Consider the following 121,896-nt stretch of genomic DNA (forward strand, 5'->3'; position numbering starts at 1 on the left):
TAATATGGCGAGCGTCCACGTGACGTCATGCACGCCATATTCAGGCCTGACTCCTACCTTCCTCTTCTCTGGTGACGGTAAACCAGAAACGAGTAAGTCAGATAAAGGAGCAGCTTCTGTTCTCGCTGTGGCAGTTATCCCGCATGGAGGCCGCGATGACGTCAATGCAAACTATAGTTGACAGCTCATCGGTAGACTTGCCAGTGCACTGCATTGATTGGGGCTGCGAATTAGATTTCGAAAATGCGGTTGTCTTGTCAAAAAGAGAGATTTGTCATGCTAAGGGTTGCCGGGGCTATTCATACACGGAAGAGGGTAAAGGACGGCGTCACGCGCACTTAGCTAAAACTAGCTGTAAAAACTTACCAATTTGAGGCATATACAGTGACGCTTTGTGATCAGTGAACGAGCCTCCCCGACATCCATTAAGCAACCCTCAAGGACCACTTTAAGGAGATCTCCATTGTAATTCAAGCAAATATGACTTACCTGTGTAATTAGGCACGCGTCGCCAGCTGAGACGCCGGCAATGACCACGACCCACCCACGGTGGCCAGAAGAAAAGCCGCAATTAGGCTTAACGAAAAGAGTGCCATACCGACACCTTTGGGGCAAGGATTTTTTTTTAAGGCGTCGCTTTGCTGCGTGGGAACCCGGTGACAATGACAGCGCTTCAGTGATTCCATCCCTAAAGCTTCGACTTTATATACACGGATGAGGTAACTACACGCCTGTCTAGATTAGTCAGGATGATAAAATTATTTTTTCTCTTCTGCCCATATCATTTCGTGATAACCGTTGCCACTTCCAACATACTTGCACAGCATTCTTACCTCTTCTTAGGGCACTCTGCTGGCGTAAGACAAAACGCCCTGGTGGGGATGATGCTCTTCTGTCTACTGTATTCCTTTTTTATCTATTCAATTGCCTAGAATGGCTTCACTTTGGTTAACAATGGAAGCTTTTGGGCACCAATTATGAAATTATCTTTGCTCTTTTGCTCACTGCCATCCGTGATAAATTTTGCCGCCCAAGCAAGGTCTCCATTCTTTCCCCTTTTTATGACACTCTGCTGAAATAACGCAAAATACTTCTTTCGACTCGACAAATCCTTGTTTCTTTGCGCACGTTACGTAGAGAGGGCAGCGATTACCGTCCAGTGCTATGCTTACTGCCACCCGACGCAAGATGTTACATTACGTTACGCCTAGCAGTGCATTCTTGAAATCAAACCAAGTTATTGGGTTTAATTAAGGCCTCGAAGCAACTCAAGGTCTACGAGAAATGCATTGAAAATGAACCAGGAGTAATTTCCACGACGTGGTAGTTCGTTAACGCCCATCTTAATCACAGTACGCGAGCATCTTTTGCATATCGCCTTCATTAAGCTACCTAGCGACAGCTACCAAGAGCTACCGAGGTCTCTTTGCTGCCCCGGCGCGGCCTAGACCCAGGCCATCAATTGGCAGAATATTCAATAAAGTTGTCTCACTCACTCGCACAAGCTACAAATCCGTGGCAATTTAATTCTTGAACATTTTCGGTGCATAATGCATATGTTTAAACTCTTGATTTCCCTAAATAATTTTTGCAGTCCTACAAAATTTAACTTTTCTGTAGCTCCATTGTATAGCAAGGCGCACATCTATTGGAATAGTGCATTTCTTGTTGCTTCATCATTAGGCTCTCAAAACTCTTCAGATTTTATTATTTTTCATTCAGAAGTGAAATTATTACTTATGTGACCGCCAAAAATTGGTTTCTTGATACACAAAATAAAGTTAACAGGCTATAGTTAATAGGTGCAATTCACATTTGCTAAGAATTGCGTTATGCATGACGCAATATTAATCGCTATTTTTATTCTAAAAATGTTTGCCCGAAAAAGGCTGATACTTTAACTGCGCTGTGAATTCAAGTACATTTCCAAGGTTGACAGCTGGATACCAAAGTAGGTGGACACCACCTACGACCTATTAGGCAGGTTTTACAATTGGCCAGAATAGCACTTACTTTATACACTCGTGGCAAGTTCTGGCGGTACAGTTTTTTTATTTTTTGCGAAAATAGACGAATGCAAATAAGCCCGCGATCTTGCCGAAACCCCATTCAACACCTTGGCGCACTTTGCTCATTTCCTTGTTGAACAGCAACCGATGCCCACTTGAAGACGTTGAGTTATGGGGCTTCAGCAGCAGTCGCAATAGCTGCTGCTGAAGCAATAGCTGTGGCAATAGCTCGGGCCCTGGAAGAGCTTTTCTAGTTGCTGATAGGTCTTACTTTTTCTCAGAATACCTGCAGGATCACAAAGGCGTTTTTGCACTCAGGATATGCTCGAATCACCCAAGCCCGCTGCAAACAAGACAAAAAAGCAATTGTAGACATGGTTTTATCAGTTGCTTCATGTCACTCTACAAGTCATATCTTATTATCTGTGCTGTTTACGGGACACAGTGTAAACCAACCTATAGGGCTTTTCTATTCACCCAAGTTTCTCTGCACATACGCCCTGATACTATGTGGTACACTTGTGCTGCCTGCAACAGGGCCCTCGATTGCATGAGGTGCAAGGCAAGGTGCTGTAAGGTGTCGCCATGGAGCAGTGCACCCTTGAACTTTGCGCTTGTGTGTGCAACCCGGCACACAACAGCCTGTAGTGCTTGCACCTTTTCGTTTGTGCTGCCTGCACATTTTCTGAATTTAACAAAATATCCCACCATCATCATCATCATCATCATCAGCCTATATTTATGCCCACTGCAGGACGAACGACTCTCGCTGCGATCTCCAATTAGCCCTGTCTTGCACTAGCTGATTCCCACTTGCGCCTGCAAATTTCCTAACTTACAATAAGGATTGACGACCTTAACCGAGAAAGTGTAAGAGCGGGTTTGAAGAATAATATATGCAGAAGACAAAAATAATGTTCAATAGCCTTGCAAGGGAACAAGAACTCAGAATCGCCAGTCAGCCTCCGGAATCTGCGAAGGAGTACGCTTATCTAGGTCAATTACTCACAGGGGACCCGGATCATGAGAAGGAAACTTAATGAAGAATAAAATTGGGTTGAGTGCATGCGGCAGACATTTCCAAATCCTGACTGGGAGCTTACCACTGTCGTTAAAAAGAAAAGTGTACAATCGTTGCATTCTACCGGTGCTAGCATATGGGGCAGAAGCTTAGAGGTTAATAAAAAAGCTGGAGAACAAGTTAAGGATCGCACAAAGAGCGATGGAACGAAAAATGTTAGGCCTAACGTTAAGAGACAGGAAGAGAGCGGTGTGGATCATAGAGCAAACGGGGATAGCCGATATTCTAATTGACATTAAGAGAAAAAAATGAAGTTGGACAGGCCATGTAATGCGTAGGATGGATAACCGGTGGACCATTTGAGTTATAGAATGGATACGAAGAGAAGGAAAGCGCAGTCGAGGACGGCAGAAAACTGGGTGGGGTGATGAACAAACCTTACATCTCCACACAACTGTGCCAGTCGGACAGCCTGTAAAGCTTTATTTGTATTGAATTTACAATTACAGATAATCAATATTTAAATAAACAAGTTGATCGTTGAAAGTTTTCAGGAGTCATTGTAGGTTCCAATCAGAAATTCGATGCATGTTCATATTGGTTCAGTCATTAGGAAATAAATTGGTTTTGACATATGAGCCCTAATTAAATCTCGTTCAGTACTCAGCACTTCTCTCATTTTGCCACGCACTCATTCGTATATACTTATTGTGTAACTACATTTGCTTTATCAAACAATTCTCCCCTGCCACAAGTTGCTGCAAATTATGAAAAATTGTCCGTTTCGGTGGCATTTCCTTCTGAACAGTCTAGAGCTACAGTTTAAAATTTCAAACGTACTTGCTTTCAACTGTATGCTATGCATAATTATTCCCAAATTAGGTGTTCCGCGTTGCATCTCAATTTCTGGAACAATTGAGGAGGCTCGCGTCACCCCTTTACCTGTCTATCTGCGATGCGGACCTCTTCGAGTATTCGTGCGACTGCTGTGCTGTCATTGACGCCACCCTTTATCGACACTTCCTGACATACGGCCGGACTACACTTTTTTCAAGAGCCATTAAACGCCATGAATCCGCCATACCATCATACTTTGCCCCTGATGACCTTCCACGTATGCCCCCATGGGTGATGTCCCAAATACGGGTACGTCTATCTATTCCCGGAATTTCTAAAAAATCACGAACACCTACCGTCGGCCTCAGACATTTGACACTTGAATATATGTCGAAAGAATATGGCTCCTCGGTGAAAGTGTATACAGACGGATCGATCTCGTCGTATGCGTCTGGTGTGGCTTTCGTAGTGCCTGCGCATCAAATCATTCGACCATTTCGTCTGCGTAACAAGACGACTACAACATCTACGGAACTAGTGGCAATCAAAGAAGCAGTTCACTATATTTCGCGACAGCCTCCTCAAGTATGGACAGTCTTCAGTGACGCAAAATCTGCTCTTCAACTAGTTATAGTGGTATTGAAAGAAAGCTGTTACACAGTGTTGGCTTTTCAAACTGCGGATCTATACACTTAAGCGCAAGAGAATGGCCATCACATTACACTTCAGTGGATTCCCAGTCACTGTGGTATACACGGCAACAAACTGGCCGATACCGAAGCGAAGAAAACACTCGAAGATTCAGTCACTGCTTGCAATTGCTTTTTCAAGAGCGGACGCCAACTGCCTCCACTCCAGTGTCATCCGAAAATTGACAGAAAAGCGCTGGGACAATCCGGATAATCGACACAGACGACTCCAGAGATTGGACCCTACCATGAAATTTAGGCTATCACCGAAAATTCAACGCAGCTGTGCCAGTCTTCTGCAGAGACTAAGACTGGGGGTAGCCTTTACGCGCAGGTACGTGCACCTCATGCGACGCACCGAGTATCCAGACTGAGAGTTGTGTTATGTGAATGAGACTATAGGTCACGTGCTTTGTGACTACCCTCAGAACATGGAAGAGCGTCAAAAGTTGAGCAATGACCTTATGCGTATCGACAGCCCACCATCGTCGGAGGATGTTATTTTAGGCCCTTGGACAGACGTTCAATCGAGCTTTAAGCCCAACCAAGCGTTACTGAACTTTTTAAAAAATACGGGCCCGGACTGTAGGCTTTGAGTATACCAAGTTGCTTGACATATGTTTAACACCTCCTTTCGTCATGGTCCGCCATCATGCTCCTCTTTCTTTCCCCCTTCCCCTTCCCCCAATGCAGAGTAGATAGAGAGAGCAAGGAGAGGAAAGGCAGAGAGGTCAACCAGAAAAGCGTCCGGTTTGCTAGCCTGCACTAGGGGTAAGGAAAATGGGGAATAGAAAGAGAAAAATGGGGTAAGAATGAGTACTGAGTGCACGTGAGACGATGTACAGGGACACTATAGGCGGTCTCTTAAACCGGTGCACTTCAAATACTGTACTAAAGCACGCATCGCTTTTGTGCCAGTGACGGGTGTAGCCACGGTCCGAGTATCTTTGACTCAGAGAACGGTCTCGAGTCCAGCCGGTTTAAAGTTGTGCTGAGAGAGAGTTTAAAGTTGTGCTCGATGGTTTCCTCGCACATACCGGAGTCGCACATCGGGCTCTCGGCCATTCCCATACGATGTGAGTAAGCGTTCGTGAACGCCACTCCCAGCCACAAGCGGCACAGCAAGGTTGTTTCGCCGCGGGAAAGGCTAAATGGCAGTTGTAGCCGCAACAAGGGGTCCAACTTATACAATCGGTAACTAAAGGCATTCGAACTCCACAAAGCTTGTGACTTTGTGCGTGAAAGCAGACGAAGTTCCCTGGCAGTGTCCGTCCTGGCCAGAGAAATATACCTCAGGCAGACATATCTGCATTTCGTACCATTAAACTTCTATCTCTCTCTCCCATCTTGAAATATCTGTGTTACAGTTGATATTCTCGATCATGTACTTTCTGACCACATGCATTGTTTTGCTAACTTTGGTTCATTGCTGTGTTCACTGGAAATGCACCGTCTTTTATCTATATATTGTTATTATATTTACGGTAATAAACATGAAACTGAACTTGACGGCTGCGTCAATCACGTCCAGTGAAAACTTGCGAATTGAAACTCTTTTCTCTATATCAACCCACCGGCATCATTTTGGCTGCCAAAGTGTGGCCCCTTTAATTGGCAGATTATGTCATTTGGACACATGATCGAATGGTATTTCACAGCATGGGTTCGCTAGTGCCCAGAAACAATACATTTTTTCATTTGTCAACTGGCGACAGATAGCCCTGGCGGTGCCATTGATGAAGCCCCAACATTTATCCAGGGGTGCACCTTTGGAATGCAAAGTTTACGTGCGACAAAAAAGAAATAAATACCTAAATAAAGAAGCGCTGTCAACCAAAAAAAATTTTGATATTTACCCAAGGTAGGGATGTCAAGCCAGGAGTGACTGCGTCCTTCAAAAGGTGCGTGATGTTACTTTCGATGTGTGCAAGAACTATATTTGTAACTGATTATGTAATTGAATAATGACTGCCAAAAAGGTGCTCCAGATCGCACAACCTATTGGGGTTGTGCGATCTGGACGACGATCTGAACGAGAGCCGGCGAAGTGTAACGCACAAATTCTCGACTCTTAGCACAGCCCCTCGTTGAGATGTTGTGATGCCATCTGGCATCATTAAGGCATTATTAAGCCTTGATGTGTCATTTTTTTTTTGAGCCGGAAGTATGACCTGACAAATTCAGTGCCCTTCCACAACTGTGAAGATGCCCAGGCGTTGGCGCGACACCGACGAGATCTCTCCCGCTCCAGCTCTCGGCGGCTCATATACCCACATATCCAACGCGGGTATGAGCCACACGTGAGTTCTTTCTTTCTTTCTTTCTTCTTTCTTTCTTTCTTTCTTTCTTTCTTTCTTTCTTCTTTCTTTCTTTCTTTCTTTCGTTCTCTCTCTCTCTTTATTTCTCTCTGTATTCGCGGGATCGAATCCCGGCCACGGCGGCCGCCTTTCGATGGAACCCCAGGTGGTCAAAATTATTCCTGAGCCCACCAATACGAGGCCTCAAAATCAGATCGTAGTTTTGGCACGCAAATAACCCATAATTTACTTTATTTCTTTCTCCCTTTCTTTGTTTCTTTCTTTCTTTCTTTCTTTCTTTCTTTCTTTCTTTCTTTCTTTCTTTCTTTCTTTCCTTCATTCCTTCCTTTATTCCTTCTTGTCCCTGGCTCATACTCGCATATTTAATGTGGGTATGCACTACACGTACTATTATTATCGTTAATCGTGAACTTGTGAGCACTGTAATCGTGGACACTGGCGAGCATGTGATATTGACACGTACACATGTTTATGTTTCACCGGTGGCCGCTTTCCACCGGCTGTAAGCATAGCAGTGGACGTCAACCGCTGCCTTCTCTACGTAACGCGTGCACGGAAACAAGAATTCGCTGAGTCGACCGAGGTATTTTGCGTTCTTTCGACAGAATGTCATCAGAAGGTGAAAGAATGGAGACCTAGCTTGAGTGGCACTATTTATCACGGATGGCAGTGAGCGAAAGATCAAAGATAAATTCATAATTGTTACTGATCTAGACAGGCGTGGGTTACCTCGCCGAAAGGCAAAAAAAGCTTCCATTGTTAACAAAAGTTACGTCATTCCAGGCAATTGAATAGATAAAAAATGGAACACAATACACGGAAGAGCATCATATCCACCAAGGCGCTTTGCATTACACCAGCAGAGTGTCCTTAGGAGGTGCAAGAATGCTATGCAAGCATGTTGGAAGTGGCAATGGGTATCGCGTAATGCCATGAGCAGAAGAGCACAGATAATTTTATCATCCTGACTAATCTAGACAGGCGTGTGGTACCTCGTCCAGTGTATATAAAGTCGAACCTTTAGGGAAGGAATCACTGAAGCGCTGCCATTGTCACCTGGTACCCAGGTATCAAAGCGCAGCCTTTTAAAAAAAAACTTCCTTGCCCCAAAGGTGTCGGTATGGCACGCTTTTCGTTAGGCCTAATCGCGGCTGTTCTTCTGGCCACCGTGGGTGGGTCGTGGTCATTACCGGCGTCTCAGCTGGCGACGCGCGCTAATTACACCGGGTAAGTCGTACTTGCTTGAATTACACTGAAATCTCCTTACAGCGGTTCTTGAGGGTTGCATGATGGATGTCGGGGAGGCTCGTTCACTGCTGACAAAGCGTCACTGTATATGCCTCAAATTGGTAAGTGCATGGTCTGCTAGCTTTAGCTAAGTGCGCGTGACGCCGTCCTTTACCCTCTTCCGTGTATGAATAGCCCCGGCAACCCTTAGCATCACAAATCTCTCTTTTTGACAAGACAACCGCATTTCCGAAATCTAATTCGCTACCGCAATCAATGCAGTGGCCTGGCAAGTCTACCGATGAGCTGTCAACTATAGTTTGTATTGACGTCATCGCGTCCTCCTTGTTGAAGAACTGTCACATCTAGACCAGAAGCTGCTCCTTAATAATTACTCGTTCCTGGTTTATCGTCGCTAGAGAAGAAGAAGATGGGAATCAGACCTGAATATGGCGTGCATGCCATCACGTGGACGCTCACCACAATATTAACCTCTATTACAAACAGATGTTTTACCTATATATGTACGAGCATTGTGTAATGAAAGTAACAGGAGATACAGCCACGACAAACACTAGCTCTTCTTTACGTCTCCAATCCTCACGTTACATGTTTTGTGTCCACTTGAAGAGCGCCGTTTAAGCAATTGCTGTGTACGCCCTCAGCCTCAACCCCAATATTATTAGGCACGTTTTTCATGCGTGACAGTGTCCAACGTTTCAAAGCCAAGAACGCCATAATAATCGTCGAGATCGTCATCAGCATCATTACGTGTTATTGTGCTCATTGTAGCTCAGGACAGACATCTTCCAAGCGTTCCTCTCCAGTCGGCCTTCTACTGCTGTTATATACCATCTTTTACCGCATCCGCTCTCTTTTTTTTTTATCCACCGGAGAGGTTTATTGACCACTGAGCACAATGTCGTGGTTTCGATCCGTCGACGTGTCGGGAAACAAACCCACTCACGTACAGATGTTTCACTGCCACTGAAAAAGAATCCCCTCTGGACCAAATGAATCCCGGGACTCCTCTCTTTTTTCGTCCCCCACGCAAGCACTACCGACCCCTTGCGGCGTGTCTCTGGGATCATCATAATCATCATCATCAGCCGATGATGATGAGCACCATTTATTATCACTGTTTACAATACAGAAGGCCACTGCCTACCGGCTCCATGTCACGTCCAAATCATTTCTCCTTTTTTTCTCTTAACTTCGGCACGGATATCATAACATCACCCATTTTCTTCCAAGCCATGGAGCTATCTTTGTGTATCTTTTACACGCTTTGCCGAGCGTTTCAACTGTCAACAACGTCAGAGCAACACTGCGAAGGGGTCAGAATGAGACAGATATTTGACCAGCTTTGAGGAAACAGGAAAAACTTCAATGTGTGTAGCGAACTATTCTTGCATTTGACGAGGAAACTGCCCATGACTAACACAAATACTCAAATTCAAACAACTTTTATAGTCTTCCCATACCAGGAAAGCCAATCTCGTGTTTCGTGGCACCCGGCAACATCCGCGCCTTCCTTCCCTTATAAGTAACGACGTTATAAATATGAGTGACCTTTTGTGGAGTTGTCCCAAACGAGGCGCCACGTCCTGTTCGGCTACCCCAAAACCGCCCACCTGACGGCCACCTGTGGATCTGTGGTCCGCAGTTTAGATCGCTGCTATAGACTTCCTTGAAAAGGGGGTGCGAATATTCGAAAGTTTCGAATAGCAAATCGAATACTTAGAATTTAGTAGAAACTATTTGTAAACACCAATATTTTTGCAATCATTCTCGGTTATTAAATGCGAAGCATTTCTTGACGAAGATTTGCCACTTCTACAATATCAATCTATCTAGACGCCTACGTCTTGGTGCTCTCATGGCCGTTTCATTACCTTGCTATGTACCAAAATTGGCATGACAAAAGTATATGACGAACATCATTGATAGGTCATGACATGAATGACATGTAGGTCATGAAACAGCCGCCTACGTATTGGTGCTCTCATGATTGTTTCGTTAACTTGCTAGGCTCCCCGCACACTGCTTCGCATAATATTGATTCCCACAGGGCGTGGGATCTGCAGGTTTTTTTTTTAAGCTATCCATTGAAGGTGATCAAACATACATTTAGAACAAAAGTGCGACAAATTATACCCGGCGACAGTAGTAGACATAGAACGCGAGAAGTTGCACTATAGGCCGCCCAAGAACTCATACATTTTCGGCTAAAGTGCGAATATTCCACAAAGTCCCGAGTATGCGAAGAAAATTGTTTTCGTAACACTTTACTTGTGCTTTTAATAAAGAGCGCCCCATAATTTACATTGTGATGACAAAAGCTTGCAAAAGCTGTGAATGTACTAGGATGTGTACAGCGCTTTATATTATAGAAGAAAAAAACGGCCGTTCATTATCTGTAATGGATTAGATAATGGATTCGATTCGCTTCTCGCAGTATACGTTGTGCATTCAATTCGGTCTCAAAAAATTAAGATTCGCAAACCCCAAGCAAAGCGAGCTATACATGTATATCACTCGTTTTATGCCGCCGTGCAATATTTCGCATTAAAAAAAAAGATGACCAATAGTCTCGTGTCATTTCTTGTCATTTCTCCGTTATCTCAGGTACAGACTGGTGTCAGTGGCTGCCCCTAACGAGAAGAGCCGGAGCATCTTATCGTCCCTGGCAGATTCGTTGCAGGTAAGAAACGTCCCATTGCACGCTACTAGTATCGGCCGAGAGTGGATGCTATTGTCCTCTCAACAACCCACCCCTTCAAATACCCACTGGCCTTACGACAGCTTATCTGGCCAATCAGTATGATAACTCGGCCACCACTACGAGCCGACCGTTTGTTAAGCAATAGTAGGAACCGTCAATGGCAATTGCACTGCAACAGCAGTGAATGCTGGGGGCGGAGGGGGGGGGGGGGGGGGGGGGGGGGGCGACGTTTGACAAGCTTTGAGAATTGAACATATATGCAACGGCTCAAAGAGGGCCACGCTAACTCACCGTCAGTTTATCACTGGTCGACGGAACTGCGTGTTTATTTAACTGTGCATTTGTCTGAGTGCATGTGACAAATACAAAACAACACATACAAACGTCGGGCCTTACCGGGTTCTACGCCAAGGTGACCGACGAAATGAATGATAATTCGCCTGTGACACCGAAGTCATTTCTTTCTCCAGTGGCGGATGTCGCACACGTTATTGGACTTTTCGTTTCTCGAAATTTCAAGTTGGCTCAACCCCAAATTTCAATTGGCCCACCGTTAAATTGGATGTCACGTAACCCCAAATATCAGTTGGCCAGGCCACCTTCAAATTTCAGTTGGCCCACCCCATACTCCAGTTAGCCCACCCCTACCTTGGCTTCCGCGTGAATTTTCTGTGGAGGAGGAGGAAGAGCGAAGGTAGGGATGTTAATTAAAAATATTGCAATTTCTATGAAGCCCTATGTATCTCTATGGAGCCCTGTGTATCCCTATGGGAATTCTCTCTGATCTGTTTATTTTAGGTTTCGATTGTTCCTTATAGCTACCAACCATCCGCATTTACAGTATTATAACGACTAAATGTCTTGAATTCGCATTTTTATGCAGATACAGGGCATTACACTGTTCTCCTGTTGAAGAGATTTTGCTGGGATACTCGCCACAGAATTCATACGCATTAAAAGAGGCCATGTAGACACACAATACTCACCCGTGTACTTGTTTATCTTTCACCGGTGACCGCTTTCCATCGGCTAACAAATGTTAAACGTTATCGCTCTGCGCAAGACGCGTCTGCATGTATCGTAAGCTTCTCGAACGTTACTGATGCTTCTATCCGTTGGCTGTTGTCACCAACGCTTATGTAATCTGATTGTACGAGCGACGCGAATCATGCAGTACTTTCTGGAAGACATGCGGGCACCAGGGATTACTCTGGAACTTTCGATGACACATGTATAAAAGCCAACGCGTTTCGCCGCTGATCAGATTTCGATGATCGCCGAATGTGTTCGCCGCTGTCGTTGTGCATCGAGTGCAACTTGCTTTTGTGGGCACTATCCTCCCTACTACGTGACAATACGATGGACTGGCGCCGGTGTCGGCCTTACGCTTTCATGCACTCGTATAGCAGCTCCGATTGCTATTTTGCAGTAGTACGCGTTCTCTGTAAACACACTTTGCTTGTAGCAAAGTTTGTTTCATGCTTGTAGCAATATTGCAAATTATCGCTCATGTTTTTGATGTACGCCACTGCTACAAACTTTGCTCAGCAAAAAATTGTTTCTGCCGAATCGTGTACTTCATTGCAATACGAGATGGCCGTCAGGGAAACGCGCGGTATATTCATGTTGATACCAGCATTTATCTTCAGAAATAAAAAGCCTAATTAATACTTGTCATCTTGCTTCGGATAAGGATGAAAAACCCTTTATCCTATTAAATGCATTATTGGATGCAAAAAAGGCATCTGTCGCTCTGTAGTACGTATGTACTGTATCTGTAATGTCTGTTGTCTGTAATTTCTGGTACTTATTTGCATAATATTTCATAATATATCATAGATACGTTGTGCTTTCTACATTAGCTTCTTTACCTGCATACATGAGTTGTTTATATCTCAAGTATGATCTCCTGTTTTTCCGTGGATTTCCCTTCCCATTAGTGGCAAATGAGGCAACCACTTCGCCGGCAGATACCATAGTAGTAGCATTTAGGTCAGTTTCTTCTTCCGTCATCTGCTTCTTCTAGTGGCAGTATCCTTTATTGACGGGAAAATATTGAATAATGTACCCGGCCTGATTAAATGTTTAACTAATAAATCACCGGCACTCAAGAGTTTCATTCATTCACGCAATCAGGTTGTTGATGATGTACTCGCAAATTAAGGTTGACGTTGTGCAAGCCGCATTTACGCTGCAATTTATATATTGTGTTTTACTGGCATATTGAAAATGTACTCACAAAGCATTTTTATGAAGTAACTAGCCACAACTGTGGCTGCGGATTCAGGCGCTGTCACAATCATTTTGTATACTTTTCATGCAATAAACACCGTTCTTCTCCTTCTTCCAAACGAATACAAGCAGCAGTAAGCTGGCTTTTATTAACTTCGATTAGGAAAACTCAAGCCATTGCCGAGGCTCCATTCACACGTTCTGTCTTGCGAATCCACGCAGCTCGATGTCTGGCGAGATGCCACCGCTTCAGGTAACCCGGCACTCGTACTGCTGAAACCTCAAGTGGCAGCCGAGTTCACTGATACCGCTTCGAAGAATGGTCTCACCGTGTCTACGAAATCGGAGAACTTGCAACAGTGAGTCAACCGACTTACAGCTTCCACTCTCATGCAGTTTCAATCTTGCATCGCGGCAAGCATGTGCGCTCAATTCATTAGAATGATTTAGCTTTGTGCGATATAAGGAAGCCCCACTTAGCATACGCCACGTCTTCGCCATACCACGGTAGCCAATATAGGCGAAGAAGAGATCGACGTTCAAGCATTCCGTCATCGCGTACTGTGCTAGAGCGCAATGATGCAGTGAAGGCTAAGGCATTTAAAGGGTTCCGCATCGTCAACGTTAATGGTATGGACTGTGGTGGAAAATTAAAACACTTTCCCGGATGGGTGCCGTCTTTCTAGGCCTAACACCCTCAAAACAAACTGATGATCTCAGTAATGACGACGCAGATAAAATATTTCGTCCAATGTGTGCGACGAGACTAAGCGACCGCTGAGCGAAGGGTGAGTAGCAAAGGGGATCGATTCGGGGAAGATGGACGCTGTCAGGCGTACTTAGTTGCCCTGCCTTTGGCAGTTGACAGATGGCTCTTTCTTTTCTATGTGATTGTTTGCATGTATGCAAACATAATGTGTAATATTCACGCTAATGAATCATACGGGTACCAGATTCGTCTTAGTCGTACCATGGAATGGCATGGATTGACATGGATTAATGAAGCACTCAAAACAATATACTGCAACTGCATATACAGCATGCACTCGTTATTTATTATCCGACTTCTCTGTTTTCATCATGTCCTCTTTCAACAGAACGACCTTTTAGCGCGCTAACCTGCTTTTACTTGCTTTCCCATCTCAGACTCCTAGATGATGAACGCAAGGAAGTCTCCTCGACTTCAGATCGCTTCGAGAGGTACCTGACGTACGGCGAGGTAGGTGATTCGTATTTTCTTCAGATTTTGATTCGAAAGCATCAAATGGGCCAATTGAGCGAAAAAGCCGGCTCCTGAAGCAGCGAAGCAGCACCTAAATTCACACTGGCTGCGAGGTCACGTGGTCGTCCATGCCTCTACACCGCATACGAAGTAACGTATAGCGAAAGAACGCGCAAAACGAGCGAATAGGCTTGCATCTGCGGGCCGAGTTCTTCATCAAGCGCTGCCCCCGTGTTGGAATTCAATGCGCTTAATGTACTCGGCCACGTAATACGGTGCGACCGTAGAAACTGTAATAAATAATAACCCGCCCGAATTTAATTACCAAGCTATATGGATGGATGGATCGAAAAAAAAAACGTTATTCCGGTCCTGTACAGGGTGTTGCCACCTACCTGGCGAGTCAACGTACCCCGCAGCAAAACTCGAAAACATTGTTCGCTGCGCCACACTCGAATAACCGCTCAGCGGCGTTCAATTGGACATTAATGCTTTCGCATTCATAACTCACGAGAAGTGCTCAGATGGCCTCGTATTTTCATTTTGTTTTGGTTCTTTGTCAAAAGGCGACAACTATGAGTTTGAAGCATGCAAGAACATGAAATATTGTCACCAGTAAGATGCATGGGAGTAACTGCAGTAGACGCAGTTACAGTATTCCGCATACGACACTATACCTTCGCGGACAAGCCAAAATTTTCTATTAACAAGTCCGGCCACTCTCTTTTCTATGTCCTGACTCCAGTTCAAGGACGCCCTGCAGCAGTACGCCAAGGACTACGACCACGTGACCTACACGTCCATCGGTCGGTCGTACGAAGGAAGGGACATGATCGCTGTTCACGTGAGTAAACAAAATCGCAGTACCTGATGCGACGATTAGACCGACACACCCTCTATAGTCAAGACTTGAAAGCACGCAGTGCGAATCATTTCTGAGACTTTTTTCTATGTTTTTACCACAAGATTTGCGGCAGCATTTCAGTCCTTCCAAAGCTCTTTCTCTAAAGCTATTTGTTAACGAATCTGTCATTCGGAGCTCTACACATTGTGGACACATCAATACTTTTACAAAAATAAGAAAAGAGCTAAATGTACCTGTTTGTTTCGCGGACTCTCGGCTTTGGGCTAAGATTTATGGCATTATCTACACATTGAACGAATACCGGGAGCAATTTCCTACACTAAAAGCTTTTTAAAAAATGTGAGAAAGGTATTAAACGAAGCAAAAAGTAAGCACTGTAACGGTGGCTCCCAAGATCGCAGCGGTGAGATCTCAGAGGCTAAGCGGTAACCAAGTGCTCCGCAAATCCACAAGAGGGAAGGAGATTTGTGAAAGTGTCTTACTGCTCGATAGTGCGACAAGACAGTTAATGAATCGGCTGTTTTTTTGTATCCCAGATCAAGGCCAAAGAGAACCTACCCATAGTGTTCTTAGAGTGTGGAATCCACGCCAGAGAGTGGGCCGCCCACTCCGCCTGCCTCTACATAATCGATCAGGTGAGTGGAGATATACCGTTAAAATTTATTATACGTACATTTTATACACGTAACGAGAACAGAGCACCTTTATAGCGTAGCGGGCCTTAGCGTAACGTGACAACACGCCAGTGGATATAGCATCCACAAGCGCCAACATCATGGATGCTTGGCGTCATCCAACTCCCACAGTCCGTGGGTTACATTTTTTTTTTCTGCTTCATTATGCGTTGTGCACTGCAGCTGGCGACGCAGTACGGGAAGGACGAAGGCGTCCGTCGACTGGTGTCCACCTACGAGTGGCGCATCCACCCGATAGTCAACCCCGATGGCTACGAGTACACGCACACTACGGTGAGTTACCGCAACAGCAGTTTGTCATCTGAATATTTTAACCTAGTATACGGCAAACTGATGGCGTTCACCATTGCAATCTAATTAATCAATTTGTGTGCCCGGCTTTAAAATGAAATGTTAGAAAGCTTGAGGTCGTGCCTTAGGTGTGGACAGATAGCGCTGCAGGACTTGGAGTAAATGTCAAGCACCGTTAGGCTCGTTACAATAAGCGCGCATAACAGAGATTGTATCAATTAACTGGTTCAGTCGCCACCCACAGAAATGTGGTCTTCGAAATGCATGCACAGGCGTCACTGCTATCAGAGTGTGTGTGGCGCTGCTGATCGTCGACCAAGCATTTTCGCCCCTTGGCCTCTCTCATAGAAATATACGCTTTCTCTTTGCAGAAAGGAGGTAAACGCTGTTAAGCTTAAGACGTTTCTGTCTTGTTACTTCGTTAAATCGTGCTGTCATTAAGAGAACCTGCAGTGCATCCTAAACAATAACAAAAAAAAAACGTTGATGGATCGATCATGTTTTTTTTTTTTTTCAGGACCGTCTTTGGAGGAAGACCCGATCTCTCAGTCGCATCAGTGAGTGCATAGGCGCTGACCCGAACCGAAACTTTGACGTCGGCGAGTACTGCTGTGAGTTCCTTTTTGCTATGCTTTGTCATTGACTGCTCACGGCGTGGATCTGTCATGCCCGCAAGAATTTCACAAAATAATGGTGGGAATTCGCTGTCATAAAGTGCCTATGGTTCTCCAAGTTCATCGGAGTATGTTATTTTCCCGGAAACGCATCACATAACTTCTCGAAGGGGCACGGACAGTAGAGATGTAAATCAGTTTGCGAAGGTAGAATATGTGGTTTCAAATATGAAGTTTGATTCCGGTCTCATAAAGGTAGAGTTGATTATCGTTGGTGGCGTAGTGGCTTTGGTGTTGCGCAGCTAAGCCAGAGGGCGCGAGATCGAATCCCGGCTGCGGCGGACTGCATTGGGATGGGAGCGGAGTGCAGAGAAATGACCCTATACCGTGCGTATTGGGTACACGTTAAAGAAAGTTAGGTGGTCGAAATCAATCCCCAGTCTCCCAATATATACCGTGCCTCATAATCATATCGCGGTGTTGGCTCGTGAGCAGCAGCAGTATCTTCGTGTATTTTTTATCTTCGTGTTTCCATGGCTCGTGTGTCCGAGTTCGCGAGTGTTGTGCTTGGAATGTAATAACCGAGAGAGATCTCTTCTGCACCGGTCCAATAGCATATTTGTTCTGTGAACTCTCAGAAAACGTTGTTTAGTTCGTGCGCTTCAGAACTGGCGTGGGTTTTTTTTTTCTCTAATCGTTGCATCTGTAATTTTCATCTTTTTCATCAAAATTGCAGTGCCAGGGGAGTAACCAGTGCCAGCTACAGGCTCCAACATCTCCTTAAATACAGCTAACGACGCAAAAAAAAAACGCAAATTGAAGACTAAACATTGTTTTATTTATTTATTTATTTATTTATTTATTTATTTATTTATTATTTATTTATTATTTATTTATTTATTTATTTATATGTACTTCAGGTAATCCCACTAGCAGTTTCAAGTAGGTAGCGCCTACATCACGCATCTCCTCGACACCACATGAAAGCTCGAAAATAACAGATACGAATCTCGAAGGCTATGCTTTTGCACACTGCAAGCGCCGGAAGCGATTGCGCGAGCCGGAAACTTGTCATGGCCGCCGTGTTTTCAACACCACCTGTGCTTACGTGCAGCCGGACGCTCCAGCACGGACCCCTGCAGCTCTACGTACTGTGGGGACGAACCCTTCTCGGAGTCCGAGTCCCGCGCCATTCGCGATGCCCTCGTGGCGACCCAAGGTCGCACCGAGTTCTACTTCGCGCTGCACAGCTACGGCCTGTTCTGGATGTTCCCCTACGCCCACAAAACCGAGAGAATCCCGGAGCACGACCAATTGGTGAGTGCTTTCTAGGCACACCTCAGAGTGTACGACGGTAAGCACATATGAACGAGACAAAAGGATACCGAGGGCTCAATTTTTATTAGTCATATCATAGGAAGCCAACAACCAAAGACACCAAGGACAGCACAGGGGAAATTACTTGCGCTTATTAATTGAAATGAAAGTGGATTAAAAAGCAACTGGCTGCAGGTGGGGCACGAACCCACTTCTTCGCAGTGCGCGTGCGATGCTCTTACCAAATAAGCTACTGCGTCACCGTTTTCCCATCCACTTTCTTAGGTATATATGTTTATCTGCTAGAACTAAACCTGGGAGGATTTCCACTTTCATTTTCGTTAATTTATCATTGCTTTCATTCAGTTAATAAGTACATGTACATTGTCTGTCTTTCTGTCCTTGGTGTCTTTGTTGGCTTCTTAAGATATGAGACAAAAATCGGGTCACCGGTTTGCTTTAATTATTCACGTTCATTACATAGCGAGGCCTCGAATCTAGCAGCATTGATGCCTTCAGGTAGCGTGTATAGGTTTATTAACCAATTGCATTCCCCCCAAAAGGTCACGTACATGTGACGCCAGCGGCAGAAGGGATGTTCCTCATCCGCAGTGAAGGCCTTGAGTGGTGGCGCTGGCTAACACTTATGCACGATTATGTCGAACACGAATAAAAGTGTGGAATTATTGCAGAAGTCACTCAATCTTCTGCAGAGGCCCACACAGAAATCGTCAGAATGTATGAAAGGGCTCGAGCTTACTGTAGCCTTTCGGGTCCTAACCGCCATGCGACCAAGGGCTGCTCGGCTCCGGCGAAGTTTCAACATGACGTGTTTTCTCCTCTGCGTGCGACACTAGTAAAGTTAAAGTGAGTAAAGTTAAATGCGTTACCCTGTACGGCCCCGCTTATGGCACCAGCCTCAGTTCGGTGTCGTAACATACAGTCATGTTATAAGCCCGTGCTAGTAGATGAGAACATGAAAATGGACGAAGTCGTGTAGAGTGCCTGAAACAGGTTGGCCAACGTTTCGAAATATGCAATATGCTCTTTGCCAAAGGCGGCCTCATCATTCTTAGCGCTGACAGTTATATATGGTTAGTGTCGTGTCTGCACGAGGTGTCGCTGGTGGAGGCAGCTATAGGCAAAGTATACTATACTATATCGCCAGAGTACTCATTCTCGCTAAGTTCGTTGGTTCCGGTTTGGTACTTAATTTTGGAGAGGCTGGTGGACAATATTAATATAGGTCTTTTTTCACCGTGGCAAGCTGACATGCTCTGATGATTGTTATAACCTGTGTATTTGGCCGTAATAGAATATTCAAAAAATATCTAACGCTCGAATTCAACTTTTTGATTTGAGATATATATATATGAGATTTGATTCGGTTCTTATTCGAACTTGCGAAGATTAGACCGTGCCATCACTGCCGAAATTTCGGAAAGTAATCTAACCAGCTGTGTCCTTTTTTGAGTTTATATATCCCATACTGCTTCGTTGCATTAGCTACTACGTTGTTCGCATATTTATTTTTCTGTTTGTTCCAGATGAACATCTCTGTGAGAGCAACTGAGGCCATGAAGAAAATTAGGAGAAACGAATTCAACTTTGGGCCTGTTTCGACGACTCTATGTAAGTAAAAATCCAGAGTGGGAATTAAAACTGCTCTGTATTTTCTGTCTTTTTTTTTTTTTAACCACTTGTGCGCACTTTATAAGGCGCGCCTTCGCCAGGTTTTCAGTTAAAGGGTAAAATTCAAATATGGCGATATGTCAATTTCACTTTAGATGTGCAACTCTCTTACCCTTAATTACTGCCACAAACCACGCATTAAAACATGGACAAGGGACGAGCGCAGGCTATCCAAGGAGGTTCAATGTCTGCTTCGCGTCAGAGCACATACGTACAGCGTACTTTGCAATGCACTTGTGCGGACGGAAGGTGAAATAAAACACTTCACCAATCAGCAGAGCGATACAAGAAAGCGGTCCTTGGGGTTAGGCGAATAAAAGAGAGAGAAGTGATGACGTAGGCGCAAGGAAGTTAACAAGGCTGAGCCAACGACACTTCGCCTGAGTCTCATTTGCTACCCTGACCTAAGGAAGAAAGAAATTGGATGAAAATATGAGTACGGAGAGATAAAGTAGTTCACAGAGCGCGCATACCATACGTACACACATCTATACGTACACACATAGACATACGTCCCAGGATCTTCTTCTTTGTGAAAAAGACTTATCTAATTTCCCTCAAGCTGTCCGAAGGGCAAACCTCACATCTTCGTGTGATGTTTAGTCACACAACAGGTACTATATGTTTCTTTGTGTTACCCTTTCCCATTCCCCGGTGTAGGGTAGCCAACCGGACGTTATTCTGGTTAACCTGCCTACCTTCCGCCTTTCTCTTTCCCCTCCTCCTCCTTCTGTGCCACAGGCATCGGTCATCAAACTGAATGGAGCTCCCTCAGACTCACTCACAAAATGTATATTTCTTCTTTGCTCATAGGGCTTACCCGAATTCAGACTCACCAAAGTTCTAGAGTGGCTCATATGCGCTCTTGAGGATTAGTTAAGAATCAGCGCACACCCGGTGACGAAATGGTTAAATCATAGAAAGTTAACTGAATCAGAGGCCGCCAAATATACAGCGCCATTATATTAAAAGGTCGATGCGCTTTAAAGATTACTATGAGCTGACATTGTGTTCTGGTTTTACGCAGGAATATATCATTTTTATTGCTGTAGAACTGGAGATGTGCTCAATCGCACTACTCTTTCCATGCCAGCATGCATGGTTTATGAAAGCCTGAACGCTGGTACTTGCATGCGGAGCAGGTATAAGCTTTCGTATCTACAAACGTATGCTCCTATAGGAAATGACTAACTTTCAGCCCCAGGGGAGAGGCCAACAAAATCCGTCACGTTGAACTGCATATTTTGGGGCGAGTGCATGCATTGAGCAGCATGCGAATATGCGCATCAGTCTTATTTGGTTAATTTGGCAATGAAATACAATTAGTTAATAATAATAATAACATTTGCTTAACGCAGTTGCTCCCCTTTTTTTTTCAGACGGACATTCCGGGCTGAGCGTTGACTGGGCTTACGAGAAGGGAGGCGTCAAGAAGGCCTTCATACTCGAGCTCGAGCCATCATGGCGCATCCCCAACCCTGAAAAGGGCTTCCTGTTGCCCATCAGAGACTTACTGCCCACCGTCAAGGAGGCGTGGGTGGGCATCACGACCGCCGTGGCCCCCTAAGCCAGCCACGAGGAGTGTTCGTCAGATGATCGTCCACGACGCTGGCAATCCGCGGTGGTCTTTCCAGCCGGCCCGGAATTCGAAATAAAAGCGACATCTGACGAATGACAGACGGCATCATTGATACGCTTCCCGCATCATAACTGACCCCCCCGATTTCGTGCCTTGTGATCTACTCCGTCAGGTGCACATCCTGCACTCAAAACACGCTAGCGTTATTGGACGGCGTTGACGCCGACACCAACACCACACCCTATTCTCTGCGACATGGGGCCCGATCAACATTTATAAAGGCTCGCTTTACAACATTCCCCTCAATGTTGCCTAGAACCAAAGTACAGCGAAACACCATGCACAATTAGAGGACGATTAAACTTCGCCTTTAATAGTGGAACACGGTAGCATTCTAAGATCCCTGGCTGCTTATCAGGCTTTATTCGAGTATATTCAAATTACAACCCGGCGCTATCACGTCTGTAGGTTGTGGTGAAGTCGTACTTTACGATCTTTTTGACGGATTTTACTTTGAGAAAGTCAGTTTTTATTCACGAATGCATTGCGCCATGCGGAGGGCCTGTGTGGTCGGGGTGGTTCGGGATGACGTGGCTGGGAATGATTATTTTCGCCAGGACGCCGATGCTTAACGCCGACACCGACGCCGACACTGACGCCGACGCCGGATTTTCCGCCACACAGGGCCCTTAGCGCTATCGCGTTAAAAGTTGCATGCATTTGCGGTCCGCTGACGGGTGCACACGATTAACAATTTCCTATCTCTAGCAGAGTATAGTCCCAGTTGACACGAAAGCCAACAACGAGTACTTCTATACTTGCGATAGATGGAAGTTCAAGACGATGAGTAAAACGATAACAAGGTGGAAGCAGGAGCCAACGTTTCGACAAGTAGGCTTGTCTTCTTCAAAACTTCTACAAGTGGCCTTAAAGGCTTCTTCGAGGCCACTTGTTTGGCCTAGAAAAAGACAAGCCCACTTGTCGAAACGTTGGCTCCTGCTTACACCCTGTTCTCGTTTTACTCATATAGACAAGGCAAGCGAAAGATTGCCCGCGCGGACACCAGCGCCGAATGCTCCCCTAGCGGACCGATGGGAGTGCCGAAGGTCGTCGCTGTGCCAGCGCACGCCGGTGTTATGTACGGCGCGAGCGCTCGTGCGCGTTTTTTTCGCGATGACGAGCGCGACCTCACCAACCAGGAAAGGTTGCACGCAATACTGCTGTGTTCTTGACTGCCCCAACAGCCTCGAAAACGCGAAAGGTCGAAAGCCGCCCGTGAAGTTCCACAGATTTCCGGGGAGGTGGCACAAGAAGAACAGGCGACAAGCATGGATAACTGCAGTGCGCCGAGTCAAGTGAGTCACAAACTTTCGCATTCGAGTGCAAAGTCAGTTCGATCATGGCCGCTCGATAAACGCACCATAGTGATATGCCTGTATTTAACGCACGGCCGTTTGTATAGTGGTGTCGCGTAGTTGAATCGTACAGTGTCATCCGCCGTGTTAGCTTAGCGGTGAATGCATACGTGTTGCGCCGCTGCGCTCGACGACGCGAGCTCGATTCACGGCCACGGCGGCCGCATTTAGATTGGGGCAAATTGCAAAAGTACCCTTCGTACCGTGTACTTATACTTGTGTGTACGTTAAAGAACCCCCGGGGGTCAAAATTATTCTTAAGACCCCCCTTTACAGCGTGCCTCATAATGATTTCGCGGTCTTGGCACGTATAATGACCTCCGAATTTAATTGATTGTACAGTGCGTTTACGCGCGATCGACAAGGACGAGCTCAAAATAATTATTTATATTTTCCAAACGCTGCAACTTGAGTTACCAGAGCAGGTAACCAAAGGGGTCGCGCGCTACTTGTCTTTTGTGGGGTAGCAATCCGTATTTTAACGCAAGCCGCGGTCGTCGCGTGCGTCCGTAGGTGACAGATCAGAAAGCAGCCGCTCGAGATGTGCGCGTCATGTTTGTTGCTTGGCCATGCTTTATAGGTTCACAATTTCCAAGCATGCTTTAAGACAACTGCCACCATGCACGTCCTTCCTACTTCGCTATTCCTGCCTAGAATCTTCGTTTCGTGCAGTAGCCGGCCATCGGTGCGAGCTTACTTTAGCTGCGGCGGGGGCATTCGCCCGACGAGAAACTATAGATTTGCTTTGATGCAGGCATATATCGCTAATGCTTGCGCTCGTGCTGCTGGTCCCAAGGTAATTCTCGTTCGTGTAGTGGCATGCTTATTGGTGCCTAATACATGTGTTCGTTCTGTGCTGACAGTGCTGATGACACTCCCTGGAAGCCCAAATGAGAGCAGCCGTGCGTGCGCTCCCAGCTACCAACGAAAGCAACGGCAATCGTCACCGTCTCTGCGCATCTGTGTAAGCATGCATGACCGCTTTGTGAGTGCATCATAGAGAAATAAATGTGACTAAATTACTGAACTCGGTGTATACCTCTAACGTGACGTCGTATACGATCTTGTGGGACAGCTGCAACACGCACTTGGCTTTCACTGTCACATCACCGTCGACAATTTGTTCAACGCCATACGTGTGGAAGCAGACGCTCGCCTTTCTTAAGGTTACCGCCACCAAAAAAGCTGTCGGCGTCGGCAACCTTCTTGAAACCGCATTGCATTTGTTGCATCGCTGTTCCGAAAGCAGACGATCTGCCGCCGTCGCAAACGGAGCGCCGTGAGCACGAGCAGCGAAGGAAAGCGCGGACGAAACAATGTACACAAACTGGAGATTGCGCCACGGCGCGACCGCGCTGCTTGACATTTCCACATTGGGGGCGCTGTCGGGAGGCGCAGTAGCGCCGTCTGGCGATCGTTTTCTCGCCTGTGCTGGGGATAGCAATTCATAATTCAAAGTAAGTTTTTTTTTTGCAATTTTCCTGTCGGAAATGGTTATTTTTATAAGCCTTTTATGATGCATCCACTTGTATGCTACACGTAACACTTTGCACGGCGGATGCATACCATATCTTGTACTATAAAGCTTTTTCTGCAATGGTATCGAGACATAAATTTCCGCCCTGCGCCAGCGTTAAATTTGATTGGCTAAAATATTTTTGGAACGCAACCCCAAGAACTAGACAGTCAAAAGAGTGCGCGACGCATGCGAAGGCTCTTTTTCGTTTTGAACAAATAACTTATTTTGTTCCTTGAAAGAACAAAAGAGCGTGGTGAGAAAGAAAACTGCTTATTAGACGCCACATATATTGACATGAGAAACACTCACACACAATAACACACACGCACGCACACACACGCGGTTAAAATATTCTGAATTTGGCGTGTCATAGCTGAGTATATACTTGGTGTTAACGGGGTAAGTTTTTTCATATAAAAAAGACGCATTACATCTTTTTCTCAGTGCGCAGTATTGAAGGAAGCCAGTCGTTATAAAAAAGATCATGAGCTATCTCTAAAATACATCTAAAAAATACTTAAAAGGAAAAAAAATTACTTGTTATTCGTGGGTTTTTATGCGATATTGCATCGTGAGACAAAATAGCTAAAGGGCTAGCATCTGCATGTGCGTTTTGTTGGTAAAAAAGTGAAAAATTATAGTAAACTCAGCCCCGCTGAAAGCTTCCCTTTCCCCCAAAAAAAGGGTAAAAAGACAAGGAGATTGAGCCAACAAGTGTTCGCAAAAGCACCTTGCACTTCCACGAGACACAAAGAGCTCCTTAGCAGTTTTCAGATAGCATATAGGATTTCCTTTCTTGCATTTTTTATGACCTAATACATTGCAAGACGCGGTTTAACGACCAACTCGGAGAAAAAAAACAAGCTGGAAAAGCAAGCTATTCAAGTGCACTATTGTAAGAGGAACTGGTTTCTACCGAAGGCAAGCCGCCATTTTGTTGCGATCGTCTACAACTCTACATTCACCTGGAAGCTTCGTTGAGTGAAAGGTAATTTGTTTATAGTGAATGACGCTGCCGTAATGCCGCCTTTGCATCGCAGAAGCTCTCTGTCCATTGTTTCAAGATACCACTGATTGAAAAGTCAATAGGCATACGAAGACAGAGAGAAACGTTTATTTACTGGATCGCCCTATATGTATAAGTAGAACATATGTTTGCAAAATTGTTACACTTACCGAGTGATGGTTATGTTTGAGGAGAGCGAAAGTGTAGTGCTGCAATTCGCAACGTTCAACGCAAGTGTGTTGGCACCGGTGTTAACAGAATACGTAGTGAAATGTGGTGGACATATTGCTATACAGTGAAGTTTAGTAGCCTTCTTCATAGTAAAACGAAGCTTTCTTCGCGAACCACCGCCCCCCCCCCCCCCCTTCGGAAATTCCTGTACAGTGGTTGTGCTAACGAAAAAGTTTATTTCCACATAAGACGATACGAACATTCTGAGTCACTATGACGGCACAATACCACCAGGATCCAAATATGACCACTGTTTTGCCGCATATGTTTATGGACATACATATACACAGCTTACATTATTCCTCTAATAAACTTTCCGTGCTTCTACGCCCACGACCAGCTCTCTTCGACGTAAAAAAAAAAAACTTTCAATATAAAATCTACCCATATACTCTCGACTCACAGGCATCTCCAAAGCACACCGATCTGGCAATTTGGAATGGCGAATTATATTGAACCGATTCTTTTATATCACTTTATTTTCGTTGATTTAGCCACTGAGTATATGCCTCTAGACGTATTGGCCACTCCGATCCAGAAAGGGCACGGCCCACCACGTACAATTGCTAGATAAACCGACAATATAATGTCGCTGCACAGATGTCTTTAAAAAGTTATGCTGATCTGTTATTAGAACGGGTAATTATATTTCACGTATTATTTGATTTACTTCACTCGTCTCCAGTTTAGCCAATCGGTGCCACTGCAGGGCACGTGATGGACAGAATCCATGAATTCTGCTTGAAACGCGTCGTACATTTCTGTGAATGCGCGGCTATCGTCACCAAATTGTACGCATTGCCGTTAGCTGTAAAGCATTTAACTACCTGCTTTACTTAGGCGTCGCTTCGTGTACATTCCAGGAAGTAGGTCGGGTCTGCACGCGTGAGTTCTTAGTTAAGATTTCTTCATATATATATTGTAGCGAAGAAAACGAACGCCATAGCGGGTCACGCTCTCCAGCCCTTTCTAGTGGGTCGATCCCTCCTGCGCTTTCCTCGAGGAACGCCGCTCGTGCTGAGAGCTCGGACCTTCAAACAACGGACGGCCCAAGCGGCTTGTGTCTTATAAACACCTTTAAAAGTGGTGGAGGTGTATATATATATATATTATTGCACTTTCGTGGGTTACTCAAGCATGATTTCATCTTTGCGCGTCTATTTAGCTTTGACGACGTCTCAGGTTTTTCGTGAGGGGTTGCGAAACTGGGCGAAAACTTTCATTCTCTATCTTTTTTTTTTATCTTCTTTAAAATGACTGTCTGCGAAAAGTTTATGAAATGTTCAAGCAAACCTCTTTCGTACAGCCTGTACGACAGGATTCAGAAAATGGGATTCAGATTTTTTTTTTCAAGTCACTACCCCGCGTTTGGATACGAGCTGCTAATTAGGTGAAATGGCTTACCTCATCTGTCACCATCATTATTCTCCTAAACATTTAACGTTATGTCAAGCCAGTCGTACAAGCTAGAAAACACACAACAGGCCGCTGGTGACACCTTGAAGTTCCGGCACCTGCTTGCGATGACGTCATGTCTTTTGAGGGCGTCTGCTTGGGTCTAATTAATTTTTTTATCGGTAAACATGGACTACAACACGCTCTCAAAGAGCCATACATAAGAAGTCACCGAGTTTCGAGAACCGAGTCACAACAGCCTAAGTATGAAAAATACTTTTAAATTTCGGGATGACGTCATACATACGTACAGCTCTTCCGTTTCGTACCTAAAGTTTATAGAAGTGGAATTTTAACCTTCGTTTTCCCTTCTGATAATCAACTTATTATAGCGAATTTATAGGTGTTCTGAACCGCCCCTGGGGCTTGGTCAAAAAAAAAAAACACCGCATATTCACGAAGTGAATGATGATAAGTGGGCGAAGCACCGGCCGGGAGTTCATTCGGGCAAAACGCCGGAAGCGTTCCGCCTCCGGAACCGGAAACGGAAACGGAAGCCGGAACCGGCGTCCGGTTCCGGCTACCGGCCTCCGGAAGACGCAGCGTGGCGTACATATATATATATATATATATATATATATATATATATATATATATATATATACACTGTACATGTGTACAGTATATACAACGCTTATATAGCCCTTGTGCACCGCAGCGCCCCGAGCTACGGACGAGAGAGAGAGAGAGCGCGTCGTGAACGAGAGAGAAACAGAGCACAGCTGCACCTCTAGCGGGAGCGGCGAGTACTAGCGTGGCTAAGACGGCGCGACGAGGGACAAGGCTCGACCCTAAGGAGCTTCGCCCCTAAAACATTGTCCTCGGACAGCGTACTCTACTGTGAACATTTCAGTCAGGCTATGCAGTTGTGCGCGACTCGTGGAGCTCGCAAGCGGAGCCGCGAAGTCACCTTTCTTTCAAACGCTCTATTTTCGAAGGAAGCCTTCTCCTTCCTTTTTTCTGGACGCTTTATTTCGTCATATAGCGGATTTCCATTAGCGGCTGCTAGTGGCCAATCGCTGCCGTCAGATAGCCTGGTCAGACCACACGCACGCGTGCGGTCGCGCCAGCTCACTCCTGGGCCGGTATTTTGTAGCGATGACTTCTCGGCAATAATGCCTTTTCGCGCTTATCGCGCTTTGTCAGTCTTCAGAGCGACGGTCCGCTCGCGTTATCAACGGGATCAGCCGGCCGTGAGCGGTGGATGATAAGACTAGTATAGAATAAGTCATAAGTCATCGCTACAAAATCGCGGCCCTGGTCACTCCTGGTTGGACGCCTTGGCATACCATATGAGAGCGCTTCAAAAACGTGCAAGTTGGACGTGACTACTATCCGTCGGTCAAGCTGGCAAAGGACAAAGCCGGTCCGCACCGCTTAGTATGGTCAGACTGGGGCATTTGAGCGTGACCACGCACTCAAGCCCTGTCATTCATAAAGCAATTATTTATTTGATTTGTAAACATATACACAGGAAAGAGAAAGCGAGAAGCAAGGCTGACAACTGCCACCAGAAGGGGCACAACGCCTGCCTACTCTTCGGAAAGGACCAGAGAAACATAGAAGGAAAGATAGGAAGGAGGGGAGGAAAGCAAGAGCGAGATAAAGCAAAGCGTCATAAAGCAAAAGTTGCGCACAAGCATACAGTTGCATGTAGCTGCGGTTTCCTACGGAGCATAGATACTGCGGACGCCGCGGGGGGCCGCCACAAGTCCACTGGCTAAGCGCACTGCGGCTCGCGTCGCAGGCGTCATAATCGCAAGCAGTGGCGTCTACGTTAACATTCGAAATCAATTTCGAACTGCGCGCCACGCGGTGACGTTTAGAAGGCGGTGCATTGTGGGCCCGCACCGCTCGGCCTTTTAGCCTTGGCATTGAAGAAGGAGCGGAAACACCGCGAAAGACGTGTTTGATTGCCAATAACTCCGCTTCTACTGAACGCATTGAAATACGTTTTTCGGGAAAGTATTTCTAAAATAGCCTTTTTTTTTCACTTCAAATGCCGTTCTCCACTTCGATAAACAGTGGTTCAGGGTCCCTTTAGCTAAAATGCAGTTTTGAAGGAATACCTTTTTTGCGTGTTCATCTTTCTAGTCCCTTCAAGGGAAGTGCGCGTCACATGTCATTTTATAGTCAAAGCGCAACGACGCACGGCGCATGCGCAGAGGGGCAACTAGGCGTCCGTTAAAGTAGGAATAGGCCTGCTTTTGTGAACTATCAACACGCATCGGAAATATACAGATAGGCAAGAAACTTTAATTCGTCCTAAGGGAAGACCGTGATCTTCAGCCCTGTCGAAGGCCCTTTGGACAGCCCTAAGCTGGACTTGAAAGTCATCGCTCTTGATGGCTTCTTCCCAGTCTTCTTGCCTGTTGAGAGGCGAATGGTGCAACGCAGAACATTGCCAAAGCATATGATTCAAAGCATATATATCGCTGTTTACCTGTCACTTGTTGCCATGTATGTATGGTCTCCTGGGCCCGGTCAAGCTGTACTCTTGCAGCTTTTAGCCCAGGAGTCCAGCCAGAATAATTTCTGGTAAATAAAGAAAATTGAATTGAAAAAAAATTCAAGGTGGACCGCTCCTCGCCGCAGTCCGGGCAGCGGGGATCCACACGCGGAGCGTAGTCATCGGGGAAAAAATTTTATGCACCTGAATGAGTAATTGGATGCTGGGTTTGTCAGCCAACACCTACATCGAAGTGATTTTAGTAACACCTAGCTGTGCGCGCGTGACGGCGCACTTGTTAATTTAGTTAGTAAGCGAATATTTACAGCAGTTTATGCAGCTGATAAAACTACGGATCCTAATTCGTATAACTGCCTAATATTATGCTATAGAAAGCAATGCTTCGCCTTTCAGGTGAAACTGTGACATTTTTTTTTCCCTTCTTCCGTGCTGGCTTCTAATTTTCTTTCCTCCACGTGCTTGTTTTTCTGCGCAGACCACATGGCTGTCGATGTCACGAGAGCCCCACCGACCATTCCGTCGTGCCTCGTGCTACTGTTGCTTCTGCTCGGAACAGCGCTCGCGCGAGGCAAACGCTTTGGGGACCAACATTACAACGAATCGATACTCCCACTCGAACCGGGACCGCAGATACACCGCGAACCGATACTCCCACTCGAACCGGGACCACAGATACACCGTGAACCGATACTCCCCCTCGAACCGGGACCACAGATACACCGTGAACCGATACTCCCCCTCGAACCGGGACCACAGATACACCGTGAACCGATACTCCCCCTCGAACCGGGACCACAGATACACCGTGAACCGATACTCCCCCTCGAACCGGGACCACAGATACACCACCGGCATGGGAAGATTCGAGCTCCTTTTGAATGTCCATGGTGTAAGTGTATTGCCGACCAGATAGTCACGTGAGCGAAGGCTTTACTGACTATTGAAGGGACACTACAGAAAAATATTAAGTCGAGCTTAATTGAATGTTTAGCCTCCTGTAGTGACAAATGCCTCATTTGTAGCGAGAAAGAAGCGTTTCTAATCAAGAGAATTACGAATGAGAAATCGGAGTGGAGCCATCTGTTGTGGACTATGATACCTCTCATGTGACGTCAGCTGTGACCGATTCTCAATGGCCGAAAGCGAGGTCACGTGGTGATTACGACAGCTAGTCCGTTTTGGCGCGGGTGGTTCAAATTGATCAGCAATGCGTCCCATTGCTGATCAATTTGAACCGCCAATGAATTTGGAGGCAATTTTCTATGCAACCGAATGATATATTGACAGAAAGAAAACGGTGGTAGGCTTCATTTAAGTACAGGTCAGCATACTCACTCCGAGTACTTTGACTCTGACTTACTCCGCACTCATTTAAATAATTGGATGACGCTTAAGCTTCGCCTTTAAGAGTGGAACGCGATAGCGTTATCGGGCCCCGTTCGCATCGCATTTTCTTTCAGTGGGCTTCACTGCAACACAGAACTTAGGAAAGAAAGCTTACAAAGACCAAGCTTACACGGATCCCCTTAAAGTCGGTTTCACTGTTAAACAGAAATGCATTGCTGAGAAGACATCTTTCCAGGGACAATATAAGTCGTCTTATATCAAAATGTGAAGGTCCAGCACCTTTTTTTATTATTTTATTAATTGTTGGCTATTGCCATGGCGCGTGCCCAAAGCGCATTAGGCAGGCGAAGTCCCAATTTGACCTGCCGAGGATGCGAGCGCCTATCTGGAAAGCATTTTCGCAAGTAAACTACCCGAACGGCATGGTAGAAATGCTGGGAAAGGGGTTTGTGTTTGAGATTCCTCGTAACAGAATTATGTTTTCTCGTACATTCAAATTACAATCCGACGCCACCATGTCCTGTAGGTTGGGCCTAAGTCGTACTTTACCATTCTCCGACGGATTTCACTGTGAGAAATTCAACTTTTGTTCACCATAACTCTTGCACCACCTGGAGGGCCTGCGTGGTCGGAGTGGTTCGGGATGATTTTCTCCTTCGCTAACACCTTGCGCCACGCGGAAGGCCCTGCGCGGTTGGAGATGAATTTTTCCGCCACGGACGCCGACATCCACGCCGGCGCCGATGCCGGTTTTTCAGCGATACGGGGCCCTTAACGCTGTCGCGTTAATAGGATAACGCGTTGGTGAGTGACAAAGAGTATAAGTGGGCATGAGTATGAACGCGAGGAACTGTCGTCGGCAAGTGTGAGTGAGTGCCTGTCAGTGGGAGTTAAGTCTAGCATGAGCGTGAGTGGGTGCCGTCAAATGAGTGGGCGCCGGTTGTGAGTGGGTGCCATCATGTGAGTGGGTGCCGTCATATGGTGGACTCCGGTAAGTGAGTGGGTGCCGTCAGGTGAGTGGGTTCCATCAAATCAGGGGGCGCCGGTAAGTCAGTGCGTGCCGTCAAATGAGGGGGCACCAGTAAGTCAGTGGGTGCTGTCTAGTGACTCTGGTGAGTATGAGTGGGTCCGAGTGGGAACGCGAGAGGGTATCGACGAGTTTCAGTGCATACGAGTGGGAGCCAGTACGTCAGCCTGCAAAAATATACGGTGAGCGATTATGAGTGGGTATCAACGTATTGTGTCAACATGTGCATTTCGAGGCCAACTGCAACGACATTATGAACCACGTAAAACGCGTAGTTAAGACAATGTACAACTAGATATAGAGCAGGCCTCAGTGCAAAATTTGACGTTTAACATACGGGCGAAATGGTCACGAAAGTCTGGCGAAAATATTCGTTTTTAAACCTGAAACCTAAACAGACACCACCACTAACGCTCGCCATAAGTGACGCATAACCTAGCGCGCGGATTCTCGGCATGACCTCTGAGATTGAAGCGGCGCAAATCTACAATCACAGAGGCCACGCTGCTGCGCAGCGTAGATGTCGCGCGGACCGCATGGTGCCGCGACGAGCTCAGTCGAGTCACTCTAAAATGCCGTGGGCTTATTGGTCCATTCTTGGGCAGCACACACACAAAACGAAACACGAGGAAGAAGCTACGCGGAGAAGCGGGATTACAGGCCTTTCACCCACTCTATAGGGTGAAAGCTCCCGATGGCGCCCCTGTATTGAAATCGGCAACCTCACGGTCGCCGCCATGTTGCTGCGCTGTGCAGGCGCAAATAACGAGATGCGATTCAGACGAGACGCGCAAACAAATGCGATCTCGGGCCTTTCTCCGTACGGTGGCGCCATCTAGTTCAGGTGCATGTAAAGCACCCTTGACGGCCTGTAAGTTTTACACATATGAATTTTGTAAATGGCCATCGGATGTTTCTAAAAAATATAGGGAATGCGCTTTACGCATTGTCCACATGCACGTGCTACGTGTCACGTGCTTTTATTTCAATAGCAATTATATGGACACTCCAAGCGGATTTCTGCCGTCGCCGTCGCCGTGAGGTTTCGTACAAAATCCAAGGGCCATAAAATCGTCGCCGCGCGCCGTATGCTGTATGTGCGAGTGAAAGCGCACGAGGGACGCGCGCTTTCACGGATTGCGAACGCACGGTGGAGAGCAAACGCGACGTCTCCGTCGCGCGAAAGGCCCGTGGGGGGTAGGAGCGAGGAAGGGGGGGGAGGCGCCGTTGCGCTCCGGAACCTACCGAAACAACTGCGCATTCACGACACGGCGGAAGGTGATCTGGTGATTCAATCTCGCGCGCGAAAGGAGGAAAGTGGGAAGGCAGCGCGGGAGTGAGGGGGTGCGGCTTCTACTCTGCCAGCAACTGCGTACTTTGCGCGGCTGCGAGCGGTCGCGCGCACGGCATCTTAAAAGCGATCGGCACACGGCTCCTACCTTTCGCCACTCAGTTTCCATTGAAGCGATAGACCGCACGCACCTTCGCTCGCTACTGCCGCCGCCCTTGCTCACGCCAGCGTTTTGATAGCGGTTGTCTACGGTCATCGAGTGTGATCTATTCATGTTTGCTTGTGCGCGCTCACATCATGCATGTTAATTCAGTTAGTAAGCGAATGTGTTTAAGTTTACACAGCCTATAAAACTACTATCCTTACTCCGTATAGCTATCTACTAATTTGCTATCGCAATTGATGCTTCGCCTTTCGGGCGAAACTGCCTACTTTTTTTCTTCATATTTTTAATGAATTTAGTGTTAGGAAAATAACAGATAGCAACATAACGGCGCCTTTGCGGTTGCCATTTTTTTTTTCGATTGGCTTTTCATCTATTCCTGCGGTGATCTGAAAAATGTCGGACGTGGCGTGATCGGACTTACTTAGCGACACCACCAGGTTCATGCCTAGCCTGCTTAGGTGCTGTTTAAAGGCTGCTAACAAAAAAAGTAGACATTTACCAGCTCGGCGGCTTTGCCATGATTGGTTTAGTGGTAAATATCAGAAAGTTGGCCAAAGTGAAATTTAGTTCCATTTAGCATTTAACTGTTGCTTTCCTTTTTGACCCCATGGTACGCTAAATAAAGAGTTTATAAGTCAATCGTTCTAAAAATAGCTTTTTTGTCAGTCTTTGTGGTAGCGTTTGTGTTTATTCACGTCACCGCACTGCGACAATGTTGAACATCTTGCGCCTCGGAGCTTAGAAGGACTCGTTAACGTTAAAGTGACTGTAATTCTGGCCCGCGTAGACGGCGTTCCAACGCATATAGTATTTGTCACTGTAGAGAAGCTTTTAGACAGCATACTGTGTCAAATGCGCGCGGAACCTGTTCTGGCGTAGCTTAAAGTCAAAGTGTCCGTCTGCCCGCATCGTGACAAAAACTTCGTCCACCGAAAATGATCGCAGAATGCAATGTTCTAGGCAGGAACACCCTTTCCTACACCCGGCCTTTTCTTTTTTGCATGGCAGAGTTGGCAACCTTACTTGAAATTTGTTGTAACCTGTTCAAAACATGGCCAATACACCTACTGGCTAGTCGTTTAGTCAGGTTATTGGCACTAGTTATCTTGCGCATCCAGATCTCTGTGATGAAGCTTACTTCAAGGGCACAACCTGTCACCGATTCTGGACGAAGACAAGTATATCCTTGTGGTTGTCGAAACATTGGCTCTATGATGAGGCATTTATTGTTGGCTCACAGTTTTTCTGTGTGTGTCCTATCTACGTTTTCAATCTCCTCTGTTCAGTTATGTTCTGAAGTTTCTGCACGAGTGAAAAACTGTAACATGACTGTTTTTTTTTCTCTTGTACTTTTTGTGCGTGCAGTCACTAATGCGTTGCGCCACTGCATCAGGACACGGCTGTCTGCGCGGCGGTTTGAACACATCCTGACCGAAGTACGTACGACAGGATCTATATCACTCTTAGTATACATCACCGAATCGGGTGAAATCGAAGTCGAAATTTTTGATGCGCTATCACAGCACTAGAATATGCTCGAAAATATTCACCGGGAGCATGCAGTTCCACGCTAAAATTACTAGGCACGAAATCTTGGAAGAAAAGTCACAACAAATTCTTTGAGAGAAAATTGTTAGGCTCTTACCATCTATACCCTGCTGTATAGCAGTGGTAGGCATCAAATTTAACGCGATAGACATCAGTTAGGAAAGAAATTACTAATCAACATTTCTCAACTATTTACTCTATGGTGGCAAGTTGTTATTGCAGAAATAAAGTATGCGAGCACACAATGCACGACTTTTCACATCTAAACATTGTGATTTGGCGTTATTTACCGAGAAAGAAGCTATTTAAAATCTGCAGCTAAATACACGGCTGTTTCAGTTAACGTTTTCCGCAGTGCGTTAAAATGCATTACAGAAGGCTGCTACTGGAATAGCAATGCACTTCACGGCACACTTTATTATTGTACTTCTTTAAAACAGTGCAAGGCATATAGCCTTTAGCAAAACGGTCGGCTGAAAAGTTCGCGATACAGAATACATTGGCGATTATCCTACGTCTTGTAATCTATGCCGCTGCTATGAAACTTGACCAACAAATAATATCACTTTATTGCGAATCCCACTTCTGAAAGATAAACTGAAACAGTAGAGTCGCAGAAAAACGAGATGCATTGTCAATTTTCAGCGTTCTTATCCAATGAGCAGGCGTCCCTAGTTTCATATTACCATATTTCGGCATCCCTCATTTAATGTTCAAAACTTCAAATTATGGAACGTGAAATGACGCTTCACCCAAATATCGAACGTTCAACAGAAAGCTTAAAAGTGCCCCAAAAATGACCTTCTACATGTATCAGTAAGAACTTAACAACAAAAGTCGCATATAAGAAGGAACATTGAATTCTGATCAACTTGTTCGTTCCGACTGTCCTGCCACGTGACCAGATCGATGATGAACCTTATACCAGGGGTCTCCTTCTATGCTTGACCCGAAGAGCCGTTGAAGCACCAGATGGAATCTACTGCACAGATAGAGAGTCCGTAAGTGTTCGCTTGGTTTATTGAGTTATCTAGATGCCTATAGATATACGGGCATAAATAGTGATAATGGCACCATGTAGCAGCACAGCGGGCGACCGAGCTCGCCAGAGCGAGTTCCAAAGGTGGCAATGATCTGCTCCCACGTGATCATTTTGTGCATCACGATGTCATGGCACACACACCACCCGAAAACGAAACCAAAACAGGTTTGTGTAAAAGCTATCATAATTAATTAGCCAGGGCACTTAGTGGCTTGCAAGTACTCTTCCGATGCTTTAAAAGTTTAAGCCTCCCCCCCCCCCCTTTCCTTAAAGAAAATATTAGGTGACTACGCATTTACGCCGTATAATAATGCAGGAGTCGGCACCAGCGTTCTAGATTGTCACGAAGCTCTCTTATGAAGCACAACACCGATAAAAAAAGAACGGCGTTCTGCATTATGGCAGCAAGTGGCAACACAATTCAAATATGCACTTCATGCAACATGAGAATTCCGCAGTATGCTGTTTTGAGGAGTTTACGATTGGTGGAGGCAAGTGGCTTTCGTTTCGCTTGCATAAACAATCCCGCTTGGTTCTGACCGAAACTCGAAGCAGACGTTGGGATCACGGGCGCGCAAGCCGCTTGCGTCTTCCAGTCTAAAACTCTCTCAAACCAAAGAAAAGTTGAAGCACTATTCAGGAGAAGTGAACTTGCAGTGAGGCAATATAGTTATTCACCCCCTGGATACAAAAAATCCCCGTTTGACAGCTCATACTCACTACTAGTCGCTTGCATTTCGCCAGAATAACGAACTGTGATTGGCGAAGGCGGTCGTGACGTCCACGAAGGTATCACCGAGGCGCCTGATTCGAATACCGCACCGAATGACCTGCGCTCTGGGCCGAGCACCGCAGAACACAACATATTTTGTCCTTTAATCACACATTCTAAATAGTCTGCAGCTTGCCGCTGTTGTGGTCCGCGATTGAATTAGTGAATGAGAACGACGCTGTATTAGTTCGGTAACATTTGCACTGTGGGCCTGAGATGAGCCGAGCACTCTAAAATAAACTTCGCAAAAGCCAAATTGACGATATTTTCTCGGCTAACTGTGCCGAAGGCTCAGCTGATCCTTGTGTTGACGCTACTTCCGGTGGCTTTTGTTTAATGGCCGATTACTACGAGGGGGCTCGCACGACAGAGAAAGTAATTTCCGGAATGGCATAATAGTGTGACAGCTTTCCAAAGAAACGCCGATCATTCGTCTCTGAAACCACTTCTGTTTCCCTCTAAGGACTTGTATGTATACATACCACAAAAAAGCATGATGCAGTGAATGGCCAGAAGTTAGCGTTCATATTAACAAACAAACGTATACGCTGCATAAAACAGTAAGTTTAAGAATAAGTCCAATTAGGACTAATGAAAAAATGAAGTTTATAACATGAACATATTATAACTAAAAGCTGCACATGTCAAGGATATTAACCCTGGTGTCAGGTTTTAAAAAGCTGAAGCCGAATTGTTTTGCCTCTAAAGCTGGTAATTTTTAACCGTTACCAGGTTCGAGAAACACTGCGTGCAGGTAGCAGGATCAATTACCTATGAAACAGTGGCATGGCCTATGAAAGGACGGGCTCTTCAAGGAAAGTAAACACCATACGGCCCAAACAAGACAAAAGGTGGTCTCTTAGAATACTGAGACTTGAAGTTAATAGTAGTACGTACTCGAACATTAAATCCAACCACGGAACCAACGTTTCCAGAAAGAGACATGTCTTCGTCAGGGCGTGCAGAGGTCCTGCTGATAAAGGCACGTCCTCTTTATGCCTAAACATTGGACTTTCGCTTTGTCAAAATTCTGGTCTGACCCTGGAGCCACCGTTTCGGCAAAGTGACTTGTATTCGCCTCTTTGATCTGTCTTCGCCGTGATGAAGAGTACATCTTCTTATCGAAACGTTCGCTCCAAGATGAGGCCAACCTTTTGACACGGCTACAGGCTAATGTTTCGACATGAAGGCGACGTGCCTTCGCCAGGGTGAGGACAGTTCTTTTTGGTAAAGGCATGTCCCTCTGTCGAAACGCTGTCCTGCCACCTTGTCGAACTGTTGACCTCAACTACGAGCCAACGTTTCGATGAAGTGATGTATTCGTCAGTGGGATCTGCCTTCATTCTGACTAAGACGAACCTTCCAACCTTTCGACAAGGCGACAGGCTAACGTTTCAGCAAGGAGTGTTTCGTGTTCGCCAGGAGGACCTGGCTTCGCCTTGACGAAGACGAATCATATTATCTGAACGCTAGCTCCAGCATGGGGCTCCCCTCTTTCGGCCTTTTTAGATTGTGCAAGAAGCGCGGCGTCTACGAAGCTTCCTTAACCCAAAAAGACATTTCGTTACCTTCTAAATTTTATATTCTATTGATGGTTGTCTTTCTCTTTTGTGCCTTCCCCTTCCTTGCAATTTCATTTCGCAGGTGCATATCTTGAAATCTTGCGTAGAAGACAACCTCGCCAAGCACAGCGTAAGTGATCCGTATTTTATACCTATATTGCATTCTCGTTTCGGTTACATGCTTGCCCACCGACTTATACTGGCCCGTGAAACCTACCCCAATACATGTGTCAACTCATAGGATAACTCTTCCATTCATTCCTTTCATTCACTCGGTTTGACGTCCCAGAGCTTCTCTGGGGTTATGATACGGCGCGCCGGAAGGATTCGGCACAACTGCGAGCACCCCGAGATCTTTGACGTGCACCTAGTTAACATTGTTAAAACTGCCCCGTAGCAAACAAGTACCAATGGTGGAATGCCGTTTCAAATCCTATACCACTAGCAACCTTCATTGTCATCGTCGTAATTGGGGAAAAAAAATAAGGTAGCACCAAAAAATTGCTAGCAAAACGCTCGGTGCACCATGTCATTATTCTCCTCACACTTTGATTCCCTAACTGGAATGAAGTTCATGCATATGCGATGAGGAGTTCGCCCTGGGGCGTTTCTCGCATCAGCAATTGTTTTAGGCGTGGGCAGATTATATTCTGTCACTCTAAGGGAACCATGGATGAGTTGTACTATGTGACCACACCATCTATTGATGGAAGTTATAGCTCCATTCCAATCTTGCATGGCTCACTCCACCACGTGCACCAGTTCGTTGTGCGCGCACTGGTTCATTGCCCATCGAAATCGTGCACTGACGTTTGCTTGTATATACCTTTCTCGCAGAGGGCTCGCCGAGAAGAAACCAAGGAACTTACTCATGAAATGGAGGTGAGTTCATGGCGCGTCGCAATCTCAAGGCGGTAAAATTCGGGGTTCTTTAAAAGATCCGTCGATCACCGAGGTAACCACCTCACGAGAGTCACCGTGAACACGGCATATGCCGAAGCGGCAGAGGTAGCGGCCATAGCACTGGCCCTCACACAAACCAAGACTACATACGTGATCTGCGATTCGCAAACGGCAATTCGCAATTTTGCAAATGGGCGCATATCGCAAGAGGCGTATCACATACTCAAGCGACATCCCATACACCAGGGAGAGGCCGACGTCGATAACCGAAGGCACTTGCTATGGATCCCGGCACACACTGGACTGAGCACCCCCAACGAAGCGGCTCACCGCGTTGCTCGAGGCCTCACTCACCGAGCATCATCGGAGGAAGAGCCCCCGCGGGGTACTGCAAACGCCAGGGCGTGGGAGGATCGTTTGACCAGGTTCCACGACATCACGACACACTACCAGTTACAGAGACGCGTGTACCCATTCCCTCACGGTAGGTTAGACAGGGCGCAAGCAGTACACTACAGGCAATTACAAACTGATTGTTACATAAACCCAAGACTCATGCACGCCATGTATCCAGACATGTACACTACAAACAGATGCCCATCCTGTGGCGAGGTTGCCACACTTAATCACATGTTATGGGAATGTCAGTACATAACAAACAATTCGGGCAGTGCCGACACCTCCGTCTCTTCCACCGCCAGACTCCGCTCGCGTTGGAAGACCGCACTGCTCAGCTCGAACCTGACAGTACAACTCTGGGCCGTCCAGCGAGCCGAGGAAGCCGCTTCGAGACAAGGTCTCGGAACCACGTCCGCGGCGGTGCCCGGCCCCAGACCCACTAAAAATACGCCGGACTCAAATCTGATTGATTGATAATAAAGTTTACGTTCTTCTTCTTCAAAAGATCCGTTTGCAGTCAAGTGATACTCGGCCGCGGATAAAATACCTTTGTACGTCTACCAAGCGTTGTTTAAATAGGAGATATAAATGTATACATGGCTGCTCATCTAAACCGCTGGTTGATTTGCGCTCGGATTTGGCACAGAGGTTGCATTTTGCAGCGAATTCCGTTTAATATCAAGTTTGCTTGTATTACAGTAGAATTTCGTTAAACGGAACATCAAAGGACCGGAGGAATATGTTCCCATTAAGAGGAGTTTCGTCTACTTAGAAAGATGTGCAGGCGTGCGGCACTGTATGTTTTACACTGTTCTAACGTTCTTAGATATGTCAGCCATCAAGAAGCGAATACAGCAGCTATTTTATCCGCTGGTCTGGGCATGGTCGGGGACTAGGATTTGCTTGTTTTTGTTTCGTGGAGACACGAGTGACGTACGAAAGCGAAATTATCGCTCTGATTGCTCGATTCCGCGGCTGAATTAGTGCAAGGTCGTGCTGGTGGAGTCCAATTCATCCAACGTGTCATCCACCAATAAAGTGGTGGCGCCATTTGTCCGCGGACGATAAAACAAATCTGCCAATAAGGGCTGCGATATGCGCTTCTTGCCCCGCCATTTCAAAACTGTATGTTATAGCGAAAAAAATAAATGACAGTAGAAACAATAACCCTTGAAAACACATACGTACGCTCGTGAAGTTGTAAGGGAAATGTAATAAATGCATGCCGGCATGGCATTTCACGAATTCATTTTGGGTGTTAGATAAATTGCCCAGCCTTCTAAACCATACAAAAATGCTATCAATCTTCAGGGTGTCCTAAATAGTTTTAATAGCTATTCCACGAACTTGTTTCGGTTTCATTTCCCGGTAGGCGTGCTAGTCATGACGTCATGACGCAGAGAAGGGACTCATGGGAGCGGAACATCGCGACGTTTCGGCACTCTCTTCGGCTCGGTTGTGAGCAGTGCTGCCACTCTTAGCCCGGCATGATGTAGCAGCATACCAAGCAACCTTACTATCTGAGTGAATGCCAAAACGTCACCACGTTCTACGTCATGACACGAAACAGACGTCTCCAGGAAAACAAAATCAAAACTTGTTTGCAAAAAGGTCCTATAGGTCATTAATGAGGGCACTCTGTGAAGTTCTGGTTCTTTACTTTTTATTTAGAAGGCTTTGACCTTCAATAAAGGGAAAGGAAAAGTCGGAAACGCGATGCGCTTTGCCTCATAATATCAAGGACTTTGTGGTTTTTAGGTAGGTCCGATGCCGGGGCTTTGAACCAGGGCACCCCTACGCAATAGCCCGATAGCATGGATGCGAAGCTGTCGGGGTGTACCTGTTGGTGGGTTCTGCCACATCGCATTCTTGTCTCGTTTCAGAGATGCTTGCAAGAGATTCATCGTCTAAAAATTAATAAGCGAAGACACAAGACAATGACGCATCACCGCTACCACTCGTGACCTCGCCGTCCGTTTTCATTTCTGCTGAAAGACAAAAAACGAAGAAGAAACGTGACATATCACGAAAGTGCAAGCAAATAAACCACCTGCGACAGCAGCGCCTCTTTTGGCTAATAATAATATTATTATTATTATTATTATCAATGCGTCGAACGTTCTTGCTTGTTTTAATGCGAAAGCATTTTGCATGCATGCCCCATTACGCGAAAATCCGCCGTCGTCGCCGTGACCGGAATATGGTACCAAAAATGGCCGACCTCGCAACGGGTAAAAACACTAAACAAATGCTTAGATTGACGTCAAATTTCTCAGGGGGGTCCTGTAAAGAAAGTAAATTAATGCCTTTGAAAGTAAACTTGGTACATTTCGGTCTGGGTGCGAATCGAACCCGGGTCTCCCGGGTTCGAAACGAGCACTCCTTCCCGACACCACGGAGGCTCCACGGTTCTGGCTGACTAAAAGCGCGTGCGTCATTGAGCACGTGATGGCAGAGCCAATGGGGAGGAGGTGGCGCCACGTCATGAGTGTATAAAATGAGTGCGTTCATGACGTCCCGAGGTCTACAACCGGTGTGATCTTTTCGCATTCCCACAAGTAAGCAGTCTTTAGTTAAGCCTCCGCAGAATTTTTGAACAAATAGCTCTATGAAAGTACAGAGCAAAATTATGAGAAATAAAGCAGCTCATTAGGCAGCAGTTATGTTACCATGAGAAAATCAAACACACAAGCAAACCAACAAGCATACACACACACACACAATTTAACATGTGTTCCTAGATGTAAAACAAAAGCTCTTGATATAAGACATTCTACGTCGACAGTTATTTTATATTTTTAGAATATTGTTATCTTAAGATCATGCTCTCCAGCATTTGTGATCTGTTTGTATAGTCGGGTACAACTTTAGAAGGCAGCGGCATTTGCCCCTCAAAGGCGGATGCACACGAGCCTCCACCAATCTGAGCGCACTCTAGACCGACGTCATGAGCCGGACGGCTGGTGACCCCGCCGACGGAGAAGACGGCCGCCCGTGCTTCGAACTGGGCTGATTCGCGTCAGCGGGACTATTTTTTTAGTCGCGGAAGCAATCAGCTGCCGTGCTTTCGTCATCTGGGCGGGGCCTCTCCTGTCTTCTTAAGCTGCACCCAACTATAAATCTGACTGCTGTGCGTTGACAATATTCGTAATGTTGCGTGTCATAGCTGCATTCCGACTTGGTGTAAGCAAACTTATTTCTTAAAGCTATCCCCAAAAGCTATCTAAAACATTTGAAAAGAAAAAAAAAACAACTTTTGGTATTCGTGCGCGTTCATGCGATGAATGTTCGTTGTATCGTGAGGCAGAAGGGCCATAATTGGCTAGCATCTGCCTCAACTTTCTATGACAAAAAAAAGTGAAGTATTCTAGCAGTCTCGTCTCCGCTTAAAAGGTTGCCTTTCCTAAAAAGTAATTACAATAAAAAGAAACGAGAATATATAGCCAACAAGTGTTTTCAAAAAAGCCTTGCTTTTCCACGGGGCAATGGGCGCGTTGAACAGACTTCTCAGCCGTTTTCAGACCGCATATCTAATTCTTTTCTAGCATTTGTTATCGCCTAAAACATTTCAAGATGCTGTTTAACGACCACCTCGGAGAAAAAAAATGCAAAAGAAGCTATTCAAGTACCACATTGCAAGAGAAACCGGGTTTTCTAACAATGATGAGGCCGCCATTTTGTAGCGATCGTCTACAACTCATCGTTCAACTTTTGGAAGCTTCCTAGCGGAAAAGGTAATTCGTTTTCATAGAATGAAACTCACGTATTGCCACCTTGTCCCCCAGATATCTGTCCATTGTCTCCAGATATCACTGATTTCAAAAATAAATGGAGGGACAAAGACAGAGAAAAATAATATTTGCAGGATCGTCCTATATGCACTCGTAATGCCTTTCCAGTCAAGTGGAACGTACAATTTGCCGGAATTGCCCCACTTACTGAGTAAAACTTATTTGGAAATGGAATAACGAAGCGTTGCAAGTCGGTACGTTCCTGGCAAATGTGTTTGCACCGGCGCATCATCATGTCGTCGAATTATTGGTATACAGCGAACTTCAGCCTTCTTAGAACGAAGGACTTTGCGAAACCCTCTCAGAGTTTCCTGACCATGGCTGATGTCCTGCCGAGTACATTTGTGTATATATATGTAAGGCTTATACGAAGGTACCCACGAAGCAGCGCGTATAAACCTTCTATGCTGACCACGTATGTCCTGCTCTCTTCTGCGTGAAAAACAAAAAAAAACTGACTTCTTATGTAAAACCTGTCCATATAACCTCGGTTCACAGGCATCTCGAACACACACCAATCAGTTATATGGTGAATTGAATTTACCGTGTTTTTTTTTTCATTTAACTTCATTTTATTTGATTTAGTCACTCGCATGTGGCCCTGACTTTTTTTTTTTTTTTGGCCAATCCTCGCTAATGGGTATTGCCCCAATATCTACGATTCCTACTTTAAAACATGGAGATATCACCTGAGCTCACAGACATCTCTAAACCGCACCGATGTGTTGATAGGCAGGGTAAATCATATTTCCCGAATTCTTTTATTTGCTTTCCTTTCTTTGATTTAGCCAATCAGTATGTGCCCCGGGAGGTGTACCTGTTCTTGGCCGATCTGGCCGAATGTGTATATGTCCCACGATGACATAAGACGTACAGAGGTCAACACACTTGTCTAGAGAACACTCCTGAGGACCAAAGCAGCTACCAAAGCTTAAGCGCCAACCACCAGGTCTGTAAATGTAGTCACTCAACATCACATACAACCGATTTTGTGCCACGTGTCGTTTTCAGATAACGCCAGCGCAGTCCTGAGAACGTGGTCTGTGCGTTCTAGAGAAGTGTGTTAAAGCTCTGTACGTACGGAAACCCTAATTGTTGCTTGATGGGTGTCGTACTTTTCAGTGCACACACCTGCCATCGCCAGATTGTATGCGCCGCCGTTAGCAGTAAAGCATTCGATTACCTGCTTTATTTAAGCTTCGCTTCTTGTAGATTCCGGGACGTGTGTTGGATCTGCACCAGTTCTTAGTTTAGTTTTGTTTCTTCATATCTATTTATTCTAATTGTCTTTACGTTTGTAGGTTACTCGTGCGTGATTTCGTGTTTGCGTATTTATTTGGCTTTGACGATGTCTCAGGTTTGTCGTGAGGGGTTACAAAACAACGCGAAGACTTTATTTAATTCCATTTCTCTTTTATCGTTTTTGAAGTGACTATCTTTGAAATGCTTGTGAAATGCTTGAGAAAACCTCTTTCCTACAAGCTGTACGTCGGCATATAAAAATTTTATTCATATTTTTGTAATTTTTTTTTTCAAGTGACTAAGCCACGTTTGGATGCAAGCTGCTAAATAGCTGAAATGTCTCACCTCACCTGTCACCAGCATTCATTCGCCTAAAATTTTAACGTTATGTCAAGCCGGCGACAGGCTGTAATTGTTGCCAACATTTCCACTCTGCAATAAATAAATATACAAATAAATAAATATCTACAGCTGTCTGATGTAAACTAACCACATCTTTGTGAGCTGTGCAGCTTACGGATGCGGTCTCATTGCTTCGTGAAGCTCTTCATTTTGCCCGCTTTTGCGCATGCATCTTACGTATAAAAGACGATTAAGCAATCCAAAGGTATTGCCACGAATATGCTTAAAGAGAAAGAGACAAAAATAATTTCAGCTGTATTGCTTAACTACGCTCGTAAAATACGTTTGTAAGATGTCAAAAAAAAGCTCCTCTTACCTTGAGAAGAATCTTGGCAAGCAAAAAAGACGCCAAAAATTAACACCGCTGCCGAGACCACCTTGTACCTACGGCACCTGCTTGCGATGACGTCAGGTGTTTTGATTGCGTCTGCTTTCACCTATAGTTATTTCTCGTTTATCGGTAAGCATGGACTACAGCTATATCTTTAAAAAAACTAATTATGGGGTTTCACGTGACAAAACCACCATCTAAAAAGCCATTTTTTGAAGTCACCTCTTGCGTTTCGTAGCTAAATTTTCAAGAAAGCGGAATTTTGACCTTCGTTTTCTCTTGTGATCATCAACTTATTACTGCGAATTTAACGAAAAAAAAACGTTTTGAAAGAATGACTTTTTGTGTGTTTCTCTTTCTATGTCCCTTCAAGGGAAGCGCGCTACACTTGTCCTTTTATAAACTATTTTACGGAAGCGTTTAGGTGTCACGCTATTGGGCTGATAACGCTTGTGTTTTCTGTCATTAACAACGAAGTTTACGGTGCTACAGTCGATTCCTCGAGCATGAAAACAGTTGTATAAATTCGTTCAGCGTGTCATGACCACGTTACGTGACTTAACTTCTCATAAAACTAACAAATTGTTTGTGTAACAGCCCAAGATGGCGGCGCCCACGAATCAAATATAAAATTGTCTATACTCAAAGCACGAAGAGGTACAACGCATGCGCAGAGAGAACGCTAAGCGTCGGTGAAGGTAGGAGGAGGCCTGCTTTTGTGAACTATCAGCACGCATCGGGAAAAAAGCCTTTATACGCCTGAACGAGTCATTGGATGATGTGTAGGTGTGGGCGAACATCTTCGTAGACGCAATTTGAGCAACACCTATTAGAAACGAAGTAATGGAGAGTAAAAAGCGGGTGGTGTAAAATGCGGACTGCGTCTTTGTTTTAAGGCGTAAGCATTCTTTGGCCATTACCCCAGCAAAATCTGTCGTGTATCTGTGTTATATCTGCAAAATAAATGCATAATTCGAAACTTGTCGAATTTGCTTCTGACCACGAACTTAGCATCATGAACTATGGCAGTCCAAGGCGAGTTAACGTATGCAATTGTTATAATAATGTAATAGTAGATGATTGGTAGTGTTAGATAAAGGAAGAAAACTGGTTATGGCACCACCGCCGCGTCAAGGTCATAACAAAAAAATGAAATAACGAAGACCTAGTGTAATGGGGAAAAATGATTGTAACGGCGTTTAGGCTCAATTGGTGCGATATATCTGCAAAATAAACACCTAATCGGTCAAGTTAACCTATGTAATCGTTATAGTAGTGTAATAGTAAACGACTGGTAACGATGGGTAGACATGAGCCGCTATTCTGGACATTCCGCCATTTTCTTCGAAGCGTGACGTAGGCGCGACGCTTACAAAATGGCGCTGATGGCCTCGTTTTGCTTTCGTAACGTGACGCAAATTTGACGTTTCGCCTAAGAAACTGTAATGTAGGCATTGAACATAGCGTGTTTGATAAAGCAAAACAGTTTTCCTTCCCAGTAAAAATAATGCAGCTAGCTCAAAGCGTACGATTATTTCATCAAAATGGTTTCTCGCTTCCGTCGTCTGCATGCGCGCAGGCTGTCGTCTGCTTCATTAGCTAGGATGCGTGTCCTCGGGAAACGGAATGAGTCATCGTATATTGGCGCCCACGCGCTTGCTTTCTACCTTGAGACAACATACGCGACGTGCCAGTGATAATCAGCGCACGCTCTAGGCCGCGTTATCACTCTCTCGTGATCCGCAAGTGACTCAGCCCGACTCGTCTGGCTGAGAAGCGGCCGAATATCATCGATAGCGTTGCGCGCGCCACAGGTATCCGCTTGAGCGACGCAAACGCCGGCACTGCCATCTCTTGTGCACTTCGCTGCTTACTCCCACCGCGAGAGGAAACTTCAAGGCGCCGTCTTGCGTGCATTTATTTTTGTAAATTAAAAAGTCACCGTTGTCATAGCCTTTGATGACGCGAAAAGTCATTAATATTGATTACAATAAAAACGCAATAGTGAAAAGTGCGAAATGTCGCCGAAAGTTTGCTAGTTTCAACCAATATTATTTCAAATAAACGTGTTTTAAATAAAAATGATGGTTCAAAACACAAATGCCGACACCACCCGAGAGCGATGCAAATGCTATGAACACGCGTTGTGAACAAAAGATTTTTATGGCCCGAAATGACAGGGAAAATGCGGCGATACGCACGCCTCTCCACTGCCATTGCATATGGCCGCTCATTACCATAATTCGCGCGGCTCGTCGCACCACAAATTATGGCGGAAAATATCTGCAATGGCGGCCCAGCGCAACGTCACGCAACGTCAAAGTGACGTTTACGAAACAGCTCTTCCTGTGACGCTCCTCACGGGATATTCCTTCAGCCAATGAACACACTGACATGCCGGCTATCTTGGAACGCCACCACATATTCGCGAAATTGCCGATGCATTGCACGAGCTTCTGCACGCTACCGCTTACTTTTTTTTAAAAGCGCTTAAGTCGCAATAGAGGTGCCAAGGACCACAAAAATGTATTAGTCGATAAAACTTGCAGCTCCACGTCACGCTTCGTCATTCTGACGAAAACGCAAAATTGCATTTTGCAAAACTTCCGTTTCCCGGCACAAATTTCGAAACACGTGACCTCTGGACAGCCAATGAGACAGCCAAGATGGCGGATAATGGCGGCCGTGCAGCCGCCATGCGTGTCCAGAATAGAGCCCATGGATAATAGAGCACTGCACGGGCTCGGGCTTAACCGAAAGCCCGGGCTCGGGCTTACCCGAAAGCCTGGGCCTGGCGTGACGTGACACGACTTCCGCGTACGTCAGCAGTGAGGCAAGCGGAGCGTGCTGGTGGACTGGTAGGAGAGCCTCTACAATCTGCTTGCGCATGGCCTGCTGCATGGCCGAGGACAAAGGTTGCACAGGTTGCTGGGTGAGCTGACGGGCCACCTCTTCAGGAATGAAGGCTTTGATTTGAGGTAGCAGAGAACCGTCAGCAGTCTGTCCCGGAGCAGTCGCCAAGCTGGATAGGGAGGCCACGTGAGGAACAGTTTGGCGGACGATCGCTCGTTGCCGGCGTAATTCGTCAAAGCTTTGGCAGTAGGTGACTACGGCTGCAACGAACGGTGGTAGGATTCTTAGCCAGGAGTATTTGAAAAGCATCGACTTAAATGCCCTAGAGGATTTGTGTAATGATATCCTCCTCAGTCATCGTTCCGTTCACTCGGTTGCAGAGAGCGATGACGTCGTTCTCGATATAACTAGTGAAATTCTCGCCCGTGTGCTCGTTGGCGGAGGTGTTGTTCGGCGCGAAGCTTTCGCATGGCCGGACGGCCAAATACCTCCACAAAGGCAGTCTTAAGGTACTTCCATGTCTCAGTGGTTGCGTCATGGTTTCGGAACCAGAGGTTGCCGACATCCGCGAGGTAAAAATAATAATGTTGGTTAGCTTTGTCGGATCGTCCCATTTGTTGCGGTTGCTCACCCGTTCGGGCGACGAAAGCCAGTCGTCGACGTCATTATTAGCGGTACCACTGAACACAGCTGGGTCTCCTCGACGAACGGCACAGCAGGTGACTCGTCCAGTTGACGAAATGGGTCGCGCACCGGTGTCGTCTGGCATGGTGTTGGCGGTCGTGGCTGGAAGAGTGCGGATCAGGAGTTCCAGGGCGCGAGTCTTCATGTACCCCGCACCTCGACAAAATGCTACGGGGTTTATTGACAGTTAGCGGGGAGCCGTAAGCACAGTCACGTCGGGTCGAGCGCAGAGAGCAGGCGAGCAGTTCCAGCCAAGCGCCAGCGCGAGGAAGGCAGCAACGCCAATCCTTTTGTCTTCCGTACTTCCGAAATTCCGCCATCGTTGTCGTCGCCGTGATGTTCCGTATAAAGTCTAAGTGCGATAGCATCGTGGTTGCGCGCCGTACGCTGCTGGTGCGAGCGAAAGTTTGCGAGGTTGAGCCGAGGATGGTGTCTGGCGGTGACTGTGTGTATGGCGGTATCTTCGGAAGGAAGGCAAGGAGAGTGCGCGCTGTCTTCTCACGCACGCAAGGGGGGGGGGGGGGGGGGGTAGAGATGTGTGCGCTAGGAGGGGTGAGGTACCGACTCACCTTCCATATCTGCCGACTAATCCCACCGAGCCGCCCCTTCTATATATACGATGCAACGCTAGCTCGTCCTCTGTTGCAACGCGGTTTCACTGGCGCCTCCTCTGACGTCATGCCAGATGCAAGCGGCGAACGCTTGCAACACAACTGCGGCGGCGGCGGCGGCGCACCACCGCGCCGTGGTAACTCGAGCAGACGACGCCAGATGGCGCGGCGAGCGGCGCTGCCAGCTGTGGCGGTTGCTAGGCAACGGCTCAGCTGGCGGTGCGGCCACCGGCCACAGCGAAACGGCGAGAATGCGCCCAATGTAGCTCTCGCTACAAAAAACCGGCAGATCCCACGCCCTGTGGGAATCGATGCTATGCGAAGCCATGTACCGGGAGCCTACCAAGTTAACAAAACGACCATATGAGCACCGAGGCGTAGGCAGCTGTTTCATGACGTACATGACAAGTATGTCATGACATTCATGTCATGACATGCGTGTCATGTAGGTCATGACTCAGGACTCATTCATGTGTCATTCATGTCACGACTCATCATTTATGTACGAACCCATTTTCAGTGGTTTTTGAGTGTTAATCTTTTTTCACTGAGTCATTGTCACTTTACAGCGAAGCTGTACACCTCTACCAGCCAAGGAAATTTTCTTGTCGGCGTAAGCAAAAAACACCAGGCTCAAAATTTAATACCAACAGCATATATCCTTTGAAATCAGGCATACAGCATAGAGCTTAGCACTCGTTTACAAAAGAAAAACCACAACAGCATCAAAACCACATGATGGATGATAAGGTGCGTATGAACAATGGGAACACCCGCCGACGCGTTCCGGTAAAGATTAGGTTCGCAGCTGCTTCGAGAGGGGTTGACGTCATTCAAAATCCTCGTGAAACCAGTGTCTCTGGTTTCACTCTTTGTAGAGCCATGTGTGTGAATTCAAGTGACGTCACGATAGGTAATCGTTGTGGGTGTCGTTTAGAACGTTCCTTCTCCCGCGTGTTTCCCGGTAAATATTACGGTTGAGTAAGCAACTCCGAGTGGAAAAGTACCCAACAGCATAGAAATAACGTAGTGATGTCATCACGGTCCAGAAACTCATTCAGTTCATTCCAGGCTACCTTGAGTAGACCACAGAAAGTAAAGACGCCAGAATAACAGCGTGAATATAATGTTGAGAAGTAATAAAGGGTGTGGTTGAGTAAATTTCTATTGTCTCTGGTTTCACTCTTTGTAGAGCCACGTGTTTGAATTCAAGTGACGTCGCAATTGGTAATCGTTGTGGGTGTCGTTTACAGCTTCGCTGTCCAACCACCTTCACAGCGTGGATTGAAGCCACAGTTTTTTTTTTTTTTTTTTTTGCTGAGGCATGCTCATGACTATTTCTCATGACTTTAGTATTTCCTTCACTTTGAACCCATGTCCGAACCCATTCTAGTTACATACCAAATTAGCCAAACGACCATGAGAGCACCAACACGTAGGCGGCTGTTTCGTGCCGCACCTGTCATGATATTCATGTCGTGACCTATCATTTACGAAGTCTGTTAGAAAAGTATCCGGCCTTTTTTTATGCAAAAAAGCGCGCTTGCATCAGCCGACCTTCGTGCACATGCGCGAATTTTTTTTTCCCCTGTCGATAGCGTCAGTCGCTGGGACGCAGCGTTTGAGTGAGGTAGTGCGCAGTGCTCTCGTCGGTTTTTTTATTGCAAGGAAAATGACGGAGTGACTGGAACAGCGCTACTGCATCAAATTTTGCCAGAAACTGGGCGACAGCCAAGTGGAAACCATTCGGAAGATTCAGACGGCTTTCGGGGACGATGCTATGAGCAGCACACAGGTTAAGGAGTGGTACAACCGGTTTAAAGACGGCCGCACATCGGTGAAGAGCGAGCCACGCTCCGTTCGGCCATCAACATGCCGAAATGACCAGGTCATTGCTGAAGTGAACGCTGTGGTGATGCGGGACCATCGTGTGACTATCGGAGAAATTGCGGAAGAGGTGGGCATAAGCACTTTTTCTGCACATTCCATTACGACGGAAGATTTGGCCATGAAGAGAGTTGCGGTGAAATTCGTGCCGAAGCTGCTCACGGTGGAGCAAAATCGACTTCGTGTTGAAGTCTCAAAGGACATGCTGGATTCCACAAACAGTGACCCCGACTTCATAAACACCATAATCACCGGTGACGAGTCTTGGGTGTACGGGTACGACCCGGAAACCAAATCCCAGTCATCACATTGGAAGCATTCCACGTCACCAAGACCAAAGAAGGACCGCCAAGTACGCAGCAACGTCAAAGTGATGCTGACTGCTTTCTTTGACTCCCGCGGTATGGTACACCACAAGTACGCACCACAGGGTCGAACAATCACCAAAGAGTACTACAAGGATGTCCTCCGTCGACTACGTGATGCTGTGCGGCGCAAGAGACCGGAGTTGTGGTCAACAGGAAGTTGGCGCATCCATCACGACAATGCTCCTGCACATTCCTCGCACTTGATTCAGACTTTTGGGGCAAAAAAAAACCAGACTCCTGTAGTTCAACAGGCTCCTTACTCTCCTGATATGGCCCCTTGCGACTTCTGGCTGTTTCCCAAAATCAACAGGCCATTGAAAGGAGCCCGATTTCAGACAAGAGAGGACATTATGGCTGCAACGACAGCTGAGCTAAACTCCATTCCGAAAGAAGCCTTCTCGGAAAGCTTCCAACAATGCCAGCACCGCTGGGAGAAGTGTATGGAGTCCCAAGGAGACTACTTTGAGGGGGTGATTAGGTTTCCAACGCTCCAGTTATGCCAGTTTTTTCTTCGGCCAAAGGTCGGATACTTTTCTAACAGACCTCGTATGTTCGTCATACACTCTTGTCATACTATGCCAATTTTGGTACCCTACCAAGTTAACGAAACGATCACGAGAGCACCAAGATGTTGGCGGCTAGATAGATAGATAGATAGATAGATAGATAGATAGATAGATAGATAGATAGATAGATAGATAGATAGATAGATAGATAGATAGATAGATAGATAGATAGATAGATAGATAGATAGATAGATAGATAGATAGATAGATAGATAGATAGATAGATAGATAGATAGATAGATAGATAGATAGATAGATAGATAGATAGATAGATAGATAGATAGATAGATAGATAGATAGATAGATAGATAGATAGATAGATAGATAGATAGATAGATAGATAGATAGATAGATAGATAGATAGATAGATAGATAGATAGATAGATACTGTCAAAGTGGCAAATGTTCGCCAAGAAATGCTTCGCATTTAAAAGCAGGAGTAGGTAGGAAGGTAATTTGTAATCATCCGTAGCTTTCTTAATATGAGACGCTGTACTTGAATTGTGGCACGAATATTATACTGTAGAATTACCCTACTCGTCTACAGAATTTGTCCAAACCATTTAAGGGACTCTTTAATCGCGCTCAGAATGAATGGAAACGTACTTCCGAAGTTGAAATGCATGAGTGTCAGCCCTTGCCTGCATTCTGTGTCAAGTTAGATCCGGTGCGGATTTTGTTCAGCGGAGTGCTTACCTGCAGCCGATGGTTTCCTCCACTTATACCTGCGGGCCTGAATTAACAGCCTGGTCACGCTAGGCCGATACGCGTCGCTGATTTTGGTCTCTCGACTTCAGTGTAGTCCACTTCCGCCCAAAGCGACATGAAATGAACCACTCTTCGTGTAGTCCGCACACATGGTGATGATGATTTAGTGGCTTAGACATCTCACCTGCTTGAGTTAATCAGGTATGCTATATACATGCCTTTGATTCTAGCCTTTTTGTATTCGTCTCCTTAATCGTTTTATTTCCCACTTCCTCAAAACTTCTCTATCTCTATCAAAACACAAGACGTGGGAAGCGGCGACACGGCACAGAAACCGAAAACCTGCTACCAAAATCAGCACCGAGAGCCGTTTGCAAAGCCTGGCCGCTCATATCCCCTTCAGTCACTAATTATGATCTACTGTCGATAAATGTATTAAATTTACATAATTTTATACCAAAGTGCTGCAGACTCCATTAATAACAAGTCAAGTGAGTCTTTCTGAACTTTATTATGATTCACCATAATTACAAAGTGATTAAGCATCTAATAATTATTGTGCACTCAGTAACGATACGTTTCTTCATAAAAAAGAATGTATCACCAGCGAGAATTATTTGCAAAAGGTAATTATTGGTTGCAAGCACTACTAGACAGAAAAATATGGTATTTCAATATATATTGTCACGTAGTAGTGACGATGAAGAAGACAGAAGTAATAATGTGAACGACGAAACTAGCTTTTATTTGGGCGAATTTGTGCCCACAAAAATAGGCTACTCTCAAAGAACAATGATAGCGCGAACACAGTCGATCGGCGGTCGTCGAATATCTGATCAGCGGCGAAACGCGTCAGCTTTTATGCCTGAGTCATCGAATGTTCCATAGCAATTCCCTGGTGCCCGCTTGTCTTCCAGAAAGTACTACATAATTCGCGTCGCTCATACAATCAGATTACATAAGCGCCGGTGAAATAACGTTAGAGAAAGTTCCGATACATCCAGGCGCGTTCTGCACCGAGCGATAACGTTTAACGTTTGTTAGCCGGTGAAAAGCGGTCACCGGTGAAAGATAAACAAGTACACGTGTCAATATTTCACAACTGCATCTGCCTTCTCGCAACGCAAGTGCCTTCTCCAAAGCGATCTTTGGTAGCCATAGATTTTCCTCAGAAGTAAACTGAAGGTACATGATGTCAGCAGAACGTTCAATTTACCCTAAGCTTAATTTTTGTGGTCTATTCCTTACCACAAATGCTCAGATATGGCAAAAATAAGCCGCGTCCGCAATTGCGTACACCGTGACACAAGGGGATATCAGCTCGTCTCTGTGTGATGCGGCGCTGATTGTATGCACAAATGTGCACGTCTTGCAGCATTTCGTCAGTATTTCAGGTCAGCGCTGCACGGTTTCCACTGTATTTGAAGCAAATTACGAGCGGTGGCAAATGTAAACAAATGCGCCCCGCGCACAATGGGAGAGCCTAAAACCCCTCCATCAGCTCAAACTTTTTTTTGCGGCGGCGGTGCTATGGACGGGCTTTAGGAGAGCCTATTTGCACCTCAAGAGCTCGGGGCCACGTGACCTCAGCAAAAAAAAAAAAAAAAAAAAAAAAAACGTCATCGTGGTTGTGCATGGCTGTGGCTGCGGCTTAAACTGGCTGCGTCTTGTTTAACGGCTCTATGGTCACGTGACTAAAATAGTCACAAGCCTGCGCGGCACAGGCAGCGCAGTCACAGCGTAAGCTGGTGGAGCGGCTCAAGAGTAGCTCCAATTTGGGCACCACGCACAACAGGGTCTTCGCGGCAGTCTGTTCACCTCGTTTTGCCGGGAATGATTTTCTTTCCGCCCGGCGCCGACCTTTCGCGCCGACGGCGCGAAATCGGTTACGGCGGCGTACACCGCCGGCGGCGGCACCATCGCGAACCTAAACGGCTATGGGAATGAGCCCATAGCAGCTTACGCGCTGTAAAACACACACACACACACACACACACACACACACACACACACACACACACACACACACACACACACACACACACACACACACACACACACACACACACACACACACACACACACACACACACACACACACACACACACACACACACACACACACACCACACACACACACACACACACACACACACACACACACACACACCACACACACACACACACACACACACACACACACACACACACACACCACACACACACACACACACACACACACACACACACACACACACACACACACACACACACACACACACACACACACACACACACACACACACACACACCACACACACACACACACACACACACACACACACACACACACACCACACACACACACACACACACACACACACACCACACACACACACACACACACACACACACACACACACACACACACACACACACACACACACACACACACACACACACACACACACACACACACACACACACACAATACAGAGCATGTGTGGAGGCACCAAGGCAACCAGGCGATGATTCAACGAATGCACAATGACCATGCCAGTGGCTATAGTGGCGGTAACTGCTTTGAGCGTTTCGAAACGTGGTGCATGCATCTCATAGCCTCGTGAGCGGTTATGCATGCGCGTGACGTGACGGATGCGTGTGACGTTTTGTGAATGCATCTATTCTATTTGGGGGGGACGAAGTGTTGCAGTGATTTGAACGCTTCGTGACAGCTTGGCGAAGGGGCGCATCAGGAAACTCGGCCAAACTGACGTCACTAGCTCGCTCGCGGACGCACCATGTGTGGCTTCGTAGGTGCGTTGCATGACAACTGCTAAACAATGATGGAATTTATGTAGCGAGAGCTTCAAACGGCCGGGGAACACAACAAAGTGCAGTTATGGCTGCTGGAATTCGCTCGGACGGTGCTATTTGCACCGACAGCCGCGTCGCTACCTGGAAGTACATATCAAGATCTTCGAGTTTATTTGCTGGAATTAATACGGAAAAGAAAACGAATAAACCGCTTGCGTCTAGAGCCACAAATCTTGTCTGTAGCTACCGGAATTGAGTCACGGTCACCCGGTAGCCGTTTTCGGTTACCCTCACGACGTCGCACATAGAGCCACAGTTCATTTGCAAAGTCTGCCGTAGAGTCCGCATACCAGTGAAAGTACAGTGCGCTAGATCCTAGAGCACTGTAGTGCAAGTAACGATTGAGTGGTTGATTGGTGCATCTCATCTGTGATGCACCTGCGTGATGAGCCTTGGATACGCTTTGAGTGAAACTCCTAGGCCGAGAAGGGATCCGTCTTCACGTAACCGCGCCAGTTACGTTCGTCACCCTCGAGGCCCACGAGATGTGATCTTGCGATTGTTTCATCACTTGGCAATGAATGTGGTAAACTATCAGTGCTTGGCTTAGAGCACAAATCAAGAGCGCGTTTTAAATATTGAACAAGTGCCCGCTAAGCGTGGTGACAAGGCTCAAACAAATGCGCGCAGAGAGCCACAACAAAGCCTACGTGGTAGAGAAAATCAGCTCGCTTTTTTTATTTTCTAAGCCACGCGAGTCATTGAACAAGACGAAGCCAGTTTAAGCTGTAGACAGCCATGCACAGCCACAGTGAAGTTTCCGCTGAGGTCACGTGACCCCGAGCTGTTGAAGTTCAAATATAGGATCTCCTGTGCGCCGATGTAAAAAGTTGTGACGCCACCTATTGAACCAGCAAACAAGCAAACATTTATAATGTATGGCCATCGAAATTTGACAGCGCATATATGATCTTAGAGGTCATGTCCAGGTTATTTTTTTTTACACCGAACGGGCAAAGAAACCGAGAATCGATCTCGGAAACGTGGCCCAGCTGTCGCTAATAATTTGTTGTCAAAGCATCATTACTCAGATCAAAAGCAAATGCAGGTACCTTTTGGGAGTCAACTGCTCGCCGATCGCGGTCTTTACTTCTTGTCCCATGTCATCGATGACCTTCTCCGCTCATGTTCTACAAAACGCAGTCACCATTGCCTATCACCCTCAGACAAACGGCCTCACCGAACGACTGGATCGCACCATAACCTACATGCATGCTCTCCTTGTACGTCTCCGCCGACCACCGCGACTGGGATGCTACATTACTCTTTAAATTGAAAATGAAACATCCGCCCAATCGTAGCAATTGCTACAAAGGAAACCCACACGAGTTCCTCGAAAGGAAACCCTCGATTAGTTGGATGTCTCATTTTCCATTTAATTACTTCTCTCCACCTAGCGGGTTTCCGCTGAACTATTGCATTACCCTTTGTTACATTCGCCCATAACTCGTCACGCCATGATGCTGCAGGTTGTTCACCGTTTTATCTTCTTTTTTGGCCATGAACCGCCACTACCCATGGATACTTTACTCCCAGCTGCTCCACAACAACTATCGGAGTACGCGCAGGATGCCATCGCAAGGACGAATGCTGCGCGTCATATCGCGCGTGACTGCCTTACGATGTCGCAGGTGTCACAGAAGTTCCGTTACGATTGCCGTCATAAGAATGTATATTACGCTCCAGGATCCTTAGTGCTCATCTGGTAACGAACTCGACGCCACTCTCAGCGAAGCTTCTGCCACGCTACCACGGTCCTTACCGCGTTGTGCGCCAAGTTGCCAACGTGGCGTATGAGATTGCACCGGCAAAGCCAATGTTACCATCTGCGCCGGTCAAGACTGGCGTAGTTCATGTTACTTGGCTAAAGCCGTATAACCCGTCTGCTGGTGCTGCAATCTGGGTGGTGCGAGTGTTTTCGCCCAGGGGGTGTGTGTTTTCGCCCAGCATTAAGGCCCAGCCTCAAAGAACTGATTTTCGGCGGATTTTCGGCGTCGGCGCCGGCCAACGGCACGCGGCGTCGACGCTCAACGAGGTTTTAGGCCGGCACCGATGAATAAGAGGTAGAAGTTGATCCTCGCCATCTTGGCTGGTTGCTGTTACGCCTGTGCTACTCGCCTTACTTGTAAATATTTGTAAATATGCGCTTTTTGTGCGACATTTCGGCAAAACAGTGCGGAACGACGGCTTGATAGATCAGAAGCGGCCTGCTGTCGCTTCGAAGGCGCCGCCATGTTCAGCCGCGGATGATCGTGTCGTTGCAGTGTGACACGACAATCGCCGCTCTTTCTGTAGACGAGTCCGTTCCCGGCGACGCTCCGCCGACACGGCCGTCAGCGATCCGTCTGCAGTCTGTTGGCGTCGGTCCAGTGTGACAGGGGCACTGACAGGACGGAAAATATATCACCGACAGTCCGCAGGCCGAAATCGGTGTCGTACGTGTAGGCCTAGCTTTACAGAACCTTTAGGAAGGCATGATCTTCAAAACTAAGAGTAACTCACAGATGATCGCCTTCCGAGGGTGTGTGTGACTGGCACGTTTCGCTTTATTGACCAAAAAGAAAATGTACGTTGGAGAAAGACTAGCAAACGTTGGCGCACATGCTGTTGGCATGTAAGTAAACTTGGGTCAGGTTATCGTGACGACGACGACCGCCCTCAATATAAAAAAAGGAGGAATGGGAAAATAGGAAAGGAGTAGAAGCTTTCGCATCTCCGGACCTTCTCCCTCATCTCGAAGCGTCGTTATAGTCGTCATAGTTGTCATAGTCGTCGGGATACTGCCGCCTGTGAGACTTTCTCGGCTCTACGTCGCTAGGCATGTAGTCGTCGTCGTCACGGGGTTGCCTGCGTTGTCGCGGCATTGTTTCGTCATCGTCGTAGGGCCGCCCATGGTGTCGATTGATCTTGTCGTGGGGTCGACGGTTCACGACGTCGTGCGGTTCGCGACCACCGCCTTGCCCGTGGTAGTCGTGCTCGGTGGCGGGCATCGTTGTTTCGTCATCGTCGTGGGGCTTCCCATGGTGTCGATTCATCTTGCCGTAGGGCCGACGGTTCACGACGTCGTGCGGTTCGCGACCACCGCCTTGGCCGTCATAGTCGTGCTCGGTGGCGGGCATCATTGCTTCGTCATCGTCGTGGGGCTTCCCATGGTGTCGATTCATCTTGCCGTAGGGGCGACGCTGTATCACGTCGTACGGTCTCCGACCACTGCCTCCTCCCGGACTGGTGTGCTTGGTGGCGGGCTTGCGGTGACTGTGCCCGCTGTTCATCTCATCCATGTCAGACATCGGTGTTTTCCTCCTAGGTTGAGGAGGGCAAAGGAGAGAAGGTACGTGTTAGTTTGGTCAACGCGCGGGAACTTGCACCTGTTCCCACTCTAAAAAGAAAACAAAAAGAATACGTTGCACCACTTTATCGAAAAACGAAAGAAAATATGTCACAGGCCGGCGCGGCACGCGCAGCACAGTCATAGCTTAAGCTGAAGGAGCGGCTCCATAGGAGCTCCAGTTTCGGCGGCACGCACTAGGGGTATTTGCAGCGAAGTCTCTTTGCGTCGTTTTTACGAGAACTGAACTGTCCGTCCGTCGTCTACGGTGAGCTTGGCTTGTGCTGGTCTCTGCACAGCGGTCTGCTGAGCCCGACGTTGCCTATAGAGGGAGCTGCGCGCGTAGCTCTACGATTCGCTTCTTCAGCAGCGGTTCGTACCATGCGTGCAGGCGCCATGACATGTACCGAAGAGTAAACAAAGGTATCGCGAGTACTCGACACACATGTCACATCCCTTGACACGTGGCACGATGCGATGCAATTGCTACGTGTCATGACACCTGGTGGAATACAATGCAACCGCAATGCAAAGTTTGCATGTATAGACGCGGCGCGCATCTCACATCGCATGAAAGTGGCACGATACGGTGCTGCTTATGATTATGATGATGACGATGATTTACTGACATACCCTTTAAAGTGGGGTGGTGGCAAATGGTCACCTAGCCTGCTTGATTTATTCAGGTATGCCATACATTTTTTTAATTTATTCTAGCATTTTTGTATGCAACTCCTTATCCTTCCTTTTCTTCCTAAAACCTTCCCTATCTACCTTGTGTCGCCGCCTATGCAACTGCTACATGGCGTGTCACCTGGGGCAATACAATATGCAACTGCAATGCAAAGAGTGCACGTGTTCGACGCTACGCGGCGCGCATCTCAAATCGCGTGACACCTCGCGCTCTAGATCCTAATGCACTGTAGGGCAAGTAAAGATTGAGTGGTCGATTTGTGGATCTCATCTGTGATGCACTTGCGTGATGCACCTTGGATGCGCCTTGAGTGAAACTCCTAGGCAGAGAAGGGATCCGTCTTCATGTAACCGCGCCATTTACGTTCGTCACTCTCGAGGCGTGTTTCTATAAAATAAAAGTGTGTGCGTGTCTTTCTTCGGGATGACCGCCGTTGCTGCTGAGGAGAAATAAAACTTGCTCATACCTTTATCAATATTCTGTCTCACCTCTACGTCGTGTGCTAAACTCATTCGCTGGTAATCCACTTTCACAGCAGTGAAATGGGGCGTGATTTTTTTTTTTTTTTGCGAAATATGGTGACCAAATCGGCCTACTGGCCATTATAGACAAGCAAACTGTACGCGCTGTATCAAATGCGTAATCATGCTCAGGGCAAACCAAGTGCTTATCAGCGAATCATCAAAAGTCATGATTACATTAGAAACCCACAGTAAACCATCAATCAATTGGGCCGCAACTTGTCTATATTTTACCTGAAGAAATAAAAAGGCGTCGTCCCATGTTGTCCCCATTTCGTTTTTTTTTTTTTTTTTTTTTTTTTTTTTTTTTTTTAGTGTGTGTGTGCGTGTGTTGATGGAGTAACTGCGGAGTTATCAACCAGCCCAATGGCACAACGAAGTCCAGCTTTCTTCTCGTGCATCAAACACTTTCATTATCGGTGTGACTCATTCGCTGGCCATACCAACACCTCCTAGGTAGCACAAGGCCTGTTCACTCCGATCCATGACGTCAGGCTACCTTGGCCGACTGCCATAGAACCTAATGGAGATGCTCCCGAGCAAGCCGTGGTGATTTGTCGTCACCGCTTTCGCCACGCCATGTTTGACAGTGGAAATTTCGGTCCAAGTCACATGACGTCATAAAGCAGAGTACAGAGGCCTGCTACCCGCCGCGGTGGCTTAGTCAGCTAAGGCGTTGCGCTGCTGAGCACGAGATCGCGGGATCGAATCCCGGCCGCAGCGGCCGCATTTCGATGGAGGCGAAATGCAAAAACGCCCGTGTGCTTGCGTTGTAGTGCACGCTAAAGAACCCCAGGTGATCAAAATTAATCCGGAGCCCTCCACTACGGCGTGCCTCATAATCAGAACTGGTTTTGGCAGGTAAAACCCCAGAAAGAAGAAGAAGAGGCCTGCTTTCTCAGAGGCGTTGGCCATACCTGCAGGAAATTAGCACCGCTTGTACATGCACTCCAGCATGCTCGTACACCGCTTCAGGAAACGTTCTACCGATGTATCTCTAAAAACAGTCCCCGCGTAGACCTTATGTAAAGCAGAGGCGGCCCTGCGTCGAACAGTGCGGCGCCAGTACTCGGTCCAATGCGGGTATGTTCATCGGTAGTGTTCGAATAGCCAAAGTTCGCTAATCGAATCGAATACATTCGACGAAAAAAAAAACTACTTTCGAACATCGAATCGAATACCTAGGCATTTTATCGTTTCGAAACTACGTAGCTTTAGGAGGAGTCTATCAGGTAAGAAAGAAGAAGAATCTTTACTAACATAATTAGGATGCGCTCACAACGGGACGTCCAGTCTATGAGGAGCTTTCACTTGAGAAGTTACCGGCAGGTGATTGTATCTGACACGCCAGATAACGTAATGTAACCTTAAAAAACATAATAGAAAAGCACGTGGAATGCTGCGCTCGTTCAAGGAGTAAAGTAGTTTAACACTGCAGCGGGCATGCGGCGTGTCGTTCCAAGATGACGCAAGTATTCTGCTTTCTGGGGCTTTACGTGCCAAAATCAGTTCTGATTACGATGCACGCCGTAGTGGATGGCGCCGTAGTGGAGATTAATTTTGACCACCTGGGGTTCTTTAACGTGCACTACAACGCAAGAACACGGGCGTTTTTGCATTTCGCCTCTATCGAAATGCGGCCGCCGCGGCCGGGATTCGATCCCGCGATCTCGTGCTCAGCAGTGCAACGCGGGATCGAATTGTGAGATTGTCTGGGTAGGATAAATTGCATGACTAAATTCAAAAAGAAAACAATAAATGAAGAAGTTCTAAGGCGGTCCAACACACAGTGGAAGCAGATCAAAGACATCTTCCTGAACGAATTGTGAATAAGATTATTGGGGCGGAGTAACTGAGCGCGGCGCTCTATCACGTCACCCCTCGCGTGAGGAGGGTAGGGGAAGCGTCGGACTGCTCAACATTTTGCTTTATTGCACTTATCATCGAGATCAACCCCATCTTTAGATTGCACATACCCACGGAAACAGCCGATATGGTTACATGGCACTATTTTGGGGGGTGGGCCCTCGAAAAAGGCTAGAAATTCAGATACTCGATTCGGAAAAAGGACGGTAACTTCCTAAGAAAGGTAATGGAGAGTTTTATCGTGTGTGGTATTCGGGTAAACGCAAGCGGACTCCGCGTTTTACCGCATGAGCGGAGGCGCAAGCGTAAACGGTTTGCACGGTGCAGCCACCTGTTGGCGCAGAGCTCAATCACACAAGCACAGCTAAATATTGCAGACCCCAAGTGCATTTCACAATGCTACTGGGGCAAATTTTCGGTAGCTACACGATTACGCCACTGCCGAAAAATTTACGCCAGCAGCGAAGTAGAATGCACTTGGTTGCTGCAATACTAGCATTGTGTTTGTCTGATTGGGATCTGCTCCACCAGGTGGCTGCACCGTGCAGGCCGTTCACGTTTGCGCCTCCGCTCATCCGGTAAAACGCCCAGTCCACCTGCGTTTACCTGAATACTGGACAGGCTATAACTCTCTATTGCGTTTAAACTTGTAAGCAGGCGTCCTTATTTACTGGGTGAAAATTATCTTGCAGAAATTACTTGCACCGCCTGTTCGGCTCGGAAGCTGCGGTTCTCTTGCAGCAGAATTATCGGGAATCAGTCACCACTTGCAGTTGGCTTTCTCTCGGTGGAGTATGCACGAGAAGTGTTGCTATCCGTTATATTTGAGCGCGAACGATTATTCGACAACTTCAAATAGTGAATTCTCGAATGAAATATAAACCGAGAAGCTAAGACTGTATTCAGTTTTAATTCGAATTTTGTAGTATTCGCATGCCTAAAGTGTGGACGTCGGGCATTCACTGGATCACGTGAGCCTGGGTACGTTGGACTACGAGTGCTGGTTTACTCTATATCCGAATAGAAACGAATATTGGGCAACATTCAATAGCGAACTTTTAAATCAGGAGCTACCCTAATAGAAAGGACTATATTCGCTTTATCTTTGAAAGTTCGTGTATCCCCACACCCTAGATGGTTTATGTTGGGTTTTCGCTGACCCGCGTTGTCCCAACTTCGTTGGTCTGACTACGTTGGACTACGATAAGTGTTGTTGTCCTTTTTAATCGAGCCCGAACAGTTATTCTACAAACTGGAATAGGGAAATACTCGAATCGCGTACCATTTGAAAAGCAAAGGCCATAAACAACGCATATTCGAAATTTCGAACATTAGTAAGCTCTAAGGTTTTGCTTTGTGCCTGCGTCGGCCTACCGCTCGAACTTGGGTTTACAGTGACTATCTTTTCTCTGTTGCCAGAGCTACTAACGCGTTTTTCGCGAACGCGCACATCATAACATCAGGGCCGGATATACCTTTTCCTTGACTTAGGCTTGTCTTGCCTATCATCTTGACCACCACTTTCAACTTTACCGTCGTCGTCGTCGTCCTCGTCGTCGTCGTCGTCGTCGTCGTCATCGTCATCGTCCATCGGCAACTCGCCAAACTCATCCATCATGCCCATGTGAACTTTCACGCAATGCTGCACGGGAGAACGACGCACAGTTAGTGTCAGTCACTCGTGGCAGACAACTGTAAGAATCCAACAGCCAATGAATACTTTTGTGATAATTGTAATTGTGTAAATGTAATTATTCATTACATTTACGATAAGTTTCTTTTCTTTCTTTTTTTAATATAGAAAGGAGATAAATTAAGTGAAAGAAAAAAAACCTTCGTCGTAGATGAATGCCGAACCCACAACCTCCGCGTGACGCGGGCGATGTCTTTTCCAATTAACTACTGCAACGGTTGCTTCTATTATTTGCTTGCTGTGAGCGGTATACGTGCGCGCTTCATCCATGCGCACCTGTTGCACATTATAATTCACATTGAATTCGATTATTCTCAGAGGTAACTCAGAAGCGATTGGGTTAAGATATTCATCCCTGGACATCAAGTTATAGCTGCGCGCGGAAACTGCTGCATTCGGAAGATTGTGGTAAGGCGGACATTAGTTTCACCTCGACCGTTGTGTCGTCACATACTATGAAAGGCACCCGTAAAGTTATCTTGGAATATCGCGAGTTGGCATGCAAGTTAATAATGTCACATCAACATGAAAACCGACAACACGTTGTAACACTTTCTCTCTCTCTCTCTCTCTCTCTCTCTAGGCAAAGAAAGGCGACTTTTTACGACATGCCACATGAAAACACGCTTATTACGCTACTATATACATAGAGATGTTCGAATAGCAAATTTTTGAGATGGAATCGAATACGAATTGAATAGTGCCACAAGCAAGTCGAATTGAATGCTTTTCAAATGGCTTTCGAATAATGAACAGCGTTTTTCGCCATTATTATGAATCAATGTTCGCATCATAGCCTTAAAAGTGTGGGCAAGCTTCTGTGAAAACATTGCATGTTATGAAGCGTCGCTTATTAAAAGAACAAATTGAGCATCAGGAACAACTAAGTAGTTAGTTCTTATACCCAGGACACTTCGTAGGGGTCAAATGGTCGCGGTTTAGCAGGTGAAGTCTGTCTCCCTGCTCGAGGTAGCCTACTCCACTCCATAACTTGTCGTGCATGCGCGTTATCACCGTGACACGACATTCTTGGCAGGAAAGTAGCGAGCGCAGAGTTTTCAAGAGAGGAAACGCAAGCAGTTAAGACAGATGAGGATTATTGTTGAAATCGACAGTATGAGAGTACCCCGGAGTATGACGGAGGGTGTGAGAGTATCCGAGAGTATAACAGTGTGTATGATTGCATATGAAAGTAAGAGAGTATTAAAGAGTATGATCGAGGGTGTAAGAGTAGGAGAGTATTCGAGAGTAGGACAGTATGAGAGTATCTCGGAGAGTATATGAGAGTACGACATTGTGCCAGCGTATGACAGAGTGTATAAGAGTATTGAGAGTATGATAGAGGGTATAATAGTTTGCGAGTATCAGAAAGTAGGAGAGTATCAAAGAGTATGATGAAGGGTATAAGGGTAGGAGAGTATCCGAGTATAGGAGACTATGATAGTATCACGAGAGCGTATGAGAGTATGACCGCATGCCAGCGTATGACAGAGTTTATGAGACTATGTTAGAGGTTATAATAGTATGAGAGTATTGGATAGTATGAGAGAACTATATAGTATCAAAGAGTATGGTGGAGGCTACAAAAGTATGAGAGTATCCGGAGTATAATAGCATATGAGAGTATAAGATAGCGTGAGAGTATGACGGAGAGTATGAGAGCACCCTAAAGTATGTGGGAGAGTATGAAATATAAGTATATGTGAGAGCGGGAGAGTAGGAGAGTATCTGAGAGTATGAAGAAGAGCATGAGAGTAAATAAGAGTTTGAGGGCATGACGGAGAATATGAATCGAGAGTTTCGCCGTCGAATGGTGACGGAAAGAATGCCTGTATTGAGAAAAAGCTACGCCCGAAAGAATGTGAAGTGTTTTTAGAGCGATACGCCAAACACGAAAACGGTATTTAACAAGGAATATAGCAGTTACTCCAACATGAAGCAGTTGCTCACTCTGTCTTTTTAGTGTGTAAACCTAGCCACGAAGTTTGACCAATGTCTATAACCCTAACTTACTCATGCCATGAGCGTTTGGCGAGTTCTGCGAAAATCCTCAAGGATTTTTAGTGAAAAATACTCTGCACGTGACTCAGATATCACCGCCACCTGAATTGAATCACTAAATATATGATAAGATCTACAGGTGAATAATTGTTGCATTTATATATACGGCGTTTCAACGTCTTCACGCCAGACCCGATGAAATAGAACACAGAAAAAGGAAGACGAACTTTTGTTCATGTATTTAACGTTTCAACTGGTACGCCAGCCTTCGTCGGAATAGCCACGTTCTGGCGAGAGTTACGTAGAGAGATTTCCAAAAGTTAGTCATCCTTTTTCGGCATTGTGTATAATATATGCATGTGCACATCACGTTATCGAGTGCTTGGAATTGGCATGTGCCGCGCACTTTTGCCAGGAGATAAAGCGTGTGCTTACGTCAAATCCGCCATGAAACTTGATCGCGGCGAACTTGTTTTTCACGTCCTTGGATGCGATAGAGAAAAATAAGAAAGTAAAACGTTACTCACACTCAGGCAGCTGCGTTCGTGCCAGACAAGTTCGCGTGCTATAATGATGGCGCGGGCCCCCTCGAAGGCGTTCATTTTGCAGAGCCCATCATTTAGGCCCATGCCTCACGGCCGATGTGCCGTAATCAACTTGCAAGGATGCACTGCTAGGCTGGCTGCTTTGACATTAATGCCATCTTCCAGCACTGAAGCGGGGCAACCAAATAGGACGAGACTACACAGAGCGTTGACTATCTACTCGTCTTTACTGTTGGATTCTAGCGATAATATAACCCGTAATCACAGAGGCAAAGGTGGGCACCTGAAAGGAAGCCTTCTTCGCATTGAACTTTAAGCCACTATGCACACAGTCTCAAGGGCAATGGGGAGGATCGCAAATATCTATGGATCCTCGACATTCCGAAGTACTTAATAAAGAACACTAAATCAGTTTAGACTGCTTAAGTATTCTGTCTACACTATATTTTACATAATTTCACTGAAACAGGTTGCTCATTAGAAGCGGAAACGGAGGTCACGGTTCCAGTTGTTGAATACTGTGCCGAAACACCACCGATAGTACTTCATTGTGACGTCACAGATTTCGAGGCTCTTTTTCGCTTACGCGCCCGTTGCGGCTCCCCAGTGAAAGTTTTGAAAACTTTTTAAGTTCAGTATTTGACTCTCTTAGAACGCAACGTAGTCCATCATTACAGATAACATGTTCACTAAGCCCGAGCCGATGAAATCAATGACGTCATGACGTCAAATGACGTCATGGCGGGCTGGTGTCGAAACACCGAGTTGGTGTCGCCAAACCGTCTTCCGGAAGTTCTAGCGCATCTTTTTTTCATGCTTGCTAATACCGGCGTCAGAGGGCGCAGTTCCAATCGCGATCGAGCCTGACTGGGATTACAATTCTTGACCGCGATTGGCTTTCTTTCTCAGCTTGAGCAAATGAACCAATCGCGACCGAGAAATTCGATCACGATTGGGGACGATCGCGATCGAAAGTGCGCCGTATGAAACCTGTATAAGACTGCGCTCACGCTAAAGGCGACTTTTTTTTCAGAAAGGTAATTTACTCGTGCACTGTTAAATAATGCACACCCTTAAAAGCAAGAAAGGGTGTAGATCTGTCTATAAACCACGCCCTTGACACTCGCTATGGTGTTTTTACACTCGTGCACCACTGTTAAATAATTTACACCCTTAAAAGCAAAAAAAGGTGTACATATGACTATAAATCACACATTTAGACCCTTTTGGGTGTGATGTTGCGAGTTGTAGGCCGATATACACCTTTTGTCGCTTTTAAAGGTGTAAATCATTTTAATGTATGCTGTCGTTTGCTGTGCGCACCGATGTACCAGCATAGCGTAAGACCGAGTCAACCGGATTGAGTGTCAAAACGTCGCAATGACCTGCAGCCACGTGACCGCATACTGTGTCATGATGCCATGACACTGTAGAAGCACAACCGAAACTGGCTGTAGAAAAGCTAAAAAGTTCAATTGTTTAGGACAGTGTGACGCTCGGTTGTATTTGCTCTTGTGTTTAGGGCCGTCAGTCCATCGCTTATAGCAAAATAAACAGCGCTCGAAAATATCGTGTCAGCACCCCTTTAACACGTCTGCCACAATGCTTGGAAAACATTTAGGGCGACAGGTTTGGCGTTCACGTTACTACATAGCACCGAGCATTTTCTTTTTCGTCTGGTGTATTGAAGAGACACTTTTAAAATAGCAATATAGCAGTCTATAGATTATTGTAGTGCTCCTTTTATTGCGATAGCAATTATAAGGACTCTTCAAGCGGATTTCTGCCGTCGGTGTCGCCGTCGCCATCGCCGTGAGGTTCCGTATAAAGTCCAAGGGCGATAAAATCGTCGCCGCGCGCCGTATGTGCGAGTGAAGGCGCGCGGGGGACGCGCGCTATCACAGAGGGCGAACGCACGGCGGAGAGCAAACGCGATCCGTCGCGCGAAAGGCCGTGGGGGTATTGGAGGGAGGGAGGGAGTGAGGGGGTCGATGCTGTGCTGCGGCACCAAATGCGTCTCTTGCAAATGGGCTCAAGGGGACCGCATTTCGCATTGGCGACGCAAGATCCCACGCGAAAGGAGCAAAGCGGGAAGGCAGTGCGGGATGGAGGGGAGGGAGGCGGTGTCTACTTTGCCAACAGATGCGTTCTTGAACTTTGCGCCGGTACGGGCTGTCGGTGTTGCCACGCGCACCGTATCTTGCAAGCGTTCTCCACACGACTCTCACCTTTGTACGCGCTGTGCGTTCGGCCGCTCAGTTTCCGTTGAAGCGATAGACCGCACGAACCTCCGCCCGCTGCGGCGGCTGCGCTTGCTGCCAGCGTTTTGACAGTGGTTGTCTGCGGTCATCGAGTGTAATCTAGTCATGTTTGCTTGTGCGCGCTGACACCACGCTTGTTAATTCAGTTAGTAAGCGAATGTGTCAAATGCAGCCGATAAAACGGTACTATCCCTACTCCTTATAGCTCTCTACTAATTTGATATCGCAATTGATGCTTCGCCTTCGAGGCGAAACTGCGACATTTTTATTGCCTCTTTACCACCATCTTCACGAAACGATCTCGAAAAGGACACTTACGACTCTTTTGAACAGTGCCATTCTTGAACACTGCAGGTAAATCCTCAGCTGCAAGATCAAGCAAAGCGAGTGAGTGTCAGACGTCTTCTCGTGAGATAATTTGACACTCCAAAATACGTCTGTGTGCTTTATCTGCCGCTATACTGTTCCGTTCCCAGAAGATAAAAGATGATGTGGCGCTCCAACGAGTTAAAAAATACAACGAGCCTAAAGTTTACGCGTAGCAGCACTCTTATGAATCGGTACGCAAACCGTGACAGCGCGTTTCTCCACTATCGCAAGGGTAATGTTTAATGACCTGGTAAGGGATTAAAAATTCCTGATCGTCAGTCAGCCTCCAGAGTATCTGCAGGAGTACGTTTATCTAGGTCAATTACTCACAGGGGACTCTGATCACGAAAAGTAAATTTACAGAAGAATAAAAATGGGGTTGTAGTGCATACAGCAGACATCACCAAATCCTGACCGGGAGCTTACCAGTCTCGCTGAAAAGAAAAGCGTGAAATCATTTCATTCTACCGGGGGTAATCTATTCAGCAGAAAATGGGAGGTCAACAAGAAAGCTCCAGAACAAGTTAAAGACCACGCAAAGAGCGATGAAAGGCAAACATGTTAGGCTTATATAACGTTAAAAGACAGGAAGAAAGCGGTTTGGTTCAGAGAGCAAACGGGTAATAGTCTTAATTACAGACGCATTTTATTGTTGCACGAGTGCACTCTAATGGCGTATTCGGGTGGTCGTGTTAGAGCGCTCTGGTAGCGCTGCAAAGGTCATGTAAAACCGTTACTAAGCGTTACCGTTTGCATAAACGGGTTCCTCTGATGCTAACGAAGCAAGATCAACACTACCATACCCGGTTATTGTCGTAATACACTTTTAAAGTTGTTTTTCGCCACTTTTGTAGCACGGCCAGAGTGCTCTGAAACGACCACTCGAATATGCCATAAGAAACGTTTACACCCTTCGGGTCGTATCTTGTCCCACAACAACAATCGTCATCTGCCTTGCTTCCGTTTCCTTTCTTGAAAACTCAGCGCTCGCTACTTTCCTATCGAGAATGCTGTGTCACGCTGATAACGCGCAAGCCTTTCATGACTAAGAAGTATACCGGGCTCGCAGCGTTAAAGAAAGGAAATGCGGACAAGACAGCAGACAATTATTGTTTGGGGACAAGATACGACCCAAAATGTGTAAACTTGTTTAGAGTGTGTTATTGTAAAAAAAAAAAAAACATTTTTTAAGGCAACGTGCACAAGTACACGATTAGACCACTGCCGAAAATTTACACCAGCAGCGAAGTAGAACATGTACAGCTTACTGCAACAATAGTTTGTCTGGTTGAGCTGTGCACCACCAGGTGGTGCCAGCGACCCAACCGCTCACGTTTACGCCTCCGGTAAACCAATGATCCAGAAACGGCAAGTCGTTCGAGGAAAAACCAAAACTCTCTATTGGGTATCCATGTCATGTCTGTACACCTTCTGCCGTGAACCATGGCATCTGAGATCACAGGCCGATTCATGTGAGTTCGCAAACAAAGAAATGATATGTGACCATGTATCTTTGCGTAAAAAAAAAGGTGTGCTGCATTTACATTAAGGGAAACGACAACCAATATCTTTGCGATATATGGACACTCCAAGCGGATTTCTGCCGTTGGCGTCGCCGTCGCCGTGAGGTTCCGCATGACGTCCAACGGCGATGAAATCGTCGTCGCGCGCCGTATGCTGCGTTCGCTCCCCGTGAAAGCGCGCGTCCCCCGCGCGCTTTCACGGGGAGCGAACGCACGGCGGAGAGCAAACGCGCGTTCTGCGCCATGCTCCCTGAAGGGCTGCATAATTAAGCGTCTCTTTCCTCCTTTCCAATCACCATATATATAGAGCAAACGCGACTTCTCCCGTCGCGCGGAAGGGCGTGGGGGGACGGGAGGGAGGGATGGGAGGCGACGTTTAGCTGCGGCATCAAATGCGTATTTATATAAAAAAAACACCGCATATCCACGGGGTGAATGATGATGAGTGGGCGAAGCTCCGGAGGGAATCATCGGTAAACCGTGAATCTTCCGTGTAATTCGCCCAGTCTCGCCGCACTAAATCGAACGATTGACTTCCACCAATGACACGCGCCATATGTGACGTCATTCCTATTTTATAACAGCGCCCTTCATTATAATTGCACCATCTCCCGCTTAAGGGGACGCTAGCACAAACGCGTTAGAAACGTGCAGTACTCTCTAGTAAGGGGGAGAGGCCACAGCGTCTTACGCAGCCATTTACACATGCCGGAACGTGCACCGCGTTTGCCGACGGCATCACATGACTGCTGAGAGAGTATAATTAACCCCCGTATTCATAAACGCTCCTCGACTTGAACTTGACTTGCCACCGCCTTCAACGCCTTTCGAACGCGCTGCCCAAGGCGGTGGCAAGTAAAGTTCAAGTCGAGGAGCGTTTATGAATACGGGGGTAAGGCGGAGAGGCCACAGCGTCTTACACCAGCTTCTTACACGGGCCGTAACGCGCTAGCACAAAGGCGTTAGAAACGCGCAGTCTTTCGTTAATGTTGGGTATTTATTGTCATCGTGGTGCGTGTGTCCATGTGCGCTTCGTGGCGTAGTGGTTAGCGCCGCGCGTTCGGAAGCGAGGGGTCCCTGGTTCGATTCCGCGCTACGGACATAACTTTCGGAATTTTTTTTTCTCATAAAAGTAGACGTGGCTACCTACTACGACGACTACTACTACTTCTACAGAGGAGGGACAGACCCACACCCTAAGGAGCTTCGCCCCTAAAACGTTGCGATGCGAGAAGGTGGTAAAGACTTCCGACGCTGCTCGACGAGTGTCCCATTCTGATCTCGCCGAAAACCTCCGAGCCGCCCCCAGAGGCACCGGTAACAGTTACCAACGCCGCGCGCGTTCGCTGCGAGCGCGGGCAAAACGGCGACGGCGGCGACAACAGTTACGCGCATTGCTGGTGCTGCTGCATGTCCAAGTTCATAGAGCAAACTACGACATTTTTTTGTGGCACCGATTGTATTTAGTGAAACGGAAAGCTTACCGGTACAGGACCGCAGTACATACGCTAGAGACTCCCCAAACAAGTTTTAAAAAATATTGCTTCCGAGTTCTTCCTAATGTTTCTTCTCAATATCACTCAAGCTGTAGCTTCCAGTACGCTGAAATGTTATTTGTCATTTCCAATAGCGACATTCAAAAGGCAGATACAGGGGACCTAAGGCCGCACGTTTGCAGCCGCCCACTTCGATGCGACAAGAAGTGGCGACAGATGCTGAGCGCCTTGGACAATTGCAAGCCGCAACGACCCGATGCCGAAGACGAAGAGTATACCATCACAACCTACGGCGACGTTCTGCAGTGGTACAGAACGAGCAGACGCCTCTACCCACCACCTCACCGAGACCTACGACGCAGCGAAGCAGCCACACTACGGCAGTTGCAAGTACAAGCCATATGGACCCCCTTATGGGCAAAGCACGTTTGCCCGGAGGTATACACCACGGATATATGCCAACACCGCAAGAAGGCGCGCGCCACACAGAGACACCTCCTCTAGGACTGTGCGCCACCGCCGGGTAACCAAGAAGCAATGCCAACTGCCATCAGCAGCAAGATCATCAGCCGAGAGCCAGGCAACCAAAGAGACGTGGTCCAGCACGTGCTTAGCATCCTGGAACGCCAGCGGCCGAAAGCGGCGCCCCCACGGGTTTGACGCGAGTAGGTGGCTGCTCCGGGGACGTTCGAGCACGCTAGTGTCTCGCTTTAATTCCCCTACCCCTTCCCCCCTTTATGCCGGATCGACAATAAAGTTGTTTCACTCACTCAAGAAGAAACGCGGTTGAAGGCGGCGGCACCACAGGCAGGAAAAGACGCCGTATGGTAGCCATTTCATGCTTACATCTACTCTCGATTACGGGACAGTCAGCAATTTATTTTATCTTACTTTTTTTTTTTTCATCTGAGGACACGATCGTGTTTATCCATTCCTATACTGAAAACAGGGAGAGGTGATCGCGGTAGCGGGTATACGCTGGGAAGCAGATGACAAGTGCGGTCCTAGCCGTTTTAAATAATCGTTTTGTTAATCAAGCTGATGTTCATGTAGTTAATGCTTCCTGTTGAATCATTTCTGCAATGGTATAGCTACAGTGGCTAGAATTCTAGCCACTGTAGTATAGCTATGTGCTTTTATGGTCCTCTCCGATTGCTCTGGTTATGTGCAAGTCAAGTTATTTGCTTAGCCAAGCCAAGATTTCTAAAGCGAAACGACGCTTTTACTGAAGTGTCCTTTTGCACGTGATGCGCGGATCAGCGCGGGACCGTTCGATAGCATGTCGTCTCTTGAAAACCTGAGCGAGCTGGAGCTAGGAATTCTCGTAAACAAGGCGTAATCAAGAACTTACATCCATACGAACTAATGTGCGAAAGAGCGTAATATGCGCAATGCCGTGCACTGCTGTGACGTCACGACACAGCATGGGGTCACGCGGTAGCAGACCATTTCGACGTTCTGACACCCGCTCCGGGTCACCTCGGTCGTTCGCTATGCTGCTACATGGCATCTCACAACAAGTAGCAGTATGCGAGCGGACCAAGCGAGCCGCTGTTAGTGTCAAAATGTCGTAATGTCCTATACTCCCACGTGACCACATACTGTGTGGTGACGTGACGACACGGTGGGCCTCTTCGATTATCCGTCCCTGACAGTCCGGACTGCCTGAGGCGATGCTTTCAGCCAAGGAGGGTTGCGTATTCAGTGTCCCGGGTATTCCTGGACAGTCCGGGACGACAAATCGAAGAGCTTCGCAGGAAAGTCGAAGTCCGGGCCGAGTTGGTACATCATTTGCAGGAAAAACCAATCAAAAAGACGAAGGACAAGGGTGCTGTGATAGTGTGAATTCCTTTCTCTTGTCCTTCGTCTTTTTTGACTGGTTTTTCCTGTAAATCGAAGAGGCCCAGAATCCTCCTGGGATACAAACCCCAAACTGGCTGTAGAAAAGCTTCTTTCATATTAAATTATTTACGGCGCTCTGAGATTTATTTGTAACTATTTTTTAGGGTTCAGAGATCTAGGAGATTCATATTTAGCGCTAAACAAAAATTGAATAACCGCAGGCATCATGTCGGAACCCCTTCAAAGTTTCATGATAGCGTGCATCTTGGTTGTGGCTGTTCTCATTCGTAAGCCTTTCGCGCCACATACAAATACGTATCGTATACTTACACTTGGTTCATGTTTGCAGTAGGACATGTTGCCTGCCATATCGAGGGACATGGACAAACAGCTGTTTAGATCGTCATGGAACGTACGCTGGGCCATCTGTTGGAGAGGTTGCAAGTCCCAGTGCACGTCAAAAAATAACAAAAGATATTTTAACCATCGCAAAAAAAAAAGAAACAAAATCTGTGCCTTTGTTTTCTTCACGCGACTCTCGAACCACACTTATTACATTCGCGTAGCCGCTAGACGCTATACAACGAGGTGTGACGTCGTTACAACGTCACGAATGACGACACTCAATGGCGCGTGAGCTGTCGTTTACCGGACGCCCTTTACACGCGGGCGATGTTAAGACTTGTTCGTAACGAAATACAAGTAATTAATAACGTGTAATCACTTACTTGTAATCGATTACGTATTTTGGTAATTTTGTAATTTACATAATAATTTGTTTACTCGGTAACGCACAGTGTAATTCAATTATTTTTCTTGCAGTAAGCACTTGCATTCAACCAGTTTTATTTTTATTTTTTTGACAAATCAAAGCATAACAGGCGACGCAGCTTCGAGCTCTTGAATTTGGCGGGAACTATATTGTGCCCAAAGGGATTGAAATACGGGTTACCTCCCGTGTAACCTACAATCGGTGTCCTGCACCTACGCCTCGATCACCTGAACATAGCAGGCACTTGCAGATTTACACCCTTCTCTTGGAAGTGCGACCGCTGTACTTTTCTCCTGCAATCAATTTCCGTCTCCGTCTCCCTCTCCCTCTCGCCCCTGGAAGCGCGTTTAGTGGGCCTTCAATTCAATTCAAATTATTGTGTAGGAAGAATATCCAGAGTTCCCAAATCTGGTTGGACCGATAGCCAAAGGCTAGTTGCGGGTCCAATGAAAGAGTTATTCTTCTTTCTGGGGTTTTACGTGCCAAAACCAGTTCTGATTATGAGGTACGCCGTAGTGGAGCCGGATTCATTTTGACCACCTGGGGTTCTTTAACGTGCACTACAACGCAAGCACACGGGCGTTTTTGCATTTCGCCTCCAACGGGATCGCATCCCGGCCGCGGCGGCCGCATTTCAATGAAAGAGTAACAGTAAGGTAAATACTGGTAGTAACATTATAGAATATAGTTACAGCATAATTACATTACAGGAATAAGTACATCATTTACGTACATGCATTATTTTCAATTCAGAAACTGGTCGTCATAGGCGGTAAGAGCTGGTGCTGAATTCTTATTCGCTTAGTGCACTTTTCAGCCGATAAACGCAAATGGTTCCATTCGTGTGACATACGTATGCGCGACTCATATACAGTTTTTTTTTTTTTTTTTTTTTGCGATTGTAAGACACGAACAGTATTATTAGGGCTGAATAATACGAAGCTTTATGATAAGTGACATCACAAATTTCAGATCGAAAGTGACATCACACATTGAAAATGAGAGATCGAAACGAGCTTCGCCGTCTACTTTGCCGTCTACGGCGAATATTGGAACACAGCCCCAGAGAACCAGCGAGAAAAGCCGAGAAGGAGAGGCGCAAGCACTGATTGCCTGTCGCGATGCCGCTAAGATTGGTTGCGCAGCTTCATCTTTAGTAATATTTGTAGTTGAGATTAGCCGGAGTTGTAAAAAAAATGTGGTTCCATTTAACGAACCAACCATAAGGCTTTCGTTGTTCCGTTTAAGCGATTCCTTTTAAGCGATATCCTTTTACCGAGATTATATTGTTTTATGCAAATTAGACTAATTAAAGCTTCAACGAAGGAGCCATGCGACCGGTCCCAACAGAAAACCTGAAGGGGGCCATCCGAGGAGCTCATAATCATTTTCAGAATTGCAAAAAAAAAAAAAGGAACTTAAATTGCAGCGAAATGAGCTCTGGCCATTTTCACACAGAAATGCCCCGAAACTTAACAGCCGAGAAACTCAACTGTCACGCCCTAAGTAGACGCCCCTAAGTGACGTCACTGCTTGCACCTCACCGCCGGGCGACCATCAAGTGAGCGAGATCGCGACGACTTGATAGGGACGCTTGCTAGGAGTCTCACTGAGCAGTCAGACGTGGACAATATAATTTGTGTGCTTTAAATATAAAAGTTTCTCAGGAACAAAAATAACAGAATCAGAACGAGATAGCGAACAAAACAAGCAAAAGAACAATAGTGTTAACATTTTAGTCGGCCGCAAATGAACATTTATTTATCATTCCTGATCGTGCGGTCCCATTACGGATATTCTAAAAAAATTACAGCACAGGAACGTTCAGAGACAGGTGCAAATGGCGCAGTGGAATCTGCAACGCACTCCTCCTCAAAGAGGACAAGCGGTTAGGCCAGTAAAAAGATATCAGTTTTGTTTTCAAACTTTTTCGGTCACGTTTCTTTACTCAAAGCGAAAAGTTCGCACATCCCAATGGCGGTCGTCACCCTAACCTCCGAGATGGGGCGGCGCGCGCTGTGCACCGCACATACTCCCCGATCCCGAAGGCCATGAGTGGTGTCGTATACATTATTAGGTCTGCTCTCGTTCATCGCGGCACTTCGAAAGCTTTGACTTCAGTCGGTGGGTCACGGTACACTTACGGTGGCGGCCAAGTCCTTCTGCAGTTGGTTTGTCCAACGCTTCTTGTAGCCGCACTTTGATAATACCTTGATTACTGTCGCATGCAAAAAAAAAAAAAGAAAAGAAGATGAAATCGGGAACTGGTGCAAAACAGATGAATCCCATCAACGAAAGATAATTTGATCAGTAAGCCTCACAAATTCGAACGCCTTAATTACGAAATGTTATACTGTGCAACTGGGCTTCCCTCCGCAAGAGCCGCTTTATTCCAGCGAACAAGCCGCAGATAACATTTATTTACTAACTATTTGCAATATTTTTGCCTCCTCACTCAAACACTCGCTTATAAATCACTCCCAAGGTATATTTACATATTTATTTGCTTACTCCATCACTATAACATGATTTTACTTATACTCACTCACTCACTCACTCACTCACTCACTCACTCACTCACTCACTCGTTTACTTACTTATTCAATTACACACTAACACTACAGAGCCTCCCGTGTACCCTTTCCTGGCCCTATTACTCTCCTCCCGGAACCAATAGTCCTGTGGCATATTTCGGGGCTCTTTTCAGGGCGCACTGGAAGCGTTAAAAACCCGGTGTCAAAAACCAACTAAGACCATTCATGATGGTGTAAAACGGCTCCACTGATGATAATGAAGCCACATTATCGCTACCATACCAGGTTACTGTCGTGATAGATCTTTAAAGTTGCTTTTTTTTTTTCGCGTTCTTCATAGCAATGGCAGAGCGATCGCGCCACTAATCGTGCCACTAATTTTTCACTCACGTCTCCTGCACTCGTGCGTCCTGAGTTGTCTCCTCAGGTCCTCTTCGTACGTGCAGCTGCAGACCGCCACCAGGCAGACCAGAACCAGGAGTGCAAGCACCGGCCTGGCCATGGCGGGTGTGCTGTGTAGAAGGTCGTGCACAATTAAATGCGAAGCATTCCTTGGCTAATACGGGGCACTTCGCTGTATAAGTACGTTGCTGTCACGCAGCGTTTCCTGCCTCTTCAAGGCAAAAGGCAATTAGCGTTTGCGATAATATATCGAACCTCGGTTTCCTGCCACAAGAGCCGTTCTCTAACCATTAGACCACAATCGTATTTTTTTTAATATGTTAGCATTAAGAGTGTCGAATCGAAAAAAAAAAGTCTATGTGTGTGAAGTATTCTAAACCGGTCATGTGGCAGAGAGTAGACGGGGGAACATAAAACAGCGTGTACGTATATACAGGGTGTCCCAACTATCGTGCGCCAATATTGAAAAAAAAAATGCAAATGCCACGTAGCTGGACAGAACCAAGGTAATGTTGTTTGCCGTTGCTTGGAGATACTCAAAATATTTTTTTGCATTCAGCCTAATCACATAACTGGTCTTAATTAATTAATCAACTTCTCACGTCTCGTATTTCAATTAAAAGTGTCAATGGGAAAATTGTAGAGCAACATTAAAAACTCCTGATACAGCTTTATTTTGCTCAATGCGGGCTACATAAAAGTGTTTTTCCGAGCGTGAAAGAAGTTCGCGAATACACGCGAAATTGGCGCGCGACTAGCCGCTCGAGGCACATGGCGTGTATTCGCTGGTATCTTTCACGCTGGGATAAAGCACGTACGTGCTGAGCAACAGAAAGCTCTATGGGGAGTTTCTCATGTTGCTCTACAATTTTCTCACTGACACTTTTCAACTAATTATAATAATTGAGAAGTTAATTGATTAATTATTTATTTAGACCAATTATGTAATTAGGCTGAATGCAAAAAATATTATGAGTATCTCCAAGCGACGGGAAACAACATTACATTGGTTCTGTCCCGTTACGCGTCATTTGCACATTAGTAAGGTTTGACCAAGTTAAGTGAAACAACCTGTATAGACAGACTTGCACGCACTTTGGAGGTATAGAAAAAAAAAAAAAAAAAGCTCGAGATGTGCATCGCGAGCGCATCGCAGTGTGCCCTAAATCTAGACTTTACTAGAATAGTACACTCTGACCAAATCACAAGAGATTCGAGGCATTGGCAACTCCAGAATCCGTGAACTTGTGCTGACAACGCTGTCCATATAATCAAAGATGGCTTCGACATCCAGGTTCGCGGTAGCTCTTTCGTAAGGTGCTGTGCTCAAGTTTCTAGTTTTTGGCGCCGGATCGGGGTGGTTCGTTGAAGACGAAAGGATCGTTGCTGCCGACTACCTTATTTTGATTGGTCTCAAGGATTTCAGCGACGAAACCGCGGGGATCTTTGTGATGTTTCGTGCGAACGTCCGGCCTATACCTATAGCGAGTCGCATCAGTAATTTTCGAAGACAAAGAGCCTTTCAAGCGCGCCAGAGGTTACTAAAGGGAAGTGTTTGTGCGTAGCGGGCCTCCTAGAAGTGCAAGCACTTGTTCACGGCGCTGCTCCACTGATAGAGGTATGATAATTAACTGTTTTAACGCGACAGCGTTAAGAGCCCCGTGTCCCAGGAAATCCACTGTCGGCGTCCGGCGTCGGCGGCATTGTGCGTTTGACAATATCATCCCGCAAATATTTAACTATACGCATATGCCACGCCTTGCTATATGGCATGCGGTATATGTGGGTTACATTGTCACACCATTCTATCACTGAAGTTGCTCATACCTTGTCTTACTTTCTTAACAAAGTTATTCCTCGGAAAATTTGAGAATGAGAGCCCACAAACGAGTGTCACGAAAGAAAACACCGACAGCGCATGCCTTTTGTGTTAAATGTTCTCAGAATGAAATATTAAAAGTGCGAGAAAAGTTCCTACCAGTTCTATATACTGCGGCGACTGCTGCGTATTGCGCGGCCGCGCGAGCCCTGTCTTGTATATACGATCTGCGATGCGGACAGTGTAGGCGTTCTAGGCCCACCGTGGACCGATAGCTTTGTGTACGCTATAGCACCCATACGCTTGCGCGTCGCCCGCGTTCACGAAGTGAAACCTCAGTGTAACTTTTCTTTTACTTGACAACATATATATACCAGATTTTTTTTTTTTTATTGCTCAGTTGCATTGTCCTAAACATAAAGGCAGTTTCATTCTCGCCGTGGTTCTAGTTCTGTTGTAGGCTCTTATATCGTTAACAGTATACATCTATCGGTACACTGTAGAAACATTTACACCCTTATTCACGATTGAGGGGGTCAATTATTTTACAATGTATTGGTAGCCGTGATGGCCAAGCACTTACACTGCAACTTTCTTGTTGCAAATCTCGACACGCGGTAGGACTAAAAAAAATTGTTCAACTTTGTTGCACGTACATGCCGACTGGAGGCTCCTGGTACTGACAAGGTCGATCGTGTACACGTGTACTTCGGCTTTATTGTGAATTGAACAGGCAAGTAGTGCTCTCGAACATCGAAGTAAATTGAATTCGCTTGAAGGCCATGCATTTATGCGAAATTTGAACGGAAATGAGCCAGCTGCTCGCCTGGAAGAATCACGCAAACAGCTGACGCTTGCTTTTGTGCAACGCTGAGTGCATCTTGACCATCTCAACTATATAATGTTCCTCTTTAGGGTCTCTTTAACACAAAACAACGAAGAGAACAGCTTGTACTTAATTTTTTACTCTACATTTGTTTTCTTTTGACATGTGGGCTTTGTTTGAACATACTGTATATGTTCTCGATGCGTGGATTTTGAGTCTACTCTTATTATGTGCTAAGTAAACGCATATAAAACACTCACAATCCGTGCACTGAAGGCCCCAGACGGTGCCTCGTAAAAAATCTGGCTGGGTGCTTAGTATGGCTGGAAACAGCGCTCGTTCCAGCTTTGGAGCGTTCGACCTGCTCACAGCGCGGCTAGTTTGCTTTCCGACACTGTGCAGATAGATAAATTTAATTACAACAGGATCAATTCGTTTCCAAGTCACAAGTTTACTCTAATAGAACTGACCTTGCCAAAAGAAAACCTCGCTAAACTTTGGAAACCTGTTGGAATAAACTCAACTTTGTCCGATTGGTTGTTAATCACTTTTCACATTTCGCCGGGTTTGTGAATTTCTACAGGCGGCAGGTGTTTTGCTGTGTTCCCGAGCCCGGGCCCTACCTCGAACACTGCGTACTGGGAACACGAACAAGTGCCAGTCATTGGACGCAGACGACATTATCACACGTATCAGCTAACTATAAAAAGAAGGTGCACGCCGACTCACAAACGGAACTCTCATTTGTTTTACTACCAAGACACACTGCAAGACCAGGTAACTTTACATATTTTTTAGCCTCGTTCTATCAGTGCAGAATATCCGTATATATGAAAGCACGATAGACGTTACTGCCTACATATTGTGAGATGCTATATATGTGACATACTGCAACACAACTCGCCGTCTGGAGTTGCCTATGAAGGTCGAAAGCAGTCAAGTATCGTACCTGTACCAGTGAAACAGTGCCGCGAACACGCTTGCACGTTTTGGAGGCCCGCTACGCATAAGCACTTCCCTTTTTTTTTTTTTTTTTTTTTAAACCTCCGGCTCGCTTGAAAGGCTTTTTGTCTTAAAAAATCCTGATGCTGGCTCGCTGGGCAGGTCGGACGTTTGCACGCAAAGCGCAATTACTTCCGCGATTTCGTCGCTCAAATCTTTGCGACCGATCAGAATGAAGTGATCGGCAGCAAGGATCCTTTCGGCTTCCGCGAAACACCACGATTCGATGCCATGCACAAAAGAGAAACATGACCACAGCACCAAAACGAAAGAGCCGCCGTCATGCCACCGTAAACCTAGGATGTCGTAGCCATCTTTGTTTATTTGGACCGTGCTACACTGTAACCGTGCTGCCAGATCAAGTAGCGGATTCTGGAGTTACCAATAGACATAAAACGTGAAGACCTAGCTTGCTGTAGTGGAGTGGGCGAAGTCGCTTAGGTAGCCATACTTCACAGGCTATATACAGCTTTCAGCCACACTGGCTGAAGAGTCCTGTGCAGGTGAAAAAAACCTACTCATTTGTGCCTAATGCCCAATTTGTGCTTTTAATAAACCACGCTTCATAACGTACGATGAATTGACAAAAACGTGCTAACTTTAAGAATACTAGGATGTGAAGTTATTTTTATATTAATTGTGATAACGGCTATTCATTATTCGCAAGTTATTCGAAAAAAATACTCGATATTCGATTCGATTCGCTTCTGGTATACTATTCGATCCGTATTCGATTCGGTCTCGAATATTCGCGCCCCGCTAAAATATAGTAACGAAATGTAAGAATATAAGGATTAAAGAGTTGGTAGTTTGCACATCGCTACTATATAAGAACTACTGGGACAAGAGTCCTAGTCGTTCTTATTTTCTGTGTTAAAACTCAGCGCAGCGTAATAATGAACTTGAGGCTCCATAACGCAATAATGGGTCGACGGCAATCCTATATAAAGCGATAAAAACGAGGCAAAAGATTATGTCAATGCTACTTTCTTGCGAAAAACAGTTTAACTAGACCTGAATAGACGCTGTCAAAATCCAGGACGCCATCGGGAGTTGCATGGTCATGGTGGTCGTAGCGAGTGGCAATTACAGAAGCGCGACTTACAGCTTTGAATAATTGCTTGAATTACAGCTTGAATTAACATTCATTTGGGGTCTCCTAAAAGCGTGTTCTTCGCGTTGAGAGTTTTGCCCGAATTGACATCCGCTAAAAACTCTGCGACGCTGCCCGCTACGTCAACTGCAGTGTAGAGAACAATAAATACGCAACTTACGCCAGCTGAGCCCAAGAGAGATGAAACAAGAGGACTCGGGCCGACTCCCTCCCGCACGTTATCTCTCCTATTCGGCCGTGAAATTATAGCCTGGCTTCCTTTGTTCTTGCGCGACTTTCCGCCAGGCTCGCTCGAAAGAATACTGCAATCGTTCGAGATGCATCTGTTGCGTTTCGGGCTTATAATACCCTTGCTTGTCGTGAATAGCCGCTAAAAAAAAAAAAAAATCAAGAGGGCTCCAGAAGTGAAGTTACACGTATACCTTCGCGCTTTCAGAATCAGCCCTCATTAGCCGCCAATTGTACACAATGCTTAATAGCTCTACAAGCGTGCCCTCTACTTTATACTATAGGGCTCTGTATGTAACGACTAACTATCTTAAGCAGAGACGTAACGTTCCCATTTTACCGGAAAGAGGAGGAGGGGAGTGGGGGTGTAGACGTTAATAACTGCGCGAGAAAAAAAAAAAAAACGAGGACACAAGAAACACACACGACACCACGAGCGCACCACGAGCGCAGTGGTGCGCTCGTGGTGCGCTCGTGGTGTCGTGTGTGTTTCTTGTGTCCTCGTTTTTTTTTTTTTTTTTCACGCAGTTTATAAACTTCTAAAAGCTATGAACCAACTAGCCCGCCAGAACGTCCTACTAAAGAGGGGGGGGGGGGAGCCTAACTAACTGTTCTATTGAGGGAGACGCACAAAATAAATTAGTCATTGCTGTGATCAAAATGTTGATGTGTATTTACGCATGGTGCCTTCCTTTGTACAAAAATAGTCTGCTTGAAACATTTAATAACATAACACGTAGTTACAAAAGGGGCTGCCTAAGGTTTGCGGCTCAAGGGGAGGGGGGGGGGGGGGGGGAGGCGAGCACCCCTGCTTACCCGTAATTGGCGCTTACTCTTTTAAGTGTACACAGTGCTTACGTGTACATGAAATGTAGATTATTATACACGGGCCGCAATGGCACACACATGCAACACCAAAAAGGCGTAAACTGCAAATGCACTTAAAGTAGTACTAGCATGACGTTTCTGACTGCAGGGATGCTGTCGTCTCCTCCCCCCGAGGTCGCAAACCTTTAGAAGCCCCAACTACAGGATCCATTTTTTTTTTCTTGCGCTAAGTACTGTAGGACGCAACAGGGACGAAACGAACAGTGGATATGAAGCGGACACGAAGTGACACAGGGGAGTTTCACAGGGGAGTGTCACAGGGGAGGGACACAGGGGACACTTCGTGTCCACTTCATATCCAGTGTTCGTTTCGTTCCTGTTGCGTTCTACAGTACATATCACAAGAAAAAATGAATGCACATCAACTAGCCCAATTCATAGCTCTTCTAAAGGATCCATTTTGTTGTGGACATTAACTATACTGCTGTATTCTCATCGCATAATAGCAATTACGGCGGTTCCGGGGTGTGTCCTTTGATCCCCATTTGGTCACAATTTTGATCACAACAATGATTTATTTATTTGGTGTGCCTCCCTCAATGGCGGGGCGGGAGGGGGGTACATAATTAGTTCGGCCTCCACACCGCTTGACCAGCGTCTCATCGGCGTTGGCTTCGGCGTACACGGGTCATACCGGGCAACCGCCGGCTGTTGATCTTAAGATGGCCTCAGCATATCATTGCCGGCCATGCCTGGGGACCTACAAGCATGGCGTCGCCATGGCCTTTGGCTCCTGACGATCATGTGATTGAGCTATAAACCGCCATTATACTAGGGCCCCCGAAAACTAAAGTAGCCACAACTGCGCCTCTTCACCTCTGCATCCTCCCCGACGATGATTTATTGTCATCCCCTTTGAAACGGGACGGTGACAAATAGTCGCCTAGTCTGCTCGAGTTACTCAGGTATGTTCTACATGCTTTTCATGTTAGCATTTTTGTATACAATATTTTTTCTCTTCCCGAAAACTTCTCTATCCTTTACCGCCACCTATGCCTGTAACGGATATATACGTCGTATCAATCTCGTATCAGGTCGTACCAGCTAGTGATCCTAAAAGCTGCAGCAGCGCCATCTGGGTGTCCACACGAAAACTACGGCTGCGAGGGCTAGCGAAAGCTGCGGGCTCTGCGCCTCTCCGGCGAATGAACACGCTCCACGGGCTTTGCGCCTCTAATAACTTGATTAACAAACTATACCAAACGCACAAGAGAGGACGCGGCAGCGGACGTACGAGGATGTCGCTACTTTATTTTTCAGGGGCTTAAGTTGTACAGCTGCGCCGTCCTCGATGTACGAGAATTTGCTCGGATTGGCGCAGCTTGGCCAATTCGAAATATGCGGCAATATATCAGGCGGTCCTTTTTACGCGGAACACTCTAAAAAGAAAGAAAAAGAGCTCTCTTATGCAGACCCCTGCTGTTTTTCCTGATAGGCTTGCAAGAGACATGGGTGTAGCACCTACCCAGTGCCACATATGTATGTATGTATGTATGTATGTATGTATGTATGTATGTATGTATGTATGTATGTATGTATGTATGTATGTATGTATGTATGTATGTATGTATGTATGTATGTATGTATGTATGTATGTATGTATGTATGTATGTATATAGTGGCTAATATTCGCGTTAAAAATGACCATTGAAGAGCGGCACCTACCCAAGGGCTGTGACCGGGGGGGGGGGGGGGAGTTCGGGGGTTCGAACCCCCTCAGACCAAGTTTGGGGCTCTATCCACGCTATTACTGACATTACTGAGTTCTCCCACTCCATCAGTCATAAGTGACCCCCCCCCCCCCCTCAAAAATTCTCTCCCCCCCGAAGAGATCCTGATCAGTGCGCTACTGCCCAGGGGCCCGGTATGTTAATAATCTACGATATAACCAGTGACCACAGTTGCCGTGAAGTACGCTCACTGAAGAAGGGCACATACTGCAGGGGGATATGTACCCAGTGACCCAAATAAGTTGGTCGAAGGTTTGGACCCGAGCTCGATTCCCTCAGCAAACAGCCCGACCCCTTTTTACCATGGACTACTGAGTGACTCAAGTTGGTGGGGAGGTGGTTAGATACTCAGATACAAACACAAATATGCTGAGAAGTGAGTTGTATACTAAATTAGGAATGTTACAATCGCATTACATGTGTTCTGCATGAGAATAGATATGCAGTATAGGCATTGCCGTCTTGGTATATTGCACCCCGTGAAGTGCGGATACTATGCAGATTTCACCTCGAAATAATCAGCCAGCGGCTTACTAGGAAGAGTCATTTATGACCACTTTTCAACTTACGTATCTTGTACATGCTGGCGCTCAGTTGAAAGAGCAAGCATTTTTTTTTTTTATTCTTACAATTTCGAATGCACATATAAAACGCGAAATGTCAGCGCCAACTTTCACAGACAGACGCGGTTTCGAAACGTCCTAGATAGCGTTCCATTCCTCAAATGTTTCATTTCACAAACGTTCTCTGTGTTAATACGCTGCCATGGAGCATGAGGTTGATGTGACGAACAGATGCATCGCACAGTTGCCGCATGCTGCGTCGTTAACGGAGAAACTTAATGACTCGGCAAACCACCTGCCCACAAGCGCGATAACTTTTGCATACTTGTGACGGTGGCAGTGTGCTTGATTTAATTTCAGGTTCATTGGTGACTCTTCTCCGCTGCAGTCTGTCAATGTGAGAAATGCACTCGCAGAGCATCCTCGTCCCATAGGACTCCGTCCTTGGTATTTATAATGCGCGGATCTTGAAGGCTGTGCTCTTGCTGGTTGAATGCGGCGGAAGCAAATTTGGGAGCCGGAAATACGTCATAGACGTCGGTGTATAGACACCATGCTTCGTAGTTCATGCGCACGCGCATACGTTGGAGCACTCAACGTTACCACCATACTTCTAGTAACGGTGGGAGCGCTAGAGTGCATACGCGTATGACGGCTCCCTACAGAGCAATCAAAGGTTGCGCCATCTGCAAGGTTGAAGGCAAAATAGCTCCAACAAAGCATTGTCTCCAAGATTTAACAACGTTGCACGTATCAAATTTTGGAAGCCATTTGACAGTTGCGCAGCAGTTTTATTATTTCAGTACAGGTGCCCCTACCATTAAGCAGCTTTTGTTTGACCACTTTGTAGAAAACGCAGGCAAATAGGGCCTTCAAAATTGCTGTTAAACACTACATGCAGCCAAGTGTCAACTCTTCGCAAAATTCAAACAGGAAAGATTCAATGATTTAGACAACAAAAATATTTCAACCTACCCACGGCGTTCTCCAAATAAACGCCCGAACGACGGCTCCCACAGAGCAAGAAAAACAAATCTCGAAGGCTATGTTTTTGCTGGCTGCGCTTGCCAAAAGCAACGTTAGAGCCGGAACACCAGCTAGTGTACAAGAACCCGCAAAGTTTCTCACTATATAATTCTCTGCCAGAACCCCAGCAAGACCAACGTTCTAAGTATGTCTAAGGACGTTGAGCAAGACTCTATACCCAGCAATGGTTCTATTCGAGTAAGAAAACGTAATCTCGAAGGCTATGCTTTTGTACCCTGCACCATCCAAAAGCGATTGCAGAAACAATATAGAGAGAAACGCTATGGCAGAAACCAAATATACGTCTGGACGCCACATTGTGGGTGGTGCCCATAGAGTTCTTACATAGTATTTTGAATATTTTTTAGAGTTGGATAAATGAGGCGTAGCGACATGGTGGTGCCTCTGTGGTTGGCCTTTTTTCGCTAAGCTTTTCCTCTAGAAATAGTATACTAACTGTAGTGTCCATCGCTTCTGCAGCATGCAACTGTAGAAGTTTTTTTTTTTTTTCTTAAGCTTGCTTGCATGCAGCCAGCCTTTCAAGATCTGTATTTGTTACACATAGGGAGCCTACATGCGCTTGCATTTACAGCGCTTGCATGTAGGCTCCCTAGTTACACAGAGCTCGGGTGGCTGTTTGGACATCAAATATAAAGGAAAAGAAACCTCTTTAAACGTTCCACCGCCGTGAAAATGCACATTGGGGTAACTAAAAAGACCATGAGCGTAGTGCAAAATACCAAGTTTATTTGAACTCAGCTTCACAAAATGTCACTCTAAAGCATGGCCTCTGAGATTGTGATCACTGGCAGTATTTGAGCAAAACCTGCCAGTGCGCACAAATTTGGACACCGTGTTATAAACGGTACTGCGTACTACTGCATACAATCTTTCAGTGCTTTCAACGAGCGTTTGGGGGCCACAATATTCCTTTACAGCATAGTTATGTCTGATCGTACTGTGTTATACGATAGCAACGCAGATATATGTGGAACTAAAACTTTATTTCGTGGTCTTAAAAGGAGGTTTAGTATAGCTGCAAACATGTGCCGCAGTTACATTATAAAACATCTCGAGCACCCACTCAATGCACATGCTATATTAACTCTATGACTCCACGCAAGAACAACCAACGTTACTAGATCCTTTCCCATAGTAACGTTGAGAGCAACGTTACTATCATAGAGTTTCTAAATAAAAAATATAGTAATATGAAACTCTATGGTTACTATTATAGTAATCTAGTAATGGTGCGCAAGAGCACGGCTTCCCGCTTCAGTATTCAGACATCAAGGGCGTGGTACGTAGCTCCCCTGGCGGAAGAATGACAAACTTTCCTGGCAATGCCCTCCCGGCGCGCGCATGCGCATTGCAGAGTCCTTTTGGCTTCCCTCATGGCCACGGTGTGGTAAAATGGTCGAGAAAGGAGACATGGCTCACAGCGAAAATGAGTCGGAGAGCGACCCGCAAAAGACTAGCGTGCTAAATGGAGACGACGAGCTTCCCAGCTTCAGTGATCCCGAGGACTATGTTGACGATATCCCGGAGGAAGGTGCGCAAACGCTTTGTCCAGGCGCACGTGCTGCTTGTGCCCCCCCTCCCCATCGTAATACGAGGGGGGGGAGTCGTGTCTTCGTGCTCTGACGCCGTTTCTTCGACACGATCGGCTTCTGTGGTGGCGGTGATGTATAGCTTCTTCGATTCGGCGTGCCACTTTCACTAAGCGCTTCGCAGGTTGCTCACATAATCTCGTACTCGCCCTTGCGACTCGCCTACCCCTAAGCACGTCACTTGGTGAAGCGATCATGTCCACGCCGGCAATCTGGTATTACCAGTAGTGATTACCCCAATTTCGTTAATTTTTACGTATGCCGGGCGCGATTTCTAACCTAAAGCTTCGATTACTCAGCGAAGTGTCGCAATTCCTGTTGACTTGTAAGCTTGTAGCCGTTGGCCCTCAAACTTGCGCGAAAAGTTCGGTGTCGCGATATACGTGTGTGGCGCCTTTGACATATTTCCGGCTTTTCTTGATGTTTGCTGCCGCCGTAGGCTTAAATAAGTTCGCCGGTGACTTTCGTGTTAGATATTTTTCGGTGCCGGTGCTCGAATTGTTTACGTCCTGTCGTACGATTGCGTAGTCGTTGTGACTTTCCGCAGCTTACGCTTGGCCAACGATACATTCCTTTTTTTCACTGCCGTGTTCCTCGTTCGTAACCGAACCATATTGAAAGCCGCGTTTCGAACTTCCGTCTTGCCACATTTTTTAAACCGCATGCCGGCTTTCGGAATGCGCTTTCCTTTGCATCGGAGGGGCCTTAGCTGCGAAATAATCGCGCTCCGCAGTTGTTTTGTTTACTTAACGAAGGGGGAGTCATCATGGTACGTGACGAGTCTTCGTAATGCATCTGGTCCGCGGCAGACGTTGAAATTGGTCTGCTGCCTTGCGTACATTCAAATGACGTGTGTTTAATTTCGTGATATCTTTGAAAAGGGGGCCTTTCGCGTGATTTCGTACAGTGTAATCTTGATCGCTGACACTTCGATCGGTTCTCTTGGCCAAGGTGGACGAGATAACGTATGGCATAATCGGCGTTTGTTTGCCATTTAGGCGTGAGCGTGTGAAAATGTGCAAGTGTGGACACACTCGACCGTGGCGTGGAAATATTGTTTCCCGAACGGCATAGTGACACACACACAATGGGAGACACGTTTGGCAGAATTTGTTTGCTGCTATTCTGAGTTATGACTGGCATTTCGTAGCACCATCTCAATGTTGAATGCGTTATTGTTGTCGATGTGGGGAAAGCCGCCATGGTGTGGACCGGAAAAGTGGGAAGTGTCGTTACTTGAGTTGTACGGGCTTCTTGATTTTACACAGCTGATGCCTCAAACAAACCTATATTTCTGAAATAAAACCAGGGTCGTTAGCATATGGCCACTACGTAGTGTCAAGCATAGAGTTTCCAGCAAGTTGTACTAGACAAGTCTGGTGTTGTGGTTGTTCGGAGGCCATGGGATGGTGGGTTGTACATACTTTTGTCTGGCGTTATGCTTTTTCTTACTAAATTTCCAAGCAGTCGTAGTTTTATGTGCATAGCAAGCCAGTAAGTGTCGGTCTGCATGCATAATCATTGCAAATTGCTGCATTTATAACAATATTTTGTTCAAAGTAGTGAATTTTAAACGTCTCAAAGCTGTCTGAAGCCGTTCAGGAATTCATGTTCCACCCATTGTTTCCATGCTGGATTAAGCGGCATAATTCAGTTACCGAAAAGACATCAGCATCGGAGTTCCCTCTGATAAATCTTGTAGGAATCTCTGATGTTGAGTACCACCTTGCCAGTACTGTATTTGCTTGTAGTTGAACAAGAATACCACAATGTATTCGTTTGTTTTGACTCTGTCAGCTCAGAATTTGTTGTTCCGTGCTACTCGGATCGCTTATAGAAAGGTTCCTTGGAAACATTTCTGTGGATGTTGGTTTACACCTTTAGAAGACAGGAGAGGCCTGCCCAGATGACCGAAGTGCAGCAGCCGATTGCCTCTGCGACTAAAGAAATAGTCCCGCTGACGCGACTCGATCGCCCCAGCTTTAAGCGTGGGCTGCCATGTTCTCCGTCGGTGGGGACACCGGCCGTCCGGCTCATGACGCAAGTCTATAGAGCGCGCCTATTGGTGGAGGCTCGTATGCATCCGCCTTTGAGGGGGCAATTGCCGCTGCCTTCTAAAGTTGCACCCGACTATAGTTGAACACTATGCTTGTCACTGGCACACAGTGTTTAGTCAAATAAAGGAAGATAAGTATAAATAAACACTTGGAATCTGCTGGCCAACCTAAGTATACAGTGTTTGTCAATCTGCCAGCCAGCTAGTGTGGCACCAGCTACAGAATAGCCTCTATCAATGCAGAAATAGTTCACAATATACATTATGCAACTTTATACAGTAGCACCAAGTAGAATAATACTAAATTGTTCAGAGATCTCTCTGAGGGAAAGATGTTACATCAAGAATACAATGTGGGTTGCCTCATAGTGCAACATTATGACAAGTACGAATCTGACAGCTATGTCACTGTAACCATAGCTACGTTACATAATAAAACTTCGGGGTGACAGAGTTTATATCGAAACAAATACTCATTGCTTATTATCGGGTAATAGAGTTGCAATGGGCAAGTTGTACCCATGCGATGTGGGACACAAACTCCATCGTGGGCCCTTCGCACTTTTTTGTAGTCACTTTGGGTTCTTTTGTATGCTCGGCGACTTGCGTCTGCCGATGCTTGGGCGCGGCTTGTGTCCCCTAATCTAAACCTTTCTAATGTTGAAATCTGTAGTGTGGTGCTAAAGAGGCTCAGCAACACATTTTGATTGTTACCATCCCAGATTCCACTTGGCCCAGCCCTTTTTTTTTCTTGCATTTCGCAGAGATGTGTGCAAAAGGGAGTCTGTGAACACGTTTCAACAAAACTTATTGAATCGGGGGATTCCTGGATGCAAGTTGACAGAGTACTACTGTCAATCTAAATTTTAGTGCTTTTCAGCTTCTCCTTTGAACTTTCTCAGTAGCATTATTTATCTAACTGATTGTAACAGGCTTTACAGGCTTGTAAAGATAAAAGTAGCTGTGTCGAGATTGCAAAACCTGCTCAGTGTGTAAGCTCCAACTGGTGCTGACAGAAACAAACTGCTTACTGCCACCGACTTCCAATACGTGTACATTCTACCAAGCACCCAAGAACAGCGCTAAATTGCAGAATTGTGTGAGTGCTGGGCTAGTTGGTACAGCAGAGGTAGGAAAAACAATTAAAATGCCACAGAACATTTGCCACCTACTGAAGGTTTTTTTAAAAACCCAGTTATCAGTAGTGGCTTTGTAGTGTGTTTCTTCTGTTTGTCCTAGCCCTTCCAGTCACGGGTCTGCGTATGTACAGATGCAACATTTTTTTGAAGATTCTGACTTAGTGACAACAAAGAGAAACAACGACCTTCGAACGTAAACTGAAAGCTGAATGTAAACATTGTCCTCTGCCAGCCAAAAACAATGTCATAAGTCACCGTCAGAACTGCAAAACACGCTTGCATTGCATGCAGTACCTGGAACAGTGCACAACCAAATTGCACTTTGTTGTGGTGCTTACATTATATGCTTGCAGAACCATGCATCTGTGAACATTGGGCTGCTTCTGTGTTGATATAATTTTCTACAGAACTGTGCACATGTTCCCACACTATTTTTTCTCCACGTTTCCTTTTTTTTTTTTAAATCATCTTGGAGAAGAAAATGCAGTGCCCTGCCCAAGCATATTGTTTAACTTTGTATATTGAAAAAAAGAAAAATATCGCTGGATTCCATGCTTATGTGGGAATCGGCGTTAAACAAAGCTTTCTTCGATGTTTATACAAATGTTACGCAACAGTAACTACAAGAATATTAGTACAAAGCAATGCAGCTGAAGCGTTAACTTCCACAAATGTAAAGCTAATGACAAATGCAATGTTATGTTTATGCGAATGTAACATGGTCATGCAAATGTTCGCCGCACTTGGCTGTCGACTCCTTTTTCGCTCCTCTCTAGCCAAAATCTTCAATTTTCTGTTGCTGACTTCCTCACTTCTTGCCAGTTGTCGTACTTTCATATTTATATTTGGGCACATTCCAAGAAGCGCAAGTTGTTTACTCAGCAAGACGGCGGCCCACACGAAGTGGCTCACAGAGAGGTTTGCTTAAAAAAAAGGAAATGTCCTGTACTGTTGCTTTATAACGCAGGCTTGTGTTACCACCTGGTGTTGGTGCAGAAACAAAATTGTTGCTCTGTAATAACGCATTCATGCCACGTGCGAAGTTTCTTTGATGTGATGCACAGCTTCTTGAATGCAATACTCTTTATTGATCGCTTTTGGGAACATGGGGTTCACCCTGGCGTGCTTTTGGGGCAATTGGAGCAGCGTACGTTATGCCCGCCAGCTCGGCCAGGCCACGTTCGACGACAGTAACAACTGCGAAAATGATCAGTAGAAATTACAGCTGTATGCTTTCGTAGCTTCAACCTGCGCATCTAGGCATGCGATGCTACGGGCATTGTCACCGCACTCATTTCTCATTAAAAGAAAAAAAAACTTTGTCAGGTCATTTGTCATCCTTCATGCTTGTGTCCTGTTTACGTTCTCGCAGAGCTCTTGGGTGACATCTTGCAGCACAGGCCCGCGGAGGCCGATGGCGTCGAGAGCGTCATCGTTGTTGACAACATCCCCCAAGTCGGGAGCGAGAGGATAGAAAAGTTAAAAAATGTTCTCATGAAGATCTACTCTCAGTTTGGCGAGATCAACACGGAGTACATACCGGTCGATGAGACGGGCAAGACGAAAGGGTGAGTTTCGGCGGGCCTGTGTTTTTCGTCGCTCTGGGTCGTCCGTTTGGGCTTGGTTAGTCGGACCCCAGGAACGGCATAAACCTTCGAATTAGGTGCGCAAATGATGGAGCAAGCCCATGAATTCCAAGTGAAGGTACTGGCATGTACTCTTAAAAAAAAAAAAAAAATTGGGCACAGACATTTAAGACTGCTTACGTGTGGGATTGTGAAAGCATTATAGTCCCTTTGGTGAAGCGTTTAGTCAGCCAGATAGCTGCGACGTGACGTGTGCAATGACACACGCACTAGGCACACCTTCAGTCAGCCAGAACCGTGGAGCCGGCGTGGCGTCGGGGAAGCGGGCTTGTCTTGCACCCCGGAGGCCCGTGTTCGGTTCCCACCCAGACCAGAATGTACCAAATTTTTTTTTTCAAAGCCCTTAATTTACTTTGTTTACAGGAACCTCCCTGAGAAATTTGATGGCAATCCGAGCATTTTCAACGTGTTTTTACTCTTTGCACCGTCAAGCCATTTTTGGTGCCATCGCTCGGTGGTGATGCCGGATTTCCGTGTGGTGGGGCATGTGATGCTTTCACATTTAAAGTTTGCGCCCTTTCATGCTTATCATGTACCCAAACAATAATTGCCACCTCTCTTGCATGGCTTTCCCTTAACGCTGTGCACCCTGCAGCTTCATGTTTTGAACGGCATGCACTTATCAGTATGACGTAGCATTCCTGATATAAAAGTAGTGAGCGCAGAGTGTTAAAGAAAGGAAATGCGTGCAACACAGATGACGATTCTCTGGGGACAAGATCATAACGAAAGGGTAAAAAACGATTTCTTTTTTTTTTTTTTCTCTTGTAACTTTCTCTCTGCCCTGCCCACCACTCTAGTGCGGAGGCTATGGTGTTCTGATCCTGAATCCGCAAAAATGCCTATCATTGGATAACTACAAGTTACTCACTGCCATTTTAATGGCCTCTGGGTACTCCTCGGAAGCCTCTGTCACTTTCAATGTTGCTGTAGCCTTGTAACAGTCAAAACTGACAAAGCAGGCTTGGCAAGGTGTGTCGGTTTACAGTCTGTATGTTTTTTCGCATTGTTTCAGGTATATGTTCTTGGAGTACAAGAATCCCCAGAGTGCACAGGATGCTGTCAAGGTGACGAACGGACACAAACTCGACAAGCAGCATTCGTTTGTGGTCAACCTCTTCACGGACTTCCAAAAGTAAGTGGCCACTCTGTATGTAATCGTACCTTGATGCATATTATTTCGTTAATGCAGATTTCACGGGGCTGGGAAAGATGTCTCGAGTTAACCAAATGTGTATTTATCTAATTTGCTTAACTACAAAACAAATGCACACTTACATAAACATGCCTTTGTTTACTACAAAAAATCCCCTACCCTCGCACAAAAGCCAAATATTTTGCACAAAAGCCAAATAGAAGCTGCAGTTGTGAACTTATCGTAACTGATCAGCATTCGCACCAGTGAAGGCCTTGAAACTTCCTTCACAGTTCAAAAGTAGCACAAGATGCGTGGCTTTGTTCAAATCGACGAGCTTTCACTACTGCACACATCCAGATTATATTTTGCCATGGAGCTTGCTGGCAACTAATCGTCCATCACAATGTAGCCAGTAGGCTTGATGCCAGAATCGCTTTTCATCCTTGACGACCACCGCGGTGCTCGTGACGTCTCTTCGGTTTTGCTCTATTGCAGGGCTTGACTTGCTTTGAGGGTCATATGAATGAACTGGTGCACAGCTAAGTTTGTTCGGGAGTTAATGAGAGTTTGATGGGCCATTGAATAAAGCGTAAACTGGTCGTGACCAGAGGCCGACAAGAGGAGGGTGCCGAAATTACGTGAGCGATGCTGCGAAATTACGTGAGCCACTGTGGCAGCTGACACCCTGTACACTTCCCGAGGTATTTTTGTATGTGTACAAGACCTGCCACTAGGAGTGTTAGTGGTGCTAGCTAACACTCCCAGGGCCAGACTCTACGGTATTACACAAATACCCAGGAAAGTGGCCGAAGGGACAGTTGCCACCATAGCTCTGTTGATAGAGCAGTGCGCGCGTTTGCGGAGGGTTTGGGTTTGGCTCCCACTAGTAGCAAGTTGTTTTGTTTGTCCACTTTCATTTCCCTTTTTCCTTATTGTTTCTACATTTTGATTAAAACTGCATTTAATTTCCCCTGTGCTTTTCTTGGCTTCATTATGAAGCACATAGGTTTCATATACAGTATAACCTCGATAATTCGAAGGTCGCCGGACCACGAAAATTCTTCGAATTAAGCGGATTTTTGAATTAACTGAAATGAATAAAAAAAAAAAACAAGCAAGAACTTGCCGCAAAAAGAAACCACCTTTATTTTCAATGTCCGAGAAAGATTACTCGAAGTAATCACTGATGCGGGATTACTTGGCGCGGTAGTTCACCGCCCCTATTGCCATGCTCTACAGCTGACTCACAGCACGTAGCATACAAATATCACCCGCACTGCACTCGACAAAGTTGCGGACGATGTTGACGGAATCGATAACTGCCGCGAAAGAGGGCGTGGGGGTGTTTGACTTCAAAAATTTGGACTTGCTGGATATACCGGACTTCAGAAATGCACCGTCAGGGTTCCCATTGAGTTCATGCATTTCCGCACCCAATTTTTCAGACGAATTGAGACCCCAAAGTTCGATTTCCCGGACTAAAAATCGCTCTTTCCAAGCCACACTACCCAATCTTGGAGGCCGCCATGTTGGATTTTGCACTGGCTTAGATTCCAGTGGCTCGCTGTATAGCCTCCAAGATTGGAAGGCGCGTGCTATCAATATAGAGAGCTCGCGCCATCCTCCCGCCTCGGAGGCCATGACCGCTCTTTCTTGGCTGACAAAACGCTCCAGAGTACTGCACTTTTTCTTTTTCCTTTCTAGTATATGCGCTCTGCACTATCGTTTTAACCATTTATTGTGGGATGTGTTTTTATTGCCGCGCGCCCGCTGTATGTGTGAGTGACAGCGCGCGGGAGACGCGCGCTTTCATAGAGAGCGAACGCACGGCGGAGCGTAAAGGCGACTTCCTCCCTCGCGCGAAAGGCCGGTGGGGGGGGGGGGCGACTTCTACTCTTCTAACAACTGCGTATTTGGCGCCGGAGCGGGTTCTTGCGCGCACCATATCTTGAAAGCGATCTCCAGACGGCCCTGACCTTTGTGTATGCTGTGCTTTCGCCACTCAGTTTCCGTTGAAGCGATAAACCGCACGAACCTTCGCTCGCTGCGGCGGCGCGCTCGTGCGCGCTGACTCCACGCTTGTTAATTCAGCGAGTTTTTTTTTTTTTTTTTTTTTTTTTTTTTTTTTTCGTCTCTAAAGTTTCGGTTACTATATTGAACGCGGCGTGTACATTGAGCAGGTGTCTCGAAGACCCATGTCTCAGTGATCGGTGCTACCTTCTGTACCTTCGTGAGAGCTAAGCGGTGCGAAGCTTGTTTCTTGGATCTCCATGGCGAACTCCGTTGGCGGAGATTTCGAATTAAAATTTCGAATTAACCGAGTTCGAATTATTGAGGTTTTACTGTATTACTTAGAAAAAAAATGTCTAGCCCCTTCATACTCGTTCTAGTTGTTAATTTGTAGGCGTATCTAGTGTTTTGTATCTCAGCCTGTGTTTTCTATCTCGTGCAGGTACGAAAACATCCCAGAGGAGTGGAAACCACCTCAGCCGCAGCCATACGTTGACCACGTGAGTAGCTTTTCTTTTCTGTTGCACCTTTTGCTTTTTTTTTTTAAACATTCCTCACATTTCTGTGCAAGCAAAATAGAAAAAAATTGTCTCTAGATACGACAGTGAAGCGGCAAGATTAAGGGGAACCAAGGGACTTGATTCCTTTGCTATTTGCAACCACATGAAGTCAGCAGACATCGAAGCTAGGGAAAGCATAGGAGGAAATTGACTGTTCGTTGTTGATTCAGTGGACACTAAATGAAAGAAAGGTCAGCTGTACTTAGATAGACCCCAGTCACAAGGTAAATCTAACGTCATTTACAACGAATGCTATTTATTCATAATGTTATTTCTTTGCTGTCAAGGGAAGATGTAAGGACACTTGTCTAAATCGACACGTTCAACTGAGTGAGACCATGGAACTCAATTGTGTTCGATCTCAGATATTGCTGTAACTTGGGAACCAGTGAACATAACTCCATGAAACATTGTGGTTCTTCAAATGCCTTTGCTGTGAGACTATCCCGAAAATTTCATCAAGATATCTCGGCAAACAAAACGTTGCTCTTCCAGGGTAGCCTCCCCCAATAAAGGGGCCCTGAACCACCGCTCGGGCTTGGAGAAATAACATTGTCTGCGGGTAGCATACGTTGCTGTGAACATCTCGGCCAAGTTTTGCTGGCATACGCAGTGCGTGGAGCTCGCAAGCAGAGCGTGAAGCCACCTTTCTCTCAAGCACTCTCTCTTCAAACAGAAGCCTGCTCCTCGCTCTCTTGTGGATTCCCATACGTGGCTGCTGTTGGTAGCTGCATTTGGCTACCCAGCGTAGGTACTGTGATGTGCCGCCACAAGTCCACTCGCTAAGCGCACAGCAGCTCGCTGAGGAAAAACCACGTTTGCTTATGTTTAGCGTGTCGTAGGCACCAAAATCGAAAGTCATGGCGTCTGCGTTAAACGGACACTAAAGGCAAATACTAAGTCGACGTGGACTGCTTAAATACTGTTCCAGAAACCTTGCAACGCCTGTTTCATGCAAAGATAAGACTTAGTTTACGAGAAAATTGCATCTGAAGGGTCCGAATACCCTAATGGAAATTCTAATCTCCCGCCACGCCAACCGAGGAGTGGTAGCGTTGCATACGCCATCACCGCCCTTTACTGCCGTCGGTGAGTAAAACGGCGCCTGACAGACGGCAGTACGATGCGCCGCTGCAGCTTCCTTTGGTCAAGTCGCATGGACCGTTCGGGCATCCCGCGACACCACATGGAAGTGGATTTCTCTGCTACTTGCAGTTTGTGCGAGTGTCGCGAGCCAGGAAAAACAGCGCAGCATTGCATGATAACGAAACTACTGAAATGCAAAAGCACGGGCGGGGCAGTCTAGCGAAAACGAAACCTTTCGACTGCCCGCGTTGTTGTCAACTGTGTAATGTCAATGAGTTCTTTTTTCTAAAAATGAAATAGAACTGGTGAACTAGCATTTTCTTTCGTCTTATAATACAGTACAACAGTATTTGTATAACGAGAGGTTGAGTACTAGTGACCCAATTTAATAGAGGAGTGCCTTCGTGATCGGGCAAGTACAGTAAAAGCTCGTTAATTCAAATTTCACAGGGACACTTAACGAGTTCGAATTAACCGAAATTCGAACTAACGAAAGTGATTAAAGAAAGCCACATCTGATGACAAAGAAAAAAGGTAGAGCACCTCTATGTACATTTATTTGCAAAAGAAGTCCGTAATGGTTTTCTGCTTTTGGCCTCTGAAAGCGATTGCTGCCGCTTTATCTTCCAGAGCTCGAATGAGCCGGAAAGCATCGTCTTCGCCTTCTTCGAAACTGAAGAAAAGCCGGGCGGGATTTAGTCCGTCCATCATCTGTGCCAACGAAGGTCGTACCGGTGTTTCACCAACATCATCATCTTCATCATTCGCGTCGTCATCGTCCACGGCTGGGTTTTCGTCTTCACCGACGACTTGGGCGATTATTTCATCATCGGTCACGGCACCACACACCGCCGCGCAGCTGTCGACATTCACGTAGTCGCCGAAGTCCACATCGCCGAGCACCTCCCGTACATGAACCGGAGCGCGGACGTCCTCTTCAACTTCATTTGCGTCTGCGTTAAGGGCTCCGAAACCACAGTGCCGGAAACAATTCGCAATTGTTTCTGTGGTTACCTGATTCCAGGCACGCACAAGCATGTGCAGGGCTGTGAGCAGAGTGATGGTGTAGCTCTTCTCATTATCGGAGCACAGGAGCAACTTCTCGAAAACGTGGCGTCTATAAAAGCTTTTCAAAACTTTTATAACGCCCTGATCCATAGGCTGAAGAGCCGCAGTGGTGTTAGCCGGAAGAAAAACCAGCTCAATGGCTCTCAACTCGACTTCCACCTTGTGCGCCGAGCAGTTGTCGACGAGGAAGAGAATCTGCCTCTTGCCAAGCTCAAATTTTCGGTCGAGTTTCCTCAGCCACTGCTTGAAAAGCTCGCCCGTCATCCAGGCCTTCTTATTTGCTGCATAGTCGGCCGGCAACGTGCGTATGTTCTTAAAACATCGAGGCTTTTGCGACTTCCCTATCACAAATAGGGGGAGCTTCTCGGTTCCAGTCATATTGGCCCCGAGCAACACCGTCACCCGCTCTTTGCAACATTTGCCGCCTGCGCACACGTCCCCCTTGTAGGTGATCGTTTTGTCCGGCAAGAGTTTAAAAAACAAGGTGGTCTCGTCGGCATTAAAAATATCGGATGGTGCGTACCTGTTCAGGTGGTCTAGTAGCACACCATTCCACCACACGGTGCAGGTTTCCGCGACTACGGCTTTGGCTTTGCCGCACACACTGCGGAAAACGAGGTCGTGTCTGTCCCTGAAGCGGTGAAACCACCCGTCCGAAGCGGCGAAGTCAGAGACGTTCAGACGTAGCGCGAAATCAGCCGCCTTCGCTACAATGATGGGGCCACTCAATGGGATATCCTGGCTCCGTTTTTCCTTAATCCATGCGAGCAACGCTGCCTCCAGGTCCGGGTGCTTTGCTGTACGAATTCTCTTCCGATCCTTGGCGAAAGTTTCAGCCGGGTATGAGTCCTCAATAGTCTTCTTATTGCGGATGTAGATCGACAGCGTGCTTCTCGGTATATCGTGCTTTTTGGCAGTTTCATTCTTACTCTGCTTCCCTGCATCCACTTCCCGCAGAATTTCCACTTTTTCCTTCAACGTTTTGGCACGGTATTTTCCACGCGACGACATAGCGGCACGCGAGCAGTGTCGGTCTGCGACGGACGCGTACAGAACAGAAGAGAGGCTTAGAAGTTAGACGTTGCGATTGCACTGGCGACGGAGAGAATGGCCGATTTCGGGGTTGCCACCGAACGCACTGCGTATCCCGCTGTCCATGACGATGCGGCAGAGCATTTGCGAATAAACGCAAGTGCTGCCCCCTAAAAACATGCGATGATGATAATGTATGTCGCACCATCTGTCGCTTAACAGCAGAGACTGCGAGCTGGCTACAGCAGCGCGCAGTTCGAATTACCCGTGGCGGGCGGGATTAGCATTCGAAATAACGAGCTTTTCAATACATGGGGCTCTATGGAGCATGGCCGGACTGTGCCACTTAGTTCGAATTATTCGAAAATTCGAATTAACGAGGTGCAAATTAACGAGCTTTTACTGTACTTGAATGTCCCGGGGGAGTCTCTAATTGTGTCCTGCATTTACCTCGATTTCTCGATTACTAAGGCTCTGTTCGCGATAATATTGACGTCTTAGAGGTACTCGAGCACTAATCCATCACTTTAGCTTGACTTAGTATTCGTCTTTAGTGTTCCTTTAACCTCCCCAGCACTTCAACAGCAGACGAAATAGACATATATCCACGAGGTGGACCCTTACAGAATACCTCTTAACATCCAAAATGAAAGTTGAACTGCATACCACGGTGACATTTTGAAGGCAGAGCGTTGCACTTGCGGATGACATAGTAGCTTGCGGCATTGACTAGCAAGATTTTGTAGTTGAGCTTACAGTAGATAATGTTTGTCATGTTCAAACTTTTTTCATTTTTTCTAAAAAGGTATACATCAATCTATCTTTAAAATAAATTTTTTGCCTTTCTCGGTGAGTTCGCCATATAGGGGTTGACCCATGTTCATGTTTAATATATTTTTCAAGTAAATATGGTAGTGCTTTTTTCTCTTTAGTCTCTTAACGTGCGCATGTAAGAGACTTATTAGTTGCCAAGCTGTCGCTGTGGCTTGCTCTGTGCGGTGCTAAAGCGAAGCTTTCTTTGCAAACCCTCCCCGACTTTCTTGAATCTGACAGCTGGGTGCTGCTGCTGTCTTCCCTTGTCGCTGGCTTTTAAGTCTAAGTTCCATTGTTTGCAGGGAAACCTGAGGCAATGGCTGCAAAACCCCGACTGCTACGACGAGTACAGCGTCATGTACTGCGGAGGGGAGAGGGTGGCCATCTACCTCAACAGCACGCCGGAGCCGACGGTCGTCAAGGACAGAGAGGTACGTGTGCTCACAGTCGCTAACCGGTTTGCTTGCTTGCTGGTTGCTGGTTTGGCTGGTACAGCTAAGACGGGCTTTTAATTTTTTTTTTTTTAATTTGTTGCAAGTTTCGGCTGTATTGTTTCTAGGGATGCGGGTAAGCATAACAGTCTTTGTACTGTGTCGGAAATTTTGTTTGCCATAGCATGCACTTTGTGTAGCATCAAATAGGTGTGGTGCAAATTTGCATCGCTGCTGTTTTTTTGCCTCCAATGTGCCCACTCGCACATGGGGAAATGTGTGCTCACTTGTGAGAGGTGTCAGAGGCTTCGACTGTTCTTGTTAAACAAAAGTAGGTTCGCCACTTGTAGAAGTAACTCGAGCAGATTCCTGTACTATCGCGCTCAATATGAGTTGGAACTCTGGCATACAACTGTCGGTTCTTTCAGTTATAAAACTGACAAGTGCCATTTTACTTGTAAACAAGGTGCTACCAGTAATCGGAACAATGTCCAGCAATTTTTTTGTGTGGGCGTTGCCAGTGCTGCCATATGAATACTGTATAGCAGCATGGTAGCGCCTACGAAAAAAACAAACAAACAAAACTGATTCTCGTGTTGCAACTTATATAGAGCGCAATAGTGCATAGGAAACTTGCGTCGCTGCCACTTTTGGCACCAAAGGTACCCACAGGCCAACATAGGTCAGGAAGAAATTTCTGTTGTGTAGTGAAACGTAGCGTCAAAAACTAGCATAATTCTTGGTGTCCTGAGGTGGGCACGACTTAGATGGTCTCCTTTCTTCGTTTTAATACTGTCATACTGTCAACCCTCAGCAGAGGGTTGACAGTATGATTAAAATAAATAGCTTTCTCTACTGATTCATTGCTCTGTTTTTCTCTTTTTATCCTATTGCTTCTTTCCAGCCTTATGCATTTATGTAGCAAGGTCCATCTTGAACTCTGACAGGGGGAGGAACTTCTGCGTACGTTCATCACGGTTATAACTGTATTTCTCCTATACAATTTCGCACGTTCACTCGGAACACCTTTTGCAAAGGTGTTCATGTTTACTACAAGCTAAAAAATAAATAGAACTGGAGCATAGAGTCGCAGTCACCGTTGCTCCCACGCAAGTCCCTTCTGTTTGTCAGATGGTATTGCACAGCTGTAGAAATGCTCAGAATTAATTTCGCCCATTCTGCAAAAAAAAAAAAAAAAAGACGCCCTGGTGTACATTGTTGCATTTCTGCAACACTGCAACTTTTCACAGCAGCAAATTACTTTGTATAGTAAAGCTCTAATAATATAATCAATCAGATAATAATAATTATTAATACAATAATGTATAATTATAATAAGGTCACTCGAAAAGATGTAGAGAAGAAATGGATATTTAAAACACATCTTTCTTGCTTGATTGTTTCCAGAAACAATTAACTTACAACTGGCAGAACTAACCTAAATCAATGATGGCGGCTTGCAGGGCATCTGCCATGGCTGTCTTGTTCTAGCTCGCGCCACTGTAGTGTGGATCACTGCACGTAGTACACAATATCCGAAGCTGTGTTGTAGAAATGCAACAGCATTCAGAGAAAGCCCCAATTGTCGCGACCAGTTGCTTTTCATGCAGCTTTTCTTGCTATGCTGCAAATATGCAACTTCTGGCAGCCAAAGGGTAACATGATCCTATTTTGAGGCACCGTGAGCCATAGAGCTTGCAACAGAAATTACTAGAGAGAACACTGACGCTGCAATTGTTTTGCTACCATGGCAGTGATGACCAGTATGACGTGGATTTGCCTCATCTTCATGCTTGCAGCTTCAAACGTTGCTGTGGCGTTATTCATTACGCTTGACTTTTCTAAATTTCCAAGCAAATGTAGTTTTCATAACAGAGCAAGACAAATAGTGCGCGCCTTTATAGCGTAATCATGTGAATTGTTGCATCAATAATGCAATATTTCGTTGAAAGTGATCAGTCTGTAAAAGTCGCAATGCCGTCTAAAGCCACAATGACGTAGCCTAAGCAATTCCACGTGTTATGCGGCCTGAACTGCCATACTTGCAGTTTGAATGGGCACCAGCACCATATAGTTCCCTCGCGTAATGAGCACACTTGTTTTCCCAAAATACCGAAGCAAAGTTGGAGGGTGCATTTATTATGTGGGGTAAATTTCATGGGAACGTTTTCGAAACAGCAAAAATCGAAAAGTAAGACCGTAATGGTTTGACAAATGCATTAGATTAGTTATCTTTGCAGTAAAAATACTCGTATATTGCTTGCAAACCGTAACACCATTTTTATTGCACTTTACTCCGCATCAAAACCACCAGACCTGTTGTCCAGGTTGCTGGCCGTTTCATCTACATTGTGGTTCCCGCAACAGCTTGTCCTCGCAGCCGCTTCCGGCCGTCGGCAGTTATCGCAAGCATAATCTTGAAGCGCTGCTTTTCAGTGCGTGTGCGTCTCTTTCCTCAACCATCCTGCTCATCGGCATGTCGAAGTTTATCGGTGTCTGATCAGTGTTTCCGTTTTGTGAGCAGATAAACTCTGTCCCGCAGCAGGGGTATAACTGGACTTAGGGCCTGTCGCACACAACGAAACCAAAGACAGGCAGAAAAGCAAAGAACAAGCGCGCAAATTCGACACTACGCCCGACTATGCCCGCTATGCCGACCAAGTGATGGCCACCCCTTCTTCACTTGGACTCTCCCGCGCACCTGGCTGCGCATCATGTGCTGCCCGCGCTCTCTTATTACGTCCGAGTAAAGTCCGTAAACTGTGTAAGGCTACTGTTGCAGACAGACAGTTGCGTTTTGTTTTCTCGTGTTTGCAAGGTACCTTTGCCACGGCATTGGCGGCAAGCGTGCCTTAAGCAGTGCGCTTGCTCTATACAAATGTGCGAGAGTAGAAGATTCTAGTTTCTCTGAAAAATTACAGCACGGCTGTTGGATCGTGGGGCTGCGCATGAGCAAAGTTGGGGATGTGATTATTTCGTGGGGAAAACGAAAATCAAAATTTTCAACTGCAACGTTGGGGGTGCGTTTATAATGCAAGTGCACTGATTACACGAGTATACCTTCGAATCTGGCTGATACGATCTTCACGGGAATCGGAAAATAAAAGGTATTATCCAACATATTATCCAACCAAATCGTATTATCGAGAAAAGAAAACAAAAAACGTATTAATCAGAATCGTATCAACGAGGTTCCACTGTATACGGTAATTATTACAGGAGTCTTTGCTGCGAATGATGTGAATCGGTGATGAGGTGTTGCTGTGACACCCTCTTGTCCCTCTTCCCTTTCTGCAGCGTTGGTCCGACAGTGGGGTGATGTGGTCTCCGCTCGGATCCTACTTTGCCACCTTCCACCAGCAAGGCATAGCCCTGTGGGGCGGGCCCAGCTACGCCCAGATCATGCGCTTCAGCCACTTTGGCGTCAAGTACATCGACTTCTCACCGTGTGAAAAGTGAGTGTAGGACACCCTTTCAATCGTAGGTGTCGTGTGTAGCATGTGAGCAGGCAACTGGACAACAAGTCCTGGCATCAAGGCTGCCAAAGGCTATGTTACGTAAACCCGATAAAGTTGGGTCAAGTCAGCTTGTCGGGCCGACACCCAGTCGTTGGGTTCATGCGAGCGCTAGTGGGTCAGGCCAAGCGAGTGTTGAGGTTGTGGGTTTGATTCCCGGCCGCAGTGGCTGTATTTAGAAGGGGACGAAATGCGAAAACGCTCGTGTACCTATATTTGGGAGCACATTAAAGGGACACTAAAGGCAAATAAAAAGTCAAGCTAGAGTGATAGAGTAATGCTCTAGAACGTCTAAGGCGTCAATACAATCGGGAACAGAGCTTTAGTAATCGAGAAATTAGATAAATACAGGGCACTAGAAGAGACTCCCCAGGGACATTCAGGTACTTACTCGATGACGAAGGTACTCCAAAAAAAAATTGTCACTAGTACTCGAGCACTCGGATTAAAGAGATCATTTCGTTGGATTATAAGACGGAAGAAAATGCTACTTGTCTACTTCTATTAGATTCTTAGATAAAATAACTTTTTGGCATTGCCCTTGATAACGACATGAGTGGTGTAAAGGTTTTGTTTTTTGCTCGACTCTGCGCCGCGCACTTTTCGAGTTTCAGTAGTTCCGTTATCACGTAGTGTTGCGCTGGTGTTACTGGCTCGCAAAACTCGCACTTAAAATTGCAAGCAGCTGAGAATGCCACATCCATGTGATGTCGCGGGATGTCCAAACGGTGACCAGCTTTGTCGCCCGACGTCACATTGCTGGAGTCCTCGCTGCTTTCGTGCTCAGAAAAGCCGGTGTTGAGGCCGCCATCGTAGTACGCAACGACGCTGGCAGCGCGACCTCTCAGCAGCATGTCACGCTCATCGGAGCTTAAATCGCTGAAATCGAGCCCAGCATCGTGAGCCAATGTGTTTTTGTCAGTGTCGTCAACAAGGTCCATTGCGACGAGCGTCGACGATCATCACATTTATAATACGGCGCATGCTTTTCCTTCCGCTTTCGCACTGCCGTCGGCTCTGTTTCTGCCCGTGCGTCTGCGTTTTCCACAAAAAAAGCCGTAGCGCCGTCTGCGGGCGGCGTTTTACTCATCGGCGGCACGTCACTATGAGACCATGACGTCACCCCTCCTCGCTCGGGAGGGTGAGCGATTTGAATGGCGCTAGAGGTACGCGGACTCATTGGGTGCAATTTTCTCCTAAAATAAGTCTTTTCTTGGCACAAAACAACCGTTTCGAGGTTTCTGTGACCGTATTTTAACATTCCACATTGACTTAATATTTGCCTTCAGTGTCCCTGTAAAGAACCCCAGGTGGTCAAAATTAATCCGGTGCCCTCCACTAAGGCATCACTCGCAGCTCCAGTTTTGCTTTGTGACGCTGTGTTTAAGCAACTTCAGTGATTAAATAGCTGCGCGTATCAATCCATCAATCACATCAATAAATCGACTCATGGTGTTACGTCACAGAGCAGCAGGTAAGTCGTGTGTGCAGTGAGCATGGCTGAGGTCGGTCTCTCTGTTTTCTTTTTGTTTATTTTTGTTTTTTATTTTACGCAGCTACCTGGTGACACTGAGCCCGCCATCGCCCGAGGCCTACGCAGCGCATCAGAAGGGTCTTCCGCCGCCCGACGACGGGAGCCAGACGGTGATAATCTGGGACATCCGGACGGGCCTTAAAAAGCGCTCGTTCATTGCCGACGCCGAGATCACTAGCTGGCCCCTGTTCCGGTGGAGCAGCGACGACCGCTTCTTCGCCCGCATGTCGGTCGACATGTTGAGCATCTACGAGACGCCCTCGTTCGGCTTGCTGGACAAGAAGTCGCTCAAGGTGACGGGCATCCGCAACTTCTCCTGGTCCCCAGTGTCCAACATCCTCGCTTACTGGGTGGCCGAGGACAAGAATGTGCCGGCGCGTGTGACTCTCATCGAGGTGCCCTCGCGCCAGGAGCTCCGTGCCAAGAACCTTTTCAACGTGGCCGACTGCAAGATGCACTGGCAAAAGTCGGGCGACTACCTTTGTGTCAAGGTCGACCGCTACACCAAGGCCAAGCGGGAGAAGAACGAATGGAAGTACAGCGTGAGTAGCCTCTGTTTACGACTTCAATGCTAGTGGGTTGCACAGCACATGATGTACGCTCAGTATGAGAATAATGTGAGATGGTCGAATCTCATATGATCACGATTGATCCAATTATCTGGGTGACGTGAATTTGTAAAATTTAAGGAGTACTGAAGCAAACATCTAGTACCTGACTATCAAAATAGAGCCAAGGACTGCTTGGAATAAAGGCAGATGCAGTGCAGCGAATAAAGCCAAAAGAACATCTGAAGCCACATGCACCAAGATCGAATAAATCGATGTACAGTTGAACCTCTGATAAAACAAACACAGATACAGTGCACCTCGTTGATACATTCTTTGCCGTTGCAGTTTTCTGGCTGCTACGTCGCATTTTCACAGTCCTGACCTAAATCCCATTGGCTCCCATGTGTTATGCTCCCCATTGATACATCGCTAGTCTGTAATGTTCCCGTGTCTTACAGTGCCTTTGAATGTGGTGTTCATGTAAATTTAGCTATGCAGAGGGAAATTTGCTCTCGCACACTGCTACGAAGACTATAAATGTATATATTGCAACGACTGGTATCTTACAACAAGCGACTAATGTGTTGAAACAAGCAATCGAAGCTTGCAATAAACAGCCGAGGTTGCACAAGCATATTGGGGGAAAACGTGCACGGAGCAGTTGGCAAAGCACCCAACGAAGTGTGCATCGGTTCAAACTTACCGGGAACCAAGTGCAGGGCTACATATATACTGGGGCCAACAAGGGTGCAAATTGCTGGTTCCCTTTAGGCAGCTTTGCCGCGTTAGTATCGTGTTATGCAGTGAAGCATAAGCAAACTATTGCCGTGAAGCATATCAAAGTTGAAAGGGGGCCACTATTGCGGAACATCATACGTGTCCCTAATTATAAACACATGCATGCGCCAACCCCAGTCACAGTACGAGCTCCGGGATGTTTAAAAACTGCACTGGCAGCCATTGAGAGCTATTTCCGACGTTGCTGTGGTGATTTGCATCCTTCTTCACTGTTACGTTTTCCCGGCTGTTATGTTTCTTTTTCGCACTCCATTGAAAAAAGTGTATAACAGGGTTTAGGGGCATTCAAACTTGGTCAGTCATTTTTGGGGATACGATCGCTTTCGTGTGACTCAACACCAAGCATGTCGGCATCTGTGAGCAACAGTGTTCCTTGCATGGTACGAACATGAGAAGTGCTGTCGCCAGTAGACGCCAATGCTACCAGTGCCAAGTCGCACGAAATGTTGCGAAAGTGATTGTATCACTGCAAGGAATTTACTGAGAATACGGTCCCTGGGTGGCTAGAATAAAGTAAGCAGGGTGCCAACCGATGCGTGCCTCCATTGAGTTTCCTACTACATATTACTAGAGGGAACTCTGGCTTGTGATCGTACAGCCACCGTGGGAATGATGGCTAGTACATGGATCTGTCTCATCTTCATGCTTGGGGCTTCAGACGTTCTTTTGCCTTCGTGTATTATGCTTTATCTGGGTCAAAATTTGCCTAAATTTCAAAGGAATTTATACCTTTTTTTTATGCAGAGGCTAAGACTCAGCAAGCACGCATAATCACTGTTAATTGCAGTGGTTCCGGTTGTCCATGCGTTCGTGGCATAATGGTTTCAATATCCGGCTGCTGTTCTAGGAGGGTCCTGCGTTCGAATCCTGCCGTCAGACAGGTTTAATAGTGTTTATTTAAGTATTTATATTGCAGTACTTGCTTAAGTGTGATCACCTTGCAAAGTCAGGTCTTCTTTCAAATAAATTAACATTTGCGGGTGAGGTAGCGTTGCGTGTCATACCGCGCAGTGTTGTTTATGTGAAAATGATCGGCCAGCAAGCAGGCATGAGTTTTGCAGGGCTCCGATTTTACTGCCTCGTCGTCACAGAGTTTTAATTACTGGGATTAGCCACACAGCACCAAGTGGCTGATCTTGACGATAACGGCAGTGTGGTAGCTTGCCAGTCATGTCAGACGGTGTGCGTGACCCGGTGCCAGGATGCCGTTAACTGTCTACACCGACGAGTCAGTTGCTAGTCACGCAAAATGTTGTGAAAGCGATTTGATCTCTGAAAGAGTGAATACCGCCCTAGCTGGGCGCCTTGCAATGCGGACGTATGGTGTCACGCTTGCGTTTCTCTCACATAGAAGCAATCGCATAATTTTTTCAATAATATTGGTGTATACTTTTATAATATCAGATATAATGAAGTAATTTCAGTTGCAGCTGCAACTTCGTTATAGCGATGTTCAACTACTAAGCATCATTTGCATCCTGGCTGGAATGACGGAAGTGCCACAATTCCCAGCTAGTAATTTTAGTAAGAAACTCTTACGTGCGAATGGACAACACACAGCATTAACTTAAGCTGCTTATTTTGAGAACGTACACATTCTCGTGTGTACGTTCTCAAAATAAGCAGTATGAAGTGGGTGCTGTGAGTTTTTATTTGTCTGACCTTGCTTCTTTACTGCTACTCAGATTCCCAATGTTACAAAATTACTGCGTTGGTCATCTAATATCCTCGACCTTTCTGGTGGCAGCTTAGAAGATTTTAGCACGAAAACAGCGCAACAGACAGTCTAGAACAAAGTGACATGCAGCAGCGCTTGCTAACACTTGGTTATCAGTTTGTGCATGTCCTATACACTGCATTGTTTCCCTGCTGATGTCGCACACCAGCCGACCCAGATGCCGCTCTTGCGTGATTCTAACAGACGCCCAGTTTCTGTGGCTCTGAAGTGGAAGACAGTGTGCGTACCAAATCTAATGCACACCTTATTTTGTAACAAGAAAGATGTCATGCCACTGATTTTGGCAATAATGAGTGGACGAAACCTGTGGTAAATTATCTCTACCTATGGACCACAACATGTTGTCATCCTTTCAGTCCACTGCATTTGATATTCTACATTCCTTGAAGTTACTTGGCAACCATCGCAAACGGTATGGTGGCCCACAGTTTGGCTAACGACTTTGCCAGATCGTCCTGCAACACATGATGCCGTAAAATCCGGAATATAGGTCGATGTAAAATGTAGGTCGAACCCCGACTTCGAGGTACATAAAATTTTTTAAAAGTAGAGAAAAAAAGTCCGGGGACACCTAAACGCTTCTTATGAGTTCTGAATACGAAAGCGTTAATGTCCAGCTGCACAACACCGCTGAGTGGTCCTTGGAGTTTTGAGTTGCGAGTAATGTTTTCATTAATGCTCGTTCCGCGTGAGTTGACAATGATGATGGATTTTGCTGCCTGCCTTTTTGCTCGTTTGGCTGCGTTGATCCGCTCCCTTACTTCGTACGCGGTGTATTGGCGTGGATGGCCATGTTTCGCTACTGCCGAGGTTACGGCCACCGACGATATAGATGCTTCAGACTCCATAGCGGTGCGTCCTGCCCAAGCCAGCAAGGGGAAGTCAGCGTCACGAGCACGCAATTGATGTGGCATCGTAGCCAATAGGGAGGGAGGTGCCGGTTTTCTTTTTTCGCTGCTTCAGCCGCTGCTGGCCTTTCAGCGCAGTTAACTACAGCACACTCTTTATTTGATCAATACACTCAACTCATTGTCAGAGACGAAAACTGCATGTGAACTGGGAGGATTCTTGTCCGGGGAGGTCTGCTAGTCACTCATGACATCCTGCAGCGCATCACCGGTTATGTCCAAGGCGCACAACACTGTCATCGGGAAATGAAAGGCACGCACTGGACGCCCAAGGTGCATGCCGACGATCACTGCAGCTGACTGTAGACGTCCTCACGTGAATGCCAGCCATTCACTCGTTTTGATGGTCTAGTTCCTGTTGATTACAGCCTCGGGTGTTTCATGCCGGGTTGGCACACTACGGTGGCCGATGAGACTTTGATTCCGCGCCGCTGATTAGCCCCAGCGGATAGTTGTTCTCACACACAATGCTTGTGAATAAATTCCACCGCAGTGTCTTCAAGCCTTGCTCGAACCGCTTAGCGTAATGGCCGGGGAATGAAGTTTTCAGGGAAAGCTGATAGTTGAACTCGCCATGGTTGCACTGTTTCATTGTTGCAGTGCCACCATGCTCCAGTTCGCGTCCGTCTATTCTTATCAGATTGTTTTCGAATGCATTGCTAAAGTCAAACCAGAACATGCTAATTTTGCATCCTGAGAGCAGTAATAATGCATATTTACGCATTGTTTGTGAATTTTGCGCATTCGCAACAGCAGCAACAACAAAAACGTTGACATTTTCTCCATTGTGTATTTCTTTGTCCCATAGCGGGCACGGGACAAGTGAAATTTTGGCAGACTGCCACTACCTAAGACAAGGGGGCTCTTTTGCACAATTTTTTTGTTAGTTTGACCTGTATTCTTTTATATATGGCAGTCTTCAGAATGCCAAGAACATGTGATGAAGCGGCTTCGGTTGCCATTAGTTTAGCATGTAAAATAGTACATCCTCTTTCGAATGAGTTTCTGTAATGGCATATAGTGGAATGTCGTCGCCACCAACCTACATGGAAACTTGTTCTGTCGTCATATTGGGATGACAGTGACAAATGACGCTGGTTCTGATTGTAGGCTAACAATGCCAAGAAATCAATTTCTGTTTCTTATTCGGTAGTAATGTGCAGTAAATTTCCCAACCTGCTTTCTTAGGAGAAAATGGTGTGCGCTAGAATTAAGTAAGTACAGTATGCATTTCTGCAACTTGTGCTGTATTGTGGCGGTTGTGTGACATTGGATATGTTACAGTTGATATGTTACTTTATTTAGACATGTATACAGTCTGTTACAAGGGCATTTCTTTTGCAAGTTTTCCTTTTTATGAGTGCTTTACTTACACAAGGTGCACTAATAGTGCTTTGCCCGTCTGTTTACTTGCAGGGGATGTACTTCAACTTTGAGATCTTCCTCATGAAGGAGAAGCAGATTCCCGTAGACAGTCTTGAGATCAAAGGTGCGTGCGCATGCTGCAGTGCTTGAGTTCACCCCAGGCCGCATTCTTGATTTGATCACATTTGGAAATGTGTTCACTATTGTATAAAGTAATGTCCAGTATGACGTCTCGGTAGAGCGACTCTTGTTCATTCCACTAGCTTAGCCATTTGGCGTCTGCTCGATGTGACAAAGTGATCATCCTAGAATGCGGTCCCACAAGCATAGCTTCATTGCCTGTGAAGAGCTATTGAAAATGTCCTCGTCTGTTTGTGGTTGTGCGTTTCTATGTGGATGCATTTAGAGTAAATTCTCTCACCTTTGCTTGTTTAATTGTCAAAGCCACATGTTCCACTATCATCGCAATAAGTCTTTACAGTCAAACCCACCAGGCATACCAAACGCCCCTTGTGCCCAATAGTTGCCCACTTTTTTGCAGTGTAGCTGTCTGCTCTAATGGCTTCTTGTGTTTCTTTTTCGTGACTTTGCCCCGAGTGCAGACTCGATAGTGGCGTTTGCCTGGGAGCCCGTGGGCAGCAAGTTTGCCATCATCCACGGAGAAAGCCCGCACATCTCTGTCTCCTTCTATGGAGTCAAGCCCGGCGCATCGGCTGTGCTACTCAAGAAGTTCGAGCGCAAGCAGTGCAACCACCTCTTCTGGTCCCCCAGCGGCCAGTTCATCGTACTCGCTGGCCTGCGAACGTAAGTGCGCCTTGCCTCCTTTGCGTGTGTCTGCAGTGGGCCACTTTAAAGGAATATGTTGCTGGGCTAGATGGTTCATGCTTGCAGGTTTTTAACGAGCACAAACCTTAAAGGCCGACTGCAATTAAATTTTTGACTGCGTAATAAGCCTAGTTTCAGATGGTGTCGGTATGAAGCAGCCCAAGAAATTGGTATTTGTATTAGGCTAATTACACCAAATGCTGCATTTTTCTTCGCCAGAATTTGTGCTATAGCAAAGTGCTTCGAACTATTTATTCAAAATCACTCGGCCATATTACCGTCAAACCTCGGTATAACAAACCTTGATTTAACGAAATTTGCGTTGTAACGAACTATTTTTACTTGCCGATCTTAGTTCTATTGAATTAACGAAACCTCGAATTAATGAAATTCACGATGGAACGAAGTTTTTCACTGCAAGTACAACTTCGTTATATCGAGGTTCGACTGTACTATTCGATTCAAACCTAAAATTTACTGCAGTGGAACCCCGCTGATACGTTCCCTGCTGCTGCGTTTTCCCAGCTGCTACGTCGCATTTTCGTGGTCCTGACCTAAATCACACTGACTTCCATGTACAGTGGAACCCTGATTATACGACTTTCAGGGGACCACGCAAGACCGTCGTATAATCGAAAAATTAAGAATATAAACAGTGACACTCAATCTTGCCATAAAAACGGGTACAGACCACCTGAATAAGCCCGCGGCACGAACCTGCACTGCTCCCAGGAAGGAAGATTAAATTCTAAAGAAATTAAAATATTTATTGATTGTAATACGCATATTTTTCATGATTTTTGTTGCTTGAAAGGAACCCTTGCGTTACAGTCAAATAGCAGCAAAACTTAGCCATTTTAAAACAAATGCTCTAAATCCCACGACTTCTAGCACTACGTTGGCAACCTGTAACTTTACGTCTCGATCCAATCCATATACGAGTCAACCGAAGTCGGAACTTGTTTTTATTGGAATCGACGCTGTTTTCGCTGTGCTTGTGATGCTGCAATACCCTACGGCCTTTTGCGGTTCAACTCACTCTACCGTCTCCTGTCGCTCTAGTGTTGGCTAAACCGCCATGTTTGCAACTTGCTTGGGCACTGGCACCTGAGTTCCTCATAGCAATTTTCGTTGGAGACTCGTGTGGCCCTGTTTGCTTTCTCACTGGGGGCAAGATGTGAAAACTCAACGTCTCCTGATTTTTGGGTAACACTTGTGATGATTGAGTGAGCAACACTCACTTGACCTTGTCAACGTTTGAGTCGAAGTGTGTGCTCGTGTACTTCTCGTTCGCAGCATGAACGGAACCCTTGAGTTCATCGACACTGCCGACTTCACTATGATGAACACGAACGACCACTTCATGGCCTCGGATGTGGAGTGGGATCCCACCGGACGTTACGTTGCTTCCGCAGTCAGCTGGTGGCTGCACAAGGTTCGTTCCCATTTCTGACATGCTTGCAATCGGTCATGTCATTGTTCCTTGATTTTTGAAGTTCTCGGTGCTTTAAAAAAAAAACATTCAATTGTCAGGTTTTTCTACAGTCAAAACCTCGATATAACGCATTGTTGTATACAGCAAAGTACTGTAAAACCCTTTTAACTCGAAGCTGTAAGAACCGGAAAGAATTTCAAGATAAGCCAAATCGCGAAAATAGATGCCTGCTAACCACGCATATACCACATGGAGCCTTTTCGAAATGCTGCCAGTAATATGCTCGGTCACATTCGCGTGCATAGGCGCCAGACATGTCTATGCCTGTGGGCAATAGTGTTACTACCACTGTGCCAAGAGGGCGTGCTTGGCACTGAGTCAGGATGATTGATCCTAATGCTGTATTTTGTAACAAATATTGGATATAACGGCATCTGCAACTAAGTTATAACACTGGTCGACTACTGACTGTTCCTCAACCCCTGGCGATTTCTTCCTTTTTGTTTTTTTTCTTTTTTTTTTTTCCACTGGACACTTCATAGAAGCTGGTTCTCTGTCATCAGTTTCTTTTGATTTCGGATGATAAACATTTCCTAAGCCTTGTGTCAAAGTGCGGGTGTGCTTGCCACACTGGTTCACCATGACTGCCCTGCCGAGACAGACTGACAGTGCACTGAAAGTGCTCCACCTACTGTCAGAAATTTAACTTGCAAGCTTTGTGGGTTTAGATTACCTCTCTGTAGACCGTACAACATGTATGCAATGTTCTTTCTCGCACGTGTTGTTTTTGGAGAGGCAGGTGTGATGCGCTGGAAATGCAAATCAGGTATACTCTGAGGTGGCAGGGATTGCGTGAGAGTGAATGCCCTGTAGTCGGGTACAACTTAAGAAGGCAGGAGAGGCCCCACCCACATGACTGAAGCGCGGACACTGGAGAAATGGTCCCGCTGACGCAACTCAGCCCTGTTCGAAGCATGGGCTGCCATGTTCTCCATCGGCGGGGTCACCAGCCGTCCGACTCGTGACGTCAGCCTAGAGTGGGCGCACCCATTGGTGGAGGCTCGTGTGTATCCACCTTTGAGGGGCAAATGCCGCTGCCTTCTGAGGTGGTACCCGACTATAGGTGTATCCGGAGTGGCAGAAAAGGAGTTAAAACTGTGAGCAGCCCCCACAACTCTTCTTCACTTGTCCAGTGCTCGCGTTGCTGAGTGCGTGCTGTCGTGTTGTGCAGACGGACAATGCCTACTGGATCTGGTCGTTCCAAGGACGGATCCTTCGCAAGTGCAACCTGGACCGCTTCTGCCAGCTGACGTGGAGGCCCCGGCCCCCTTCCCTACTCACCGAGGAGAAGCTGAAGGAGATTCGCAAGAACTTCAAGAAGTACTCGGAACAGTTCGACCTCAAGGACAAGGCCTCTATGAGCAAGGCGTCCAAGGCACGTGCTACAAACAATGCCTTTCGCGCGAAGTTCCACAAAAGATGTTTAGATTTGCGAAGCAAAAATTTGGCAGGGTTTGCAGCAAATGTTTGGATCGCAAGCATTATGCAGTAATTGGTTTTGTTTATACGATACACTGTAGTTGACCTTTTGCAGTGCGGCAGCATGCGGGAAGAAATGGAGCAATATAATAGAATTTTTTAAGTCGGAACTTCAAAATGTGCTTGCATTATATCTGATTATACCAATCATACATGCAGCTACATATTCCAAAAAAAAATTCGATTCTAACTGCTCTGGGTGCTGAGTTATCAAGGCTGGCAGATTGCAAGGAGTCGAAAATGTTAGTTGTCAGAAAATCACAAGAAAACTCAAGATTGGAGGGTCACAGGCTTAGGGAGTTAACTTTGTTACTATTATCGATCCGTGAGTATTGATTTGTGAAGTGAGATACGTTACAGCTTAGTGCAAGAAGAGTTGTAGATTTCAAGAATTTCGGTTTTAAAAATTAGATTTCTTTCGTGATTTTCGGCCTCCTAGTAGCACCAGGCTGGCCCCCCAAGATTGAGAGCTGAGAAACAGAGTTGGGCAGGCCATTTAATGTGTTTAGCAAGTAGCTGGTGGCCTATTCTAGAGTAGGCAAATAGGTGTGCAAGGAAGGAAAACATGGTCAAGGACGACAGGAGAGCTAGGTGGTGCGACGAGATTATGAAATTCGCAGTAATAAGGTTGGGCTGAATGACGCAGGGAGGGGGTAATTGGAGATTGATGGGAGAGGGCTTAATTAATTGGGATGATATTTAAAAGAGAGTCCTACTTGGTTTTTCATACTGCTATTCCCGCTTCACATGCTGCAGTGCATTTATATTCGTAACCTTCAGAGTTGAAATGCCAGAATTGGCTGACAGCAATTTTGTGCAACGGTTTCAAGGTACTGGCGTTGTGGGAAATGCGCTGCTTCGCATAGTGCATTTGCTGTCATGCAGACTGTGACTGCGGTTTTGGTTCTTGTGAAGTCTGAGCGTCAGAATCCCTATAAGCCAACAACATCCGCTAACTTTAAGTGTGTCCTTGCACTAGAGGCAAGGCCTTGGATAACGAAGCAAGTGGTTTTTTTTACATGTGAGGCACTACATAATGAAAATATCTTTTGTCACAAATACCCCTGCATGGGATTACATGATCACATTGAAATGTTTATTTTATTTTCGTTTCTGCCGAGATGTAGCAAGCTTTGATTTTATACAATTTGATAGTCAAAGAATCGCAGCAAACTGAACTCAATGTCATGCCTGATTTAACTAAGACTTAGCGGAAAGTATGGGTAAAATATGGGGTAAATATGAGTATGTCAGATTTCATTTCAGGTGATGGGTACCAAAAAAATGTTAGCTTCCACATGAAGGAATGCAAGACGCACCCAATGCCCTCATTTTCCATGATAAGTGCATGTACGCAAGAATTACTCATTTTTGCTTTTGAGTAAATTCAATTGAATAATAATATTTGCATGAATGTTTTAAGTTTTGTCAATTCAACGAAATATTTTTTTCAGTCCCATTGATTTCGTTGACTTTCACATTTGTTCCACCCGTTTCTTTGTTTTCTTTTATTGAATTGCCGTCGGCATGGTCTCTCTTTTCTTGCAGGAGGTTATGGAGAAGCGGAAACGGATGTTGGAGGACTACCGGGCCCTCCAGGAGCGCAAGACACAGGAGTACAACTCCATGCGCGACATCCGTATGCAGCTCCGAGATGGTGGGTTCTTTTCTTTACATCCCTCCCTCTACAAAATTTATACGGCCGATAAAACTACTATCCTTACTTCCTATAGCTGTCTACTAATTTGCTATCCCAATCGATCCTTGGCCTTTTGAGCAAAGCTTTTATTTTTTACTTCAGAGGTTCGTCACTCACTCTTTGCAATAATAACTTGTTAGACATCGCGACCAACGTTTTGGAAGTGAGGCGTTTTGGATATTATGGACTTTGACAAAATAAGATGGGCATTTGTTGTCGGACTATAAGGGTCCGTTGTAACGAGAGTCTACTGTATAACTGAGTTGGTAAAATTGGCAATTGGCTTCATTATGTAGAAATTTCGTTAAATTGAAATGCCACCTTTTTTGCGAATAAGTGCCGGTGGAATTTTCTTACACGGAAGAGGCCGCAAATGTTTCTGCATTATTGCGCAATAAGAGAGAGCAGATTCAAATAAGAGAAAATTTTGTTTTGTTGAAATTAAAGGTAAGCAACGAAGGATACAATTTCATGCCGTTTGATGATATCTTCACATCGGCGGTACGAAGTAAAGCCACTCTGCATTATCAGCCACTCGGCTGATAATGTTGCCGCACGCAGTGGGGAGCGAATGCTTCGTCTGCCTCTCACTTCAACGCATCTCTGAAACTCAAGATTACATAACCTCCAGTACTAAATGCGTGGGAAGACAGCGCACATGATACCACGTCATCTCAACACTCCCACTCCTTGCAACACGTATGCCACAGATTATCTCTAAAACAGGGCGTGCAGGCAGCATATGCATTCAGCTGTGCCACAATTGCGCACCCTCCACCCTCCTCTTGCACACGCTAGATCGCGTTACTGTGAGCTGGCTCTGCTTCCCCCCCTCCCTTACCGTTCCCCTTGCTCGCCTGGGAAGACGCGTTAGACGACTGCGCTCATCAAACCACCATCCTTTTTGGCTCACCCTCGCACGCTTTCACTCGTGCCCAGAGCATAAAGTGCGCAGTGCACGATAGGATCTTATCGCACTTGGGCTTTATTCCGAGCATGACGCTGCTCCGCTTCTGTGGTTACTCTTGGTCACATGGCACTCGGTTTGAGAGGTGCGTTCAGGGAAGTTTCCATTTATTGTCTCAGTATTCCTTTGCAGCGGTAGTGAAATTTCGTTATACTTAAATCGTGTATAAACACACTTCTTTATATTGAGGTTCTAAATATATGGTGTTCATGGCAGAATGGAACTTGCACGACAAATCGTGCTAAGCTTTTACGACTATGAGTAGCTTGGCTGTACTGCGTTTTAGGCACGGTCAGTGACCAAAAGATGAACTAGGCTTTGCTCGTGTTAGTTTCGAGGAGGCACTGGTGATATGGCCAACGACTATGTTGGCTACGTATCAAAACGAAATCATCTCTATTTCTTTTTTACTAGGGTGCCAAATTAGAACACTGGCCATGGAGTCAGATTCTGAGTTATCGCACGGCCAGCTGTTAGGAGTCCTGAAATTTCGGTCGACCTTGTGCATTAATATCTCGTGGACAACATAGCAGAATGCTGTGAGAATTCAAAAACCCCTGTGGTGTGATCCACAGGGTGGTCAACAAGAGCAGCCCACGTTTGTTTTCACCTGTAGGGCAATTTAATACCCGTGTCACATGGGCGTTTGGAAGGCCTTCCAACCGATAGTGAGTTGACTCAAAGGTCAAGTTCGAGCTGCTACACGGGCGGTTTCGAAGGCCGCCGAATCAATGGTCAATCGAGTCAACGGAGCACCCTACAACTTTATCGAAATCTCGATGGCCTTTGAGCAACGGAAGCGGAAACAGCGCGAACATGCCCTCTCGTTCACAGTGTGCTCGTACTCACGGTTAGAAAGAACAAATCAAACGAAAATGCTCTAAAAATACTATATATGAGTGTTATTAATTATTCAATAAAGTATTTTTGCCACTTGATATGTGCGAACTGCACATACTCTCGACAACAACCACGTGCTTGTGTTCGTACACTCTCCCTCTACTCCATGTGCTGCCGGCTGCCGTCATATCACCGCCATTTCGCCGTATAACCAAATATAAAAGAAATTGTGGTGCTTTTAATTGGTTTTAATGTTGTTTAACTTTTGGGGACACGAAAATGAAAATAAAGATCCGCAGCGCCACACAATTTTGCGAGAAACGCCTGAACCACTCAACGGCCTTTCAAAAGTGGCGAGATAACTCTTTTGAGTCGATAGAGCTGTGGCTTTCGAAGGCCGTCGACTGGAAGGCCTTCCAAATGTGCCCGTGTGACACAGGTATAACATGGTAGATTTGTCGTGTGTACAGACCATCATTTCACGTCTATGTTGTTTCAACCCACCTGTCTGAAATATTGAGTTGTAATACGAAAGCATTATATGCCCCATGAAGTGGAAAATCTGGCGTCCAGCGTTATCATCCGATGGTGCCAAAACCAACATGATGAAGTGATGGTGTTACATTCCCGGCGCTGGACCTGCTGCGGCTCGTACTTCGAAATCCCACGGTGATCAGTCATGGCGTCGGACAGACACCGTGGCCCACTCCCAAATTTGAATTAAGGTAGATTAATGCTGGTACAAATTAGAGCAAGGTTTAAGGTGGAGCTTTAATTTAAGGTGATAACCTTAAAAAAGTCCTGATGGTTTCGCATTGAAATCATGTAAGGATAAGTGACTGTCAACCTTGTTTTTTTTGTTTGTTTTTTTTGTGAGGCAGGGACTCATTCTGCATGTATTTGTGTGCAGGCGTGGACACGGACGAGTTGGACAGCAACTTGGAAGACTTGGAAGAGGAAGTGGTTGAGTTCCTGGTGAAGGAAGAAGAAGTACCCTTAGACGCTGGTGACACAGACTGAACTCAGCTGAGAGAGAATGAGCCATGTCTCCACCAGGCCATCCTGGTAGCTGCTCATAAAATAAATGCCACCTTGTTTATCAACATGTTCATTATTTAAAGGAATGCTGACGCCATACAAGCTGACTCTACCGACTGTCCCACAAAATTTTAGAAATTTGGTTTCCTTTACGATATTACAAATAGTGCATCAAGCTTTGTGGAAAACAAATTCTCCTCATGGAAAGGTTTTGCCTACCGATTTCTGAATCTTCTGTTGCAAATCTTCTGTGATGAAAGAACTTAGGCTGTTGCTTCCTTTGAGCAAGATTGTAGAGACAATTTCCTGAAGCTGGCGAAATTGGCAACACCAAAGTCTCTAAAAAAGTAACTGTGATCTAAAACCAGTCTGTTTCCTTGCTGTTTATAAGTTTGCAGCTGCTTGTGTGCCAAATCTAAAGGTAGGCTATTATTAATGAAGCAGATATGTAACCCAAAAGAGACGCATGCTCAGAGGAAGCTTTAAAATAAACTGCTTTCCCCCACCTCGCCACTCTGGGGGTCATGTCTGCGAGATTTTTCCTAATTTTGATGTGCACAGGTTTGGCGCACGTCTTCAAAGTTGTAGATACTCTACTACATGCATCTTGCACATAAAAAGACACTTAGAAAGTATGAATGTTGGGAAACACGTGTAGGACAACCTTATTGATACATTCCTGTTGCATTTGCTGAGCTGTGTTACTCTGTAGTTCGGGGTCCATTTAGTTTCCTTAGGGTCACGTGTGTTCACTTCTCGCTTGTTACATTTCTGTTCCCAGTTATGTACACAAGCCACCTCGGTGAATTGCCGATCTGTCTCGCTAGCCCAGTGGTTACGGCGTTGCACTGCTGAGCTCGAGGTTGAGGGTTCAATCGCATTCCGATGGGTGTGGAATGCAAAAACACTAGTGCTCGAAATGCACCACCAGTGTGGCAGCCCAAATTTCGAAAAATAAAATAGAAAGAATTCAAAGACTAAAGAGAACATCACAGCTGGTGTAGATGTTCACACTTGAGTAAGGCTGGGTAGGCACTGCATATTTTTTTCTTTTTGGTAGGGGAGGGGTTGGGGCACATTACCGATGTACCGCCTCCTCGCTACGCCACTGGTACATGAGGTTCAACATTATCTCATGACCTTCGATTCCTTGCGCAGTTCAATGTACGAGGCTGTGTTATTAAAGATTCAACTCGTGTGCCAGATGAAGATTACAACCTTAAGTTTTGTGTTATTCGTAGCTACTTCCACTCCAAAAAAGCCTTTAAAGGGCCCCTCACCAGGTATGGCCAATTTTAACTGACAAGCGCAGTTCATAGAATGCGCACTCACGATCGTGTCTGCCAAGAATTATATCGCGACGCACCGCGGCAAGAGCTGAAATTTCAAACCAAATGCCGTTTGCCCTTCTCGCAGGTGCTTAGCGCCTCTTCCTCTTCACAACCACAATCTCACTCTCGTGGGCGCGCTGCGCCTCACGAAGGGGGGATGATGTATATCAGCAAGTGCGCCTACGTACATGTATATGCTGTGACGATGCTCATATTGACACGTGACACCTCGAGAATTATTCAAGGCAACATCAGTTATTTGTGTAATTTGTTGCTTCAGTAGACGAATTTAAGTCTAGAGAAGTAATAAAACAATCAAACCGAATGTCTGCGTGTATTTTACTTCGCACCGAAGCAAGAGAGATGCAATTTCGT

The 121,896-nt window shown here is 46.1% G+C and overlaps 4 protein-coding genes across 7 annotated transcripts; 3 read left to right on the top strand and 1 right to left on the bottom strand.

The window, feature by feature from the left end:
• Nucleotides 1–7,941: 7,941 nt before the first annotated feature.
• LOC119454072 (zinc carboxypeptidase) lies at nucleotides 7,942–21,426 on the top strand. Of its 2 annotated transcripts, none has more exons than XR_007467075.1 (11): nucleotides 7,942–8,101; nucleotides 10,730–10,805; nucleotides 13,281–13,417; nucleotides 14,205–14,277; nucleotides 15,026–15,124; nucleotides 15,682–15,780; nucleotides 16,003–16,113; nucleotides 16,649–16,742; nucleotides 17,860–18,066; nucleotides 19,610–19,694; nucleotides 21,134–21,274. XR_007467075.1 is itself a non-coding variant. In XM_037716082.2 (11 exons), the coding sequence occupies exons 1-11, from the start codon at nucleotides 7,995–7,997 to the stop codon at nucleotides 21,319–21,321; spliced, it is 1,272 nt and encodes a 423-aa protein (XP_037572010.1). In that variant the 5' UTR covers nucleotides 7,946–7,994; the 3' UTR covers nucleotides 21,322–21,426. The 2 variants fall into 2 exon arrangements, 1 of the variants encoding a protein (XP_037572010.1); XM_037716082.2 differs by having other exon boundaries at nucleotides 7,946–8,101; nucleotides 17,860–18,062; nucleotides 21,134–21,426.
• Nucleotides 21,427–25,022: 3,596 nt separating this feature from the next.
• On the top strand, nucleotides 25,023–41,539 carry LOC125945609 (uncharacterized). Its single transcript, XM_049667711.1, has 7 exons — nucleotides 25,023–25,255; nucleotides 29,905–30,318; nucleotides 34,626–34,696; nucleotides 35,714–35,809; nucleotides 38,267–38,314; nucleotides 39,022–39,066; nucleotides 41,370–41,539. Exons 2-7 carry the CDS (start codon nucleotides 29,910–29,912, stop codon nucleotides 41,448–41,450), a joined length of 750 nt encoding a protein of 249 aa, XP_049523668.1. The 5' UTR covers nucleotides 25,023–25,255; nucleotides 29,905–29,909; the 3' UTR covers nucleotides 41,451–41,539.
• Nucleotides 41,540–58,300: 16,761 nt separating this feature from the next.
• Nucleotides 58,301–82,770, bottom strand: LOC125945607 (sarcoplasmic reticulum histidine-rich calcium-binding protein-like). 3 transcript variants are annotated; one of them, XM_049667707.1, is made up of 8 exons: nucleotides 82,575–82,770; nucleotides 77,642–77,763; nucleotides 76,862–76,935; nucleotides 74,276–74,371; nucleotides 69,034–69,081; nucleotides 66,345–66,392; nucleotides 63,691–63,857; nucleotides 58,301–59,109 (listed from the first exon to the last, which is right to left on the bottom strand). In XM_049667707.1, the coding sequence occupies exons 2-8, from the start codon at nucleotides 77,751–77,753 to the stop codon at nucleotides 58,536–58,538; spliced, it is 1,119 nt and encodes a 372-aa protein (XP_049523664.1). In that variant the 5' UTR covers nucleotides 77,754–77,763; nucleotides 82,575–82,770; the 3' UTR covers nucleotides 58,301–58,535. The 3 variants fall into 3 exon arrangements, with proteins under 3 accessions (XP_049523664.1, XP_049523663.1, XP_049523666.1); XM_049667706.1 differs by lacking the exon at nucleotides 82,575–82,770 and adding an exon at nucleotides 82,406–82,531; XM_049667709.1 differs by lacking the exon at nucleotides 82,575–82,770 and adding an exon at nucleotides 80,129–80,218.
• A 5,447-nt stretch (nucleotides 82,771–88,217) lies between these two features.
• LOC119453287 (eukaryotic translation initiation factor 3 subunit B) lies at nucleotides 88,218–120,255 on the top strand. The gene is made up of 13 exons (XM_037715316.1): nucleotides 88,218–88,401; nucleotides 93,027–93,222; nucleotides 94,316–94,435; nucleotides 96,891–96,948; nucleotides 101,310–101,438; nucleotides 104,736–104,893; nucleotides 106,510–107,029; nucleotides 111,899–111,971; nucleotides 112,450–112,651; nucleotides 113,969–114,107; nucleotides 115,339–115,542; nucleotides 117,195–117,303; nucleotides 120,063–120,255. The coding sequence occupies exons 1-13, from the start codon at nucleotides 88,263–88,265 to the stop codon at nucleotides 120,170–120,172; spliced, it is 2,157 nt and encodes a 718-aa protein (XP_037571244.1). The 5' UTR covers nucleotides 88,218–88,262; the 3' UTR covers nucleotides 120,173–120,255.
• Nucleotides 120,256–121,896: the final 1,641 nt, after the last annotated feature.

The sequence above is a fragment of the Dermacentor silvarum genome, chromosome 5 (assembly GCF_013339745.2).
Source record: "Dermacentor silvarum isolate Dsil-2018 chromosome 5, BIME_Dsil_1.4, whole genome shotgun sequence".
Lineage (NCBI taxonomy): Eukaryota > Metazoa > Arthropoda > Arachnida > Ixodida > Ixodidae > Dermacentor > Dermacentor silvarum.

Excerpts from the sequence above, each read along its gene's own strand:
- LOC119454072 (XM_037716082.2), top strand. The coding sequence starts at position 7,995 with ATGGCACGCTTTTCGTTAGGCCTAATCGCGGCTGTTCTTCTGGCCACC. Across the intron at positions 10,806-13,280 it reads CCCTGGCAGATTCGTTGCAG|CTCGATGTCTGGCGAGATGC; the intron begins GTAAGAAACGTC and ends GAATCCACGCAG. Across the intron at positions 16,114-16,648 it reads ACGAGTACACGCACACTACG|GACCGTCTTTGGAGGAAGAC; the intron begins GTGAGTTACCGC and ends TTTTTTTTTCAG.
- LOC125945609 (XM_049667711.1), top strand. The coding sequence starts at position 29,910 with ATGGCTGTCGATGTCACGAGAGCCCCACCGACCATTCCGTCGTGCCTC. Across the intron at positions 34,697-35,713 it reads TTGAACACATCCTGACCGAA|ATCGATGATGAACCTTATAC; the intron begins GTACGTACGACA and ends CCACGTGACCAG. Across the intron at positions 35,810-38,266 it reads ACTGCACAGATAGAGAGTCC|GTGCATATCTTGAAATCTTG; the intron begins GTAAGTGTTCGC and ends TTCATTTCGCAG.
- LOC125945607 (XM_049667706.1), bottom strand. The coding sequence starts at position 82,449 with ATGAATGTTAATTCAAGCTGTAATTCAAGCAATTATTCAAAGCT. Across the intron at positions 66,393-69,033 it reads TGGCACTGTTCAAAAGAGTC|GACGTGAAAAACAAGTTCGC; the intron begins GTAAGTGTCCTT and ends ATCGCATCCAAG. Across the intron at positions 63,858-66,344 it reads AGTTTCATGGCGGATTTGAC|CATTGCGTGAAAGTTCACAT; the intron begins GTAAGCACACGC and ends TCTCCCGTGCAG.
- LOC119453287 (XM_037715316.1), top strand. The coding sequence starts at position 88,263 with ATGGTCGAGAAAGGAGACATGGCTCACAGCGAAAATGAGTCGGAGAGC. Across the intron at positions 88,402-93,026 it reads TGACGATATCCCGGAGGAAG|AGCTCTTGGGTGACATCTTG; the intron begins GTGCGCAAACGC and ends ACGTTCTCGCAG. Across the intron at positions 117,304-120,062 it reads CCGTATGCAGCTCCGAGATG|GCGTGGACACGGACGAGTTG; the intron begins GTGGGTTCTTTT and ends ATTTGTGTGCAG.